The following is a 144,179-nucleotide window of genomic DNA, read 5'->3' on the forward strand; positions in this document are numbered from 1 at the left end:
CAGTGGTTGGATCCCCTAGCGAAGTGGAGAGCTTAAAGTTACAGACAGTGACTGAGGAACGAATGGGAAGGAAAATGTCAGAGTAAAACGACGGAGATACACTGGAGTGAAGAAAAGACGCCCTGAGAAGACGTAGTTTACAGTTTCGCCGGCTGCGGGGAAACATTGCGATCAGATACCAGGAAAAGCTCAAACAGTGAAAAGCAACAAACTAACAAATACTGGAACAGATGACAAGTCAGATAGTTTCGTGCAGAAAGGTGGCAGTAAGGAGGTGAAGCCGCACCAGATAATTATTTTAGATTACAATATGTTATTCATGAAACAGAATGGTTAAGCAGGAAACCTGGGTTCGAGACCAGGACCAGCACAAATTTTTGTTTGTTCTGAAATATTCTTCAGCTGATACGGAACCATGACCCCAGTTTGTAAGTTCATTATTATTTGAATACGACTGTTGATAACGTAATAGCTTAAATGTGACCAAAAAATTTATTAAAATTTTTCTATTAAACTGTGACTATAAAATCGATACATAAAAGCAGCGATGTCTTCAATGTTAAACATATCCACGCTTTCTAACGATGTTAAATGTGTTTGACAATTTGTTAAAAGTAAATGGAGTAACAGATATGTATGTTACAGTCAAAATCCGTTTCTAGCTAGAACGCGTTCTTACTAGTTCAAACAAGTTTATACTGAGCCACTTCGTCAAAACGCGTTTTGCCTAGTTAAAACTAGTTTTAACTGGCTTTCGCTTTTGATGAGCAGTAAATTGTAGTTGTAACTAAGGCTATCAGTATCAACTAGTTTCAACTAGTCAGAACACGTTCTAACTAAACTAGACAGAACTAGTTTTCACTAAATTTATTTAGGAGCAAATATTAAGAGGAACTATGTATTGATTAAAATAAAAAAAGTATTTTTGTATTGTGCAATGTAATATTTATTGAGAATATTGATCATACATCTAAGTCATTAATATTAACTACAGCAATGCAAAAATAACCATACACCGAAGAAACATTTTAAGGAATATTTCAGAGCCATATTAACAGTATTAGTTACGAAAGTGAAATAAAATAATCATACAGCAAAAGTATATTAATTACTCAAACATTTGACAAAAGTTGCTACAGTCTTAATAAAAGAGAAACGTACCAAAAAACTTTAACAATTAAATTTTGATTATTTGTTTTTGCAAGGCAAACTGTCGTGACATTTTGAGTTACAAAGGTTTCCTTTTTTCCTGCAAAACTTCCTTTTCGAAATACATGCCTTCTTACACACACTGTGAACAAATTCTTGTCCTGATCCTGAGGCTGCCATCTTGGCAGCAGTTCTTAACCTTTGTCTCTGGCACGTCTTCCAGCAGCAAGAATTTCTCTTTGGACACGTCGAATTCGGATCTGGAAAAGAACTTTTGATAAGCTTGTTTGAAAGGCGATAAGGTACTTAATACATATTATGATTACCATGTAAGTATTAAAACTTAAAATATTAATTAATTACTTGAATAGTTAGAAACATTTTCAGAGCATTAAATCAATGAAGTAATAAATATGTCTGACATTTGTCCTTAATTATTGAAATCAGTTCAGCAATATATACCTGCAATACAATTTGTCGAGTATCCCATATTTCGTTCCAATCTTGTGCAAGCCCTGTTCATCTTTCTGAAGCCCGACTCCAATAATATTGGGGAGATCTGTTTTTGCTCTGTCGATAACAGGAATCAGTAAATTATATTGTCACTGATTTCTACAGTGGTGAGTATTAAATATGAGGCCATCTTCATTCTTTTGGCCTGTTTCGTCAGGTTCTCATAAGCGTTTTCTCTAACTGTTCGTATTTGAAAGCGTTCTTACTAGTTGGAACTAGTTAATACTGATAGCCTTGGTTACAACTACAATTTGCTACTGGTCAAAAGCGAAAGTCAGTTAAAACTAGTTTTAACTAGTCAAAACGCGTTTTAAAGAAGTGGCTCGGTAAAAACTAGTTTTAACTAGTAAGAATGCTTTCTAACTAAAAACGGATTTTGACTATAAAACTTTTGACAAAGCAAGTAAGAAAGTCAGGAACCTACTTGTGGTGTTCAGCTAAAACTGTTCATAATCGAGAGTATATAAAACTATATGGTTACATTGCTAGTTCTCTCAATGCTGCAGATTTTGAGATTACTTTCACTTAATTTTCAATGATTCAATTTTCATTAACATGTAACTAAAAATTTTGAAGATGGTAGCCACCGAGCGACATAAGAAGCTCAAAGCTTGCATCCACCTTGATTCCAAGTAGAAAGTTCAAAATTAAGTGTGATAAAGTTAATCTATTTCAGTAACGACTAAATAATTTCTGAAACAATACAGTTAAATTGCTCCTTCAGATCTGGCGAATATAAATCTTCGCAGAATTAGCATCTTTTCCAGATGGTTTGTCGTATGGTAAGATTATACCAGTCTACAATCCGTTCGCTATTGTGGTGAAGATAAAATTACATTGTAGGCAGTGTAGTGTATTCAGTGGAATATACAGGGTGACGCAGAATAACGGGAATGTTTGAAATGAGTAGTTGCAGCTATGGGCAGGTGGCAGCACTGCGCGTTCGTTACAGTTAGCGAGTAAACAGTCCGCCATTTCAGTAATCATGGATCAGTGGAACGGACAACAGCTTGCATTAGACTGGATCTGCCCTCAAGAAGAAACCAACAGGACGACCAAGAAGTCTGTGTTCTCCAGCGAACATTGATGTTGTACGAGAATCGGTCTTACGGAGCCCACGGCGTTCAATTCGTAAGCGAGCAGCAGTAGTTGGACTGTCCCGGGTGAGCATTCGCATTATTCTTCATCTCGATTTAAAATTTCATCCGTACAAACAACACATGGTGCAACAATTGAAGATCAACGATTACCAGTTACGATTAGGATTCTGTCAACAAATGATAACAAAAATAAACAATGACGATGAATTTCTAAACAAGTTGTGGGTGTCAGATGAGGCACGTTTTCATCTCACAGGTTATTGAATAAACAGAACTACCATTACTGGGCAAATACAAATTCTAATGACTTTCATGAGCGCCGTTTACACGCTAGTAAAGTGACAATATGGTGTGGTGTTTCATCACATGGGATAATCGAACTGTATTTTTTCGCAAATGAACAGGGAAATACAATAAATGTCACTGCCGATCGTTACGTGGAGATGTTACGAACTTTCATTACAACTGCATTTTACAACTTCCCAAACGTTCAAGAAGTCTGGTTTCAACAGGACGGAGCGACATCACACACCGCACGGCAGTCAATGGCATATATGCGAAAATTGTTTGGCAACCGTGTGATCTCACGATTCGGTAACATTCCCTGGCCCCTAGATCGCTAGATTTATCCGTTTGTCATTTTTTTCTTGTGGGTCTATCTCGAGAGCAAAGTCTACACGACTCGACCAGGAACCCTTAAGGAGTTAAAACAGAGAATTCGGAATGCAATTCACAGTATCCCAGTTGAGATGTTGTAGCGGTCAATGAGGAATCTCAACAGTAGATTTCACGAATGCATTCGCACAGAAGGACGTCATCTAAAGGACGATAAAGGATGATAAATGCCATCGATGTTTCGTAAATGGCAAAGTTGTAAGGTTTCAATTACTATGAACGCAACTTCTTTCCTTCATCACTTCTAGTTTTATTGGATTGTGGAAATGTTACCGTTTTTCTGTGTCACCCTGTACCTTATTGTGAGCCGAAATTATTTCCAAATCGAGTGGAGAGAGATTCAAGAGAAAATTGGTTGCCAAAAATTGACAATATGTCATTATGTTATACATGGTCAAATTAGTAATTAAATACTGTTAAAATCAGTAAAAATAGCAGCAGTTATACAGTGCAGATTAAATGCTCTTCTCAGTGAACATGAGGAATTAGTTTTATGGGAAAAGAGAAAGAGTATCCAGTGAGGCCGTTTTTTGCGACGAAACACGAGACAACAAAACATTAAAAGGTTCGATTGTGCCTATCAGTTACGCGTGGAATCGGCAGGTTCGGTTATAAACACGGTGTTCCACATTGCACTACAGTACTTCTGGTATGAGGAGCTTGTGAATATGACATCTGGACTCAGTTGTTAATTGTTGAAGGTAGACTGAATAATCGTCATTACGTTATACGAACGATTAAGCCAGTTGTCATACCCTTCGTGATCAAGGTGTCGGTGTTTTCCAATAAGATAATAAATGGTCCCTCACTGCTGTTCGCACCACAACTGCCTTGAGGAATGGTTCAAATGGCTCTGAGCACTATGGGACTTAACTTCTGAGGTCATCAGTCCCCTAGAACTTAGAACTATTTAAACCTAACTAACCTAAGGACATCACACACATCCATGCCCGAGGCAGGATTCGAACCTGCGACCGTAGCGGTCGCGCGGTTCCAGACTGAAGCGCCCAGAACCGCTCGGCCACACCGGCCGGCCTTGAGGAATGCACAGGTCCTTCATTGGCCTGCCAGGTGACTTGATACGTTACCCATCTGTTACGTCAGGGATATGATGGAGTGACATATACTTTTGTAACAACCTCCAGCTAGCCATTTTCTTGAACTGACCCAACAAACTTTTCAGGCGTGGCAAGAAATTTTACGGTGCGACATTCATAAGCTGTTTGTTCCCATGCTACAACGAATACAAGCATATCATCGTGTCTATGTGAGTCACACCTCATAACGATATTGAAGATGGACATCAGTTTCCAATAGAACGAAAGCTTAATCATTTAATACCCATTGTGATGAATGTCTCCACAAAGACTGATAAGTATCAGTTATCTTTAAAGTTATCTTATGGTAGTTATCTAGAGTTAATTTAGCCTCTTACTACCATTGGTATTTTAAGGCATTTTTATGATCCAGCCACATTAATGTGACCACCTGCGTAAATAAACACCTTTTACAGCAAAGTAAAAGAGTCGGCGAGGTTCTGGAAGGTACAGACTGGGATGTGGAGCAATCCAGACTCCTGTGCTGTGGCGAAATGCTCTAGGTTTCAAGGGTGAGGATATATGCCGCAAACTGTCCGATCGAGGTGGTCCCACAGATTGTCGATTGGGTTTTAATCCAGGGAGTTTCGTGGTCACAGGAGTAAGGTAAACTCACCCTGGTGCACTTCGAACCACTCACATACAATGCAAGCTGTGGAAAAGACTGCATTGTCTTGGTGGTAGATGCCATCGTGCCGAGGAAAAACGAACTGCGTGTTTGGGTAGTACGATCCCAAAAAATACATGATTGCTTGTTTTGATCCATTTTGCCTTCCAGAATGATGAGATCACGCCGGGAATGCCACGAAAATATTCATCAGACCATAACACTCCCTTCTCGGGCCTGGACCCTTCCGACCATTGTTGTAGGGCCGTACATGCCAACGGGCATCCGGCGATGTAGCATAAAGCGTCATTCATCTGAAAAGATCATCTGTCGTCACTTAGTGGACGTCCAGTTGCATTATTTCTGTGCAAATTCCAGCGTTGATGAACAGCAGTCAACATGGGTGCATGAACCACACATCAGATGCGGTGATCCATACGCACCAACATTTGCTGAACGCTTGTTGAGGAGACACCGTTGGATACCTATTCGCCTGTACACATCTCTGCAGCCACTGATCATCTATGGCGCGTGGTTAACCACTGTTGCCTCGGCACCACTATTGGGTAGCACCATTTTACCATGCGTGGTACACTTTAATCACAGTGTCATGTGAACAGTTTACAAACTTAGCCAATTCAGATATTCTTGCACCCTTGGCCTGAAAACCAATGGTTATGCCCATTTGGTCATCAGACAAATCGCTCCATTTCTGCATTACGACAACGACTGCACCGTTTTTCCGCGTCTCCCCGAAACTTTTTGTATAGCCTCCACCGTCAATGCTGCCACCTGCCGTCTGGGAGTGGTCACTGCACGTTGACATCGAACATAGATGGTGATCATATTGATGTGGCTTGACCATGTATAACAGTCATTTTATTAATTCCAGTGTTCACTCTGCCACGAAAAAAATTGTTTTTGCAATAGTGTGATGTTTATTGCCCAAGCTCAAACACAACAACTGATCCCTTCCTGTGATAGTGTGCAAACAATGTAGATGCGTAATTTCTGCCTGAATTTGATCATGAACCACGTAAATTTACATTAATCCTCCTAATACGCCCTCTCGTTCATCTAGTTCAAATATTCCATTGTTTTCCTTTGCATCACATGACATATTCTCTCAGTAAAGCCACTACCAATTTCACTTCGGTGTAGTTGTCTACAGCAAGCCCACTGGGATGAAATAAGGTATAAAATGCAGGGAGCGAAAGGTTATATGCAACTTTACAGAAACCAGGCTGCAGTTATAACAGTCGAATAACATAAAACGGAAGGGCGTGAGACGGAATTTTAGCCTATCCCCCACGTTATTCAATTTGTTGGTTGAGCATGCTGTAAAGGAATCCAAGGTCAAATTTTGAAATGGGATTAAATGTCAGAGAGAAGCAGTAAAAACTCTTGAGGTTTGCTGATGACACGGTAATTGTGTTAGAGACTCCCAACGGACTCGGCAAATCAGTTGACCAGAATTGATAGTCCTCAAAACAGCTTATAAAATGAATATCAACAAAAGGAAAGTAGAGTAAAGGAATGTAGGCGAATCAGATCAGGTGGTGAGGTGGGGATTACATTCAGAGATCAGAGTCCAGGTTTAAAAGACGACTATCTGGAGCAAAATAACTAAAGATAGAAACAATGGAGAATATAAAATGCAGACCGCCAACTGGAAAACTGTTTTCTTACAAATGAAACGATGAATATACTATCATCTAATTTAAAAGAAAGTGTTAGGAAGTAGTTTCCCAAAAGTATTTAGTCTGGAGTATAGTTTTATACGTAAGTGAAACATGGTTCATAGAAAATGCAGACAACAAGAGAACAGACGCTACTGAAAGGTGGTGAGACACCAGCAGTACTCCACAGTCTGGTTGGAGTAACGACTTAAGCCTCAGCACCTGAAGAACGGGGCCAGGCTCGGTAGTCAAAACATTGTGGAGAAAAGCGGAATCAACAACTCAACTGAACACTTGATAACACACCGTTAAACAAACAAAAACGTTTCGTCGCCTGGCATTACTGGCCCGAGCGATTCCGGAAGCCTTATCTCTTGTCTGTTAGGGACGTGAGGTGATTTGAGGAAAGGAGAAAACAGGGGGACTCATAACAACGCCCTGTGAAGCTGTGGAGGTATCCTGCCAGCCGCCGTGTACATAAGTGGCGGCGAGCGCTCATTGGGCAGGTGTGTGTTTCTCTGTGAGGATGGCGGTGGTGTGGTGGCTTCTGCAGCTGTTGGCAGCCCTGGTGGCCGGGCTGTGGTGGGCGTGGCTGCGGCGGCCGCGGTGCGACGCGCCGGGGGATCCCCCAGTCCCTCTGTTGGGGAACCTCATGCAGCTGGGGAACCCCAGGACCAGCTTCCGCACCCTCTGTCGCATGCATGCCGTTCACGGGTCCACATTCTGGTAAGCACATATGGGAACACAGTATCGAATCGAGAGTATAAATACTTTTACTCCCGAGTGGTATCATAAGAAAAATATCACAAAAGTTTTGAACGAACACTAAGGAGACCTAGAAATATCGATACTTACCTCTGAAAAAAATGTTAGAGTAGATGTTCTATACCGGCTTCACGTTTTAAACAGAATAATGAAGCATTAAATCAAGCAATTTTTTGTTTTCATTTCAGGTTGCAATTCTTAAAAAACTGGAACTTGAGACATAACATTACATAACAGATGATAAAAAAATGTATTAATAGTCCCCTAAAGTTTCTAGCCTTTGTCTATGTAGTGCAAAAGTAACATTTTGTCCAGTTGTTTCGCAGATAATGTGTTAAATGACTTTGAGAATGTCGTGCCTACAAGTAAAACCTTGGAGGGCACTGATATCGCTGGAATTGTCATGTACTCAATTGTGGCTTATAGAACTGACGAAAGAAGAACTTGGTGTCTTAAAATATTACCCTACAATGGTGACAACTGTGTATGTTGCCAAATAAAGGATCATTCCAGCTTTTTGATCAGAAAGCACATTCAAAACCGGCCAACATCCTATGATGACACCATTCAGAAAGCAGTAGCGACTTTCAATCAAAATATACTTGCGCTATTGGCTCATCTACAAGCTAGGCGCAGTGGCATATGCATGAGATCATCATGCCCCGACTCCCCCGCCCCCCCCCCCCCAATTCCCTCCTCTCCCCCACCTTCTTGGGAATAGACCAGTCAGAGAATTTATATGCCAAGATAGAAATATTTAGAGTTCCCAATCGTAGTCCAGTATTTTACCACGATTAAAAATAAAACAGGCAATCAGTATGTACTCCACAGTTGCCATCTTGTTCTCAGTACCCCACTTACAACGGACACTTTTGGTTTCAAATGCTCGGAATAGCACGAAACCATGCTTAGAATAACACTCGATCATAAAAACAACAGTGTCTGTGTCTTTTCGATGCAAAACCTTGCATTCTACGGTAAGTGGCATTTTAATAGAGGGAAACAAAGTAACAACATACCAGTATCACAACGCCAGTGTATAATTACATTTTCAGTCAACAGTGCCAAAAACTCTCTGCTCTAAGCATTTATAACATTGCCAAACATAAGTATCCCGCACAGCTGATAGTGCTCATATTAGTCCTCATAGTGCAGATGGGGGCTTCGTTGAAACGGTTAAAACAAAGTGGAACAGAACAATGTGCACACCTCACTAAAGACAGGTTTTTATATTCAGAATCACTTTCGCATTCAAGCAGTCCAAGATGAGAAACCGCAGTAATTATATTTTCATACAATAATATGAGTGTGTTAATGTCATAACCCGACTTCCTCCAAACATACTGCAACATAGGCGAATATTTTGGTACAGAAAATTGATTGTAAATCACAGAGTGAAGTTTGATGATAACGATCATGTATTTTCACTTGGAGTGTGGCACATTGTACTCTTACAAAATCAGCACTCCTCCTGATATAGACATTACATTTCCGTCCACAAAAATAAATCCATAGTGGCCTGTAAACGTCTCTAAAAACCATTATTCATCACGCAGCGGTTTGAACATCAGCTCTTAACATTGCGAGCGCCAAAGCATTCATGGACTCCTTAGGGAAAAACGTATCACATATGAGATTTCTGTCACATGAGAAAGTGTTTTTATCTCCTCAAAACACTTTTATATGTACTTAGCGTTACACTCTTTACATATTTCCCTATCTGTGGCACATATCGTCGCTAGAATGATGCGGCATTAGTCTCTGCTTTGCTTCTAAGGGTCGTCCCAGAAATGTTGTGACAAACTTCGAGGTACTGTAGAGCGTACATATTGAGTAACAAATCGAGGGTAGGAACCTGGAAATGCCATCCAACGACGCTGTGAAGCGTCAAAGTTATAGGCGGTGGCACCTGTCATTAGGTCACCCCTTCGGCAGCAAACGTGACTGTGTACGCTGACACACAAAAGATGGAACATCTCGCAATGTTCACGACTGACTGCCACGATCGACAGTGCTGCTTAGGCCTTGTCTCCTATGAAAGTGATGCTCTATTGTCTCGATGGACTCTTCTAAGATCTTGGTACACAGGAGAAAAATAAACTGCAGATGGAAACCCATGTCCAAAATCGTCATCCACCAAGGCAACAGAGCATGGCATTCACAGGAGACGAGACATGTCTACACTGCAGCTAGCTCCATCTTTTCCACTGCCGATCGTGGCAATCAGTCACTATCACTGAATAGCAAACGACATTGCAAGATTTTCCGCCCACAGTCCACCAGTGTACATAGTCACGTTTGATGACAAAGGGGGCCGGCTGGTGTGGCCGACTGGTTCTAGGCGCTTGAGTGTGGAACCGTGGAACCGCTGTGGTCACAGGTTCGAATGTAGGTTAGTTAGTTTTAAGTTGTTCTAAGTTCTAGGGGAATGATGACCTTAGGTGTTGAGCCCCATAATGCTCAGAGCCATTTGAACCATTTTGACAAAGGGGTGTCCCAGTGGCAGGCTCCAGCGCCTATAACGTTGGCGCCGGCCGTGGTGGCCGAGCGGTTCTAGGCGCCCAGTCTGGAACCGCACGACTGCTACGGTCGCAGGTTCGAATCCGGCCTCTGGCATGGATGGGTGTGATGTCCTTAGGTTAGTTAGGTTTAAGTAGTTCTAAGTTCTAGGGGACTGATGACCACAGATGTTAAGTCCCATAGTGATCAGAGCCATTTGAACCATTTGAGCCTATAACGTTGGCGCTCCACAGTGTCGTTGGATGACGTTTCTGGACACAGCTTCCCATCCTCCATTCGTTGCTCACAACACTCTATACAACCTCTCGAAGTTTGTCACAACATTTCTGGGACACCCTGTACACTTACCGCATTACGTGCCTGCAAACACAACAAGGTGCCATTCACTCTCTCCATGAGGAATGGTCATACGAGGTGCGACAATAAAGTAATGAGACTGATTTTCTTTGCAAGATGTGGCAACCCTTCAGGCTTGCGTAGGCACAATATCTTTTACCTTGGTCTACAAGCTGCTTCTAGTCCAAGCGGCCCATCGATGCAACTGCTCAGTCGTGAGTTGTGCTGTAGTGAGTTAACACGTGTTTGTGTCTCGTCACGGATTTGGAACAGCATAATACTGCGCAATGGTATGCCATTTCTTTTTGCGTTAAATTGGGTGAAAACGCGACGCTAACTTACGGTGAGCTTCAGAAGGCTTTTGGAGAGGAGGTTATGTCATGAGCTCAAGTTTTTCGTTGGCATAAAATATTAAGTGAAGGCAGATCGAATGTTGAAGATGAAGACCACAGTGGACGACCACAATCTCACAGACGGATGTCAACCTGGCCAGGGTGCGTGAACTCGTAGGATCTGATAGATGATTATCCGTGAAAATGATTGCAGGCGAACTGAACATCAATCGAGAAACGGTTCGTCTAATAATAACTGAAGAGCTTGGTATGAGAAAGATTTGTGCAAAAATGGTCCCCAAAAATCTCACTCCACAACAGCGAGAAACACGGAAAAATGTGGCAGCCGATCTGTTAGAGCAAATGGAAATCAATCCAGAATTGCTGAGCCATGTTATCACTGGTGATGAAAGTTGGTTTTTTCAGTACGATCCAGAGACAAAAGGCCAAAGTTCGCAATGATGCTCAAAGGCATCACCCAGACCAAGAAAAGCTCGCATGTCAAAGTCAAAAGTTAAATGCATGCTTGTGTCCTTCTTTGATTCCAAGGGAATTGTTCATAAAGAGTGGGTGCCTCCTGGAAAAACAGTTAACCAATATTACTACAAAGAAATTTTAGAAAGACTTCGTAAAAGAGTTCTTTGTGTCCTTGCCAACATTGCTGATAACTGGATTCTGCATCACGATAATGCGCCATCCCATACTGCTCTGTCAGTACAGCAATTTTTAACCTCAAAACAAATTTCAGGACTACCACAGCCACCTTATTCACCAAATATCGCTCCATGCGATTTTTTTCAATTTCGAAGAGTCAAAACGGCGGTCAAGGGACACCATTTTCAAACAACACAAGATGTCCAAAAAGCTGTGACGAGGGTCTTGGAGGATATTACAGATGAGTTCCAGAAATGTTACCATCAATGGCAGAAGCGCTACAAAAAGTGTGTGCAATCAGAAGGGAACTACTTTGAAGGAGACAACACAAAACTTGACTAAAACAGTAATCAACATTTTTTTCACATCAGTCTCATTACTTTAATGTCGCACCTCGTATATGAGCTAGTTCTCTTTGCATCAAACGTCCAAGGGTGATTGATCACGTCATGGGGAATAAATTCTGTTAGAGACAACATTTCTTAACACTTTCCAGCAACTTAAAACAAAGGTGCTTAGCAATTCAAACAGTTACTTGAGAGAAAGTGAACTTGTTAGCCAAGGTCCCTAGTAGACAACCTTTACGTCGATTACGGTGTCGGTAAGCATGGTTGCCATCCTCAGATCTCGATAAAAGGTTATTAAATGTCTCCTATACCAGCTGTGCAAGTACTCTTTCTGAAATATTGCCAGGTACGTGAGGGACAAGATGAAGAATGCTCGTGTGCCATATCACAACCTACTATGTATTTCATTGCAGCCAGGGCACTGCTATACTGAAAGGTGGTGCCCAATTCTGGCCAGCAGATTGACAGTAAGCCCCAACAGGGGCGGTAGTGTATTCATGCACATCTTACCAAAATTATTTATGCATTTCAATTACAATATGTTTTCCAATTATGTGTCGATAAAAGAATCCATAAGCACCTTTTCTAAAATTATTGCAAAATAGTTATTAAAACAGAAGCTAAAAATTGATCGTATTATGTTCACTTGTGCGCCTATGTAGAAGCTGCTTTACATCTCTGTCAATTTCCATATACTGGTGCACGATAAATAAGTGTATGAAAACAATTTGTAATTTATAAATATCTGCGGGTATGATTGTAAAATTACTAAAATTATAAAAATATGTGGACGTAAAGTTACAGGGTGGGCTTCCACTGAGTCATTTGGATAGCAGCCTACTGCTGATGAGAACCTACGTAATTACCACATATGATTTTATGTATGAGATGTGCTGAAGCAAAATCTTTCACAGTAGCACTTGAAAATGGCCTAAAGGCCAAATTACAATTGTGAAATAAATAATTTCTACTGTCAACGATTTAATGACTGTGAACCCCGGCCATGAGAAGATAACCGTAAGAATGAGCGTCTCTAAGTGGAGAAAGATCTTTAGAAGGGAATGACAAACTTTTATTTTGATCGGATCAGTTTCTTTCACGTAGAGCAGATGACTGGATTTTAGGCAACAAACATAGCATATGCGTGCAGCCGAGTACCTACACCTTGGCGCCCCCCAGGGGCGTAACCAATACAAATGGACACCTAATGTCGCTGGGAAGCGGCAGCCAGAATTTGTTTCCAGTGGGGTGTCCTATCAGTTCTAGATGTTCCATGCAAAGACTCTGAAAAAGGATGATAAATCCACAACCACAGTGCCCTCTTAACCCTTTCGTGGGCAAAATTATTGAGCAGTTTTTTTAATGAATGGAGAGCAGATAGTAGTTAACAGATAGGTATATTTATCATACAGAATATCAAATTTGCTCCAACTGTGAAAGTGAGGTCACACAACAAGGTGGGAAGTATTCTTCCCACTGCCCTTCCTTGGAGTTAAACGACAAAAACAACTTTTTCAATATATGTCATATTTATTTGATAAATTTACTTCTCTTGTTACAATGATTGTTCACAATTACTAGCCATGAAATTTTCTGAAACATGGGTCTATGCAAAGTGGTATTTGACAATACGTACAAACACAGCGAGTGCTCTTTTCCGCAGCTTTGGTACTACAATGACGGCACGTCCAGTACGTTTCTTCTAAAATGGGTTGATGCTCCCCTACAGCGACATGACGAAAATCGTCTAGTACTTCACGCCTTTTTGCCAGAAAGACAAGTTTTTGTCCACGCCTTTTTTGGGATGAGAAGCCAGCGATCAATTGTCTGGCTGGATGGATCCTGTATGTGAGCTGATCATGCTGTCCACTTTCTCTTTTACTTATTTTCCACAGGATAAAACTGTTCAATGCAGCAACGTCCATCAGGAAATAAAATATTCTGTGCCACCATTTTACAGAACATCTGCCAATAGCATACCTTTCTCGTTATTGATCAAACTTATCGACACCACCCATTATTTTGTGGTATTCTGCCACAACTTCAGGACAAGAAATCTCTGTACTAGTACCATCCTTGTTTTTCCTTTTCACTATGGCTGTTTCTCATGGGTCATGAATTGAGGACAGGAAAGTGACTGGACGGTTATCCATCTATTTTACTGCAGAAATGGCTCCTTTTGTTTCAAACTGGAGTTCTCCTCATTCTAATTTTACGTTTTCCTTCATAAATTTGGGTAAATCAAAAGTATTTACCTTATACTATAGCTCTGAGGGAAAAAAATCACAAGATGTCACGCAAACAGCACTGAAAGGCTCCTGTACAGAGCAACACTCAGCTATACAATGCCTCTGCGCAAAGGTACAGCAAAAACGGTGGGAACTTCCGATTGGAAGTAGTACCCTATACTGTTCACTAGGTAGTAGCACCATACAGAGGTGGGAACTGTGAATCCCACGAGACTAGGAGCGAGTTCGTTGTAGTGGGAAGCATGTTTTCCACGGCTCACGAAAGGGTTAAGGAAACTACACTAGACAAACTAACCGTGGGGAGCCCCCTCCAGTGTTGGTGATGTGTCTCTGGTGTGCAGTATCTACGTGGGCCCCATCCTGTACGTGGTCGTCGCAGAACCCCGCGATGCCGAGCTGCTGCTCGGCTCCACCAAGATAGTCGACCGCACCCGCGACTCCCCCTACCTGCACAACATGGTCAGCGTCTTCTTTGGCGATGGACTCTTCAGCAAGAGGGGCGACCAGTGGCGGGCTCACCGCAAGATCATTTCGCCCACATTCCATCTGCAGGTCAGCACATCTATAGTCTCTTCAAAATTACTTTAGCATTGACAACTATGAAGCAAATGGTGGAGACAGACTCAAAGGAAAGAACAGTACACATTCAGCAAATCTCTGAGGACTGGCTCAACAGCCACAGCAACCATCTGGGGTTCCAAAGTTGTTAAGCCTCCCACTTGCTTTGTCCTCCAGTTTCTGGCTGCTTGCTGTCATCCAACTGGATGATTCATATGACGGGCGTTCAGTAAATAATGAAATACATTTTTTTCCTGATAGCAGGTTGGTTTTATTCAGAATTCCAATAGATCATATTACACTACTGGCCATTAAAATTGCTACACCACGAAGATGAAGTGCTACAGACGCGAAATTTAACCGACGGGAAGAAGATGCTGTGATATGAAAATGATTAGCATTTCAGAGCATTCTCACAAGGTTGGCGCCGGTGGCGACACCTACAACGTGCTGACATGAGGAAAGTTTCCAACCGATGAGTCATACTCAAACAGCAGTTGACCGGCGTTGCCTGGTGAAACGTCGTTGTGATGCCTCGTGTGAGGAGGAGAAATGCGTACCATCACGTTTCCGACTTTGATAAAGGTCAGATTGTAGCCTATCGCGATTGCGGTTTATCGTATCGCGACATTGCTGCTCGCGTTGGTCGAGATCCAATGACTGTTAGCAGAATATGGAATCGGTGGGTTCAGGAGGGTAATACGGAACGCCATGCTGGATCCCAACGGCCTCGTATCACTAGCAGTCGAGATGACAGCCATCTTATCCGCATGGCTGTAACGGATCGGGCAGCCACGTCTCGATCCCTGAATCAACAGATGGGGACGTTTGCAAGACAACAACCATCTGCACGAACAGTTCGACGACGTTTGCAGCAGCATGGAGTATCAGGTCGGAGACCATGGCTGCGGTTACCCTTCATGCTGCATCACAGGCAGGAGCGCCTGCGATGGTGTACTCAACGACGAACCTGGGTGAACTAATGGCAAAACGTCATTTTTTCGGATGAATCCAGGTTCTGTTTACAGTATCATGATGGTCGCATCCGTGTTTGGCGACATTGCGGTGAACGCACATTGGAGGCGTGTATTTGTCATCGCCATACTGGCATATCAACTGGCGTGATGGTATAGGGTGCCATTGGTTACACATCTCAGTCACCTCTTGTTCGCATTGACGGCACTCTGAACAGTGGACGTTACATTTCAGATGTGTTACGACCCGTGGCTGTACCCCTCATTCGATCCCTGTGAAACCCTACGTTTCAGCAGGATAATGCACGACCGCATGTTGCAGGTCCTGTACGGGCCTTTCTGGACACAGAAAGTGTTCGACTGCTGCCCTGGTCAGCACATTCTCTAGATATCTCACCATTTCAAAACGTCTGCTCAATGTTGGTCGCGCAACTGGCTCGTCACAATATGCCAGTCACTACTCTTGAACTGTGGTATCATGTTGAAGCTGCATGGGCAGCTGTACCTGTACACGCCATCCAAGCTCTGTCTGACTCAATGCCCAGGCGTATCAAGGTCGTTATTACGGCCAGAGGTGGTTGTTCTGGGTACTGATTTCTCAGGATCTATGCACTCAAATTGCGTGAAAATGAATCACATGTAAGTTCTAGTATAAAATATTTGTCCAATGAATACCCGTTTATCATCTGCATATCTTCTTGGTGTAGCAATTATAATGGCCAGTAGTGTATTCCCCACTGTTTTGGTTCCAATATGCTGTTTTCAAACGTAGTTTCGGTTCAATGCGATGGCCTTGCACCACCTTAGTGGGCTGCACTGTACTCCCGAATGGTACCACTGTACTGACCGACGCCAGAACCAACGTCTTACTGCTTCACTAACCTCCCCATCATCCATGTACTGCTTCCCGAGGCGTGCATTGGGCCAAACAGATGGAAATCAGAGGTGATTCAAGCAGTAGGGTGGATGAAGAAGGTCTGAAGAAGTTTTGTGAGCTCTTCTGGGGTGTGGAGACATGTGTGGCATCTCGCAGTGTCATGGAAAAGTTCGTTTGCATTTTTGTGGTGGCGGCCACGCTGAAGTCAATGCATTTCAGAGTTCATAGTTGAACCATGAGGGAGGACATCAAGCAGAATTACCGCTTCAGAGTCCCAGAAGACTGTCGCCATGGCTTTACCAGCTGAGGGTGCGGCTTTAGACTTTTTCTTCAGAGGAGAGGTAGTGTGGCACCACTCCACGGATTGCCGTTTTGTTTCCGGCTCGAAGTGATAAACCCATTTTTCGTCGTCTCCGACGATGCCCGACAAAAGCTGTTACCATATTCCCCACAACGCCCAAGCAATTCCACTCAGGTGGTCCTTCGTTTCTATTAATGGTGTTCTGTTAGGCACTGACGAACCCAGGAACATACCTTCGAGTATCCCAATTGGTGGAAGAGTGTGTCAGCATTACCGACAGAAACGTCCAGCTGAGCTGCGAGGTATTCGATTCTGATCCGCCGATCACCTCACATGAGAGTGTCCGCACGTTCGACCATTGCAGGAATCACAAATGTGTGCGGCTGGCCGGCACGCGGGAGGTGGGATAGGTTTGGGCGACAAGACGTCTCGCACAACGACCCACCGTGCTTTTGTTCACTGCCAGCTCTCCGTAGACATTCTGCAAGCGCTCATGTATATCTGCGACGCTGTGGTCTTCCGCCAAAAGAAACACTCTACTTGGAACGCACCTGCGTCGAGGACGCCATTTTGAAGGCCACATAGAGCGCCGCCACCTATCGGAAATCCATGAAAGTATAGCAGCTGAGGCGGGAATATCCACGATGTCCCACAACAAATTCCGTACTTATTCAACTGAAATTGGCTGAGAATGGCTTCGAAATGTTCAAATGTTTGTTGAATCTTATGGGACTTAACTACTAAGGTCATCAGTCCCTAAGCTTACACACTACTTAACCTAAATTATCCTAAGGACAAACACACACACCCATGCCAGAGATAGGACTCGAACCTCCGCCGGGACCAACCGCACAGTCCATGACTGCAGCGCCCTAGACCGCTCGGCTTGAGAATTGTTTGCTGAACGCCTCTCGTACGTTGTAGTTTTCATTGTTTCTATTTCGTTCTGTTGCATGGTTAACATTATTCCTGTAATTTCTCTGTTGTGTGAATGTGACCAGTCTCTGCTGACCAGGGTATTACTGCACGACGTCAGGTTACAGAAACGACCTTCGGGCTACTCGCCCACACTGTGAACAACACATCTTGTTAATACTTCCAAACAACATCTTGTTGACAAGACGCCTACCGTGGCAAAATGAAGGGACATGATTACTTCGCCATCCAAACATCGGAGTCACTGGGAAATTTCAAGAGGTGCAGCCTCTTCATCTCAAAGCAACATTCGCAACTGATGTTCAAAATGGTTCAAAAAAAATGGCTCTGAGTACTATGGGACTTAACATCTGTCATCAGTCCCCTAGAACTTAGAACTACTTAAATCTATCTAACCTAAGGATATCACACACATCCATGCCCGAGGCAGGATTCGAACCTGCGACCGTAGCGGTCGCGCGGTTCCAGACGGAAGCGCCTAGAACCGCTCGGACACACCGGCCGGCCAAAATGGTTCAAATGGCTTTGAGCACTATGGGACTTAACATCTGAGGTCATCAGTCCCCTAGAACTTAGAACTACTTAAATCTAACTAACCTAAGGATATCACACACATCCATGCCAGAGGCAGGATTCGAACCTGCGACTGTAGTAGTCGAACGGTTCCTGACTGAAGCGCCTAGAACCGCTCGGCCATAACGGCCGGCGCAACTGATGTCCTCAGTTATTTGGCAGATGTATTCCAGTCTATGTCTTCCTCTAGAGATTTTTAGCCTCTACTGCCTCTGGTACCTGAGGCTTAACACATATCCTACCATCCTGTCCTTCCTCCTTGTCAATGTTTTCCACATATTCCTTTCCTCTCCGGTTCTGCGTAGATCCTCCTCATTCCTTGCCTTATCAGTCCACCTAATTTTCAACATTCATCTGTGGTATCACATTTCAGATTCTTCCATTCTGTTCCTGTTTTCCCACAGTCCATGTTGCGCTACCATATAATACTTTGCTCCAAACGTACATTCTCAGAAATGTCTTCCTCATATTAATGCCTGTGTTTGATACTGGCAGATTTCTCTTGGCCAGGAATTACCTTCTCGCCAGTGCTAGTCTGCTTTTGATGTCCTCCTTGCTACGTTCATCATGGATTACCTGGCTGCCTAAGTACCAGAATTTGTTAACTTCGTGTACATCATAGTTCCCAATTCTGATGTCAAGTTCTACTTCTTATTACCTTCATTTTTGATCGGTTTACTCTCGGTCCTAATGCTGTACTAATTAGAATGTTCATTCCATTCAGCAGATCATGTAATTCTTCTTCCCTTTCACTCAGGATAGACATTTCATCAGCGATTCTTATCATTGACATCCTTTCACCTTGAATTTTAATTCCCCTCTTGAACCTTTGTCTTAATTCCGCCATTGCTTCTTCCACGTACAGACTGAACAGTAGGGATGAAAGGCTAAATCCCTCTCTTACAGCCTTTTTAATCCGAGCACTTCTTTCTTGGTATTCCAGTCTTGTTCCCTCTCCATTCTTGTATACATTGTATACCAGCCGCCTTTCCCTTTAGTTTACTCCTATTTTTCTCAGAATTTTGAACATCTTGCACCATTTTACATTGTTAAACGCTTTTTCCTGGTCGAGAGATCCTAGAAACGTGTCTTGACTTTTCTTCAGTCTTGCTTCCATTGTCAACCGCAACGTCAGAACTGTCTTTCTGGTGCCTTTACCTTTCCTAAACCCAAACTGATCGTCATCTAACGAATCCTCAATTTTATTTTAATTTCCACTCTTCTGTATATTATTTTTGTCAGCAGCATGCCCTGTCGACTCCTGTTTCTTCGTCCATCACGTCATCACATACTTCCTCCCCCTCACTTCTTTCCCCCTCTTTCCACCACTCCACTCCGCTCTTTCCTCTGCATTTAACAGCGGAATCCCGTTGTACTATTAATGGTGCTAGCCTTGCTTTTAATTTCACCGAAGGTTATTCTGACTTTTCTGTATGCTAAGTCAGCCCTTCGAACAATCATTTCTTTTTCGATTTCCTCGCATTTTTCACTTTCCGTTTCTTCCGTTCCTAAGTGACTTGTATTTATGTATTCCTGAATTTCCCTAAACATTTTCGTACTTCCTTCCTTTGTCGATCAACTGAAGTAGTTTTTCTGTTACCCATGCTTTCTTCGCAGTTACTTTCCTTGTACTTAAGTACTTTCTTTCCATGTTCTGTGGTTGCCTCTCTTAGAAAAGTTCATTCCTCTTCAACCGAACTGCCTACTGAGCTATTCATTATCGCAGTACATTTTTCATCAGAGAACATCAGGCGAATTTCTCTATTTCCTAATATTTCCGTGTCCTACTTCTAAATCTACATCTACATCCATGCTCCGCAAGCCACCTGACGGTGTGTGGCGAAGGGTACCTTGAGTACCTCTATCGGTTCTCCCTTCTATTCCAGTCTTGTATTGTTCGTGGAAAGAAGGATTAACGCTTTCGCGATTACTAAATGACCCTGTAACGAAGCGCGCTGCTCTCCGTTGGATCTTCTCTATATCTTCTATCAACCCTATCTGGTACGGATCCCACACTGCTGAGCAGTATTGAAGCAGTGGGCGAACAAGCGTACTGTAACCTACTTCCTTTGTTTTCGGATTGCATTTCCTTGGGATTCTTACAATGAATCTCAGTCTGGCATCTGCTTTACCGGCGATCAACTTTATATGATCATTCCATTTTAAATCACTCCTAATACGTACTCCCAGATAATTTATGGAATTAACTGATTTCAGTTGCTGACCTGCTATATTGTAGCTAAATGATAAGGGATCTTTCTTTCTATGTATTCGCAGCACATTACACTTGTCTACATTGAGATTCAATTGCCATTCCCTGCACCATGCGTCAATTCGCTGCAGATCCTCCTGCATTTCAGTACAATTTTCCATTGTTACAACCTCTCGATATACCACAGCATCATCCGCAAAAAGCCTCAGTTAACTTCCGATGTCATCCACAAGGTCGTTTATGTATATTGTGAATAGCAACGGTCCTACGACACTCCCCTGCGGCACACCTGAAATCACTCTTACTCCGGAAGACTTCTCTCCATTGAGAATGACATGATGCGTCTGTTATCTAGGAACTCTTCAATCCAATCACACAATTGGTCTGATAGTCCATATGCTCTTACTTTATTCATTCTTCGCGCATTGACTGTTGCTGACTATTCTCTTAAACTTCAGCCTCCTCTTCGTTGTTCTAGTGGTCGTCAGTTCTGAGACTGGTTTGACGCAGCTCTCCATGCTACTCTACCCTGTGTGAGCCTCTTCATCTCCGAATAACCACTGCAGCCTACATCCGTCTGAATCTGCTTAGTGTATTCATCTCTTGGTCTCCCTCTACGATTTTTATCCTCCACGCTTCCCTCCAATACTAAACTGGTGATTCCTTGATGCCTCAGAACGTGTCCTACCAACCGATCCCTTCTTCCAGTGAGGCTGTGCCGTGAATTTCTTACCCCACAATGCTGTTCAGTACCTCCTCGATATTTACCTATCTTCAATATTCCTCTGTAGCACCGCATTTTTAAGCTTCTAGTATCTTCTTGTGTAAACTGTCTATCGTCCACGTATCACTTCTGTTCATGGCTACAGTCCACGCAAATACTTTCAGAAAAGACGCCCTTACACCTAAATCTATACACATCAAAGAAGTTTTCCATCATCCCGGTTCCCAGAACTTCTGAAGATAGACGTAGACTGAGGATATTGTATCACAGACACAGACCCTTTCACTGTCCAGAGATGTCACTAAACCCGCCCAAAGATGTAAACAACCGTGCATGAGCAGCGCCTATCAGACGGACGGAGGCTGACAAATAAGTTCGAGTCATTGCACCACGAAGGAGGTACACACCTCGTGTTGTCTGTAGATCAACCATGCCTAGACGGTCAATACCGCTGTTCGATCGCGTCCGCACTGTTACTTTCTGCCAGGAAGGGCTCTCAACAAGGGAAACGTCCAGGCGTCTCGGAATGAACCAAAGCGATGTTGTTCGGACATGGAGCAGGTACAGAGAGACAGGAACTGTCGATGATATGCCTCGCTCAGGCCGCCCAATGGCTACTACTGCAGTAGATGAACGCTTTCTACGGATTATGGCTCGGAGGAACCCTGACAGCAACGCCACCATATTGAATGTTGATTTTCGTGCAGCCACAGGACGTCGTGTTACGACTCAAACTGTGCGCAGTAGGCTGAATGATGCGCAACTTCATCCCGACGTCCATGGCGAGGTCCGTCTTTGCAGCCACGACACCACGCAGCGCGGTACAGATGGACCCAACAACATGCCGAATGGACCGCTCAGGATTGGCATCACGTTCTCTTCACCGATGAGTGTCACATATGCCTCCAACCAGACAATCGTCAGAAACGTGTTTGGAGGTAACCCGGTCAGGCCTTAGACACACTGTAAAGCGAGTGCAGCAAGGTGGAGCCCCCCTGATGTCTTGGGGTGGCATTATGTGGGGCCGACGTACGCCGCTTGTGGTCATGGAAGGCGCCGTAACGGCTGTACGATACGTGAATGCTATCCTCCGACAGATAGTGCAACCGTATCGGCAGCATATTGGCATGGCATTCGTCTTCATGGACGACAATTAGCGCCCCCATCGTGCACTTCTTGTGAATGACCTCCTCCAGGATAACGACATCGCTCGACTAGAGTAGCCAGCATGTCCTCCAGACATGAACCCATCGAACATGCCTGGGATTGATTGAAAAGGGCTGTTTTTGGACGACGTGACCCACGAACCACTCTGAGGGATCTACGCCGAATCGTCGTTGAGGAGGGGGACAATCTGTACCAACAGTGCCTTGATGAACTTGTGAATAATGTGCCGTGACGAATACAGGCATGCATAAATGTAAGAGGACGCTACAGGGTATTAGAGGTACCGGTGTGTACAGCAATCTGGACCAGCATCTCTGAAGGTCAACATGGAATGTGTGGTTTTCATGAGCAATAAAGAGCGGAAATGATGTTTATGTTGATCTCTATTCCAATTTTCTGTACAGGTTCCGGAACTCTCGGAACCGAGGTGATGCAGAACTTTTTTTGATGTGCGTATATATTCGATGTTAGCAATTGTCTGATCTTCAGAAACGCTTTTCTTACTTTGTATCCTCTCTATTTCGGCCAGCATTAGTTATTTTGATGGCCACATAACAAAACTGTTCTACAACTTTAGGTGTTTCATTTCCCAATCTAATGCCCTCAGCAGCACCTGATTTCATTCGACTACATTCCATTATCCCTGTTTTGCTTTTGAAATTTCATCTTTTATATGCCTTTCGAGATACTTTCCATACTGTTCAACTGCTCTTCCAAGTCTACTCTTCACCATTACTAAATTGGGATCTAAGTCTATATCTGCTCCTGGGTTCGCGTTACAATCCAATATCAGATTTCGGAATCTCTGCCTAACCATGATGTAATCTAACTGAAATCTTCTCGTATCTCCCGGGATTTCCCAAGTATACCTACTCCTCCTGCGATTCTTGAACTACTAGCTGAAATTTATTGCAGAACTCAAGTAATCTTTCTCCTCTCACATTCCTACTACTCAGCCCATATTCTCCCGTAACCGCTTGTCCTACTCCTTCTTGTACAATCGCATTCCAGTCCTAAATGACTACTGAAACACCCGTTCAGTATCCTCACATACTTTCTCTTGGGGTTGCGCAGTTGGCATGTACACCTCAACTACCGTTGTCGGTGTTGGCTTGCTGCCGATTTTGCTTCAAGGGATGCCTGTAAGATAGATGTGAGTGAACACCACACGTAGTTTTAATTATTGAGCAATTAATATCTTTTGCCCAATGAGGAGTTACTTCATATTATTACCACATAATATACAGGGAGGTCCAGTGATAGTGACCAGGCCAAATATCTCACGAAATATGCGTCAAACGAAAAAACTACAAAGATCGAAACTTCTCTAGCATGAAGAGGGAAACCAGATGGTGCTAGGGCTGGCCCGCTAGATGGCGCTGTCATAGGTCAAACGGATATCAACTGCGTTTTTTTAAATAGGAACCCCCATTTTTATTACATATTCGTGTAGTACGTAAAGAAATATGAATGTTTTAGTTGGACCACTTTTTTCGCTTTGTGATAGATGGCGCTGTAATAGTCACAAACATATGGCTCACAATTAAAGACGAACAGTTGGTAACAGGTAGGTTTCTTAAATTAAAATACAGAAGGTAGGTACGATTGAACATTTTATTTCGGTTGTTCCAATGTGATACATATACCTTTGTGAACTTATCATTTCTGAGAAAGCATGCTGTTACAGCGTGATTACCTGTAAATACCACATTAATGCAATAAATGCTCAAAATGATGTCCGTCAACCTCAGTGAATTTGGCAATACGTGTAACGACATTCCTCTCAACAGCGAGTAGTTCGCCTTCCGTAATGTTCGCACATGCGTTGACAATGCGCTGACGCAGGTTGCCAGGCGTTGTCGGTGGATCACGATAGCAAATGTCCTTCAACTTTCCCCTATAGAAAGAAATCCGGGGACGTCAGATCCGGTGAACGTGCGGGCCATGGTATGGTGCTTCGACGACCAATCCACCTGTCATGAAATATGCTATTCAATACCGCTTCAACCGCGCGCGAGCTATGTGCCGGACATCCATCATGTTGGAAGTACATCGCCACTCTGTCATGCAGTGCAACATCTTGTAGTAACATCGGTAGAACATTACGTAGGAAATCAGCATACATTGCACCGTTTAGATTGCCATCGATAAAATGGGGGCCAATTATCCTTCCTCTCATAATGCTGCACCATACATTAACCCGCCAAGGTCGCTAATGTTCCACTTGTCGCAGCCATCGTGGATATTCTGTTGCCCAATAGTGCGTTTTATGCCGGTTTACGTTATCGCTGTTGGTGAATGACGCTTCGTCGCTAAATGTAACGCGTGCAAAAAATCTGTCATCATCCCGTAATTTCTCTTGTGCCCAGTGGCAGAACTGTACACGACATTCAAAGTCGTCGCCATGCAATTCCTGGTGCATATAAATAGGGTATGGGTGCAATCGATGTTGATGTAGCATTCTCAACACCGACATTTTTGAGATTCCCGATTCTCGCGCTATTTGTGTGCTACTGATGTGCGGATTAGCCACGACAGCAGCTTAAACTCCAATTGGGCGTCATCATTCGTTGCAGGTCGTGGTTGACGTTTCACTTGTGGCTGAACACTTCTCGTTTCCTTAAATAACGTAACTATCCGGCGAACGGTCCGGACACTTGGACGATGTCGTCCAGGATACCGAGCAGCATACATAGCACACGCCTGTTGAGCATTTTTATCACAATAGCCATACATCAACACGATATCGACTTTTTCCGCAATTGGTAAACGGTCCATTTTAACACGGGTAATGTATCACGAAGCAAATGCCGTCCGCGGCCGGCCGTGGTGGCCGAGCGGTTCTAGGCGCTTCAGTCTGGAACCGCGCGACCGCTACCGTCGCAGGTTCGAATCCTGCCTCGGGCATGGATGTGTGTGACGTCCTTAGGTTAGTTAGGTTTAAGTAGTTCTAAGGGGACTGATGACCTCAGATGTTAAGTCCCATAGTGCTCAGAGCCATTTGAACCATTTGAAATGCCGTCCGCACTGGCGGAATATTACGTGATACCACGTACATATACGTTTGTGACTATTACAGCGCCATCTATCACAAAGTGAGAAAAGTGGCCTAATTAAAACATTCATATTTCTTTACGTACTACACGAATGTGTAATAAAAATGTTGGTTTCTATTTAAAAAAGCGCAGTTGATATCCGTTTGACCTATGGCAGCGCCATCTAGCGGGCCAACCATAGCGACATCTGTGGTTTCACCGCCGGACACCACACTTGCTAAGTGGTAGTCTTTAAATCGGCCGCGGTCCGTTAGTATACGTTGGACCCGCGTGTCGCCACTATCAGTGATTGCAGACCGAGCGCCGCCACACGGCAGGTCTAGTCTAGAGAGACTCCCTAGCACTCGCCCCAGTTGTACAGCCGACTTTGCTAGGGATGGTTCACTGTTTACAGACGCTCTCATTTACCGAGACGACAGTTTAGCATAACCTTCAGCTACGTCATTCGCTACGACCTAGCAAGGCGCCATATTCAGTTACTATATGTCTTCTGAACAGATAAGATTGTGAATCATGTAGCGTCAAGATCGACGTTCCTCATTAATGGATTAAAGTATCAAACTAATTATGTCCGATTTCTGAACTCTCATTCCTTGTCATGTTCCAGACCTCACGTCAATATAGTTCTTCCCTCCTCACGCCAGCCTGCGTGAGCTAAAACGCGTGCATTTCGGCCTCCTCTAGAAACACGGTGTTGGCTCTTCAGCCAACCCCAACACCATCTGGTTTCCCTCTTAAAGCTAGACGAGTTTCGTTCTTTGTAGTTTTTTCGTTTGATGCTTATTTCGTGAGATATTTGGAGACCTTTGGAGAAAATAGAACGACTTGTATGAAAATCAAGAGCTCAGATGGAAACCCAGTTCTAAGCAAAGAAGGGAAACCAGAAAGGTGGAAGGAGTATATAGAGGGTCTATACAAGGGCGATGTACTTGAGGACAATGTTATGGAAATGGAAGAGGATGTAGATGAATATGAAATGGGAGATACGATTCTGCGTGAAGAGTTTGACAGAGCACCGAAAGACCTGTGTCGAAACAAGGCCCCGGGAGTAGACAACATTCCATTAGAACTACTGATGGCCTTGGGAGAGCCAGTCCTGACAAAACTCTACCATCTGGTGAGCAGTATGTATGAGACAGGCGAAATACCCTCAGACTTCAAGAAGAATATAATAATTCCAATCCTAAAGAAAGCAGGTGTTGACAGATGTGAAAATTACCGAACTATCAGTTTAATAAGTCACAGCTGCAAAATACTACCGCGAATTCTTTACAGACGAATGGAAAAACTAGTAGAAGCCGACATCGGGGAAGATCAGTTTGGATTCCGTAGAAATATTGGAACACGTGAGGCAATACTGACCTTACGACTTATCTTAGAAGAAAGATTAAGGAAAGGCAAACCTACGTTTCTAGCATTTGTAGACTTAGAGAAAGCTTTTGACAATGTTGGCTGGAATACTCTCTTTCAAATTCTGAAGGCGGCAGGAATAAAATTCAGGGAGCGAAAGGCTATTTACAATTTGTACAGAAACCAGATGGCAGTTATAAGAGTCGAGGGGCATGAAAGGGAAGCAGTGGTTGGGAAGGGAGTGAGACAGGGTTGTAGCCTATCCCCGATGTTATTCAATCTGTACATTGAGCAAGCAGTAAAGGAAACAAAAGAAAAATTCGGAGTAGGTATTAAAATCCATGGAGAAGAAATAAAAACTCTGAGGTTCGCCGATGACATTGTAATTCTATCAGAGGCAGCAAAGGACTTGGAAGAGCAGTTGAACGGAATGGACAGTGTCTTGAAAGGAGGATATAAGATGAACATCAACAAAAGCAAAACGAGGATAATGGAATGTAGTCGAATTAAGTCGGGTGATGCTGAGGGAATTAGATTAGGAAATGAGACACTTAAAGTAGTAAAGGAGCTTTGCTATTCGGGGAGCAAAATAACTGATGATGGTCGAAGTAGAGAGGATATAAAATGTAGACTGGCAATGGCAAGGAAAGCGTTTCTGAAGAACAGAAATTTGTTAACATCAAGTATTGATTTAAGTGTCAGGAAGTCGTTTCTGAAAGTATTTGTATGGAGTGTAGCCATATATGGAAGTGAAACACGGACGATAAATAGTTTGGACAAGAAGAGAATAGAAGCTTTCGAAATGTGGTGCTGCAGAAGAATGCTGAAGATTAGATGGGTAGATCACATAACTAATGAGGAGGTATTGAATAGAATTGGGGAGAAGAGGAGTATGTGGCACAACTCGACAAAAAGAAGGGACCGGTTAGTAGGACGTGTTCTGAGGCATCAAGGGATCACAAATTTAGCATGGAAGGCAGCGTGGAGGGTAAAAATCGTAGTGGGAGACCAAGAAATGAATACACTAAGCAGATTTAGAAGGATGTGGGTTGCAGTAGGTACTGGGAGATGAAGAAGCTTGCAGGATAGGGTAGCATGGAGAGCTGCATTAAACCAGTCTCAGGACTGAAGACCATAACAACAACAACACTATCAGTGGACCACCCTGTATAAGTGAATAAAAAAATATGAAATCGGTGACTTCTGTACCCACGATGATGACAATTCTTATGGCAAGAGTAGCAAAAGCGAAACGATTTAACGTATTATAGGGTTGAAAGTTTTATCAATATGCACCTGCTGCAGATTCTGGAGCAGTTCTTGGAGGTTTTTAACGCGGGCGCTGAGGTTCTGACGAAACGCCTGGCCGCGACGTGTGGGCAGGAGGTGTACCTGTTCCCCCTGGTGTCCCTGACCACGCTGGAGATGATCGTGGAGACCGCCATGGGAAGCACGAGTGCGGATGACGGGGCAGACGGGGGCCCGACCAACCGGGACTTCGTGGCCGCCTTGTCTGAGGCCGTCCGCCTTGTGCAGGTACGTTTATTTACCTAGTCGTTAACTTTACAGTGTGAGCCATCACCTTGGTAACTATGGTGGGTCGTTAGCTAGTGAAAACTAGTAACAACCCGCAGAAACAGAGTTTACATCTACTTCTACATCTACAGTGTGTTACAAAAAGGTACGGCTAAACTTTCAGGAAACATTCCTCACACACAAAGAAAGAAAATATGTTATGTGGACGTGTGTCCGGAAACGCTTACTTTCCATGTTAGAGCTCATTTTATTACTTCTCTTCAAATCACATTAATCATGGAATGGAAAACCACAGCAACAGAACGTACCAGCGTGACTTCAAACACTTTGTTACAGGAAATGTTCAAAATGTCCTCCGTTAGCGAGGATACATGCATCCACCCCTCGTCGCATGGAATCCCTGATGCGCTGATGCAGCTCTGGAGAATGGCGTATTGTATCACAGCCGTCCACAATACGAGCACGAAGAGTCTCTACATTTGGTACCGGGGTTGCGTAGACAAGAGCTTTCAAATGCCCCCATAAATGAAAGTCAAGAAGGTTGAGGTCAGCAGAGCGTGGAGGCCATGGAATTGGTCCGCCACTACCAATCCATCGGTCACCGAATCTGTTGTTGAGAAGCGTACGAACACTTCGACTGAAATCTGCAGGAGCTCCATCGTGCATGAACCACATGTTGTGTCGTACTTGTATAGGCACGTGTTCTAGAAGCACAGGTAGAGTATCCCGTATGAAATCATGATAACGTGGTCCATTGAGCGTAGGTGGAAGAACATGGGGCCCAATCAAGACATCACCAACAATGCCTGCCCAAACGTTCACAGAAAATCTGTGTTGATGACGTGATTGCACAATTGCGTGCGTATTCTCGTCAGCCCACACATGTTGATTGTGAAAAATTTACAATTTGATCACGTTGGAATGAAGCCTCATCCGTAAAGAGAACATTTGCACTGAAATGAGGATTGACACATTGTTGGATGAAGCATTCGCAGAAGTATACCCGTGGAGGCCAATCAGCTGCTGATAGTCACTGCACACGCTGTACATGGTACGGAAACAACTGGTTCTCCCGTAGCACTCTCCATACAGTGACATGGTCAACGTCACCTTGTACAGCAGCAGCTTCTCTGACGCTGACATTACGGTTATCGTCAACTGCACGAAGAATTTCCTCGTCCATTGCAGGTGTCCTCGTCGTTCTAGGTCTTCCCCCAGTCGCGAGTTATAGGCTGGAATGTTCCGTGCTCCTAAGACGCTGATCAATTGCTTCGAACGTCTTCCTGTCGGGACACCTTCGTTCTGGAAATCTGTCTCGATACAAACGTACCGCACCACGGCTATTTCTCCTTGCTAATCCATACATCAAATGGGCATCTGCCAACTCCGCATTTGTAAACACTGCACTGACTGCAAAACCACGTTCGTGCTGAACACTAAATTGTTGATGCTACGTTCTGATGTGCTTGATGTACTGTAGAGCAATGAGTCGCATGTCAACACAAGGACCGAAGTCAACGTTACCTTCCTTCAATTGGGCCAACTGGCGGTGAATCGAAGGAGTACAGTACATACTGACGAAATTAAATGAGCTCTAACATGGAAAGTAAGCGTTTCCGGACACATATCCACATAACATATTTTCTTTCTTTGTGTGTGTGGAATGTTTCCTGAAAGTTTGGCCGTACCTTTTTGTAACACCCTGTATATACAGATAGATAGATATCCAGAGATCACAGGCCCTGCAGACCACGCGCTGCTTCCACAAACTGCCTCCATTCCTCCCTGTTTGTGCCCGGTTCCTCCAGGTGTCTTCAATTCCCAGGACTGCTAGGTCCTTCGCCAGGTCGTCCATGCAGCTCTGCCTTGATTGTCCAATGGGGCGTTTGGTGTTTGGTTTCCCCTCTAGTGCCATCTTCGGCTGACTTCCATCTGGCATACGTGCTACATGGCCCACCCATTGTATTCTTTTGCTCTTTATCTTCTGCAGGATAGTTGGTTGTGGCATCAGAAGGTAAATTTCCTCGTTTCTCCTCCTCTTTCATTCTCCGTTATGTAAAACAAGTCCCCATATCTTCTTCATTACTCTTCTTTCAAATATTAATAGTTTTTCCTTTTCTCGCTTAGTCATGCTCCATGTATTACTGCTGGGCATATCACTGTGCTGTAGATTTTCATCTCAGTGATCTCTGACATCGATTTAGAAACGAGCGTCTCTCTGAGGGAATCCATGCATTTCGTTCCGACTGCTATTCTTTCCTTGATGTCCTTTTTTAAGTTGCTGTCCGTGGTAAACCGAGATCCTAAGTATTTGACTGGTGTTCTCTCTTGAACCTTGAAACGTCCCCTTAGAAAAATTTATGAATTACTGTGCTGATAAACCTCTTACATTATTTGATTTTCAAACAGCTGAGCAGAACTGAACGCACTCAGACATTTCGTTCTTTACCTATTCTGATCAACACTATACTGACACACAATATTTATAGCGCAACGCAATCTGACTTTCAATAATCCCTACAAAAGAATGGCCCTGACTAACATTAAACTATACCGTTCACAAATCACTTACCTCACAAAAATCTTCGTTACTCGAACTACTAGAATACAGCGAGCGCCAATACTGCCAGCTAAATAAAAGATTCTAACTACTGAAGCCACTAACTACTGATAGGCGATAGGCATAGTTAGCAAATGAAAAATTTTGATAGAGAAAAAACAATGTATTTACCTTAATAATGTTCAAAAGTCATCATATATATCTATCCATTCATGACCTCCATCTTTAAAAATTTCCTTTTTCTCGCGGACACACGTCCAGATCGTCCGCTTGTAGCAACCTCTCAAAACTCTGGCATCTCTCTCCCCACATCCACCACAGCTGGTGGCACACCTCCAACTGAGCAACGCTACGCGCTGTTTCCATCCGACAACCCAACACTACACAAGGGAATATTCCAACAATGAGTCCAACCAGCCACAGACTGCACACAGCACAGTCAGTGATTTTCATACAGAGCGCTACGTGGCGTTACCAACATAAAAACCTAAACAACGTTGCTTAGTTGGAGGTGAGCCGCGAGCAGTGGAGGAGGTGAATGTACATTGTTCTTATTCCTAGTATTGATACTATGCATTGAGCTATTGGCCAGAAATAGAGACAAACTATTTTCATCAAATCTCATTAAGGAATACATATACAGAGAAGCAGTTATCAGAATACCCAGTTCCTTGAATAGGTTTCTACATTATACATTTCAGATGTGTTACGACCTTTGGCTCTACCCTTCATTCAGTCCCTGCGAAACCCTACATTTCAGCAGGAAAATGGACGACCGCATCTTTCAGGTCCTGTACGGGCCTTTCTGGATACAGAAAATGTTCGACTGCTGCCCTGGCCAGCACATTCTCCAGATCTCTCACCAATAGAAAACGTCCGGTCAATGGTGGCCGAGCGACTGGCTCGTCACAATACGCCAGTCACTACTCTTGATGAACTGTGGTATCGTGTTGAAGCTGCATGGACAGCTGTACCTGTACACGCCATCTAAGCTCTGTTTGACTCAATGCCCAGGGGTATCAAGGCCGTTATTACGGCTAGAGGTGGTTGTTCTGGGTACTGATTTCTCAGGATCTATGCACCCAAATTGCATGAAAATGTAATCACATGTCAATTCTAGTATAATATATTTGTCCAATGGATACCCGTTTATCATCTGCATTTTTTCTTGGCGTAGCAATTTTAATGGCCAGTAGTGTATAACCAGCGATGAAGCTCTTCGATAAACTTAACGATCAGTGTCATACGGAATAAGAAATACAGGGTGTTCATAAGTCAGTTATACGAAAGTAACCTTTAATTGTGAAAAAGTTAAATAACTTACAGATATGTTTGATACAGCACTGAATGCAGTATATTTTCAAGTTTTATATCCGACTAACACGGTTCTAAAAATGTGTGTGAAATCTTATGGGACTTAACTGCTCCTAAGGAGAAACACACGCACATTCATGCCCGAGGGAGGACTCGAACCTCCGCCGGGACCAGCCGCACAGTCCATGACTGCAGCACCTTAGACCGCTCGGCTAATCCCGCGCGGCGTACTTTCTTTCCCTTTCGTTAAAAAAATCATGTTATTCAGAGGTATATATAATATTTCAAATAGTTAAATTTATATACTAATATGCACAGGAAATACGATTTTTAATGACAATATTTTTAAAATATATAATTTGCAGAACAGGTTTATGTTGATGCTCTAAAACAACTTCATAGATGCAAGAAAATAATAATTATACAATAATTTTTGGCAAGTAATGATTTGCTAGTCTAAGTAAATAAATTTTGACAGTACGTTTTATGATTAGCTCTAGATCTAATAGTTTTCTCAATTCATAAGTACATTTCACATTTGACGCCAATATGTCTCATCTTGGAATTGCACCAGATTTCCTGCATTTTGAGGCTTTCATTGCTTCAACAAATTTTTTTGGTGGGCCAACACTGAATCTAACTTCTGAAATTGATTGCAACTCAGCTCTTCAAGGGTTTCATTCATATTTTGTACATCATCCACGTCTTCACTGTCGGAGGATTTCACTGTATATGAAATTTCTCTTCTTTTCGTTACTGTCATGACATCTGAACGTTCTTATTTTTTACCAGTCAGTTTCATCAAGCTGAGCAGGACAGTCTTCATCAAAAACGAGAATCGGTCATCTTCCCACTCAGATAACTACGTACTGCTGTCATTAAGAAGAGCTTCTAATTATTCATAGGTTAAAATTTCATGCATTGCGGTAGAGTGTAGAAAGACCAAATCGAAACCAGCAAATATGCTTATAATCTGAGATCACGAACGATGACCTTCAGAAAATGGACTATTTCATAATAACGAACAAAATTTATATAAATCTAAACTAATTCTCGACGTCTAGAATGGTTAACGATCGTTACGCAAAAATATTTAGGTACAATAATTATGTATATAGTTTCCAGTTTGTAGAAGTAACCACTTCCAGCGTACGACCAGCTGTACACTAATACACGAATCGTCCCTTGCGAGATGCTCCGCCATGGTTTTAAAACTAAGAGCAAGAAAGTCCACATTCGCAGACCATTGGTCTATAAGCGAAGAAAAAAATATTGAACGAAGGTCCACATGTGTGAAACAAGGGAACGGAGAGGTTGACTGTTATCAATCAAGCCTTTCACTGTCCGCTTCCTAAAAGTTAACAGCAAAAGAAAATACATAATTACATTATTGAGACAAAGAGGACAGAGGCAGCATCGTCCAACATAGCATACGAACCAGTCGTTTTATATATTGTACTAAATAAAATGTAGTCTCTGTCTACTCTCCACAGCCCAGAGGCCCTTCTCTGAGGGAACAATGGAACAGAATTGAAGCTCAGAAGAAACGAGTTCATGATTGACAGATTGCAGGGGCAGGAGACAGTGTTGCCAACGCGCCACCACATCCACTTGACAAGGATCTTCATCTACCTACATGACAGGTAACACAGTGTGAGAACTACGGTTACCTGGCGATTGGCCACTACCACTGGAGCCACTGAAAAGTCAGTTACAAACTTCGTACAACCAAAGGACAGCACCACAAAAAATTAGTACACACTTTTAGTGGTTTAAAATTCACTCAACATTTATTGTTGCAACACTGCGTATGGAGTATATGAAACGATTGCATTTGCAGATCAATAGCACAGGCAGTTTTGAAGTATCGACCCATGCTGAAACACCCATATTACGAGGGTAAGTCAATTATGATCCGCAATTTAGTTACATTTTTGCTTTTTTGGTAGTACTGTCGTTTTACGTTGATGACTCATGATTTGTTTATTTGTTGTTATTTCTTTGCAATTTTCAAGCTGCTAGATTAGTTTCGTTATCGCTGCCGTGCTGTGAATCACGGCTGCTCCGCTGTCAATTTGCACCAAAGAAGAGCAACTTTCAGTGATCCGTTTTTTTTGGTCGGAAGGTGTATCAGGGGCCGAAATTCATCGAAGACTTTCGGTACAGTACGGGAACAGCGTTTGCCACTATGGAGTGTCTATGAATGGACTGAAAAATTCCGAAGCAGTCGCGCAAGTGTTACGCACGATGAAGGAGTCGGACGACCATTTACCGCCACAAATGAAGAAACCATTGAGCGTTCACGTGAAATGATTCTCCTTAGACAGACGATTAACTATTGACGAAGTTCAAAATGGCTCTGAGCACTCTGGGACTTAACGTCTGAGGTCATCAGTCACCTAGAACTGAGAACTACTTAAACCTAACTAACCTAAGGACATCACACACATCCATGCTCGAGGCGGGATACGAACCTGTAACCGTAGCGGTCGCGCGGTTCCAGACTGAAGCGCCTAGAACAGCATGGCCACACCGGCCGGCATTGACGAAGTGGCACACCGTCTGTAAATTAGCCACGGTTCTGCCTACGAAACCATCCACAACAGACTTGTGTTTCATACAGTTTGTGCAAGATGGGTCCTAAAACAACTCACACAGATGCATAAACAAACGCGATTGGACATCTGCAAGAAACATTTGGATCGCTGTGGTAACGAAGGGGACAACTTCTCAGACAGGATCAATACTGGTGAAGAAACATGGATCCATCATTACGAGCTGGAGAGTAAACGGCAGAGTATGGGATGGAAAAATCCAAATTCGCCGTGCAAGAAAAAGTTCAAGACCCAGCAGTCCGCAGGAAAACTGATGCTTGCGGTTTTTGGGACGCACAAGGTCCAGTACTGGAACATTATGGGGAAAGTGGCACAACAATAAACAGTGTACGTTACAGTGAGATGCTGACTGCCAGGCTAAAGCCTGCAATTCGAAGCAAACGCCGAGGATTGCTGTCAAAAGGTGTTGTGTTGTTGCACGACAATGCCCGTCCGCATACTGCTGCCCACACTGCTGAAACGCTCCAGAAACTCAAATTTGAAGTACTGGATCATCCTCCACATAGTCCCGTTCTTGCCCCTTCTGACTGTCACTTGTTTGATCTACTCACGCATTAAGGGGCCGTCGATTTGCATCGGACGAAGCAGTGAAGGAAGCGGTGCATTCCTGGCTCGCAGCTCAAACGAGAACCTTCTTTTATGAGGGCATCAGGAAGCTTGTACAACGATGGACCAAGTACGTTGAAACGCAAGGAGACTATGTCAAAAAATGATGTTCTTGTAAGTTTCGTATTTGATTACAATAAGATTTTATAACTGTATATTGAGCAAGCAGTAAAGGAAACAAAAGATAAGTTCGGAGTAGGAATTAAAATCCATGGAGAAGAAATAAAAACTTTGAGGTTCGCCGATGACACTGTAATTCTGACACAGACAGCAAAGGACTTGGAAGAGCTGTTGAACGGAATGGACAGTGTCTTGATAGGAGGGTATAAGACGAACATCAACAAAAGCAAAACGAGGATAATGGGATGTAGTCAAATTAAGTCGGGTGATGCTGAGGGAATTAGATTAGGAAATGAAACACTTAAAGTAGTAAAGGAGTTTTGCTACTTGGGGAGCAAAATAACATTTATACTTCGCAAGCCATCCAACGGTGTGTGGAGGAGGGCACTTTACGTGCCACTGTCATTACCTCCCTTTCCTGTTCCAGTCGCGTATGGTTCGCGGGAAGAACGACTGTCTGAAAGCCTCAGTGCGCGCTCGAATCTCTCTAATTTTACATTCGTGATCTCCTCGGGAGGTATAAGCAGGGGGAAGCAATATATTCGATACCTCATCCAGAAACGCATCCTCTCGAAACCTGGACAGCAAGCTACACCGCGATGCAGAACACCTCTCTTGCAGAGTCTGCCACTTGAATTTGCTAAACATCTCCGTAACGCTATCATGCTTACCAAATAATCCTGTGACAAAACGCGCCGCTCTTCTTTGGATCTTCTCTGTCTCTTCTGTCAACCCGACCTGGTACGGATCCCACATTGATTAGCAATACTCAAGTATAGGCCGAACTAGTGTTTTGTAAGCCACCTCCTTTGTTGATGGACTACATTTTCTAAGGACTCTCCCAATGACTCTCAACCTGGCACCCGCCTTACCAACAATTAATTTTATATGATCACTCCACTTCAAATCGTTCCGTACACATACTCCCAGATATTTTACAGAAGTAACTACTACCAGTGTTTGTTCCACTATGATCATACAATCCGCTATGATCATACAATAAAGGATCCTTCTTTCTCTGTATTCGCAATACTTTACATTTGTCGATGTTGGGGGTCAGTTGCCACTGCCTGCACCAAGTGCCTATCCGCTGCATATCTTCCTACATTTCGCTGCAATTTTCTAATGCTGCGAATTCTCTGTATTCTACAGCATCATCCGCGAAAAGCAGCATAGAACTTCCGACACTATCTACTAGATCATTTACACATATTGTGAAAAGCAGTGGTTCCATAACACTCCCCTGTGGCACGCCAGAGGTTACCTTAACGTCAGTAGACGTCTCTCCATTGCGAACAACATGCTGTGTTCTGTTTGCTAAAAACTCTTCAGTCCAGCCACGCAGCTGGTCTGATATTTCGTAGGCTCTTACTTTGTTTATCAGGCGACAGTGCGGAACTGTATCGAACGCCTTCCGGAAGACAAGGAAAACGGCATCTACCTGGGAGCCCGTATCTAATATTTTCTGGGTCTCATGAACAAATAAAGCGAGTTGGGTCTCATACGACCGCTGTTTCCGGAATCCATGTTGATTCCTGCAGAGTAGATTCTGGGTTTCCAGAAATGACATGATACGCCAGCAAAAAACGTGTTCTTAAATTCTACAAGAGGTCGATGTCAGAGATATAGGCCTGTAGTTTTGCGCATCTGCTCGACGACCCTCCTTGAAAACTGGAACTACGTTGTACGCGTAAACGACGAACACTTGTGTGCAGGCAGAATCTGCTTTCATCACTGAAGACCATGAGGCTGGTCCCGGCGGAGGTTCGAGTCCTCCCTCGGGCATGGGTGTGTGAGTTTGTCCTGAGGATAATTTAGTTTAAGTAGTGTGTAAGCTTAGGGACTGATGACCTTAGCGGTTAAGTCCCATAAGATTTCACACGCACACTGAAGACCACTGTGGGTCATTTCATCTTCCACGTCAATGATGTCGCATGAGTGGAAGACGGGTTAGAGGTTTGGGTGACCGGTTTGCACCAGTTCGCGTTGAGACTTCTGTGCTCACAAGCCCTCTTGTCTGTGCTTTGGTAGCTATACGATCTGCCACTGCTGCCCTTATAATACGACGATCCTGGCTGCATGGGCGTCCAATCTTGTATACATGTGTGTGAAGGTTTTAATGACCAGTGATACCAGCATCGCTGTAGAACTGACGCAACACATTATACTTTGGTGGCAATTCTCTGAAAGTACCAGCCCACCTCTCGGGAGACCATACCCACTCGTATGGTTGTCGGAAGCACAAGTGTGTGTCCATCACATGGGTGCACTACAGTGAGCCTCCTGGCTGGGTGCATTCCCTATTAAAGTGTACACACGGATGGCGCTGTGATAGCTATGCCACTATGCTGTCTGTTGGCGGATGACGTTGAAACTACTATTAGTACATGTACTATACCCTAGGTGGCATATTCCATCACCGAGTCAAAATTTTCAACGTCCATACAGGTGTTCTAATTTTTGTATTCCAGTAGTCTATAATGCTGTCGATTAAAATTACATCACCAAGACAAAAAACCAAAACTGTACCTAATGAGCAGACACAGACTGCAATGATCATCGAGGTAATTTAACACCACGTGCCCCGTTAATGAATGGAAACATCAACCTTCTCCGTTGCAGTCAATTAACAGACAAGCTGAAGTGGAACCTCAGAGATGGCCGCCCCATCACGCTTACCCTGCGCAGTACTCGTAAGGCGGCCATGAGGCACCTTTAAATACTTGCTAATCACTTAAAGAAAAAGCCCCACCCTCTGCCGCACCTTCTCCTTTGTCCCCCCTTCCCCTACCCTCCACCTCTAACCATCTCCTTTCCCAAGGTGGCTTCTGCCGACTCCCCATCCTGGATGATGCCTTCTCTCCTTCCATTTATCCCTCCTATCAATTCTGATCCTCACCTCCCCCTCCCTTCCTCTGTCCATTTCCTGGGCTCCCTCCCCCCTTTCCATTCTGTTTTTTCCCTTCCTACCCTCTCTCTCTGCCTCCCTTCTCTCCCCCGAGTCCTTTTGCATTTCCCTCCTCTGCCTTTCCCCATTCCCTCTTGCATCTACCCTGCCGTCCTTATGAGCCCTCTCCCTGCGTCGGTTCCCGCCCCCCCTTCGTTTTTCCTCTCCTCCCCCCTTTTTTCCCCCCATCTGTCCAGGTCCCCACCCCCCCATCTGCCCTTGGCTGTGGTGTGTCATTTTCTTGCCGACTTTTTAGTGTGTGTTTCCGGTGAGTGTTAAGTGTTGTGCATCTTTTCCAAAGTGTTGTGAAGGGACACCATACTGTCGCTGCGTGTGATTTTTATATCTCTTGCAAACAGAAACCAGACTGTCGCCATGTTTTTTAATTGTCTGTCTACTAGTTTACCTGTCTGTCTTATGTATTTTATTAGCATCGCCTACTCCTTTGTTTTATGTTTCAACTTTCCACAATTTTCCACCGTTTTACAATTTAAGTCACCGTTTCATCGCCTGCTTTTATTGTTTCTTATCTTCTTATGTTCTAATAATTATGTAGGCTGAAGAGCAGTGTACTAAGCTACTGCCAGCCCGCCCCCTTTGGGGGGAATCGAAATTCAATAAAGGAAAAAGAACATTAAAGAAAAAGCGGATGGGTCAAAAAGGCGACGAACACGCAATGGAAAAGTGCGTCGAGATGAAATAAGGGACATCCTTGAGTTATTACCATGGAACATAAAAGGTGAACTGGCTTTTATGGTGACAAAAGTCATCCAAATTTTGTCAAAGGAACAAGGCAACATCAGCCTCATAACGGAAACAAAAACGCAATTGAAAGGTACCATTCACGATTTTTATAATAAAATAGGCTGTTACTCATATATTATTGAGAGGTAACGATAGCTCGTTTTAAGACTGATGGCGGACATCTGTGTGTGGTATGCATTTACACTCGAAAACAGGCTTGAGATGAAGAAACGGATATCTTCTATGAATAATTACAAGAACTCGCCCAGCACAATGATGAGACCATCTTTTAATTCTCATAGACGACGTTAAAACTGGCGAAACATCATTACAACGTTAGTGGGAATATAAGGAAAAACACACCAACAAAAACGGCCAAAAGCTTATATACTTCTCCGCTTTTAACTCCTTGACGATAACCAACACGTTCTTTCGAAAGACAGAAACTGATAAATATTCAGGCAGGGAAAGAGGAACTGGATCCCTTGCTGATTATGAAATTGTTAACACCAGAATAGCACCACGACAGATTGAAACACATGTTTTGGTGCATACAGTATTCCCTCAGATAACTGTATGGTATGTTATAAGTTTCAAATCTCGGCCAGATGGAGAAAAATTGAGACAGGAAAATAGTCCTAGATATTTAGAAAAATATGAGACACACCTCTGGCAAGGGGGAGTATTTCATATCTCTATCCGACGAAACTAGCTGATAAATTAACTACTGAAAATGCAACGGATACGACTGAAGAAGAACAGCATATCATTAAAAATGAGTCTTCGAAAACAGTGACGAGGTTCTTGGCTAAAAAGTAAATAAATAAGTAAATAATGCACAGAAGAAAGAGACACTTAAAACTTCAGGATGAAGACATAGACCAAGCAGAGAAAGGAAAACAACAAGCATATAATATTTACTGCAATCGCATGCTCAAGAACATCTAATTGCAGGAAAAGAAAGAAAAGCAGCAGAAATCGTTGGAGCTAATCAGTAACGAAAATGAAAATGACATCAATGGTCGATACTCAACAGCGTACTTTTTGATGTAAAATTTGAAATTTTCCCGGCGAATGAAGTTTACGACGACCGGCTGCAAGACTGAAATCTTTTTGAACAGCGTAGATTTTAATGAGACACGTGAACTAAAAAGAGAAAGATGCAGGCAATATAAATGTAAAAACTTCATAACGCCACAGAAACGACCCAAAAGTATATTCAGGAATTAGCCTCAATGCAGGGTATAAAATCCATAGCATTATCTCAAATAATAGATTGCACCCTATCTCTGAGACAGTTTTATTAGAATAACAAATAGGTTTTAGAAAAGGAAGATCCTGCAGTGATGGTACTTTTAGTACAAAAGATCTGGTAGAGAAACGGAAAGAATTAACTAACATACGCAAACAGCATTTTTGGATTATGTAAAAAGCTTTTGATAAAGTGAAAAGAGTTCTACTGTGGCAGAGTAAGGAAAAAAAGAGGCTTCCCAAAGCGTTTAATTAAATCTGTAGAAGCTATGTGCAAGTAGACGAAAACAACAATCGAAGATGAACATAGTTTGTCTAAACAGGGAACAACAACACAGGGAGTCAGACAAGGATATGGCCTGTCTCCAACTTTATTCAACGTCTGCGTACATGACCTAGTCAGGGCTTGGCAACAAAATATCACCTACGGCATTAATACCAAAATACAGAAGTGGTTTAATAATCTATTATAGGCAGATGATCAAATAATAATTTAAGAAAATGAGGATAATCTTCAAGGAGCCGTTTATCGTGTTAATTTGTTTGGTCCTAAATATAACATGAAAATCTCCACTAATAAAACAAAGGTTGAAACTTCCTGGCAGATTAAAACTGTGTGCCGGACCGAGACTCGAACTCGGGACCTTTCCCTTTCGCGGGCAAGTGCTCTGCCGACTGAGCTACCCTCGCAAGACCCTCACCCGCTTCTCACAGCTCTATTTCTGCCAGAACCTCGTCTCCTACCTTCCAAACTTTACAGAAGCTCTCCTGCGAACCTTGCAGAACCTTGCAGAACCTTGTAGAGCACTTGCCCGCGAAAGGCAGAGGTCCCGAGTTCGAGTCTCGGTCCGGCACACAGTTTTAATCTGCCAGGAAGTTTCATATCAGCACACACTCCGCTGTAGAGTGAAAATTTCATTCTAGAAACATCCCCTAGGCTGTGGCTAAGCCATGTCTCCGCAGTATCCTTTCTTTCAGGAGTGCTAGTTCTGCAAGGTTCGCAGGAGAGCTTCTGTAAAGTTTGGAAGGTAGGAGACGAGTTACTGGCAGAAATAAAGCTGTGAGGAGTGGGCGTGGGTCGTGCCAGGGTAGCTCAGTCGGTATAGCACTTGTCCGCGAAGGGCAAAGGACCCGAGTTCGAGTCTCGGTCCGGCACACAGTTTTAATCTGCCAGGAAGTTTCATATCAGCGCACACTCCGCTGTAGAGTGAAAATTTCATTCTTTAAAGCAAAGGTTATGGTTTTCGAGTGAAATTTGTACAATGAAACAGATAACAGGATCCTAAAACTTAATTCGGTCTATGAAACAATTAGAAGTACGCAAAAAAGTTTTACAAATTCATGGAAGTGCAGACCGTGCTCTGTGAATCTGAAACCTGGGTTAACACTCAAAAACTACAAGATGCCAGTGCACTTGGTACTGCGGGAGTCACCTGAGATTAATTTTTAGGTCAATGGGAAGTGTCATATAGATTTTTATGAAAGAGTTTTCAAGTATGAGAATATGTGACATAAAGAGCAGTATCTTTTGATTGTCTTGACATAGAAGCTTAAATTTTTTTACACCGCCATGGGACCATAGACCTTAGTATGTGACAAATTTGAACCTGTTCCAGAGGAAAAAGTTGTTACCAGACAGAGAGGGACAGGCGAATAATATATATATATATATATATATATGAACAATTGTCCTTTACTTGTACCGTGAACCCTTGCTTCAGCACAGATTTCATGATTTTACGTGTACAGGAAGTACCCAGAGGTTTCGATGAGGGATCTTTCGACTATCAAAATATGTTACGTAAATGGCCGTATCTTTTGACTGCATTCGCTTAGAAGCTTAAAATTCTTAAATCGCCAAGGATCCACGGGCCTTAATATGTTACATAAATTTGAACTTGATACACCAAAATGATGCAGAGGGAAAGGGTCTTAACACAGGGGCAGGAAAACTGACAGACGAATAAAATGACAAACAAATATGTTCATGTTATATAGTTTCAAATTAACAATTACCGGATTGTTTTCGTTACTTGGACTGGGAAATCTTGCTTCTTGCCAAATTTCATGATTCTAGGCCAACGGGAAGCATCCCATAGGTATTGATGAGAGTTTTTGAGTTTCAAAATATGTGCCATAAATGGTCATATCTTTCCACTACATTGACTTAGAAGCTTAGAATGTGTACACAGCCAAGGGACCTAGATCTTAATAAGTGACAAAAACTGGAACTTGATACGTTCCGGAGATGAAGGGTTCTTAACAGTCGGACAGACAGACAGATTTTCAGACAGACACACGGACAATAATGCTGTTCTACAACGGTACTGTTTTTACATACTGAGGCGTGGTACCGCAAAAATATCTGAACATAAACAGACGGTGGGAACACGTAGATGGAATGCATGAAAATAGACTTTCGAAACAAATTATTGACTAGAAACCGAGAGGTGCAAGACAGAGGGAAGACCAAGGAAGAGGTGGCTGAATCTTGTTGACTGCAAGAGGTGAAGGGAGAAGAATAAGAATAAAAAGTGTATGAAATATGGAAGGAAGAATGGATAATTAATTTGTAGGTGATTCGGGTGTATATAGAAGTTGAAATTCCTTACACAAACCTATCACCTCTGGCAACAACACTAACTGTAAGCTGGCTGGGCACTGAGTGAAACTGGCCTTTGATCACAAGATACGGATACATGATTCCATACCACTCCAACTCTACACTATAGTTCATCAGTCAGAGTGTCTGGTGAGTGTTGGTGTGCCAGTCTCTCACAATACAAAATCGGATATTTTCAATGGGTGAGATAGCTAGAGAAATGGCCACGCCCTATGTAACTGGATGAATCAGGACAGCAAGAGCTACAGGTGGTCTGGTATTACACTGTTGGAAGATAAGATCACAGAGATATCGAAGATAGGCTACATCAGTAATATAATGGCTACTTTTCAAACTGGTGGCTATGCGAACTGTGGTGGTCCTGTTGTATGCCCAGTGGTACACCACATCGTCTCAAGTGCTGGGTCCGTACAATATTGACAAATGCTACGTGGAAACGTTTGTCCTTATCAAAGCCTCCACACACACAGATGAGACAGATATGTCCATCATGATGCTTTATGCGGGAACAAGACTCGTCCTAAATGATGACACTGTGCCACTCCTGTATCCAGTATTGTTGAAGAGTGCACTGGTGAAGGTATGACCCTCTCCACTGTCACGTCTAAGGAAGCAGTAACTCTACTGGCTGTACCGACAGTATGTGAGGCCCCAGAGAAGACAGATTTTGTCTTGCTGTAAACAAACTCATTTCCTAACTCAAGATAGAAGATGAAGCAGTAGGATCCAGCACATACAAGTGAACAATATGTCTGTCCTATTGGTCTCTATTCACGTGGGTACATTGGCATCCTGCATGCTGTTAAGTGTGGCCCTGCTGAATCCATATTCTCTCCATTGTCTGGTCACATTAAAGGGACCACTGGTTATGTTTCACGTCGATGTACAATAACCTCTCACAGGTGGCTGGTGTCAGCACCAGCCATGGAGGGTATATGAAGTGTGTTGGGTGACATGCAAAACAGTGCAGTTGTTGTCATACTGCAGAAAAGGAGTGCTTCATCTGACATCCAAAGGGCATGATCATTGACTTTTGGATCAAGGATGGAGCATTTTCGAAACAGCTAAGTGTGTGAACTGTTCACCTGCCACTGTGGTTCAGGTATGCTGTGCATGGCAAAACGGCGCTATCCAAAACTGGCACTGAGGCAATTGCGGTGCACCACAGGCCATAGATGACAGTGGTGAATGACGGCTGTAGAGATGTATAGATGTATACAGGTAAAACCTGCAGCTTTCAAATAACTTCCGGGAATTCAGCATGTGTTGACATCCACTTAATTTTTATTTAATGACCAATATTACGAGCAGACAGATGGAGTTGCGATGGGTAGTCCGTTTTCTCCTGTGATCGCAAATTTGTTTATGGAAGACTTCGAGGAACGTGCATTGGAGTCGGCGCCTTTGAAACCCGCCTGTTTCTTTAGATGCGTTGACGATACCTTCGTTGTTTGGCCTCACGGTAGGGAGAATTTGAATGTCTTTCTAGAACATCTGAACTCGATCCACGTGAACATTCGTTTTACGATGGAGGTGGAAGAGGATAGTTGCCTTCCCTTTCTTGGCGTGTTGGTTAGGAGGAAGGATAATGGATCATTGGGACATGCAGTCTACAGGAAACGTACTCACACCGACTTGTACTGACAGGCTAATAGTTGTCACCATCCGGCTCAGCGTGAAGGGGTACCTTGGTACACAGGGCACATGTCGTTTCTGACGCTGAGACTTTGCCAGCTGAGCTGTCCCATCTTGAATTTTCATTTCGTCAAAATGGATATAGTGACAGACAGATTGAACGTGCGTTGCGCTATCGACCAACTGTACATCGGGTGATTGATGATAATTCTAACACTTAAGTCTACTGCCTTTTTGCCTTACGTAGGAAACACGTCCAACAAGATCGGCCGTATTTTACGGAAATACGATGTGAAATGTGTTTTCCGACCTCCATCTAAAATTAGAGCACTTTTGAGTTCCGTTAAGGATGATCTTGACTGCGTAAGGCGGGTGTACATCGTATTCCTTGTAGCTGCGGCATGGCATATATTGGTCAAACTATCAGCACCGTGGAGGACCGATGTACTGAGCATAAAAGGCACACACGATTACAGTAGCCAAATAGATCTGCTATTGCCGAACATTGCTTGGATACTGGTCACCCCATGTTATATAATAACACCGAGATATTGGCATGCACGTCCAGCTATTGGGACAGTGTCATTAGGGAGGCAGTTGAGATTAAATTAGCGAGCAACCTCGTTAACAGGGATGGAGGTTTCTGTTTAAACTCTGTTTGGAATCCGGCTCTCTCCCTTGTCAAAAAACAGAGGGACAGAGTCAATTTTACCTCACCTGCGAATTCATAGTCTCATTATCGACAGCTCTGACTTTGGTCATCTTTGGTGGCACTAGTGTTCAGTGGGTGTGTTATCTTTCCTGCTTCAGTCCGAGAACCGAGGTTTTAAATTTGCTTGTACGCCGCCTGTCCGTTGCAGTTTGCCTTGAAAAGGGCGGGGTGTTCTCCCGCCGAAATATCGGCTGTCGCTGAAAGTGTTACCTGGCTGAATTCCCGGAAGTTATTTGAAAGTTGTATACGGCAGGAGAAACTCAGGTCTCACAGTTGAGCAACTGACTGCCCAGATGAACCAAGGGGCTATCAACAGTGTCTCCTCAATGACAACCCGCGAACATTGCTGCATATGGGGCTCCTCAGCAGTCACCTGGTTCATGCACTCATGCTGAATACTGTTCATCCGAGATGAAGGCTGGAATTAGAGTGACACTACCACGAATGTACGTTCCGTTTGTGGAGACAGGTAGCCTTTTCTTATGCATCACATTGTATGTGCTATGAGACAGCTTGCCGTCGGCGAGTACACAGTGAAATGTCTCAAAGCAAACTTCCTGTGACAATCTTCATAGCATTGTAGTCTGAGGACTGTTTTCATGACATTGGTTCAAATGGCTGTGAGCACTATGGGACTTAACATCTGTGGTCATCAGTCCCCTAGAACTTAGAACTATTTAAACCTAACTAACTTAAGGACACCACACACATCCATGCCCGAGGCAGGATTCGAACCTGCGACCGTAGCAGTCACGCGGTTCCGGACTGAGCGCCTAGAACCGCTAGACCACCGCGGCCGGCTTTTCATGGCATTCCCAGGTGATCTCGTCATTCAGGAAGACACAGCGGATCAACACAAGTATGCATCTGTCCTTGGGGACTATGTCCACCCTCACATACAGTTTATTTTTCCTCTGCACGATGGCATCTACTAGCAGGATAAGGCAACTTGCCACACAGCTTGCAGTGTATGTACATGGTTCGTAAGTTTACCATACTCCTCAGGCCATCATACCCTCTGGATGTAACCCAATCGAGAATCAGTGAAACCTCTTCTATCCATCTGTTCGTGCTGTGGATCCTCAACTGAGAGACCTAGCACAGCTATCCACGTCACTGGAGTCAGCGTGGCTCTGCTCCCTGTCAGTACCTTCCACAATCTCACTGATCTCAAACTGCATGTCTCGCAGTGGTCCACTGTGCAAAAAGTGGTTATGCATGTGTTTGACTGGTGGTCTGCTGAAGGCCAAAGTTAAAGGCAGGCAGGTACATGCAGTGTTTCTCAATTTCCAAAAAGCATTTGACTCAGTGCTAGGAAGTACGCAGCAAGTTGTCTCGAATGTAGAGTCATCGACAGACGTAGAAGAAAAGTCAGGTGTGCTTCATGGAAGTGTGTTGCGGCCCTTGCTATTCGTGTTGCATTTTAATTAGCATGTAAATGAAATAAATCTTTTCAAAGATGATGCAGTTATCGACAGTGAAATACAGTCTGAAAGAAGTTGCACAAATGATCAGTTAGATCTTGAAAAGATTTGTACGTGGCGCAAAGACTGGTAGCCTTAAATAGTCAGAAACGTAAAATTGTGCACTTCACAAAAAGAAAAAATAAGTTTATCATGAGTAGAATGTCATTGTATCACAACTGTAAACGATCAATTCATGCAAATATCTTGGTGTAACACTGCAAGGATATGAAATGGAAGAATCACATAGACTCATTTGTAGATAAAGCAGGTGCCAGAAATCATTTTGTTAGTAGAATACTAGGGAAACTGCAAACAGTGTGCAAGGGAGATACGTGATACCTGTTCTCTTTGACATGTCCAGTAGAGCAGATACCACATATCAATTCATGTATGAGCGAGGATGGCTCTCGATACTTTCAATGCAGATGCATCATACCTTACGAACCCCTGGAGAACTTATGAATGCTATGATCAGTGGGGCTAATGGATGGGGAGCTACTTGTGCATGACAGGTTGAGAATATGGGATGCACAGTAAGTGTGTCTGGATGGCAACCATTCTAGAGAAATGTAGCATCCAGTTTTGAGTCCAAATTTAAACCTTCACCACTGATTTATTGCAATTCCTGTAAGTGGCTGTCGTCCTGTTTCCTGTAATACTGTATTCTGAGAACTTCTTCTAACAAAGTCTTAAGAACAAGCTTTGAATGAAAACTCTAGGAAGATACCACAACCCCCTACATACCGCTCCTGTGGGGATCATAAGGAAAATATTAGATCAGTTACAGCATACCCAGTGGCGTTTCAACAACCAACATTCTTTCCCACACTCCATAGGTGAAAGGAATGGGAAGAAGCGTTAATAACAGAAACAATTAGACTTTCCTTCCGTCATGCACTTCACAGTGATTTGCAGAGTCAGATATAGATGCAAACGTAGAAACATTCAAATGCAATTTTTGAATGAGGTATCCATTGCGTTATATTTCCTTGTGTACACAATGAAGAGGGCATTACTACTATCTACTTTTTGCTCTTGCACTGAAATGCTAAACATTTGCATATTCAAGTGTGTAGTACACTTCATGCCAGTTTTGATCTTGGTTGCCATTTTAATTGCTAGTAGTGCATAATGTAGTGGAGTCTAACTACATGAGTGAGTGAATGAGTGAGGAAGTTAGAGCAGCAATGATGACATTATGATGGTATCTGTCAGGAACTGACAGTGCGGCCCTGGTTGCGGGTGAAATGGCTGACACACCTAACGCGCACCGGCAGGGAGACACGGCGTGTGGTGGCAACACTGCGGCAGTATGGCGACCGTCTGGTGGCTCTCAAGAGGCGGCAACTGCGTGGTGGCGTGGCAGCCGACCAGAGTCAGTCGACGCCTAACAAGAAGCGTCGGCTTGCTTTCCTGGACATGGTCCTCTCCTCGGGTGGGGGACTACTCACCAGCAAGGAGATCTACGATGAGGTGAGCTGTCTTGCAACATGTCGTTCTCAGCCTCAGTGGGCCTGTGATCGGTGGAGCCTTTATCTGATTCCTATTCTTATTGGGTAGTAATTATCAGTACGATTAGAAGTAAACTAAGAGGCCAAAATGCAGGAAAGGTGTAAGAAACTTCCTGGCAGATTAAAACTGTGTGCCGGACCTAGACTCGAACTCGGGACATGGCAGAAGTAAAGCTGTGAGGACGGGGCGTGAGTCGTGCTTGGGTAGCTCAGATGGTAGAGCACTTGCCAGCGAAAGGCGAAGGTCCTGAGTTCGAGTCTCGGTCGGGCACACAATTTTAATCTGCCAGGAAGTTTCGTATCAGCGCACACTCCACTGCAGAGAGAAAATCTCATTCAGGAAAAGTGTAAGCCAGGGTTTCGCATCCTCACCACTGATGTTTCAATTTGTGTGTGAGGATTTGACACACAAGGACGAAGATATCCAGTAAACGCAGTTTCTTACAATCAACATAATACTTATTTCATGTATACCTATGAATGAAAATAATATATTTCAATGCAAACGCCCACTTTTGTACCAAAGGATAGTTCATATATGTAAATCAAATCTACAATGAAAATATTCCCTTAGAAAGTACATGCAAATATGGACATGTTCTCATTTGCACAAACCATTTGGACATGTTTGGCTTTGAATGATTAACTTACATCTTATTGTATAATTTTAACTTTAAGAACAACAGCCTCAGTTGCAAAGTTTACCTAGATTTACTTAGGTTTCATTCAGGATAATCCCATCTTCTTCAGAATAAAAGTAACTACCGCTTGTCCATAGTCAAGCTAAAACTACAAATCCATAAATCATCGTCAGACTGTAAAAACTTATCTGAAACTGCCTCGGCCCCACTTCGAGACCGCGATGTGGCATACACGTGTGCTGCATTCGAACTGACCATAACGTCATGAGGCCCGCCTAGGTGGACACAATACCTTGCGCCTGCTCATAAACTGTGTGATGGGTACTTGTTGGGACGAGACGCGAACCTAACTCCTGACCTTGAATTTACTATTAAAGTGAAATAAAAGAAAGGTACAGCTGAGGAAGAGGGCGTATATGTTATTCTGTGCAGAACATACTTAGGTCGACTGTCTTAACATTTATGAAGTATTTGTTGATCATGATATGAGGAAGACATCACTTGCTGACAACGTATGGCCTGTCTAGGAAAATTTTGTGCTTAAGCACGACGTTTAATCACCTAAAAAGAACTTAGAAGTGCAAAGGATAATATAAAGCCAACATCGTCATTATTATGACTAGGTCTAAAAAATTTTTTTGAGATGTAAATCTTAAACATTCGCTTAGCTAAGGTTACAACGCATGAACATCCTATTGGCTTAGCACACAAATGGTCATGAATGAACTTACGAACAAATCTACATCTAATCTGTGACATCTGGCAATATGAGCAATATAAAATAGACAGTTAATATTCAAGATTTACAATTTGGTTGTGGATCACCTGCATGAAGACAAATTGAGTACCCCATTGCCGCCACATTATCCCCTACTTTAGTGTTTTCTGTAACTCATAACCATAACTTCGTCATGAAGCTCAATCAGGCAAGTGCATTAGTTTATTTTGACTTGATTCTAGAACATTTCAGGTCAAATATACTAATCGTGAATAATAACCATCTATTTTATATAACCCGTATTGCCGGATGTTACAGATTAGATGTAGACTTGTTCATTCATGACCATTTGTGTGCTAAGTCAATAGGATGTTCATGTATTGTGACCATAGCTAAGCAAATGCTTAACATTTATGCCTAAAAAAAAAAAAAAAAATTAAACCTAGTCATAATAATGGCGATGTTGGCTTTATATTACCCTCTAACTCCTAAGTTCTTTTTAGGTGATTAAACTTCGTGCTTAAGCACAAAATTATCCTAGACAGGCCATGTGTTGTAAGCACCTGATATCATGACCAACGAATACTTCATAAATGTTAAGACAGTCGATCTAAGTACGTTCTGCACAGGAAAACATATACGCCCCCTTCCTCAGCTGTACCTTTCTTTTATTTCACTTTACTAGTAAATTCAAGGTCAGGAGTTAGGTTCGCGTCTCGTCCCAACAAGTACCCATCACACAATTTATGCGCAGGCGCAAGGTATTGTGTCCGCCTAGGCGGGCCTCATGACGTTACGGTCAGTACCAGTACAGCACTCGAGGCTGCCGCATCGCGGTCGCGATGTGGGGGCGAGGCAATTTCAGATAAGTTTTTACAGTCTGACGATGATTTATGGATTTGTACTTTTAGCTTGACGATGTCCACTATGGACAAACGGCAGTTACTGTTATTCTGAAGAAGGTTTGGTTATCCCTACTGAGACCTAGGTAAATCTAAGTAAACTTTGCAACTGAGGCTGTTAGTTTTTAAAATTAAAATTAATATTTATACAGTTACTCATAGGGCCGCGAAATGTTGAAAATATTATTGTATAATGCTTGTCGTATTACAGTATATTACGTGTTTGGTACAATATAGCATGTAATATTGTCGAAAAATTGGCAATTGGAACATTGATATTCAGTGTCTTACAAAATTTTGATTTCACTGTTGCTCCACATCTGTTTAAAATATTTCATATCACCACAACAGAATACAGCTGTGTAATAATAACATTACCTATTACTAGAATGATTCTTTGAGGTGAGTATTCCACTTAAAAATGTAAACCAGAAGCACCTGCTAAAAAATCACAAGCAGTATCTTCTGTCTTTGTGTGTGAACAACATGGAGATATCACCAGTAATGGATCCATATCAACTTAATCCTCTACCGATTTTACCAGTAATCTCCGAAAATAGTTTACAGTAAAGTATCAAAATCTTTCTTCTTGTTATCTGAGACGGGGTGGCTGAAAAGTACCTTAGATTGTGTTTAGGAAAGAGTTTCGTAATAGTCGATCCATAAAGCAGTTGCCTCCATCTCAGTACGAGTGTATCCCTTAGCTTCGTTCTTGTATGTAAAAATTCGCTTCATTTCACTTATATGACTGGTTGATGTCACCGGCCGGTGTGGTTGAGCGGTTCTAGACGCTTCAGTCTGGAACCGCGCGACCGCTACTGTCACAGGTTCGAATCCTGCCTCAGGCATGGATGTGTGTGATGTCCTTAGGTTAGTTAGGTTTAAGTAGTCCTAGTTCTAGGGGACTGATGACCTCAGATGTTAAGTCACATAGTGCTCAGAGCCATTTGAACCATTTTGGTTGACGTCATTATATTCGTCTTTTGTTACAATTGTTGGCCTTTCTCGTAGAATCTGATTGTTATTTCGGAACATCAAGTCCATGAATGGCTAAAAATGGTCTCCGAGGAGCAGAACATAACCATTTCCAGTCAATGATTGGTTCAGTTGGAACGGGGGACCCAGTCGATTCCTTGTAAACACAGCCCACATCTTTATGCAGCCACCACCAACTTGCACAGTGCCTTGTTGACAAATTGGGTCCGTGGCTTCGTGGGGTCTGCGTCACACTCGAACCCAAACATCAGCTCTTACTAACGGAAATCGGGACTCATCTGACCAGCCTACATTTTACCTTGTTGTCTAGGGTGCAACCGATATGATCGCAAGCCCAGGAAAGACGGTATGTGTGAAGTCGTGATCAAGCAATAGCACTCGCGTCGGTCGTTTGGTGCCATATTCCATTAACGCCAAATTCCGTGGCATTGTCCTAACGGATACGTTTGTCGTAAGTCCCACACTGATTTATATGGTTATGTCAAGCAGCATTGCTTGTCTCTATGCAAACGCCAATGCTCTCGGTCGGTAAGTGAAAGCCATCGGCCACTGCATTCTCCATGGTGAGAGGTAATAAATGAAATCTGGTACTATCGACACCCTCTCGACACTTTCGAACTCGAAATATTGAATTCCCTAACGATTTCCGAAATGATGTGTCCCTTGCGTCTAGCTCCAACTACCATTTTGCATTCAAAGTCTGTAAATTCCCACCGAGGAGCCACAATCAGGTCGGAAACCTTTTCACATGAATCGACCAAATCGAATAACACTTCCGCCGATACATTGTCCTTTTATACTTTGTGTACTTGTGTATATCGTTTGTCACCTCACTGTATGTGCAGTTAAGCCATATTTCGTCAATCGCACAGCATCTTGTACCTTGGAACTAACAGCCCATGAGTCTTGCAAATACATTGAGTTTCTCTAATGCCTTAACAATTTTATCTATTTAGATAATGGAAATTTGTCTTATTTGCCAATAGTTTCTATTTTAAAATGTTTTTAATTCGTAATTGGTTGTTGATTATTGTTCTGCTTAATATGACTTCACTTACTGATTATTGGTGTGTAACAGAGTAATAATGTGACAGATAGGCTATTAAATACAGTACTGGCAAGATTTTTCCCATTGTAACGCTTTTAAACCTCAGTCGAATATTTGTTCCTAGGTACATGACCATGTTATACCTTAAATGTAAATGTCGTGTGACTAGGGCCTCCCGTCAGTCAGACCGTTCGCCGGGTGCAAGTCTTTCGATTTGACGCCACTTCGGCGACTTGCGCGTCGATGGGGATGAAATGATGATTAGGATAACACAACACCCAGTCCCTGAGCGGAGAAAATCTCCGACCCAGCCGTAAATCGAATCTGGGCCCTTAGGATTGACGTTCTGTCACACTGACCACTCAGCTACCGGGGGCGGACATGTTATACCCTGAAAGACGTTTTCATATTTGAGAAAACCTTAATTTTTCGGAGTAATTTTTGTGATATTAGAAAATGGTTGCAGCATATAAACTGTGAATGCCGTCTTTTCAAAATGAAATAAGAAAATGTATTAAACGTCTATACAGGACTGGCCAGAGGCGAAAGTCTGAAAAGTGTACTCTCCCCTTCATGACGAAGAAAATAGGTGAAACATTAAATATTGCCAGACAAACAATAATTTTTCTGAGACAAAATTGTCTATAAGAAGTAAACAACATGGCACTGTCATAGATAGAAAAGCAATTGAGGCATGCCAAAAGTACAAATATCTTTGAGCCATAGTCAGAGACCAGGCTTCTAGTAAACAAGAAATAAGGCAGAGGACAACTCAAGCCAAACCAGCCTTCAATAAGCTTTGGTCGGATGAAATTAAGAAAAACACAAGAAAATGCTTTATGAATCAGTAACACACACCGTTCGTTTGTAGGAGTGAAATCCTGGGAAACAACGAAAAGAGATAGAAGAAGACCTGTCGCCACGCAAATGCATTTTCCGAGAAGTTGTAGTCTCAAGGCGACAGAAGGTCCCAAATGAAGGAGTCGGGAAGCAATGCAAACTCCTACATATATTATGGAAGAAGAGGAAAAACAGCTTTAGAAACAGTATGGTCATATAACGAAATAAGGGGGTGAACGGTAGCTATAAAAAGGTCTATGTCAGCAACTTCCATGCAAGAGAGAAGGAGGAATAAGATGTTCACAATGGAAAAATCAAGTGGAGGAGGATATACAACGAACAAATTTGTAAGATGCTTCATACCAGGATCAAGAGGCTTGGATACGAGGTTGTGGGGAATGGTGTAAAGATCTGTAAACAACCTAGGTGCAAAAAAACTCTGTGTAATGTGGTTTGCAGGTGACGAACCAATATTCTATGCAAATGAATAGGAACTGAGTACTTAATGAACCCAAGCCCGTCTCCGTAGCTCCGTTGTCAGCATGTATGAGTTCAATGTAGAGAATGCCAGTTCTGTTTGCTGTACTCGAAAGGATTTTTCCTTGATGGGAAGGGTGAAATGTGGTGCAACCAGCCTCGTGATACCAACTGAGGAGGGACTTGAATGGTAAATAGTGGCTCCAAGGTCTAAAAAGCGCCAGCAGACGGTAAAACAGTGTGCTGACCCCACATGCCTCTATACCGCATCCAGTGAGACCATACCCATAGGATGACATAAAGGTCGATCGGTCCCAATTAGCCCATCTGGATCAGAACCGAGAACATTGATTTGCTTAGTTTAAAGAACTGAATTGTTTTCTAACTGATGGTTATTATGCGTGCATCAATAAAAATACACTCTAAGACAAAAAACGACATACCACAAAGGAATTATCCAAACAGGGTGGAAATTGGTAGACATAATATACATGTCAAGGCAAACAATTGATTACACAATTTAAAAAAACTGCATGATTTATTCAAGAGAAAGGGGTGCACAAGTTCAGCATGTCAGTAAATCGTTGGTCCACTTCTGGTTCTTATGCAAGCAGTTATTTAGTTTGCCATTGATTAATAGCGTTGTCTGATGTCATCCTGAGGAATGTCATGCCAGATTATGTCCAACTGGAGAGTTAAGTCCGCAAAATCCCGAGGCAGTTTGAGGGCCCTACGCATAACACTATAAATGTTCTCAGTTTCAGAGAGGTCTGGCAACCTTGCTGGCCAAGGTAGGGTTGTAAAGCATAAAGACAAGCAGTAGAAACTCTCACCATGTGTGGGCGGGCATTATCTTTCTTTGATGTACGTCCAGGATGGTCTATCTTGAAGGGCAAGACAAAGGGCCTATAATATCGTCGCTGTACCTCTGTGCTGTAAGGGTACCACTGATGACAACCAAAGAGGTCCTGCAAGGAAATGAAACGGCACCCCAGATGGTCGCTCCTGGTTGTTGGATCGTGTGGCGGACGACAGTTATGCTGGTATCCCATCTCTGTCTAAGACGTTTCCAGATACGTCTTCACTGGTCATCGAGACTCAGTTCGAAGCGCGAATCATCACTGAAGACAATTCTACTCTGTCCAATGAGATTCCAGGTGGAATGTGCCCAATACCACTGTAAATGGGCTTGTTGGTGTAGTGGTCAATGGTAGCAGGCGAAAGGGGACCTGTGAGCTAAGCCCCCTTTCTGCGAGCCGCATGTTAATGCCCCTTGTGGTCAATGAAGCACCAGTTGCATGTCGGATCGATGATAATGATGAATCTGGGGCTCTGAATGCCTCTCTGGCCATTGCTCAATTCTCACATTGTATCATCTCTCTAGGTCGACTACTTCCTTTTTGATGCGGTGTTCAGCCATGGGTCACACATTATGGCGAACATCATTGAAAAGTGACATCTCTGTGATTCAAATACTGAGCAATTCGCCAAATACTCCAACTGGCTTCTTCAATTCCCAACTATGCGTCCTCTCTCAAATGCTGACATTTGCGTAGGTTGCCCATGCACCTGTCTGTGGGACATAGTTACTGTCCAGCTCAGTGCAAAGACTGACATTTACATACAATTTATGCCCTGATATCGACACGTCCGCTGTTTACTACCCTTGCCAGCTGCATGGTGCTATTACGCTGCAGCGTCACAAACTCATCCATCGGCCATTTTGCATTTTCTGTTGAAACCTGAATGAATATAAGTTTGCGACCAATTTGCATACCTCCTTCGTGGAGAACTTTTTTCTGTCTTAGAATGTATTTTTTCCCAGTTTCTATCACAGCTACATTAAAAAAATAATTTATTTGTGGTAATTAGTTTTGGACGACATCGTTCATTCTCAAACCGTAGTCTTCATTGACTAACTTATGCTAAATAACTCGAAAACAGCGCAATGTGTCGATCTTTCTAGTTAATAATTACTGCTCAGCACAGCCTTCCCTCTGACGCATGTAAAACTTTTCAGATTGCTTCTGAGCACCCTGTATATGTATAAAATAGTAACGCTTGTGCAGGATCTAAAAACTTCACAAAGATTAGAAAGGAAAGCTCCCTCAAGCTGTCTGCAGTAGGAGTGAGCTGTCTTTCTGGTCTTTCTAAAGTTTTTGAATCTTGTAGAAGTATTACTATTTTATACATATATAACAGTGATAGCAATGGCTATTGCATATGTGTGCATTGGTGGGAACGTATGTTGACATCCACAATCAAGGCTATAGTCTGAGAATGGACAATGTAATCTGAAACTAGTCACCAGAAATAAAAAAACTCTGAATGTAACTGTGACAGAAACTGAGAAAAAAATAAAATTTAGTAATAATAGTTGCTGGTACTGTTTCCTACATTATGCTTGAATTTCATAATGAAGCATTTGATTGCACTTAGACTGTCCTGCTGAATCATCAGTCATCTGACTGGTTCGATGTGGCCTAGGCCGAATTCCTCTCATGTTCCCGCCTCTTCACCTCGCATCAGCATTTTCACCCAATATCCTTAATTATTTCTTGGATATATTCCAATCCCCAGATTCCCCTACAGCTCCCTCCAGTACCATGTATTTTATTCCCTATTGTCTTGAAAATTGTTGTATCATCCTGTTCCCTTAGTCAATGTTATCCATCTATTTCTATCCTCACCAACTCTGCAAAAAAGCACCTCCTTTCTTATTTTATCTGCAATCTAATTTTAAATACACTTCTACAGCATCTCATCTCAAGCACTTCATTTTCTTTCTGACTTTCCTCCACAGTCCCTGATTTACTTCCTTGCAATGCTTTGCTTTAGACATACATGTTTAGAAATTTCTTCGTCAGATTAAGATCAATTTTTGGCACTAGAAAACCTTAGTTTGGCCTGGAATGCCCTCTTTGCCTGTGCTACTGGTGCTCAAGTTCTCTTTGCTTTGCTCATCATACACTCTAAGCAAAAAAGAAAAGAAAAAAAATATTCGCCATGAAGGAATTATCTCAATGGGACAAAATCGATAGATGTGATGTACATGTAGAGAAAATCATATCATGAAAATCTCAGAAAAATTGGATCATTTATTCAAGAGCTTCACAAAGTGGGCAAGTTGATAAAATGTTGGTTCATGTCCGGCCTTTATGCAAGCAGTTATTAAACTTGGAATTGATTCATGGAGTTGTTTGATGATTGGTAACTTCAATAATAGTAGTAAAAGCGAGAACACTGCCCAATGTAAGCCAACTGTCATAAAACAAACTATCATGGAACCACCAGTCGTCAAATAAATAATAACATCAGAAGACGTTGTTTTAATGTGTATCAACCCGCCATATGCTACTGCTGACGTCCCTTATCCTGCCAGGAGAAATGTAAATAATAAATTACAATTTTTGTGATTTTTCCTTGATATTTGGAAAGCAGTATCTCTAACAGTGGTCCCCTTGCACAGGTGTACACACTAATCTCAGCTGGCAACGAGACGACAGCAAATACCATCAGCTTCACAATGGCGCTCCTGGCTCTACACCCTGAGTGGCAGCAGGCGGTGCACGCTGAACTCGACGCCGTGTTCGACGAGGGGGGCGAGGGCAAGAACTGCCACAGGCCAGCTACTCCACAGGACCTTGCGAAACTGCAGGTGCTCGACCGGGTCATCAAGGTGAGGAAGCACCACTTCTGACGTGTCAGAATTATTTCACACTTGCCCTCTATACAGTGTGGTCCTCATGGAAAATCGCCACAGCGATTTCACGTGTTGAGATCGATTCACACTGGATATCACAGGAATATCACAAAACAACACCATACAATGGTCCTGTGTTCAGATCAGTGAGCTCAGTAATGAACTGGGGACAGCAGGTGTTTGTCTAGATTTCTTTTTTATGGTGGGGCTGGAACATAATTTGACACACGCTCTTCCCCATCACTCCCCAACCACAAACAAATATAAATTGCTGTCACCGCCACTTTTAACATGCCATGGGTGCCTAGTATTTTATAAACAATAACATTATTTTATAAATAATGACTTTGATAGCAATGAAGTGTAACACCATGAAACAGCAACGCCATATGTATCAAACTCTGTATAGACGTTTATCACATAATAGGCAAATTTTCACCAGCGGAAAAATTCTCCTATTGGAGCACAAAAAATGCGAATATGTTCCCATTTATTTAAAAGATTCTGACTCAAAAGTAGAGTACCAGCTGCCTTATTCACCTTCCTCAGCACCTATAAAAAAATTTTCCAAAAATTTATCATGTGAATATATTCGTACTTTTTTGAACTGCAGCTCCCCTCAGACTCCCACACGCTCTCCTAACTGTAACTCACACACACACTAGTCCATCGCTGTGAGTCGCTCATACCCATCCTCTTCCACTTATCTGATCTCCCTGACTCATTCAGCTCAACTTACTATCTCTTCTTATCTCTTTGTCATTGTCTCCCCTTTTCATATCCACTGTCCTGTTCATTTTGTGCTAGTACAACAGTCTCTTCTCACTTTTGCCATCTCCCTCTTGCTCTCTCTTTCTGCTAATATCTCATTCCTTGCTGTCTCTCCTCACTGTCACTATCCTCTCTTCCTCGTTGCCATTGTCATATACTCTGTTTCTCATCATCACTGGCTCTCACCCACTTCCACTCTGTCTTTCTCTTTATTACCCCCCCCCCCCCCTGATTCTGCCCCTCTGGCATTCACTCTTTTCCTAGCACTGTTTCGTCCCTGTCAACCACATACCACTGCCACTTTGCCCCTCTCTTTCCCTCACAGTGCCATTGTCTCCTTCGCTCTTTCTGCATCTCAACTGCTGTCTACCATCATCCAGTGTTTATTACTTTTCTGTCTCTTTCCCACTGGCACTGTCATCTACTCTCTTTGCATAAAGAAGCATGAATATGTTCACACGACAATGTTTTTGGCAAAATTTGTAAGGATACTGGGGAAGTCCGAATGAGACAGCCGGTGGCCCGCTTTTCATTCAGAGCCTTTTAAATAAATAGCCGGCCGTGGTGGTCTAGCGGTTCTAGGCGCGTAGTCCGGAACCGCGCGACTGCTACGGTCGCAGGTTCGAATCCTGACTCGGGCATGGATGTGTGTGATGTCCTTAGGTTAGTTAGGTTCAAGTAGTTCTAAGTTCTAGGGGACTGATGACCTCAGATGTTAAGTCCCTTAGTGCTTAGGGCCATTTGAACCATTTATCCAAAACAGCTGCTCCTACTTTTTAACACCAATAGAAGCCGAGGTATGAGAACCAAAAAAACTCGTTTTTATGCGCGGTGTTTTGAAAGATAGTTATGTATGTTGTCGCATGCTTACCGATTCTATTCCGAACTGATGTCCATTATCACATCAGTCTGATGTTTGACCGCCAGGTACGGAGACACTTTTGTATTCATTGTGGTATAGAAGCAAACAGCCCCGAACTGCATCTTGAGAAATGTCTTACCCTGCATAAAACAGATTCTGTTTTCAGTACGTGAAGACTGCTGGTGAAGACTTATATCAATGTGAACGTCCTCCCAGAGCTTGCCAGACATTACCTATGGGTCTCAAATCGGCGGATAAGTCCGGCCAGTCAAGAACCTGTACATTCCTCAAACCTTTTGTGATGTGTGAGGTCTTCCATTATCTTGCTGGAATATGCCATTATGTACCTGGGCCATGAAGGATGTGACACCTGGGCTTACCATTCTTACGACACGCTGGTGAGCATTCAGCCTATTTTCAACAGTTACCAAATACGTCCTTTGTCATAACCAATGGTCACACACATCATGGTTCCTACGTTAGACAGATGTGTGTCTCGATAACTGCTGCTTCCTGTTACCTTCCACCAGGCCGTCAATAGACATATTGGCATCTATCTGACCGCTACAAACTGAAGCGAAACGGATCATTGATCATCCCAAAATGCCGTTCAGGCTCCCAGTTGACTTTGCCCCTGCATCATGCAAGACTGTTGCTTGTCATGTACTGACATCATAGCGCCTCGAGACTTGAACACGGCTTCCAATAATACGTACCCGACACTTCGTGCTGACACTCTTGCCTATAAACTCACCCCGAATTTCAGTTGTTGCCATTCATCTATCCGTCAAAACCAGTGGAAGAACCCTACGATATTCTTCCAAGGTATCCTTCCAGGTGGCGCCCGTGGCTATTCTTGTTGCCACAGTATTGTCCTGGCTGCATCTCATCATCACTCTATCTGTGTTCGTTGCACCACAGACAGGTGTTTGTGTGCTCTGTCAGTATGATGCTCCCATGTCCCTCATGTCACTCGATCGTTTGTTTCCCATGTGCGAAAGGTGCACTGCGCCGTTCCTTGCCTTAAGTGTACTATATAAATCAAGCCAATTGCTCTCGACAACTTTTAATACCAACTCTGCCAACACCGTTAACTTTTAATTATTTTGGGTCGCCAGCCTTACTGTCAAAGGTTCAGCCAGTGAGACAAGGGGAATTATTCTAAGCAGAAAGCAGTGATCCATCTGACAGCCAAACGACACAGCAACCGTTCATAAGGATCGTCGAACTGTAGGGAAACCAATGCAGAAATACAGACACTACGCAGTAGCCTTTCCTATCGTCACACAAAGATTACGGAACATAGGACACTTAATAATTACAGGTGGAGAGAATAGCTGTTAAAACTGTTAAAAGGATAAGGCAATAGAAAATGAAAATGAGAAGGGTTTCTATTCACATCTTTTAATATCTGTTTCCATCCTTTTACACTTTCACAAGTAAAGTCTCCTCTAGTTTCTGTATCTATATGGTCTAATAAACGCTTCTTTTTTACGCTACGACAAATGTGATTTAAGCTAGCCTCTTTTACACCCTTAGACACTTCCATTCCTTCCTGACAGTTCGTAAAACCCACAAAATACTAGTCCTCCATTCTTCGACCGATCAGAAATACCTGCTCCCACCCATAAGTGAAACCACAGAAAGTTTACTGCGGAGCTTTACCTTTGACAGTGATCGCTGCAGTGATCGCTCAAATTATGATCAGTCTTAATCCTCAAGCAGATCCTTTGCATGTCTTTTAACTGTCTCATAAAAATTTTCAAACTTTGCCTATTTTTTGCTCATTTAAATGAGAACCTGACCTTAAGGGGAAGCTTCAGGGGAAAAAATCCAAATTTTTGACAGTTTATAAAACGTGTCAAAAAATGGTTCAAATGGCTCTGAGCACAATGGGACTAAACATATCAGGTCATCAGTCCCCTAGACTTAGAACTACTTAAACCTAACTAACCTATGGACATCACACACATCCATGCCCGAGGCAGGATTCGAACCTGCGACCGTAGCGGTCGCGCGGTTCCAGACTGAAGCGCCTAGAACCGCTCGGCCACTCCGGCCGGCAGTAAGGGAAAAAAAGGAGCACGAACACCCTGTTTCATTTCATCGACATTGTGTGTGCCTTGCTTAGTAGCCATTCTATAATACTTCTGTATTTTGTCAATTACACTGTCAGTTAACCTTCCCTTCCCATCCAACCGGTTCCCGGGTTCGATTCCCGGCGGGGTCAGGGATTTTCTCTGCCTCGTGATGACTGGGTGTTGTGTGATGTCCTTAGGTTAGTTAGGTTTAAGTAGTTCTCAAGTTCTAGGGGACTGATGGCCATAGATGTTAAGTCCCATAGTGCTCAGAGCCATTTGAACCCATCTAACCCTTTACCATCATTGAGTTTTTGTTTTTTGTACTAAGATTTCAGTCGCCGAAGTCTTGATCCCATTCGTTTCTCTGTGTCCAGTACACTCAAATTTCTGTGCTACAACGTCATCGCCATAGGGATTCAGTTCTTGAATATGTATTAAACTTTTAGAATGACCGTCACGAAGCTAATTCACTTATCGCACCCTATCACATGCAACAGGACGTTGAAATATTCTAGCAACATCAGCCACATCCATTCCTCCACTACTGCCACTGTGTTTACCTGTGCAATTATTTTCATGTGTATCTTAATTTTTTGTGGACACTTAAATTATTTAGATATTACTGCTACATCCAAAACTTTTCCTTTATGCATACTGTTGGCAGACACTACACCATGAAGAGATGTGTGTGCCGGCCGGGGTGGCCGAGCGGTTCTAGGCGCTACAGTCCGGAACCGCGCGACCGCTACGGTCGCAGGTTCGAATCCTGCTTCGGGCCTGGTAGTGTGTGATGTCCTTAGGTTAGTTAGGTTTAAGTAGTTCTAAGTTCTAGGGGACTGATGACCTTAGAAGTTAAGTCCCATAGTGCTCAGAGCCATTTCAACCATTTTTGAAGAGATGTGTGTCCCTGTTTATGCCGTGTATCATAGAATGCTGCAGTCAAGTCTCTATTACCACTGTCTTCTATTACAGTCTCATCAACTGCTTTCTTCATAGACTCTATACAGACGTCTTCTACTTTAGACCATATAAGTCTGTTATAGTTCGTAAACTTGTTTGGGAGATTTGGAAGATTCATCATGCCACAGAAAACTGCACCTGCAATAGCACCGTTGACCAATGATGGGCAAGACAATAACAAATCTAACGCTGTGTTCATAGATTTTACTACCATTTTCTTCATTTGGAGTTACTGCAACACTGTTCCAAAATATGGTCATGTATGAATACTTACCACACTTCAGTTCCATTTCACCGACAAGTCCTACGTAATTTTGTATAGAGAGTTGTAGATCGACTTCACTACACTGAATAAATCTTACACAGTTTGCAAAAATTCCGTTGAGAGCTGACATATCAAATATTTCATTCACATCTTGTTGGCCCATAAAACATTCATACTTTTCGCTAACTGAACCAAGCTTCCTTTGCAAAGTACTCTCTTTCTCAGTTTCATTGCAATGTGCAGGTGTACCAGCATGGTTAGGTTCACACACTTAGTTCTCGTCTTTATTGTTAACGGTAATAACACCTACCTCTCCCTTTCCAACATTTCTCTCTTTCTTAGAAGCCTTCAGAGGATTTTTAGTCGCTTTACGTTTACCCATGATTATTCTTCAATAAAACAGAGACTCCAATGAACAGAATTCACTAGGAATATTTTCAGGACTACAAACTAGTAAATAAAACACGAAACACACGAAACCGAGCGAGTGATATACATCGAACTACACTCATGCTCATAAATTAAGGATAATGCTGATACATAGTGAAACAACGCTCTGGTGGGCGGTTTGCGGGTTTAAATCACCTCAGAGTATGACCATGCGGTGCATTTGACCTGCGGTCGTCGCAGGGTGGCGCTGGCAGCAGCCCACATACGCAGAGGTGCGTTGGTGCATGTCAGAGTACGGTGAGCGAATAAGTGTGCAGACGTTTTCAGACGTGCTAATGGTGGCTGTGTGTTGAAAATGGCTCAAAGAATACACATTGATGACGTTAGCAGGGTAGAATATTAGGGTGACTGGAGGCTGGTCAAACACAGCAGGTCGTAGCACGGGCCCTCTGTGTGCCACAAAGTGTGAGCTCAAGATTATGGCAACAATTCCAACAGACAGGAAACGTGTCCAGGCGCCACAGTACGGGACGTCCACAGTGTACAACATCACAGGAAGACCGATATCTCACCATCAGTGCCCGCATACGGTCGCGGAGTACTGCAGGTAGCCTTGCTCGGGACTTTATCGCAGCCACTGGAACAGTTGTCTCCAGACACACTGTCCACAGATGACTGAACAGACATGGTTTATTCGCACGGAGACCTTCAAGGTGCATTCCAGTATTCCTCTGACCACTGGTCACAGCAGAGCCCGTAAAGCATGGTGTCAAGAACACAGTACATGGCCATTGGGACAGTGGTCGCAGGTTATGTTCATGGACGAGTCCAGTTATAGTCTGAACAGTGATTCTCGTCGGGTTTTCATCTGGCGTGAACCAGGAACTAGATACTAACCCCTTAATTTCCTTGAAAGGGACCTGTCTGGAGGTCATGGTTTGATGGTGTGGGTGGGATTATGATATGATTGGTGCACGTACAGCCCTGCATGTCTTTGACAGAGGAACTGTAACAGGTCAGGTGTACCGGGACATCATTTTACACCAGTATGACCGCCTTTTCAAGGGTGGAGTGGGTCCCACCTTCCGCCTGATGGATGATAATGCACGGCCCCACCGAGCTGCCATCACGGAGGAGTACCTATAAACAGAAGATATCAGGCGAATGGAGTGGCCTACCTGTTCTCCAGACCTGAACCCCATCGAGTACGTCTGGGATGCTCTCAGTCGACGTATCGCTGCACGTCTTCGAACTCCTAGGACACTTCTGGAGCTCCGACAGGCACTGGTGCAAGAATTGGAGACTATACCGCAGCAGCTGCTCGACCACCTGATCCACAGTATGCCAACGCGTTGTGCGGCCTGTGTACGTGTGCATGGTGATCATATCCCATATTAATGTCGGGTTACATGCGCAGGAAACAGTGGCGTTTCGTAGCACCTGTGTTTCGGGACGGTTTTCTCAACTTGTCACCAATACCGTGGACTTACAGATATGTGTCGAGTGTGTTCCCTATGTGCCTATGTTATTAGCGCCAGTTTTGTGTAGTGCCACGTTGTGTGGCACCACATTCTGCAATTATCTTGAATTTATGAGCATGAGTGTATCACAGGTTGGCCACACATTTATTTTGTAACACTTATTTTCTCTCACATCATTAAAATGTATATGATAAATGTGTAGATTCATGAGCACAACATTTGACAGCACTTTAAGAGCGCCACAATGGGTCACACCAATGCAGAACATATTTCAAAAATATTTTAAAAATATTTGTTGTCTTCTGACCTCAACAAAAAAAATTGAAAGAGGAAAGTCTGTAGATTTTTGAAATGCAAGAAAGTAAAAACTGAACATTTCATGATTTTGAACCGTCCCAGAGCCCCTTAAGCAAGACAATGCCCGCCTGCAGATGGCGGGAGTTTCTACTGCTTGTTTTTGTGCTTTCCAAAACCTACCTTGGGCCAGCAAGATCTCTGGATTTCTGTTCAATTAAGAACTTCTAGAGCATTGTAGGTAGGGCCTTCCAACCAGCTCGAGATTCTGACTACCCAAGGCACCAGTTGGGCAGAATTTGGCGCAATGGCCCTCAGGAGCACGTCCAACAAGTCAGTCAATGCCAACCCGAATAACTGCTTGCATAAGAGCCAGAGGCAGAACCAAGGCGTTGTTGCTGAATCTGTGAAGCTCTTGCTTGAATAAATCAACCAGTGTTTCTAAAATTGTAGTTTTGTTTGTCTATAGGTTTATATGCCATCTACCAACATCCATCCCACTCGGATAGTTTCTTCATGGTGCTTCTTTCTTTTCTTCTTTTTTTTTCGAGTGTATCTGGATTTCACATTTGATTGAGGTTTTCTATATATCTGAAGTATCATTCAAATAGACATGGGGCAAAATAATGCTCTTCAAATAAAAGCAAGTGTAGCTAAAAGGGAGCTGCTACAAAGTTAACATGATTTTTTCTTTTTGATACCAATAATAGACAGCAGAATTCTTGACAAAGTTCCAGGACTCCTCTTGCAAGGAACAGCTGTCAGCTCAGAGAATACATAATTCTATGACTTGAAAACTTCCTACCACACGTAGAAGATCCTTCTGCTGACGTCAAGTCTCCATGATGAGCACGCAACAAATTGAAAAGCTCAACAAACATTTTTTGGTCTTTTCTAGGTAACAATTAATAAAACAAAATTCGTTAACGTATGTACTTCATCATACATCATGGAGATGGCAAATTCATGGTGATAGAGTGTCAGATGTTGTAACACTATAGAACCGTCTCCATAGCCTCATGATATATAGTTTCAAAAATTTCTGATAGGCTGTGCACCATTGACATAATTTGTTTTTGTACTACGAGCGTGAGTCAAAAAGTAATGATCCTGTTCTTTTCTCCTTAAATGAAGTTTGTTATGTGAACAATTTGAATTTTGCTCTATCCTACAAAGTTTCTTGCCCAATCCACTGCAGGAGCAACTTTCTGCGTCAACAGATGCCAGTACTGCAGTCACTTGCAAAATGACTGCTTTCGGTATATTAGATCCTGTTCTGTGATGGGGTTCTTGAATGCAAAAGGTGAACGCCCATTCACATTCATGAAGGAACAAGAAAATGTGTATGGTGATATAACAGCAGATGTCAGCACTGCTGTGACAAAGCTGGCGGGAAATCCCCGTTGGCTGACGAAACGCAGAGCAGCAAGCCGTTGCCTGCAGTGACTCCCCACAACATTTAGCGAGTCGACGATTCATTTGTGGCGACCACCAGGTGTTTGCAGATCATTTACGTCGCACTGCCTCTCTTAGCTAAAGCAGTGTGATGACTATTATTCAACGGAGGCAAGACAAACAATTGCCTCTCAACCCTTGCAACGCTTCCGTTTGGAGACTGGGGAGTTTCTGGAAGCTGTTGTGACCATAGACATAAACATGAGTTCACTTTCTTAAACCAGAATTATGAGGCTGTCAGTAGAACGGCATCAGAGAAACTCACCGAAGAAGAAAAAGTTTAAAGCTGTCCAATCGGCAGGCAAAGTTATGGCTACAGTATTCTGGACTGCAGAGCGCGTGATTATGTTTGAGGTTTTGGAGCAGAGCTGCACAAGAAAATCTCTCCAATGGGTCAGAACCCTCAAAAAACTTGAACCCAGTCTTCAGCGAGTTCGCCCAACAAAAACTATGGTGAATGTTCTTTTTTTGCATGACAATGCAAAACCGCACACCAATCGTCAGACCACTGAAGATACTGTGAAAATTACATGGGAAGTCTTGTTTTATCCCCCTACACAAACCTGACGTGGCACCATCAGACTTCCATCTGTTCAGGCTGCTAAAAGAAGCTCATCTTGGAATTCACTATGTGTGCCAATTGTTTCTGAAGCAGGACCAAACATTTTACCATATTTCAATACATGTCCTAATTAAAAGATGGACCAAAACCGTGGAAATGGGCGGAGATTATATTGAAAAGTTATAAAGTAATCAGCAGTGTTGTGGTTTTCAACCTTTTGTCAAACATAATTGAACCGTGGTAACATTTGCTGTTTTGAAGAGTGCGCCACAGTGCGTAGTGTGAAGCAGTCGCCTTCCGTTTCTGGCGGTGGCGCCGCTGTGGTAATCGCAGCTTTGGTGTCTCCCTCTGGTGGGAAAGGGGAAAAGTTGTCTGTTCACGTGCATTTAAGGGGCGCTACGAGCTCAGCGGTTGGTCTGACGGAGTCAGGCTAGGTCAGTCTCACGTCACCAGTTGCTGGTCTGTCTCTCATTTTTATTTGTGCGGCAGTTAGTGTCTGTTTGTCGTCGGAGTGCTAGTATGTCTGTCGTTTGGATCAAAAGCCAGAAAGTGAGAGTCTTGCCACTCCGCCAGTAACAAAACTCAGCTAGTGGTCGCCCGGTCGGGGCTGAGTTCCTGCATCTGAGTCTGCGTGTTAGGTCGACAGTCTGCTCGAGTTGCACGGGCAACGGTCATTGGCGGTTGGATTGTCGGTTGGTCGGTCTCTCTGAGACACTGGATGACTTGTCCGCCTTGAGCGTCGGCGCATGTGAGGTCCCCACGTGAGTCCAGTGGGCAGCACCGTATAGAAAAGGGTAGTGGCTTCGCGGTTCACAAGAGAGCAACAGGAGCGAAACCACGACATCGGGCTGGCCGGGGCGAGCTGCGACGCCGTGAGACGGGAGATCGGCGCGCCTTCCTGCGTCCGTTGAGGCGGGAGAATGTTGGGGGTGCTGCGCCAGGTCTTCGCCAGAAATCGCAGTTTATTAGAAGTTAAGTGAATGGTGATATGTTGTTTCATTTACTCATTAAGGTCTACTTGTTTTCTTGGTGAGGTCACCAGCCGCTTTGTTTTGGGGTCGTCCCACCATTCTTCTCCGTTTGCCCACCCGCGGAAAGGTTGTTATTTGTGAATTGGGTGGTCTGTTTTTCCCTTGTGGCATTGGGAAGGTTTAGAGCAATCTGCGGTCCGGGTTGTTTAGCAACCCCCGCCCCCCCCCCCCCCCCCCTGTCAATCTGCCATACATTAATGGCTGCCTCTGTCATGTTTGTCGAATTCGTTGTTAACGAATTTATTGCTTAAAGGCCGAATTCTTGAAATATGTTTTTATCTTGCCTACCATCTTGCGAGATGGTATATGTGTAATGTAGAACATGTTGTACATTTTATGTAAGTCTGCATTTTATGGGTTTTATTTAAATAGTCATTTTAGGTCATAAGGTTGCCACCCATCCACCGTAAGAGCCCTTCAAAAAAAAAAATTGCACTTTCGGTGGCAAAAAATTTAAGTGTTGTACCATTTCCATCCCTCTTACGGGGTGCATGGTTTACGTGTTTGTGAGAGATGTTATAAAATTTTTTGTTTAAAGTAATCTGGTGTGCTGCAGATTTGCACCAGTGTAGTCTTTCAGAGGTTGTTGTGAGTGGTTATGATTACAGCCGTGTTGAAAGGGAGCGGGCAAGCTTCTCAGCCCGAAGGCTCATACTTTTATATTGTTCTTTCTGCCTCTAAATAAAATTGTAACTTGATATTTCCAGGGTGCTTTTACGCTTATAATTTTAAATCTGTTTTTTAAAAAGCTTTTAGGAATAAAATTCACATTTGTTAAAAGTAATTTCATTTTCCATCAGTTACTTCCTGACAACTACCTCCACGCTCACCTAGTGTGATTAAATGTGTTAATGTTCTTGATGAATCACTAGTAAATAAAGTAAATTCTTTAAGAAAAGATTTTGAGAGTAAATTTACGGTTCAATAATAAAAATAGGAGGCATTACTTTTTGACTGACCCTTGTATGTAACTTTAATAACAAAACGCTAATATAATTATTGAAAATCCTTCTTTTAATTGGTTTAGAAGGCCAAAGTTCATTTACCACTGATTGTTATAGCATTAAACATCATTGAAAGTGAAAATCATGTTCATAATTTACTTCAAAAGGAAATCCTTCTACAAGGTTATTATAAATATTGAAGTGATTCCATAGATTTTCTGCAGCTATATTATTTTACATACTGTCACAAGGTTTTGCGCACATACTTTAAAACTCAGGAAGTTTTTTTTGATATATTGCAATCCATGTGTGCCTCACTATTGATTCTGCAGATATCACGTCGACAATCAGGTTCTTACTGCATTCAGTGCACCATGTCGCTATCAGTCTATTCAAAAGCACTACTGATGCAAGCTCGTTTGCAGTTCTGGTAGTTTATTGGTAGAGGAGGTGTAAACACAGCATTTTTCACATAATTTCACACAAAAGTCGCATGGGATTACATTGGAAGAGCATGGAGCCCATGACATGAATGATCATCATCCCTATCACGACCATCTATCAGTATCTCAATTTTCTGTTTAAGAGTTCAGGAACATTGTGATGGAAGTGGGATGGAGCATCATCCTATTGGTAGATGCAGTCCACACTATTGGTCTCAATTGTGGCATGAGCCAATTTCCCAGATTATCCAGATACATGTATCCTGTAACGGTTTTTTGCAGAAAAAAGAAGGACTGTGAACTTTACACAGTGAGACTACACGGAACACATTAACTTTTAGTGAATCTCGAATGTGCTACATGATAGCATCACGATTCTATGTGCCCCAAACTCGTTCATTGTGCCTGTTTACTGTGCCATCCACAAAAATGTTGCTTCATCACTGAAGATGAGTTCCTTAAGAAACCCATTCCCTCCCATGATCTGTTGCATCTGTGCCGGAAATTCAAAGCATCATCGATAGTTAGGTTTGTAGAAATTGCAGGAGATAAGGTTTCAGCTTCAGTCGTTTCTTTAAGACCTTTCAAATGACCGGTTGTGGTATGTTCAGCTCTCTGCTTGCTCTGTTCGTCGACTTCTGTGGACTACATGCGAAACTCGCCCTTACATAGTCAACCGTTGATGTCTCCTTGCAGAGACATCTTCAAGCTTTAAACTAAGCATACGATCACCGAATGGAGTTGGCAGCTCCAAGATCTTTGCTGCACTTCGTTCTGAAGTGTCGTTGTACTGTCACAGTAGACTGACGCGAATGTATTTCAAGCACAACATACACTTTCTCGGCGCCTGTCGCCAGCTTGGCAAATTGCCCACTGTTGCGCTCTTGTGGCAGAAATATAAAGTGTGACTGCAGCAATAAAAAAGTTTTTGAGTGTTTCTTTATGAACGTGACAATATGTCAGTTGATATAGCACAGTGAATTTAAGAAATCGCTTCAGGCATTTGTAGTAACCTTGAACTTTTATTTGACTTATGTGGACGAGGTTCATTCATCATTAAATATCACTATCTTATTATTATTGTGTTAAACCTCTTCTAACACCGTCGTCGTTTTACAATATTGCAATGCACTGAGTATTAATTATTACGCAGATTCTCCTACCTTCAGTTCTAAATTCTTTTTCTGTGCTATAAAGAATCACATGAAGCATCTGTTCTTTAACAGTAAGATCATAAATAGTGTCATAAAGCCATTTGACTTTTCCTTGCCGTATCACATTGAATACAGACTGTACTTTCACTTCATACAAGAATGTTCTTTCGATTCGGTACTAAATAAAAAACTCTTAATGGTAGATCATCTGCAAGTCGTCACTATTGTATTTCACGCTAACTGACACCCTTAGTATCACTACATTTATTATAGTAAGGCAAGTTATTCAATTTAATTACACTGATGACCCAAACCATAAATTATTCAGAAATTTTTCTCGGCCACAACTTGTAACATTTATTTAAATCACAACACTGGCAAAAATAAATTTGCTTTACCACTGTCTTTCTGCTTGTTATCGGCTAATGACACATAATCTAACTGAATCTCAATTAATTGATTAATTATGGACTGCTAATGATTAGCTTGTAATCCCTCAGATGTAGTTTACCATAGCACTACAATACTGCATATCAACCATAAGCTACATAAACATTGACATCACTCTGGAAAGCCTGTCTAATAGGTTGGACCAACTGGATACCCACTCATATATTCCATGTATCTACAGTACTGTGAATCTCATGGAGGAATAGAGTGAGGGTGTAACACTCCGGTTTGTTCTACTTACTTATCCCGCTCGATCGGGATCTGAATAGCAGCCCAAATAGATATTAATTAATGTGACCGTGTGCCTAATGGGGCTGGCAATCGGATTGGACTGCTACGGAGTTGTTACATTCCATTTTGTCCTTCGCAAATACTGTAATAATGTACTGTTTGGTGGCAAGAAGAACAACAAACACAGCTTCACTACACAAAACCTATATTCTTATCAAAAACCACAAAGATAAGGAGACAGCCACTGCCTTCGTCAATACACTGTTAATAACGGCTAATCTCAGCACAGGCTTCCTCGCTATTCATAATCGTCACACGCAACATACAATCACTGTATTCCAACACTGTAATCCAAATAATGGCGGCGCGGTAGACGCGGAATCTCAATAACGGCACATAAATATCACTGAATCACTCTGTTAATTATACTTTCTCACTTTCCCGTATAATACTAACACAAAGGGGTTGATCCGCGGCGATGGCCACTCCCTTTGTCGGTAATTTCTATCAATTGCTGGCTTCTGCTCAGCTCTGCCCGCCTCGCGGGAACCTACAACACGCACTGACTTGACTCAACTCTCGCTCTCGCGACCCGACACACTAATCGATAGTTGCCCTGTCGACCTGTGTGAGTGCAAACCTAGTAGTAAGGGCCTGCGGACCCCTTACATCCCCGCCCTCGAAAACTTCTTTAGAGCCGCAGGCGAAAAAGAATCGGCAAGGGAATGAAACATTGCTACATTTGAACAAACACACAGTGTAAATAATTAATGAAATTACAATTCATCAAATAATCCCTCGACTCCGGTAGTGGGCTGCCTCCACAATAATTTTTACAAAAGGTTATACATCTCATAAACATGGCATTGTCCAAATTACAATTTTTATATCAACCAGCAATAGTCCTCTCTGGTCCAATATTGAATGAAACACACAACATATACACTCAAAAATTATTACTTAAACACAGGACATATGAATTAATATACTACAAATTAGTTATTACAGGTTTTATACTCATTCTTAGATAATCTTCAACATGAAATATGCAATTCTAATTGTAATACATCACAAAACACAATGTAAATAAACCTTTCCCTTTTTCAAATGTCCATTTTACAGCTAATGTCCTAAATATATCTTAGCAGGTTTATTCGGGTCCTGGTAGCCCTCACTCTTGACCGGACCTCACCTGGAGTGTCATTCAGTTTTCTGGTTCCTCCGCCTCTTCTATATGCACCGTGTCATTCATTCGCCTATCCCATCTTCTCTCATGATCTCTTGGTTCTTCACTCCTTCTCCAATCATTTCTCCATTGACGTTCACCACCATGGTTCCTGTACCTATGACCACCACCTCTTCCTCTATAATTAGACGAATTACCAAAATGATTCCTTGGGTCATTACCTCCCCCTCGGTTTTGATCATTAGCTTGATTGTGTCCCTGTGATAGAACAGATTCCAACTGTTCCAGTATCTCCATCAAAGCCTCCCCGTTTTTAATTAGGCTCCCAGATACAGTTTCTTGCATTTTCTGATTCAATCTTCTTTTTACCGCAGATGTCATTACGTCATCACTCAGGGGTTGTTCCAGGGTCTCGTTCAATTCCCACAAATGTTCGGCAAACTCTCTCAACGTTCCTCTCCATGTACTAAGTGACTTGCAATGGAGTAGGTCCTCAATTGCTGCACATTGATGGCTTTTGGACCAGTATTTCTTCAAGAATTCCTCTTCAAACTGATCATAACTAGTAGTCCCTTCCTTCTTCCTGACACCCCAAGTGAAGGCCTCACCTTCCATTCTATCTATTGCAAATTGAATCTTGTCTGAGTCCTTAAGATGTGCTGGGAAAACTCCTTTTAGCCATTTCATAAATATCATTGGGTGCAACCCTCCTTTCGGTCTAAATTTCTGCCCTGTATGATTTTGGACGTACCGATTATCACTGCTCATCAAGGTAACTACTCTACCTTCCCCAACGGTTAAAGTGGCATTGCTAATTCGTTTATCAATTTCTTCCGTCTTGCTCTCCAATTGCTGCACTCCCTGTTGTAATTGCCTGACCTCCATTGCAACCCTCTTGTTATCCTCTTCCCGTTGCACGGCTATAGCATTTCTCAGATTGACAGCTAGTTTTGCCTATCTCCTATCCCCTTAACCGCATCATTACATTGTTTCTGCATTTGCGTCACCTCGGCGATTCGATGATTGCAATTTGTTTCCACTTCGTTGATTCTTTCTCCCAATTCGGCTTTCGTTTCTTCAATATCGTCTTCCATCTTTTTTGTTAACTTTCCTTCCATCTTCTCCACGTCTCCCTGGACTTGGTCTATACTCTTCTGCAGCTTATTCTCTCTCTCGTTGATATCCCTTTTCAACTGTTCTTGTAGCTCCTGTATTTCCTTCTTCAGATTACATTCCATCTTCATCTGCGATGTTTTGATCTCTTGTGCTATAGTTTCTTGCAAATCTTCCTTTAATGATTTGCGAAATATTTCTTCCCTTTCTCTAGCTTCTTGTGCACTCTTCTCTAACAATGCGTTAGCTTCTTGTAAACGCTTCTCTAACGATTCTCTTGTTTCTTGTGAATTCTTCTCTAACGATGCGCTAGTCTTCTTTATCAAGTCTACCAACATCGACCATCTATCGGCATCCTCTGAAACTGGCTTATTTCTCGTCGTTTGTCCCGGTGTCTCGGGATAACTAGTTGAATGTGCTAATGGGCTATCTAATGACAATCCACAATCACTGATTCCTGAATCATCTCTGTTTTCCTGTCCTATCCCTTTCCTATCAACTACTGCCTCACAAACTTGCTTATCTTCAGTAGACATGTTTGATTTATTTTTAATGCACAGGCAAGTAATACAAAATAACCTCTAGTAACCCAAAACACTCCTAATTACCATGAAACTAATCAAACAGTACCTGCAGTCTTTTCAGTTAATCCCCAAAATGACACAACATGCATGAGTACTGAACATTACAACTCTCAAAAACCTAATAATTTCCAATAACAACTTCCACATACACAGTTTATGTAAAAATGTTTTAAACAAGATAATCACAACACTCATAAAATCTATAAATGTAAAATCCCCAAAAACAATGAGCATATCTGTATAATTACCATTTAGACGGTGCAGTGTGTATAAATAAGTATGCTATATTTCAGAGTATGCTTCGCAAATTTTTCGGAAATTACTACAATTGGGCACTTGACCTAATGTAAATATCAGTTAAAAATTGTTTATTTATCGTGAAGACTGCACACCGCAATTTAATGTTATGTCAACCAGTCGTCTTCACTCACCAACTGACGTTACCGCGAGTCGCGATGTTTTGACGTTTGAGGTGGGCGTGGCGCTGTACTGCCGCTGGAGCTGCGTGAGGTTGCGCTGCTGTTGCAAGTCGTCGTAGTTCTGCGTCGGCCGCTCCGTGGCGCTGCAGGCGGGTGTAGTTTGTAGTTTGGCTGCTAGGTGCCGGGACTGCGCTCGGTGTCTCGAAGTCGCGTCGCTCAGCCGGCCGCTCCGTGGTGGGATGTCGTGTGAAATCACCTCGCGGATCGAAGCTCTTTGGTGCAACTGCTACACGGGTCTGCGTGACGTCACTCAATAATTGCGTCGCCACAATACATTGTCGTCCGCATAGCAGTTTATGGGTTCACATGAAGCTGTCCGATTTTCACTATTCAAAAAGCAATTTCAGTCAAAATACTACCGCTAAGCACTTCTGTAAAGCTTTCGTGACGAATTCTTGGCCTGTTTGTTGTGATAACGTTCACACGTGTCTATCTTTGGTGTTCACTTTTCACAGTTTTTCGCGCGGATTTATGCATTTGCACATTATAACACAGTTTATTGACACTATTGTTCTATTTCATATGGCAAGAAAAAACAGTTTAGTCACAATCGTAAGATATTATTACTTCGTATTGTTCAAAAATGCACTGTTCCTTGTCGCGATTTTACAGTTCCTAATCTGTCTCGACCCAAATTGAAAAAACACTTTCTTGCCTTAAGCAAGGTAAAATTATCTATTGTTCTTTACTACTCGTCCGAAAATTGCACTAGTCCTGTCACGGTAAGCCAAGGGTGTAACACTCCGGTTTGTTCTACTTACTTATCCCGCTCGATCGGGATCTGAATAGCAGCCCAAATAGATATTAATTAATGTGACCGTGTGCCTAATGGGGCTGGCAATCGGATTGGACTGCTACGGAGTTGTTACATTCCATTTTGTCCTTCGCAAATACTGTAATAATGTACTGTTTGGTAGCAAGAAGAACAACAAACACAGCTTCACTACACAAAACCTATATTCTTATCAAAAACCACTAAGATAAGGAGACAGCCACTGCCTTCGTCAATACACTGTTAATAATGGCTAATCTCAGCACAGGCTTCCTCGCTATTCATAATCGTCACACACAACATACAATCACTGTAATCCAACACTGTAATCCAAATAATGGCGGCGCGGTAGACGCGGAATCTCAATAACGGCACATAAATATCACTGAATCACTCTGTTAATTATACTTTCTCACTTTCCCGTATAATACTAACACAAAGGGGTTGATCCGCGGCGATGGCCGCTTCCTTTGTCGGTAATTTCTATCAATTGCTGGCTTCTGCTCAGCTCTGCCCGCCTCGCGGGAACCTACAACACGAACTGACTTGACTCAACTCTCGCTCTCGCGACGCGACACACTAATCGATAGTTGCCCTGTCGACCTGTGTGAGTGCAAACCTAGTAGTAAGGGCCTGCGGACCCCTTACAAGCTGCATGTCGCAAATTCTCTTTCTGTGGAATCCATGTTAATATTTGTAGAGGATATTCTGGTTCTCTAAAAATTCACAGTATGTTAGCTTACAACATGTTCAGTAACTCTACAACAGATTGACGTAAGTGATACGGCCTAGTGGTCGGAAAACCGCAGCTTGCGATACACATTTGGCTCTTTGCTCCCTTGGGTGTGGCTCTTGCACAAAATACCACTCACGGACGCACATGTACAGTATGACTGAAACTTCGTGGCCCATGTGCATAAGTCGGCTGATGGACTGGGAGAATCCATTTTGAGGACATGGCAGTTGAAAGGGGTATATGTGAAATCACCAGAAGGCATGTGCTCACTGTCCCCTAAGCTGTCGTTTGCTACTTATTACTATATCTTCGAAAGTGGATGGTTGTATAAAGCAGGCACTTGATATAATTTTTATCACGTTGAAATTCATGCAAAATGAAGCAGCGGAAGTAATATCTATTCCATTGCCGAACTGCTTCTCATGAAGTGTGGAAAAAGTGCACAATTTGGCGGAAGAAGAATAATATAATGCCAGTAATGAAATGATAAGAGATAATCTGTAAAGTGACATAACAATAACTGTGTCGGGAATAAGTGATACTAGCAATGATTGAGACAAAGAAATATAAGCTAATGAAATAACATAAAAATACTTGTAAATATGATCTGTATTCTTATTTTATTTTTACGTACTTAATTGGTATTTCTGCGTCATTTAGGGAAAACATTTCCAGAAAGATAAAATCTCTACATTTATCATCAAGTCGTACTTTTGTACGCTGTTCTACAACTTATTCCTTCGACTGTGTGCCTCCACAGGAAGCACTAGAGTTGTAGTCAAAATCCACATCCCTGGAGTTGGCAATTACACCTTATCAAGAGTCAGTTGAGAGACTGTCGTACTGATGCGAAGACAGAATCGTGTCTAAAATTAAAAACAGCAAAGAAACTTGACTTACCTGATCTTCCAAGAAGATGTAGGGCAATAGCTCGCATTACTGGTTGTCAGTCATTTCATGATTTAATTTCATCAATAGCTTATGATTTAATTTTATAAATAACTAACATCGTTACTATGTATGATATCGAGTTTTTTCCCAATGTACTTATAGTGTAACTAAGACTTAAAATTCTTATTAGAGTTTATTAAGTTTATTTTTACGGGTATTGTGGAGTGAAAGAAGATGTAGTGTCGAGTATTGAGAAAGAAATGTTGATAGTCTGGATATACAGAGTGGATGAACGAAAATAGACAGACAAAACAAGTATACAAGATGACAGTGTATGGGAGATTTAGAAGGCATGAACCTCCATGAACCACCATGAACCCCAATCAGACCGAGTCCGCTTCTAGTGACGAGCAGCTTAGGAGTACCCTAATTAAGTGAATAACATGAACCTAGCTACACACATAAAAAAAAGTATGGGAGATTTAGAAGGCATGAACCTCCATGAACCACCATGAACCCCAATCAGACCGAGTCCGCTTCTAGTGACGAGCAGCTTAGGAGTACCCTAATTAAGTGAATAACATGAACCTAGCTACACACATCAAAAAAAGTATTGCATCACCTTGGTTCCAAGCGTTCCGGAACACTGTACAGAAAATTGGAATAGATATCAACATAAGCGTTATTTCTGCCCTTTTTATTGCTCATGAAAACCACACATTGCATGTTACACCACCATACAGGGAGACCTTCAGAGGTGGTGGTCCAGATTGCTGTACACCCCGGTACCTCCAATACCCAGTAGCACGTCCTCTTCCATTGATGCATACCTGCATTCATCGTGGCATACTATCCACTAGTTCATCAAGGAAATGTTGGTCCACATTATCCCACTCCTCAACGGCAATTCGGAGTAGATCCTTCAGAGTGGTTGGTGGATCACGCCGTCCATAAACAGCCCTTTTCAGTCTATCAGAGGCATGTTCATGTCTCGAGAACATGCTGGCCACTCTAGTCGAGCACTGTTGTTACCCTGAAGGAAGTCATTCACAAGATGTGCACGATGGGGGCGTGAATTATCGTCCATGAGGACGATGCCTCACCAATCTGCTGCCGAATGGCTGCACTATGGGTCAGAGGATGGCATTCACGTATCATACAGCCGTTACGGCGCCTTCCATGACCACCAGCGGCGTACGTCGGCCCCACATAATGCCACCCCAAAACAGCAGGGAACCTCCACCTTCCTGCACTCACTGGACAGTGTGTCTAACGCGTTCAGCCTGACCGAGTTACCTCCAAACACGTCTCCGACGATTGTCTGGTTGAAGGCATATGCGACACTCATCGGTGAAGAGAACGTGATGCCAATCCTGAGCGGTCCATTCGGCATGTTGTTGGGCCCATCTGTACCGCGCTGCATGGTATCATGGTTGTAAAGATGGACCTCGCTATGGACGTCGGGAGTGAAGTTGCGCATCATGCAGTCTATTGCACACAGTTTGAATCGTAACACGACGTCCTGTGGCTGCACGAAAAGCATTATTCAACATGGTGGCGTTGCTGTCAGGGTTCCTCCGAGCCATAATCCGTAGGTGGTAGCCCTTGGACGGCCTGAGCGAGGCATGTCATCGACAGTTCCTGTCTCTCTGTATCTCCTCCATGTCCGAACATCTTCGCTTTTTCACTCCGAGACACCTGGACACATCTCTTGTTGAGAGCACTTCCTGGCACAAAGTAATTACACTACTGGCCATTAAAATTGCTACACCACGAAGATGACGTGCTACAGACGCGAAATTTAACCGACAGGAAGAAGATTCTGTGATATGCAAATGATTAACTTTTCGGAGCATTCACACAAGGTTGGCGCCGGTGGCGACACCTACAACGTGCTGACACGAGGAAAGTTTCTAACCTATTTCTCATACACAAACAGCAGTTGACCGGCGTTGCCTGGTGAAACGTTGTTGTGATGCCTCGTGTAAGGGGGAGAAATGCGTACCATCACGTTTCCGACTTTGATAAAGGTCGAATTGTAGCCTATCACGATTGCAGTTTATCGTATCGCGACATTGCTGCCAGTGTTGGTTGAGATCCAATGACTGTTAGCGGAATATGGAATCAGTGCATTCAGGAGGGTAATACGGAACGCCGTGCTGGATCCCAACGGCGTCGTATCACTAGCTGTCGAGATGACAGGCATATTATCCGCACGACTGTAACGGAGTCAACAGTTGGGAACGTTTGCAAGACAACTGCAAAACCATCTGCACAAACAGTTCGACGACGTTTGCAGCAGCAGGGACTATCAGCTAGGAGACCATGGCTGCGGTTACCCTTGACGCTGCATCACGGACAGGAGCGCCTGCGATGGTGTACTCAACGACGAGCCTGGGTGCACGAATGGCAAAACGTCATTTTTTCGGATGAATCCAGGTTCTGTTTACAGAATCATGATGGCCGCATCCGTGTTTGGCGACATCGCGGTGAACGCACATTGGAAGTGTGTATTCGTCGCCATACTGGCGTATCACCCGGCGTGATGGTATGGGGTGTCATTCGTTACACGTCTCAGTCACCTCTTGTTCGCATAGACGGCACTTTGGACAGTGGTCGTTACATTTCAGATTTGTTACGATCCGTGGCTCTACTCTTCATTAGATCTTAGATCCCTGCGAAACCCTACATTTTAGCAGGATAATGCACGACCGCATGTTGCAGGTCCTGTACGGGCCTTTCTGGATACAGAAAATGTTCGACTGCTGCCCTGTCCAGCACATTCTCCAGATCCCTTACCAATTGAAAACGCCTGCTCAATGGTGGCCGAGCAACTGGCTCGTCACAATACGCCAGTCACTACTCCTGATGAACTGTGGTATCGTGTTGAAGTTGCATAGGCAGCTGTACACGCCATCCAAGCTGTGTTTGACTCAATGCTCAGGTGTATCGAGGCTGTTATTACAGCCAGAGGTGGTTGTTCTGGGTACTGGTTTCTCAGGACCTATGCACCCAAATTGCGTGAAAATGTAATCACATGTCAGTTCTAGTATAATATAATTTTCCAATGAATACCCGTTTATCATCTGCATTTCTTCTTGGTGTAGCAATTTTAATGGCCAGTAGTGTATGTGGACGCGATCGAACCGCGGTATTGACCGTGTAGGCATGGTTCATGCATGGTTGTTTACATCTTTGGGTGGGTTTAGAGACATCTCTGAACAGTCAACGTCTGTGATGCAATATCCACAGTCAACGTCTGTCTTCAGGTGTTCTCGGAACTGGGGCTACGTAAAAGTTTTTTTTTATGTGTGTGTATATGCAAAATTAACAATTGTGGTACTGCTGATATTTGGCTCTGTTGAGTAATGAGTTGGCGAGCACTGTATAGCCCGATAATTATGTGCATCTGTTCAATGACCCTTTTAGAAAAAGGGAACTCGCTTCTTTACAGTGACAAGGTACCCTTCGTTTCTATAGCAACCTATGATAAACTGTTGCTAGAAGGGAAGCAGTTTCAGTCATACAATATGTGTAGAATCTTACAGATATCTCATCTGCTCCACATGCCATGCTTTACTATTATGTTGTTGTTGTTGTTGTGGTCCTCAGTCCTTAGACTGGTTTGATGCAGCTCTCCATGCTACTCTATCCTGTGCAAGCTTCTTCATCTCCCAGTACCTACTGCAGCCTACATCCTTCTGAATCTGCTTAGTGTATTCATCTCTTGGTCTCCCTCTACGATTTTTACCCTCCACGCTGCCCTCCAATACTAAATTGGTGATTCCTTGATGCCTCAGAACATGTCCTACCAATCGATCCCTTCTTCTAGTCATGTTGTGCCACAAACTCCTGTTCTCCCCAATTCTATTCAATACCTCCTCATTAGTTATGTGATCTACCCATCTAATCTTCAGCATTCTTCTGTAGCACCACATTTCGAAAGCTTCTATTCTCTTCTTGTCTAAACCATTTATCGTTCAAGTTTCGCTTCCATACATGGCTACACTCCATACAAATACTTTCAGAAACGACTTCCTGACACTTAAATCAATACTCGACGTTAACAAATTTCTCTTCTTCAGAAACGCTTTCCTTGCGATTGCCAGTCTACATTTTATATCCTCTCTACTTCGACCATCATCAGTTATTTTGCTCCCCAAATAGCAAAACTCCATTACTACTTTAAGTGTCTCATTTCCTAATCTAATTCCCCCACCATCGCCCGACTTAATTCGACTACATTCCATTATCCTCGTTTTGCTTTTGTTGATGTTCATCTTATACTGTCCTTTCAAGACACTGTCCATCCCGTTCAACTGCTCTTCAAAGTCCTTTGCTGTCTCTGACAGAATTACAATGTCATCGGCGAACCTCAAAGTTTTTATTTCTTCTCCATGGATTTTAATACCTACTCCGAATTTTTCTTTTGTTTCCTTTACTGCTTGCTCAATATACAGATTGAATAGCATTGGGGAGAGGCTACAACCCTGTCTCACTCCCTTCCCAACCACTGCCCCCCTTTCTTGTCCCTCGACTCTTATAACTGCCTCCTGGTTTCTGTACAAATTGAAAATAGCCTTTCGCTCCCTGTATTTTACCACTGCCACCTTCAGAATTTGAAATGGAGTATTCCAGTCAACATTGTCAAAAGCTTTCTCTAAGTCTATTATACCATCACCTATATCTGCCATTAGACAGAATAACATTCATGTCGACAGGAGAGCCGCGCGGGATTAGCCGAGCGCTCTCAGGCGCTGCAGTCATGGACTGTACGGCTGGTCCCGGCGGAGGTTCGAGTCCTCCCTTGGGCATAGGTGTGTGTGTTTGTCCTTACAAGGGAACCTCCCCGTCGCACCCCCCTCAGATTTAGTTATATGTTAGCACAGTGGATAGGCCTTGAAGAACTGAACACAGATCAATCGAGAAAACAGAAAGACGTTGTGTGGAACTATGAAAAAATTAATAAAATATACAAACTGAGTAGTCGATGCGAACATAGGAAATCAAGGAGTATGTGAGCTCAGGAGCGTCGTGGTCCCGTGGTTAGCGTGAGTAGCTGCGGAACGAGAGGTCCTTGGTTCAAGTCCTCCCTCAACTGAAAATTTTACTTTCTTTATTTTCGCAAAGTTATGATCTGTCCGTTCGTTCATTGACGTCTCTGTTCACTGTAATAAGTTTAGTGGCTGTGTTTTGCGACCGCACCCCAAAACCGTGCGATTAGTAGACGAAAGGACGTGCCTCTCCAATGGGAACCGAAAACATTTGATCGCAAGGTCATAGGTCAACCGATTCCTCCACAGGAAAACACGTCTGATATATTCTATACGACACTGGTGACGACATGTGCGTCACGCGACAGGAATATGTTGTCGGCCCACCTAACTTGTACACTTAGCGAATGGGTAAAAAGATTCTCCTACCTTGCCCGATTTAGGTTTTCTTGTGGATGTGATAATCACTCCCAAAAAAGTGATGAGAACATAAGAGTTTGTCACATAAACTGAAAATAAAAAATTAAACTTTTCACTCGAGGGAAGACTTGAACCTAGGACCTCTCGTTCCGTAGCTGCTCTCGCTAACCACGTGACCACGTCGCTCCTTGACTCCCACTGTCCTTGATGTTGCCTATCTTCGAATGGACTACTCAGTTTGCATATTTTACTAATTTTTTTCATAGCTCCACACAACTTCTTCCTGTTTTCTCGATTGATCTGTGTTCAGTTTTTCAAGGCCTATCCACTGTGCCAACTTACAACTAAATCTGAGGGGGGGTGCGATGGAGAGGTTCCCTTGTTAGGATAATTTAGGTTAAGTAGTGTATAAGCTTAGGGACTGATGACCTTAGCAGTTAAGTTCCATAAGATTTGACACACATTTTTCGGCAGGAGACACTGCGGATGTTCCCGGTGGCCCCGCTGCTGCCACGCCATGTGCCACATGACCTGGTGCTGCCGTCCACTGGGTACAGGCTCCCTGAGGATAGCATGGCCGTCGTGTTCAGCTACTTCATGCACAGGAACGCCAACTACTTCCCGGAGCCGGACAGGTTCGATCCGGACCGCTTCCTGCCGGAGAACTGTGTGGGTCGCCATCCCTACTGTTATGTGCCATTTGGTGCTGGGCTGCGCAGCTGTGTGGGCAAGCGTTATGCAGTGATGCAGGTGAAGACCTTGCTGGCAGCTGTGCTGAGGAAGTTCTTTGTGCTGCCAGTTTCCACGATGGAGGATCTGCACGACCTCGCCCTCTCCATCGTCATCCACCCTGTCAGTGGCATGCGAGTTGTCTTACAGGAAAGGCATCACCACGATCACAACCCATCACCACCGCTTGAGAGAGCTACTGGGCTCATCTAATGGTCACACCCTCAGTATCTCACAAGTTGTGGTGTGAATCGTGTGGTTAAGCTATACCATCTTCCTAATACACATTCAGCACTGTGCTCTGATCAAAATTGCTTTAGGGTTAACTGCCACATAAGTGGTGGAGTGAAGCTCATAGGAAGGCACAGCATGCATTCAGGAGAAGGTAGTTTTACTGGGAAGTGACACCGAAAGGACATCTTCTTGTCCAGCGCACCTTGTAACATTATGTGATTGCCTTATCATTTTGATTCATTCACTAATCGAGCAGTCGCTCGGCAACAGCTATAGTTAGCAAATAATGTTGTGAAAATGTAAAAGGTGAACGACATGTGATGTAATGTGGTTACTGTCGAAGCGCCGTCAGAGATGCACTGAGCTACTGACATTGAAAACCGCGGCGCGAAAAATGGACAGAAGAAGAACGCTTTTACACATTCTTTTGATGTACGAGATATTCTGGATGAACAGTTACTCGTTTTCTCTTGTCTCTTATAATTTGTGTCGGACGCGCATATCTTGCCGCCGTATTATAATTGTTAAAAATAATATTATTTTAGTGAAAAGTAAAAGTGCAATACTGCATAGCAGTAGATTTATTGTGCGACGTGTCTGTGTAAACGTCAAAGGAATTATTTTCATTACGAGAAGAGAAGTGCCAGTCAAAACGGCATCCATGTTAAATGTCCATTGCAGTGTAAGTTCATCTATTAATTGCCATAAATTCAGAGTTAAATGGAACTGGTGTATGGACTATTTATTTATTATAGAATGTATGTCTCACTCTTTCACGAATTCATTTAATTTTCTTTATGTTTCTGCCAAATATCGGGCGGAAGTTGCATGCGGCGAAATATTTTCTCCGCGCCATATTCTACTGGTAAATGCCTGATAAACTACGGTCCCTTAGTAAATTCATGTTGAGCTATCCAAAAATAATTATATTTTGAATAGGCATTTACTCTCCTCTGCAATGCAACTTCCGACTGATCAGACGATCCAACAAGAGACAGCCGCACACGGTCGGCCTTCGCAAATATATTTCCACCGCTGATTATAGCTATATGTTACAGCACAAAAGTAAACAAATGGTTCAAATGGCTCTAAGCACTATGGGACTCAACTGCTGAGGTCATTAGTCCCCTAGAACTGAGAACTACTTAAACCTAACTAACCTAAGGACATCACACACATCCATGCCCGAGGCAGGATTCGAACCTGCGACCGTAGCGGTCTCGCGGTTCCAGACTGCAGCGCCAGAACCGCGCGGCCACTTCGGCCGGCAAAAGTAAACATATTGTTATAATTAGCGACTACGAACGGGGACTTTAATAACTGTGTGTTTATGTATACACATTACGAAAACATATCGTTATAACCTGTTGACTGTTATTGTGTTTCATGTTTGCATCAAGTTTTATGGAAGTATGTAAGGTATGTGAAGCATGAAGTAAGACTGATTGAGGGCCAGTGGGGCTTTACACATTGCTGATTCAGTTGTGATGAGGTATTCCTTCTAATGATCAGGTTATTGTGATCATATTGGTTCAGTGCCAGCACTTAGGAAATGCTTTTGTATGAGAAAAGCCAGTGTCATTCAAAGCCTACAACGAAGTATCAGTTGATGACATAATTGGTGGTAAAAGCCATCAGTTGGTCATACGATAAAAGACAACTGTCAGAATTTGGGTGAGTTCATGTGCTTCATTACAGTGTGAGCTCCAAAGAAAAGACTTTTAGTTAATACAAGAATAAATCATAAAGTAGATGGATGAATTGTAAAGTGTTCTGTTGTCATACACGAATTTATTATACTGTGTCTGTTGATGCGTTAATGGTACAAACCCTATTCTATTCCAGGTATATTTACCCTCCATACCTGAATACGTTCAAGTGCCCCAGAAACAGTTCATGTAGATCAAAAAGTGTATATAATTACAATAAATGATAATTAATTGAAAGCCTCAGTTGCCGACAGGTGTTGTTAATATACTTCGATTGGGACAGCTGAAAATGTGTGCCCCGACCGGGACTTCCGCTTACATGACATACGCTCTACCCTTTTTTTTCTTTATTTTTGCATTTTGTTTGTTGTGTTTGGTCGTTGCGGACGTCACATGACATCCTTCAAGTTCGTTGTTGATCCTTTCACTCAGTTTATTTTTTTATAATTTTTTTTTATTACAGAGGCCACTCAGCTACGTGCCGACCATCCATCTGAGCCACGGAGGACACAGATGAATAGCACGACTGCAGGGACATTCCCTTGCACGCTTCCCGTGAGACCCACATTCCCAACTGTCCACGATCTACATACGTAGATAATAGAACCGGACTGGCATTGGTGCTACCAACCTTCTTCATCAGCATGCGACAGTTATGATGAAACAAGATGACGAGGCAGTATCAACACACGATAGAGGCCAGAAAGCGCAAATCTATCGTTGCTTAGATTTATGATCAAATGGCGTATGGTCATTAAACAATACTTCCAGTTACTTCACACGATCATGACCGGCATCTATAGGGACTTGTGTTGTTCACTGATTTTATGTTGGCATTAGTATTCATGTTTGCTGTCTTCACAAACGGCTTATTTTGCTCCTACAGGAGTCCATGATTTAGTGTTCTCTTATGGGCTAACTTCAACAGAAACAAGCGTAACTTCAGGTGTGCCCCATGGCAGCGTAATAGGTCTGCTGCTTTTTAAGATTTACATAAACAATCTGGTTGATGGTATTGACAGCGGAATTAGACTGCCGATGATGCTGTAGTCTACAGGAAAGTAGTATCACAAGAAAGTTGTGAACAAATCAGTGAGGACTGCAGAAAATAAATGCGTGGTGTAATGACTGGCAGTTATCTCTCAAAATTGGTAAGTGTAACCTACTGCGTGTAACAAGGCGAAAATCCCCATTAATGTACGAGTACAAAATAAATGCTCGGTCTTTGGAAGCGGTAACATCCGTAAAGTATCTGGGTGTGACTGTCCGAAATGATTTCAAATGGAATGATCATATTACGCAAGTAACGGGCAAGGCGAACTTTAGAGTACGGTTTATTGGTAGAATCCTGAAGCGATGCAGTCCTACAACAAAGGAAATTGTTTACAATACGTTAGTTCGTCCTGTCGTAGGGTATTGTTCATCTGTTTGGGACCCTTACCAGTTGGGTCTGATTCAAGACGTTGAGAAGGTCCAAAGAAGAGCGGCAAGATTCGTGACAGGTACATTTAGCCATCGCGAGAGCGTTACAAATCTCATAGAAAGTTTGAGATAGATAGACGACACGCTAAACGGAAGGGGCTGCTCACTAAATTCCGAAATCCGATCTTCGCCGATGATGTAGAGCATACACACCAACTTTCAAATCGCGCAATGATCACCATTCAAAGATAAGGGAAATTAGAGCTCGTACTGAGGCATTCAGACAGTCGTTTTTCCTCGCACGATCCGCGAAGTGAACACAGGGGGGGGGGGGGGGGGGGGAATATGACTTTGGCGCGAATTGTGCCCTCCGCCACACTCCGCTTGGTGGCTAGCTGAGTATATAAGTAGATGTAGACATCTACTCTAAATACTTCGCTACGCGCAGTTTCATAGTGTCCTTTCTTGGCAGATGGGCATAACTCATAACAATGGGAACTTTAAACTTGTCCACATTCTGAACACAACGCAGCAACAGTCAAGTCCGTAGCAGATCCCAGTATTGTCGGCTGCCATTTTTCACAACCAACTTTTCGTGGAAGTACTACACAGAGTCGTAGCACGTTTATTTTTCAAAAGTGCCTGCGTTACTACTCTCCTACAGATTCACAGGATTTTGTTTCCGACGAAGTCACACTCGTCTCCACCCTGCTTGCTGAAGTACCTCTTCAATGTGCTCATTCATATTTTTCACCAGAACCTTTTCATCACATCGGTGAGACACTGCATTTGAGCACTCGTCATATTCCTCACCAAAACAAGCATTCATTTCTTCTGGTCCCTGCATCGTAATAACTGCGTACAAAGCACTTTCACGTTATAACTACTTTTCTTTTACGAAGTATAATGATAGGGTTCGCGTGAATTCTTAAGTATGGATACTGTTACTTCTTGACAGTTTTTCCAACTGTGGAATACACCGGTCAGAAACTTACATCTTGGCCCAGTACTCCAAACAACAGAAATAATTACACGGAAAGGGTTAGGACATCAGGTATTCTAGACCTGCACATGATTTGATTTAAGGTTTGTAACCTTTCGGAATGAGACGCAAAATAGAAAATCACAAAGAACGCGAGTATCACAAACGATCAAAGCCTAAAAGAAATTCCCTAATTACTTCGCATGCTCAAACTTTTACAAAAACAATCATTGGCTCAGTTTGCTTTTTGATACCATGTCAACTCCAAGAAGATGACAAGTCGTTACTTAAAACTGGAGCGGATTAGTAAAACGATAATATAATCATCTAAAATCTAATTAATCATTTCCTGTGGTTTGTTACTTAAATTAAACAGTTTACGTAATTTTTCAGAGGTCGTTTCAGCGTATAAACAATACTCTGCTATTGGCAGATTTTCAGTTCTAGGTAATGCTTATTACTATATCTTTGTATAATCAATAGATTGTAATACATGACATCATAATGGTTTTAAATTTTCCTCCTATGTTCAGGCTTTTGATGATCAAATATTTTCACTGTTAGGTAAAAAAAAAAACAACCTAAAATGTAAACTGATATTTACAACATAGAGAAATTTACAAAAGCATCATTAGATGGCCTGCTAACTATGATTGGTTCCCATTATGCAACTAAATTACGTCATGACTTGGACTCTACTATAGTAGTTATGATCACCTAGTCTTATAGAGTAGCCTGGAAATCTTCATATTAACATATATTATTTTTAACACTTGGGTTTAAATTATGGTTTCATCTTAGAGTTGATCCACGTGACACATTAGTGTGCATATTAGAGTTTCATGGAGTTCATGGACCTTCACATCAGGAAGTATCCCTTCATGTATCATTTTAAAAAATAACACATCATATCGTAAGACAATATACACATATATACAGTCGTCCCCCCCCATGAACCATGGACCTTGCCGTTGCTGGGGAGGCTTGCGTGCCTCAGCGATACAGATAGCCGTACCGTAGGTGCAACCACAACGGAGGGGTATCTGTTGAGAGGCCAGACAAACGTGTGGTTCCTGAAGAGGGGCAGCAGCCTTTTCAGTAGTTGCAAGGGCAACAGTCTGGATGATTGACTGATCTGGCCTTGTAACAATAACCAAAACGGCCTTGCTGTGCTGGTACTGCGAACGGCTGAAAGCAAGGGGAAACTACAGCCGTAATTTTTCCCGAGGGCATGCAGCTTTACTGTATGATTACATGATGATGGCGTCCTCTTGGGTAAAATATTCCGGAGGTAAAATAGTCCCCCATTCGGATCTCCGGGCGGGGACTACTCAAGAGGATGTCGTTATCAGGAGAAAGAAAACTGGCGTTCTACGGATCGGAGCGTGGAATGTCAGATCCCTTAATCGGGCAGGTAGGTTAGAAAATTTAAAAAGGGAAATGGATAGGTTGAAGTTAGATATAGTGGGAATTAGTGAAGTTCGGTGGCAGGAGGAACAAGACTTCTGGTCAGGTGACTACAGGGTTATAAACACAAAATCAAATACGGGTAATGCAGGAGTAGGTTTAATAATGAATAGGAAAATAGGAATGCGGGTAAGCTACTACAAACAGCATAGTGAACGCATTATTGTGGCCAAGATAGATACGAAGCCCACGCCTACTACAGTAGTACAAGTTTATATGCCAACTAGCTCTGCAGATGACGAAGAAATTGAAGAAATGTATGATGAAATAAAAGAAATTATTCAGATTGTGAAGGGAGACGAAAATTTAATAGTCATGGGTGACTGGAATTCGAGTGTAGGAAAAGGGAGAGAAGGAAACATAGTAGGTGAATATGGATTGGGGGACAGAAATGAAAGAGGAAGCCGCCTGGTCGAATTTTGCACAGAGCACAACATAATCATAACTAACACTTGGTTTAAGAATCATGAAAGAAGGTTGTATACATGGAAGAACCTTGGAGATACTAAAAGGTATCAGATAGATTATATAATGGTAAGGCAGAGATTTAGGAACCAGGTTTTGAATTGTAAGACATTTCCAGGGGCAGATGTGGACTCTGACCACAATCTATTGGTTATGACCTGTAGATTAAAACTGAAGAAACTGCAAAAAGGTGGGAATTTAAGGAGATGGGACCTGGATAAACTAAAAGAACCAGAGGTTGTACAGAGATTCAGGGAGAGCATAAGGGAGCAATTGACAGGAATGGGGGAAATAAATACAGTAGAAGAAGAATGGGTAGCTTTGAGGGATGAAGTAGTGAAGGCAGCAGAGGATCAAGTAGGTAAAAAGACGAGGGCTAGTAGAAATCCTTGGGTAACAGAAGAAATATTGAATTTAATTGATGAAAGGAGAAAATATAAAAATGCAGTAAGTGAAACAGGCAAAAAGGAATACAAACGTCTCAAAAATGAGATCGTCAGGAAGTGCAAAATGGCTAAGCAGGGATGGCTAGAGGACAAATGTAAGGATGTAGAGGCCTATCTTACTAGGGGTAAGATAGATACCGCCTACAGGAAAATTAAAGAGACCTTTTGAGATAAGAGAACGACTTGTATGAATATCAAGAGCTCAGATGGAAACCCAGTTCTAAGCAAAGAAGGGAAAGCAGAAAGGTGGAAGGAGTATATAGAGGGTCTATACAAGGGCGATGTACTTGAGGACAATATTATGGAAATGGAAGAGGATGTAGATGAAGATGAAATGGGAGATATGATACTGCGTGAAGAGTTTGACAGAGCACTGAAAGACCTGAGTCGAAACAAGGCCCCCGGAGTAGACAATATTCCATTGGAACTACTGACGGCCGTGGGAGAGCCAGTCCTGACAAAACTCTACCATCTGGTGAGCAAGATGTATGAAACAGGCGAAATACCCTCAGACTTCAAGAAGAATATAATAATTCCAATCCCAAAGAAAGCAGGTGTTGACAGATGTGAAAATTACCGAACTATCAGCTTAATAAGTCACAGCTGCAAAATACTAACACGAATTCTTTACAGACGAATGGAAAAACTAGTAGAAGCCAACCTCGGGGAAGATCAGTTTGGATTCCGTAGAAACACTGGAACACGTGAGGCAATACTCACCTTAAGACTTATCTTAGAAGAAAGATTAAGGAAAGGCAAACCTATGTTTCTAGCATTTGTAGACTTAGAGAAAGCTTTTGACAATGTTGACTGGAATACTCTCTTTCAAATTCTAAAGGTGGCAGGGGTAAAATACAGGGAGCGAAAAGCTATTTACAATTTGTACAGAAACCAGATGGCAGTTATAAGAGTCGAGGGACATGAAAGGGAAGCAGTGGTTGGGAAGGGAGTAAGACAGGGTTGTAGCCTCTCCCCGATGTTGTTCAATCTGTATATTGAGCAAACAGTAAAGGAAACAAAAGAAATATTCGGAGTAGGTATTAAAATTCATGGAGAAGAAATAAAAACTTTGAGGTTCGCCGATGACATTGTAATTCTGTCAGAGACAGCAAAGGACTTGGAAGAGCAGTTGAATGGAATGGACAGTGTCTTGAAAGGAGGATATAAGATGAAAATCAACAAAAGCATAACAAGGATAATGGAATGTAGTCTAATTAAGTCGGGTGATGCTGAGGGAATTAGATTAGGAAATGAGGCACTTAAAGTAGTAAAGGAGTTTTGCTATTTGGGGAGCAAAATAACTGATGATGGTCGAAGTAGAGAGGATATAAAATGTAGGCTGGCAATGGCAAGGAAAGCGTTTCTGAAGAAGAGAAATTTGTTAACATCCAGTATTGATTTAAGTGTCAGGAAGTCGTTTCTGAAAGTATTTGTATGGAGTGTAGCCATGTATGGAAGTGAAACATGGACGATAAATAGTTTGGACAAGAAGAGAATAGAAGCTTTCGAAATGTGGTGCTACAGAAGAATGCTGAAGATTAGATGGGTAGATCACATAACTAATGAGGAAGTATTGAATAGGATTGGGGAGAAGAGAAGTTTGTGGCACAACATGACCAGAAGAAGGGATCGGTTGGTAGGACATGTTCTGATGCATCAAGGGATCACCAATTTAGTATTGGAGGGCAGCGTGGAGGGTAAAAATCGTAGAGGGAGACCAAGAGATGAATACACTAAGCAGATTCAGAAGGATGTAGGTTGCAGTAGGTACTGGGAGATGAAAAAGCTTGCACAGGTTAGAGTAGCATGGAGAGCTGCATCAAACCAGTCTCAGGACTGAAGACCACAACAACAACATACAGTCGTACAGTAAAACCTGCAAAATGTCATCCTATGTATCTACTGCTTCACGCTTCCTTTTTTTTGTGTTTCAGTGCTTCTCTTTACACCCGTGGAATGGGATGGGTTTGGTGTGAAAAGCTAGGCTATCATGGGTAACGACATTCATGTGATGTTTGCTGGAGAGTTCAAATGGTTCAAATGGCTTTGAGCACTATGGGACTCAACTGCTGAGCTCATTAGTCCCCTAGAACTTAGAACTAGTTAAACCTAACTAACCTAAGGACATCACAAACATCCATGCCCGAGGCAGGATTCGAACCTGCGACCGTAGCGGTCTTGCGGTTCCAGACTGCAGCGCCTTTAACCGCACGGCCACTTCGGCCGGCGTTTGCTGGAGAAAACTTCAACAAGTGACAGTAATAACTCCTCCAGCTCAGCCTTTAGATGTTCGGTGAGGCACCCACATTCTTGTGCCTTGATTTAGATCGTACTGGTATGAGGCAAATCGATTTCTAAATTCATTGACACAGGCTCGGTACTTGCGTAGTCAACGTCACCTTCTGCCCACAGCACCTTACCGGCTACTGTTTTTAACTTAACGTTCTGGCAGAATCTGCCTCGAAGTGCCCGTGTACGAATTAAATTTAATACTATTTCTGCATGGAAGTGTAAAATACAGACTAACATGTCACGTGAATGAATTATTAGAAGAAACAGGAGTCAATTTTGAAGAGATACGGGATCCAGTATTAGAATCAGAAGACAGCTTTGCAGGACTTCAGACCAAATAAGGCAGAAGGGATACATAACATTCCATTTGAATTTCTCACATCATTGGGTAAGTGGCAACAAAGTGACTATTCACGTTGGTGTGTAGAATCTATGAGTCTGGCGACATACCCTCTGACTTTCGGAAAAATATCGTCCACACAATTCCAAAGACTGCAAGAGCTGACAGGTGCGAGAATTACCGCACAATCAGCTTAACAGCTCATGCAAAGTTGTTGACAAGGATAATATACAGAAGAAAGGAAAAGAAAATTGACGATGTGTTAGGTGACGATCAGTTAGGCTTTAGGAAAGGTTAAGCCACAAGTGAGGGAATTCTGACGTCGCAATACTAAAGAAAGATCAAGACACGTTCATAGCATTTGTTGGCCTGTAACAAGCGTTCGACAATGTAAAATGGTGCAAGATGTTCGAAATTCTGGGAAAAATAGGGTTAAGTTACAGGGAGAAACGGGTAATGTGCATATACAAAGCCAAGAGGGAATAATAAGAGTGGACGACCAAGAAAGATGTGCTCGCATTAAAAAGGGTGTAAGACAGAGATATAGTCTTTCTCCCCTACTGTTCAATCTTTACATCGAAGAAGCTATTATGGAAATAAAAGAAAGGTTCAGCAGTGGAACTGGAATTCAAGATGAAAGGATATCAGTGATACGATTGCTGTCCTGAGTGAAAGTGAAGAAGAATTACACGATCTGCTGAATGAAATGGTCTATTGAGTACAGAATACGGATTGAGAGTAAATCGAAGAAGGACGAAAGTAATGAGAAGAAAGAGAAATGAGAACAGCGAGAAAATTAACATCAGGACTGACGGTCACGAAGTAGATGAAGTTAAGGAATTCTGCTGCCTTGGCAGCAAAATAAACAACGACGGACGGAGCAAGGAGGACATCAAAAGCAGACTGGCACAGCAAAAAGGGAATTCCTGGCCAAGAGAAGTCTGCTAGTATCAAACATAGGTATTAATTTGAGGGAGAAATCTCTGCGAATGTACCGTTGGAGCACAGCATGGAGTGTGCGAAAACTGGAACAGAAGAGAATCTAAGCATTTGAGATGTGGTGTTAAAGAAGAACGTTGAAAATTAGGTGGACTGATAAGGTAAGGAATGAGGAGGTTCTGCGCAGAATTGGAGAGGAAAGGAGTATATGGACGCTGACAAGAAGAAGGTATGATAGGACATCTGTTAAGATATCAGGGAATGACTTCCATGGCACTAGAGGGAGCTGTAGATGGCAAAATCGGTAGAGGAAGACAGAGATTGGAATACATCCAGCAAATAAAAGAGGAAGTAGGTTGCAAGTGCTACTCTGAGATGAAGAGGTTGGCACAGGACAAGTTCAAATGGTTCAAATGGCTCTGAGCACTATGCGACTTAACTTCGGAGGTCATCAGTCGCCTATAACTTAGAACTAATTAAACCTAACTAACCTAAAGACACACACATCCATGCCCGAGGCAGGATTCGAACCTGCGACCGTAGCGGTCGCGCGGTTCCAGAAGTAGCGCCTAGAACCGCATGGCCAATGCGGCCGGCTGGCACAGGACAGGAATTCGAGGCGAGTAGCATGAAACCCGTAATTTCCTGTCAGAAAGGTCACAGTTCGTAGTAACAGACGGAGTCATCGAGTAAAACAGAAGTAATATGCGGCGTTCCCCAATGAAGTGTTATAGGTACTCTATTGTTCCTGATCTATATTAACGACATATGAGACAGTCTGAGTAGCCGTCTTAGATTGCTTGCAGATGATGCTGTCGTTTACCGTCTTGTAAAGTCATCAGATGATCAAAACGACTTGCAAAATGATTTATATACGATATCTGTATGCTGCGAAATGTGGCAATTGACCCTGAATAAAGAAAAGTGTGAAGATATTCACATGAGCACTAAAAGAAATCAGCTAAATTTCGATTACGCGATAAGTCACACAAATCTGAAGGCTGTAGATTCAGCTAAATACTTAGGGATTACAGTTACAAATAACCTATATTGGAACGATCACGTAGATAATATTGTGGGTAGAGCAAACCAAAGACTGCGATTCATTGGCAAAACACATAGAAGGTGCAACAGGTCTACTAAAGAGAGTGCTTACACCACGCTTGTCCGCCCTATTCTGGAGTATTGCTGTGCGGTGTGGGATCCGCATCAGGTGGGACTGACCATAGAATAAATATCTCTGGAGTGAGCATTGCGTTCTGCGCGTGTTGTCAACAGTAAACCAGGATTGTCACGTGTTTTCGGGACTTCGCTGTGCGTGTGTGCATTCTGCAGCGTTTGAAGTTCATAATATGAAGAGTTTTTTTTGTGTTTGACGGTTTGTTGATAGTGTAATAGCGGTGGTGAATTACTGTTGTTGCTACGGATGCAAAGAAAAATATGTGAAGGGAGGGACAGTAACTTTTCATGGGTACATACCATGTAGCTCTAATTATAGTTATCATATTAGTAAGAGACACTGTATATGTTTAAAAATTTCGAGACGCATTATAATTAAGGCTTCATTCTGTAGACCTATTTTTCTACGCTTTTATGACTGTATAATAGATATTACGGCTCGTACTAAAGCTTACAAACAATCGCTTCCTCTCGTAAATTTGCTAGTGGTACAGGAAAGGAAATGGTTAGTTATTTCAGCAAATACTATGCTCCATGCATTTATCAGTGACTTGTCAATTACGTATATAGATTACTCAGTCTACTATTTATTTAATAAACTGGGAGCAAGTACGTAAAAAGCCTTAAATAAATACTTCAAGGTGTCACCAGTAAGAAAAATTGTGCTTTAGGTCGCAAACGAGAAAATAAATACGCAGAAATAGCAGAAAAAAGGACGAATTAGCAGGGATATAATCGCTAATGTGTGGCAAATTCGGTGTTTTCGGACACTTGCTGAAGTACTACCGTACTGTCAAGCCGTTTTGCAAGACCACTGCAAAAATATACGTCAGGCTCTGTAATACTATGAGGTGCCGTATCATACCGAAAACTACCAAAAATCGAGTGCATCTGAACTGTGATACCTATCGCAAAGAAGCAGAATGCAATATCACTTCCCTTAAAAGTTACGTAGCTGGTTTATTCCCGGTATCAAATGGATACTGTTAAAATGTCTGCGCAACATATATAAAAAAAACCACGACACGTACGAAAAGAATCCGTCTGTACTAGGGTTGTAGTGACATTCTAAATATACAGGGCGCTATACGGACAAACACACGACGTCCCGAGAACACGTGACCAGGCCGGCAAAGTATGTTGACAACACAAAATCTGTTCTGCGCATGTGAATGCTCACTCCAGAGATATTTACTCTATGGGACCGACAGATGACATCGAAAAAGTACAAAGAAGAACAGCTCGTTTTGTATTATCGCGAAATAGTGGAGATAGTTTCATAGACGTGATACGTGAATTGGAGTGTCAATCATTAAAACAAAGGGGTTTTTCGTTGCGACGGGATCTTCTCATGAAATTTCAATCACCGGTTTTCTCCTCCGATTGCGAAAACATTCTGTTGGCACCCACCTACATAGGGAGAAATGATCATCACGATAAAATAAGAGAAATCAGGGGTCGCACAGAAAAATTTAAGTGCTCGTTTTTCCCACGTGCCGTTCGAGAGTCGAACGGTAGAGAGACAGCTTGAAGGTGGTTCATTCAACCCTCTGCCAGGCACTTTATTGTGAATAGCAGAGTAATCACGTAGATGTAGACGTAGAAACCAGTCAGAAGACTGGTGAAAAAAAAGAACTATTTCTATCCTCTCAATATTCAATAGACAGTTTCTACTGAGGAAGTTGACTTTTGTACCAATCCCCGCAGTAATTCCATGTCCAGTAAGCAAGGCGCATACCCCTTCAAAATGAAAAATGTGCACTCAACAGTTCAGTTCTCAAATTTTAACTGCACCTATCCCTGCTTTTCTATTCTCTGCGTACGGGCGCGAATAGCTCCCGACATCACGTAATACAGTTTTGCACGACAGTGTTGGAATCTTGCAGTACCAGAGATCTTTTTGAAAAAAAAAAAATGTCTCTCCAAGGCATTAATTTTTACTCCTGTGTCTGAAACTACCACGGCTGGTTCAAATTCAAATGGCTCTAAGCACTATGAGACTTAACATCTGAGGTCATCAGTCCCCTAGACTTAGAACTACTTAAACGTAACTAACCTAAGGACATCACACACATCCGTGCCCGAGGCAGGATTCGAACCTGCGATCATAGCGGTCGCGTGGTTCCAGACTGAAGCGCCTAGAACCGCTCGGCCACAGCGATCACGGTTGGTATTCCACCAACAATAGCATGAAGTGCGTGCTTAACATGGTCTTCAGACTGTTCTGTACAGGACAAGAGATCACCACATAACTCGTTGCGTATGTTCTTCCCGTTGCTACAACGAAACGCATGCGTTGCTGCGTTATAACCTATGCCCCCGTACTATTCTTCACAGTCGATACCAGATAACAGAATAAGACCACCTCTGGTTTATTGGCTGATTAGAGGTGGAGGCCGATTCTTAGGTACCTCAACCCCTCTTGAAGTTTCACAATGTTGCTACAGCCAACCAAAAGGTGGTTAACAATAATTAACTGGCCTATAATCGTTGCCATTTGCACCCCGTACGGGTGATGGTCCGCGAAAATTTGGTTACCACAGGTTTACGTTGTTTGAACAACCGTAGTACCCCTGATTTGGCATATTCCTAACCGTCTGGTATCCAGGATGGTTCAAATGGTTCAAATGGCTCTGTGCACTATGGGACTCAACTTCTGAGGTCATTAGTCCCCTAGAACTTAGAACTAGTTAAACCTAACTAACCTAAGGACATCACACACATCCTTGCCCGAGGCAGGATTCGAACCTGCGACCGTAGCGGTCTCGCGGTTCCAGACTGCAGCGCCTAGAACCGCACGGCCACTTCGGCCGGCTATCCAGGATGGTACCGATGTTGATTAGTTAACTGTAGTTCTCGGAATTCTACAGTATGTCGCTGCGCCTGCGTTGCGTTAATGCATGGTGTCCTGCTAAATCAGATCGAGCGAATCTACTACAGACCACAGTTTTCCACGGTGTCTTCCAGTGCATGAATCAATTTTTCACGAATGCTAATCGGCAGTTTGTACTTCAGTTTCCTATGATGTCTTTGATCCATTATAAATGGTTTTGAAAGCCTGCGACTGTGGAAACAGTAAGTTTGTTTATAAATAAATCTGATATCCATCACGATTTTTTATTTACTTTTTACACAACGCGTTTCAGGAAATGATTCCCATTTTCAACGGCGTTTTCTGTGTGGTGTTGTCGATGTGTGAGAGACTGCATCATTTCGTTGACTTTACTGCAGTATATAAGAAACACGCGATTTTTTAGTTGGTTATCGATCTCTTTGTGAAGTAAAAATTGAAAATCAGCGTTTGGCGTCATTGGCCGGGAAGACCCTTATGGGGCAGGTCCGGTCGCCTTGCTGCAGGTCTTATTACATCCGACGCCACACTGGGCGATCTGCGCGCCGAATGGGGATGAAGACAACATAACACTCAGTCCCTGAACGGAGAAAATCCCCGACCGAAGTGGGAATCGAATCCGGGCCCCTTAGGACGGCAGTCCGTCACGCTGACCACTTTTTTTTTACCGAGACTCGAACTCGGTACCTTTGCCTTTTTTTGTTTTTTTAGATCTTTTCGCTATTTTGCCCTGACCACTTTTTTTAACCGCTTGGCCACTTTTTTTCTCTCTCTTATTTTAAAGCCCCTTAGGAACTAAAAAAAAACTAAGTGCCACCGCCACTTTTCATCCTATAACAAAAAAATCTGGTCCACATCAGGCGTTGGCTCCTGATTAAACCTACCCCAGAGAGCTGCCTGTATACCAGGGGAAATATGGGAATTCAAGGTTAGGGCTATCCTTACAAACAAAACAAAATCTTCCTTTTTCTGAATTTTATTTTTATTTGTTTTTTTGTGTAATTGATCAGAGGCCTTCTGCGCCCCGCTGATAATATGTTGAGTCAGGTCTTCTCGAAATTGATGTGTTCCGTTCAATTATTCAGAAATGTTCATTAGTTGAAACAGGAAACCTTCTTCTCTCATGGCTTAACACATTCCAGCTGCGAGGCGGGTCGTGGAAAGCACTCCCAAGGAAGTTCGAGAAAAATTGTCTGTATTTTGGGTGACAGACAACGACATAATGACGGTCATTGAGGTATGTCCAAAAATCGAGTACAGAGTCTACAGTTTGTCCAAATAGGTAGTGAATGGCATGTCCGCGAATCAAAATCACAGCATTGGTCTTTGTGCGAGGAAAATAGTCGCGTTCCGGAAATAATAATGAAAGGGGAGTAATCCGATCCGGAACGTCCCGCATTAGAAAAGCCACAATACGACGAATCAATTGCCAAACCTCCGCCGCCGGTCCGCAAACAAACCGATGTTCGTCATTGTCTGGCACTCCACACGTGGAACATAGAGGTGATTGGGCGAGGTGGATACGATGAAGGCGAAATTGGTTGATTTGCTTACCATTGACAGTTAGGTACCAGACAGATTGAACATTCGTGTCATACATGACGCCAGTCAACCTGAGGGAACTTTTGTTCAGTCGGGTTAGGTGGACGACCTAATTGGAGGACATTGTATACTGCCTTTGTCTGGAGTAAAAGCTGTCTTGGTAAGGCGAGGCGTAGATAACTGAGTTCAAGAAAGAAGTATCTTATATAATGGAACTGGGCCGGAACATCCGAGATCATCACTGGGGCTGACAGTGAGACCGGCGTATATGCCGACAGGAGGAGACCAGTGAGGCTCGTTGGGCAACGTGTCCATACCGTCATCTGGGAGCTGACAAATAGGGTGCGAGCTCTATCCGGCACGTGAAACAGACCTATCCCACCTCGTTCACGTGGAAGTGTAAGGGCTGCATAGTTAACTTTGAACTACAACCCAGAGCTGACAAAAGATGCCATCGCTGCCAACATGCGACGTGCCACAGTAAGCGGGAAAGGTAGAACTTGTGCTACATGGGGAACTCGGGATGCGATATATATATTGACATATCGAGCTTGTTGAGAATATCTAGGGATCGATGGCGATGGTCCATAATACCTGCTCTGATCATTAAAAGGAGCCGTCGGCAGTTGGTGGTGGCTGAACGCCGGAGATCAGATGAAAAATCTATTCCCAAACAGCGAATGGTATCAATGGTGGTGAGAGGTGTAACGCACTACACGGGAAGTCCCGTGCCAATGAACATAACTTGTGACTTACGTACGTTTAAAGACCTACCCGACGCCTCACCGTAAGTCGCTACCCACGTCAAAACAGCTCGAACGTCAACCACATTACGTAAACTGATGACTACATCGTCAGCATAGGCCGTGGAACAGAATCGGTAGCGATCTATGGACAACCCTACCAAACTTCAGCTAGGGGGGGTGGACTGTAGTGGCGAAAACTGTAAGTACAAATTATTCTAAATTTCACCACTAACTTCACAAAGAGGTCAATAACCAACTAATAAATCGCGTGTTTCTTATACACTGCAGTAAAGTCAACGAAATGAAGATGACTCTCAAACATCGACACCACCACACGAAAATGGCATGATACACACACAAAACGCACTTTAAAATGGAAATTATTTCCGAAAAAGTAAATAAAGAAAATCTTGACTGGTAGCAGAGGATTTATTTATAAACAACCCTATTATGAAGTCTTTGTGTGCTGTTGGGTTGTCTCAGTTGTGGGTTTTTCCTTAATATGGCTCTAAGGACTATGGGACTTAACGTCTGAGGTCATCAGTCTCCTAGACTTAGAACTACTTAAACCTAACTAAGGACTGCACACACATCCATGCCTGAGGCAGGATTCGAACCTGCGACCGTGGCAGCAGCGCGGTTCCGGACTGAAGCGCCTAGAACCGCTCGGGCACCGCGACCGGCTTTTCCTTAATACTTCTGAAAATATTTTCTGAGACTGCGCTGTTTCGGGTTGAAAGTCTCTGGATTGTACACTTCTCGTTGTAAGCGAGCTTGGATGTGCTCTGCCCTATACTTCGCAAGAAAAGCCTGTTCAAATCGTCCACAACAGTTTCCCTTGTGTTCATGATACAGCAAACTGTATTTTTTATCTCTCTCTTCACGTATTAGGTATTATATTGTATGTTAACAGGGGACCTAAAAACGACGGAGAGGCTCCGTCCCCGCCGCAGTGGTCCACAGCCCCACGACGACTACCGCAGTCCACTTCACCCCTCCGCCGCCCCACACCGAACCCAGGGTTATTGGGTTATTGTGCGGTTCGGCCCCCGGTGGAACTTCCCCCCCCCCCCCCCCCCCCCCAGGGAACATCTCAACGTCTCACACCAGACGAGTGTAACCCTTATGTCTGCGTGGTAGAGTAATGGTGGTGTACGCGTAAGTGGAGAACTTGTTTGACGTATTAGGTAAGGTCCCCTTAAACTACGATTGGAAATGTGAGGATACTTTTTCTCATGCGTATAAAGCAGGAATTGTCGGTGATTGAGCAAACTTTCCTGTAAAAGCACGGCTATTAATGTTGTGTGCTGCGGCCACAGAATCACACGAACATTCCGGTCACGGCCTACTAGGCCCTTGACGATGTGGAATAGACACACTATACTGATTTGTGTTACACATTCACACGTGCCGGTGTCGGCTTTGCCTCACGTGGTGAGGCAACAGAAATTCCTGTTTCAGGTCAGAGACGAGCATATTAACAGTGTCGCTCCAGTCAGGTAAATCAGCCGGCCGGAGAGACCGAGCGGTTCTAGGCGCTACAGTCTGAAACAGCGCGACCGCTACGGTCGCAGGTTTGAATCCTGCCTCGGGCATGGATGTGTGTGACGTCCTCAGGTTAGCTAGGTTTAAGTAGTTCTAAGTTCTAGGGGGCTGATGACATCAGCAGTTGTCCCATAGTGCTCAGAGCCATTTTTGATCAGGTAAATCATGGATCTAACCGAGCTTCTATCGTATCGTCTCTCCAGAGGTCCCTGGTTCATATACACTGAAGCACCAAAGAAACTAGTATAGACATGCGTATTCAAATACAGAGATATGTAAACAGGCAGAATGCGGCGCTGCGATCGGCACAACAAGGGCTTGGCGCAATTGTTAGATCGGTTGCTGCTGCTATAATGGCAGATGAGAGTGAGTCAGAAAATGGTGTTATTGTCAGCGATGAAGTGGGGATATTCCGTTACGATCATTTCACGAGTGTACCGTGTGTTTGCGCGCGCATTGTTGATATGAGGTGCAAAACTTGTGGAGACAATGGATCGTGAACTTCAAAGGGACTACTGTCGCAGCGCGAAATGACAGTTGAAGTGCACTGTAGACAACTCAGCAGACTAACCAAGAAGAGAGTTTACCAACATACTTCGTCGCGAAAAAAGGACAAATCGAGTTTCTGCAATAACTTCATTGCAAAATCACAAGCCGCTCCTGTCAACTCAACACGCCATCTCGCCTCTAACAACGAACATGTAAGCTGCATTGCTGTGCGATCTTTACCACTTCATATTGCTAATTATTTGTTTCATTATAAAACTATTTTCTTCCTTTTTGTTTTGTTGACTATAGCCACATGGATAAAATTGGTTGAAATGAACTGTTAAAACTTTTGCATGTAGCTTTGTTGACCCACCATCAGCTATAAGTATTTTCCGTTTACTTAAAATACCTATTTCTTTTCAATTAGTGCTGCTACAGTTGCGCGTTTTTGTGTGGCGTTTGAGGGGATGTATTACAAATGTGTATGTAACGTTACTTTCAAAGCAAGTTTGCATACCTCAATGTTCAATACGGTCGCGCATGCAAATGGCGACGTCCGCCATTACTCTGTGTGCACCAACCAATGCAACTAAAACTGCTTGTTCGCTATTGGTTTAAGCTTCGTGGTGTGGGCAAATTGAACGTGACAGCTGTCAATCATTGAGGTTATGTTTACATCGTACTTACAGTCATGTTACCATACTTTAACGATGAAAAACTTTGTTGTCGATGATTACAGGGGTAAGTGAACGGATGTATAGTCAAATTCCACAGTGTTTACGGTATTAGTAACCGAATTGTGTGTGATTTACATTTATAGTGCCTAGGTGGAATCACATTCTCCACGTCCACACAATTCATTAGTAAAACGTGTTCTGAAGCGAAATAATCAGATATGAACTCGATTAGGTTGTTTATAACAAAACTTCGTATAAATACAGTGTCTGTGATCTCGCGAAGTTCACCCCTGGGAACCCTTTTCTCCAGAAATTTGATTGCGATCACGCACTCTGCTCTCCTAAGTAGACCGCTAAGGCTCAATACTATTGAGATCTGATGAATGTGGTGGCCATGGAAGATGCGAAAATTCATTCTCGTGCTCACAAAACCAGTACTGGCTGTGCGAGCTTTGTGAACTGTTTTCCTATCATTGGGGAGCAAATATACCTGATCAGCCAGCACGGTCACATAATCATTCTACATCTACATTTATGCTCCGCAAGCCACCCAACGGTGTGTGGCGGAGGGCACTTTACATGCCACTGTCATTACCTCCCTTTCCTGTTCCAGTCGCGTATGGTTCGCGGGAAGAACGACTGCCGGAAAGCCTCCGTGCGCGCTCGAATCTCTCTAATTTTCCACTCGCGATCTCCTCGGGAGGTATAAGTAGGGGGAAACAATATATTCGACACCTCAACCAGAAACGCACCCTCTCGAAACCTCGACAGCAAGCTACACCGCGATGCAGAGCGCCTCTCTTGCAGAGTCTGCCACTTGAGTTTGCTAAACATCTCCGTAACGCTATCATGCTTACCAAATAACCCTGTGACGAAACGCGCCGCTATTCTTTGGATCTTCTCCATCTCGTCTGTTAACCCGACCTGGTACGGATCCCACACTGAAGAGCAATACTCAAGTATAGGTCGAACGAGTGTTTTGTAAGCCACCTCATTTGTTGATGGACTACATTTTCTAAGGACTCTCCTAATGAATCTCAACCTGGCCCCCGCGTTTCCAACAATTAATTTTATATGATCATGACGAAACGCGCCGCTCTTCTTTGGATCTTCTCTATCTCGTCTGTCAACCCTACCTGATACGGATCCCACACTGAAGAGCAATACTCAAGTATAGGTTGAACGAGTGTTTTGTAAGCCACCTCATTTGTTGATGGACTACATTTTCTAAGGACTCTCCTAATGAATCTCAACCTGGCACCCGCCTTACCAACAATTAATTTTATATGATCATTCCACTTCAAATCGTTCCGCGCGCATACTCCCAGATATTTTGCAGAAGTAGCTGCTACCAGTGTTTGTTCCGCTATCATATAATCATACAATAAAGGATCCTTCTTTCTATGTATTCGGAATACGTTACATTTGTCTATGTTAAGTGTCAGTTGGCACTCCCTGCACCAAGTGCCTATCCGCTGCAAATCTTCCTGCATTTCCTAAAATCAATAATGGCGGCAATGCGATATCGCAGAGTAATCTTGAGGTCCTTGGAAAACCACGACATGACTCCCCAAGTCATCACCGAACACCCACCATGTTTCACTCTTGGTAGCAAGCAGTCTGCACCATAGGCCAGAGAAAGTGTAAACTCGGCCATAAGTTGGAAACAGTGAGAAACAAGACTCATCCGACGAAATGACTTCCTTCCATCACGTATTCTTGTTTTGCATTCCTGAGGTGTTGTTTTGTATTTCCAGCTCGTCATGCAGTCCCCAGATTGTGGAGCTTCTTTCGTGTTGTTTTGGTGCAGATGGGTTCGCGAGTGCGACAGTCAGTCAGGCCCGGACATAGGGTGGTGAGAGCAGACCGGGGTATCTTCCCCACCAAGTTAAAATTCTTGAAGAAAAAACATTGTTCCACAAAGCGCCTTAGCATCCATCGCACGTTGGTCTATTAATTATTCATATGATTCTGACACGCGTCCCAGATGGTTTTTGAGCATTTTTCAACACATTCTAAGTCGATTTGTGAACGGATCATAAGTTGATTTTTAAATGTGTACAAAGTGTACATAGTCTTTACCATGGCAATCTCCATTGCGTCTAGAAATCAAAAACTTTCCCGCAGACAAAAGATGGCTGGGACTATACAAGCAGAACTGAATAAACCCGAACTGGTGTGATGCCAAGCACTGTTTCTTTGCGTGGTTGATTAGGTGTGCGAATGATCAATGTTGTTTTATTAACGAAATACATAGATTCAGACTACCAGAGTGGAAGTAAACGACTAACAGGAATAAGAAGTAAGATAGATTACATGTTATCTTATCGGTGTATACAAGGAAATGAAATTTTGGGCGAAAATAATTTTTGCCAGATCGCTACACTGCCAGTTGTACAGTCCCAGATTAATAGACGCTTTAAGATCTATGCTCGGAAATGCGCGGAAAATTCGTTTACGAACACGATCATCTAACCGGAGAATAAACGCGGGATAACTGAACCTATAACTCGGGTAGGGTTAGTGAAGTTAACCGGAGAATAAGTGTTCACAATGGCAGGAATAGTTACAGAATTAGAGATGACAATATTGTTTGTTAGAACGAGGAAGGAGAAGAAATGGGGTCTGTACAAATTATATGGGAGAATAAGACGATTCCAAATTTATATAAAAATTTCGTACGACTACTTTTCGATCTCATGCTTGAACGAAATGTGAAACTATCCCCTAACAAAAAACTTTTTGCTAGTAATTGGCCTAATACGCATTTGATGTTGGTGCTTCATGAATTATGCTCTGTCGTGATTTTTATGTAAATGAAAGACATAAAAAGACCATTTGTGCTACAACAGTCTCGCCTATTTGGCCTGTGTTGCAATTGCTGAAATATTGAAACGGCAGTGACAAAATAGACGAAATCAAATCGAGAAACGACACCAGTCTTGGGTACTATTGGCATTCACAGCTTTTGCAGTATTAGACAAAGACATTTTGATTTTTCATGAAGCCAAACGTATGACGAACTTTGATGAGGTAATAGATTCTTGCCGGCCGGAGTGGCCGAGCGGTTCTAGGCGCTACAGTCTGGAACAGCACGACCGCTGCGGTCGCAGGTTCGAATCCTGCCCCGGGCATGGATGTGTGTGATGTCCTTAGGTTAGTTAGGTTTAAGTAGTTCTAAGTTCTAGGGGACTGATGACCTCTGAAGTTAAGTCCCATAGTGCTCAGAGCCATTTGAAGCAATAGATTCTTCCGCAGAAAGGAAACCACGCCGTGTAAAACTGTGGCGATATTAGAGAGAGAAAAATGGTGTGACTTAGAGATTGAAGAAATGTGTACTGTCTTACTTGTCTCTTGTCTTTACTGGTTTTATGTTTCCTATATTTAATTTTATGTCACACAAAAGAGAAAGTTATCAGCTAATAGGTAATAAAGCATGCAAATTTTCTGGCGTGTTCTTAGTCTACCGGTTACAAATAATCCCACCCAGTATTAATTGGGACCGTTTTAAGAGGGGGGGGGGGGGGGTAGGATGTCAAACCGGCCGACTGGGAGCAGGAGAGGCACCATTGGATATTCCCAGTGTCCTGAATATAGGTTTGACTGCTTGCATTACAAAGTATACGCGTTTGAATTCCACAAAGCGAAATACAGTGACGTGCGATGGAAGAATATGGTGTGAAGGGGCGTGGCTCTGCACTTTGGTACACTCAAGATCGAATAACATGTCTTACATTTCCTCGAACATATATGTTTTGTATATCAAACTTTTCAGACAGATGTGCTCTACAAAATTAACATGCTGTTGGAAAAGCGATTTTCTTAAAATTTTAGACGTGCTATTTCAAACGCTCGACGGAGCGGGGAGGAGGGGGGGGGGGGGGAGACGCCACTATCAAGTTTTTTTTCCTCGTATTCGGAAATAACGTGGGGCTGCATTCACTTCTGCAGTGGATCTTGCGTCCTATTTTTCCATCGGTCCTCTTCAGCGACCGTCTGTCACGGTTCGAATTCATTCAGCTCCGACATAATGTACTTAACAACTACACAGAACTCTATTCTGACCGCGACTGACACTTGCAACGTATTGAGAGCATTGCACAGGTGCCGTACGTGGTCAAATAAAACACCATCTGCGGACTTGATTAGCATCTACATATTTTGTGTTCAAGCAAGCATTTCTCACCGTGCTTGAAATGTTCAAACTACGGAGGTCATCGATCCCTAGACACACACACTACTTAAGTTAACTAACTTATGCTAAGAACAACAACACACACACACACACACACACACACACACACACACCAATGCCCGAGGCAGGACTCGAACCTCCGGCGGGAGGGGCCGCGCAATCCGTGACATGGCGCCTTAAGGGGATACGGAATCACCTATCCCCGCAATGTTAATATATGCCTACTATAGGGAACATTTTCTCACAAACTACTGGAGACAGAGAGGTAAAAATTTTACTGTATGTGCATTCATATGTTACAACAATACTGAAACAACAGTTTATTGTCAAAGTATTTTCTTACAGAGATATTGTACATTTATTTTTAAGTAAATTTTTTCCATCGCTTTTTACTAGACTATCACCCCTAAGTCTTTTGTAAATCAAGTAATTAAAAAATCGTTGTTTCAGTATGTAATAGGGACCTATGTCACTACGTCATAAAAATTTCAGACTTCTAGGTTGACCAGTACCTGAGATAATGTTCCTAGATGAAGTAAAAAGTAAACTTACGGGAAACGGAGAAAGAAGATTAAAACATTCCTGATCCGTAGCTAATACCCCCTTCACAGTCTTCATAATCATCTTCAAGTCTTCTTTTGGCACCCCTCTGCACCTGTCTTGCTTTTTTCACTAATGTCATGATTATATTATCAGCATGCCTTAGTCTGTGCTGATCTAAAAAGAACATAGCACGTATCGTACGGGAACCAACACACATACCCAACTTTTGAAGGACCTGGCATTTAGTTATATTTCCAAGATTGAAGGTTGCCACAGCATCATACACACCAAAATGTAGTGTATTAATTCCGACAAACACTGTTTTTGGGAGACGATGCCATATCACACTATTCAAGCACTCGTTGGGGTTCTGCGTTTTTCCGTGAAGACATTTCATCAGAAGACTTCTGTCAGCCAGATCTCTGAAAATGGGCTTTATTTCTGCCATGATGGCTGATGGTAGACTGTGGTGGTGAATGTATTTCTCTCCTGTTGTTAGTCCCCTATTGTATTTACACCAGCTGTTTTCACCTTTGGGGCACAAACCATGTTGTGGATGCTCATCCGTGGATGCGGTGTGGAAATATAAAGCCCATATAGCTCTCCTCATTTCTTCAAGATTGCCTGTATTTTGCCTGATTGCAAGGCCATAGCAGTTCTGAATGTGGTCTATTATGGAATCAGTCAATCTTCCTCTGCCATCCAAGGTTTTCCCATCATCTAGTTTTTTCCCTTTCATAACTGATTTTAACCTTCTCAGCCTGGCACCCATTCTCTTCTGCACATGTCCTATACATTCAAGTTTACACTGTTCCCATATGGTTTGCTTTCCAAAACTTCTTTGAATGCTTTAGAGTCACCATCTCCCAGATATTTGACATAGCGAACATTATACCACTGTGAAGAGCGATGAAAAATTTTCTTCACCCCAGCAACCTCCATGCCACCACTACTACCATAATAATTAGCAATACAGTCATCACTGTGTTCATTTTTCAGCCTGCCTGTGCACCTACAGTATTTAGACATTATTGCAACATCAATAACCTTGCCAGTATCAACACTAGTTGCTGTTACAACACCATTGTTGGAGGTGTGGCCCCTTTTCTGCCACGTGCCATCAAACGCCACTGTGAGGTCACGACTGCCGTCATTTTCTTCCACTGCTTCTTCCACAGCAACCTGCATTGACTTCTGTGCTACATCTTCAACTGCAGATCCTAGTACATAATTGTAAGCTTCAAACTTTGAAGGTGCACTTGGAAGATTTAGAACACCACATAGCATATCACCAGCTGCTTTGCCCTTACCAATTGCTCGCAATCCATAAACTAACCTAATATTTACACTATAAAGTTCAGTTTTCTTGTATCCATTATTTACAGTTACTGAAACCGAACTTGGAAACTTACAGCTGTATTTACAAACACTGCATATTAAATTGAACTGGGCAGCCAGGCCAACATGGGATTCTACTTTCAGAGAAACGTTTCCATGACATTTTTTGCAGCACAAACTGTTTTCAAGAGCTTCACACAATATATTCGTATCAATGAGTTCAAAAACTTCATTCCCTCTATCAAGTAAATTATATTTCTCTTCCAAATCTCTTAGTTTTTTATGAGAAGCACTGTTTTCATTTGGTGTAAGTTCGTTCGGCAAATCAGTAATAAGTGGATTCACATTTTCCAACAGTGATGATGATGAACTGCTTTGCTTTGCTAATGAATCGTTATTTCTTTTCTTTTGCCAGTTCACACGCTTTTTAAATACTTTTGCTTTAGCTCTAGGCATTTTCACTGCGAAAAATGAAGCACTAAATACGAAATAACTCAACAACAACTACTTTCTTATATCACACTGTTTACAAAACAGTCCCGCCACAAAGTCAAAGAGTAACTTGAGGAAACCAGAGAGAAACATTTTCGGGCAACTAGTGTATAAATAGTCGCTGGAAACCGGGATATTTGAATTCATGTCACTTTAAAGGTACTGCCAAAAAGTTCATGGTCAGCCACGAGAGACGTGTATAACTAAAGCGCAATACCCGATCTCACAAATATATAAAAATAAAATAGTTATAATTGTAGTAGAGCTATGTATGATACGTCATTTTAAAGAGGAAACATGGCAGAATATAATACGCCAATAAAAAAAATTCGATTTTTTAACCCAAAATCCGATTCCGTATCCCCTTAAACCATGCGGCCACTCAATGCGGCACTGTGTTTCCATGGCTTTGTTCAACCTCTGTACGTAAATACAGTAGAACCCCTCTAATCCCCCACCTTCGGGACCGGTACCATGGTTGGAACGAAAAAAAGGTCGGATTATCCGAAAAGTCTAATATTTATTGCAAAAAAACAGTAATATAACAGTAATATAAAAAATGTTTTTTGCACATTGTTAATATATTAACTAAGAAACGTCTGCACACACTATAGTATGTATTGGTTTTAAAAGGGAAAACGACAAACAAATTACAGTACATTAATAACGTATAAACGATATATACTGTAAACTAAAAATATTTATAGCACTGTATATAAAAAGAAATTTTTTGCAATGAAATAAACTACTGTATGTATAAACTAAGAAATGATTATACTGTATGCATTGTTTTTACAGTAAAAACGAAAACAAATCACATGGAGAAAAAGTAGAGATACATTTTTGTTTAGCAGATGTTATTCTAGATTTAGCTGCAGTGTTCCTCCATTTTTTTATCCACAAAACGTCTATTGGAGTTGAAGTTGGATTCTGCTCGACGCATTGAAGGGCGATGTCAAAAGCGTTTTTGTGCATCATTGTGTGAAATCCGGGTGGGAGGTTCGTCTTCGCCGTCGAGTCATTCACAGTTTCCTGGCTAACAGCGGCAACAATCTGGTCGTCATTGAGCTCTTCAAAAGTGCCACAGTCATTGTCACATTTGTTGATCCACCCTTTAACTTCATTGGCAGGGACGTTCGGCTCCAGAGGTTGTAAATCTTTGACGATTTCCAGTACGTCGTTGTTTTGCTCATCTTCGGTCTGCTCATTTTCAGTCATAACTTGTGGCCAAAGCTTACGCCACGATTTCCGCAGTGTCAGGTTTCAGGTTATCCCATGCTGCAGCGATTATGTAGATAGCATCTTTGATGTACAGGGATTTCATTGCCTTAAATAAGTTATGACCTCCTTCAGATTTTTCCAAGAGTGAGCTGATATACTTTCTGCGATATCGCCTTTTTGTTAAAAAAAAAAGCCCTGATCCATTGGTTGGATGAGTGAGGTCACATTAGGAGGCAGAAAGAGAGCTTTTATGTCCCCTTTCACCAAATCTTCCACAGATGGATGTGATGGTGCGTTATCCAACAGCAGTAGAGCACGAACCAGGCAGATTTTTTTGCTTCAAGTCTTTTTCGACCGATGGCACAAACTCGTCGAAAAATCGGGATTTAAAAAGGTTGCAGTCCATCCAAGCAGATTTTTGATTTGGGTAATAAACAGCCAAGGAAGATAAGTTTATATTTTTGAATGCCCTTGGCTTCTTAAATTTGCCAATGACGAACAAGGGGAACATGTGTGTACCAGCTACGTTGCTACAAGGAATGACTGTTATTCTATCTTTTATAAGTTTCGTTCCTACCACGGATTCATTTGAAGCTGTGAGCGTTGGCAACATTTTAAAGTTCAGCCCTGTCTCGTCGATGTTATACACTTGCCAGGGTAACAGTTAATTTTCTTTTACAATTTCTTGAAGCTTAACAAAACTCCTTAGCAGCTGCGGCATCGGCAGATAGTTTTTCACCGGAAATGGAAACAAATGGGACACCATGACGAGTTTTCCAACGATCAATCCAGCCTTCACTGGCAGCAAATTTACTTTCGTCTTCCAGTTTTTTGTGGAAAACTATCGCTTTTTCTTAGAGAATTGGCCCGGATATTGGAGTTCCTTTCCTTCTTTCTTGACAAAACCAAATCTACAATGCGTTATCAAGCAGTTCAAGTTTAGGCTTTTTTAATGTTTTGCGAGTGTTTTCACCATCAATCGTAACTGTATAGGATTCAATGTCTTTCCGATTTTTCCTCCAATCCTTAATTGTCGTAACACCTACATTCAGTTCCTTTGCAATTTTTTGGAGCTATTCTCCTTCGTCCAGTCTTTGTAGCACTGCTAGTTTTTCATTTAGCGAAAGAGTTACGTGTTTACTACGTTTGAATCCAGACATGTTGAAAAACAGACAACTGTTCACACAATGAATTTACAGTAATAAGTACTGTAGAGAACACGGAATAAAGCAAACAACGACGTTTTTAATCCCAACAAAGGGTAAAACTGCACAATAACGTACAGTATAACAGAATGCACAGCGATAGACGCCGCAACAATGGCCGGACAGGCGTCCAGGCAATGACAAGTCGGCACAGGCTCGCGAGCCTCAGCGTGGTCGGACTAACCGGAGTGACGGACCTTCCAAGGTCGGATTAGAGGGGTTCTCCTGTAGTGATACATTTGCTGCAACAGAGAAATCGAACTGAGTGGCAAGAACAATACATTCTTCGGCCGGCCGATGTGGCCGTGCGGTTCTAGGCGCTGCAGTCTGGAACCGCTACGGTCGCAGGTTCGAATCCTGCCTCGGGCATGGATGTGTGTGATGTCCTTAGGTTAGTTAGGTTTAACTAGTTCTAAGTTCTAGGGGACTAATGACCTCAGAAGTTGAGTCCCATAGTGCTCGAGCCAATACATTCTTCATAGTTGGCTAATTTGTAATCTTCTGTTCCCTCTCTTTCTCTATTAGTGGCAAAGGTTCTGGTAAGCAATCAATGTCTAATGACAAAAAATGTCTAATTCTTTGTTATGGAACGAAAATATGCCTTAACTCATTCGGAAGCTTTCTATTCATTCCATGTCTCCACCATGTTGGAGTAGAATAATCTTGCACTTCGCACTTTTTTTTCACAACACGCGAAAATTTAGTAGGTTAGTGAAACAGTTCAGAGCGCGTCAATTTGCGTGGATAAGATTGTGGGAAAACCGGAAAAATTAGGCTTGAACTTTTGAGGTGTGATGCTGTAGAAGGCTGTCGAAAATTTAATGGACTGATGAAATAAGAAATGACTGGGGGTCTTTCCAGAAACAACAAGGGGAGGGAGGAACATGTGGAAAACATTGAAAAGAAAAATCGACAGAATGACAGGATGTTTGTTAAGACATTATGGAATGACTTCAGCTGTAGAGGGTGAAAACTGTAGTTAAGACAGAGTCTAGAATATATCCAACAAATAATTGCGTATCCAGGATGCAAGTGGTATTCTGAGATGGAAGAGGTTAAGAGAAGGGAGGAATTTTAGTGGCGGACCGCATCACAGCAATCAAGAGATTGATTCATAATTCTACTGTTCATTGAAGGATAATCAGTGACGAATTAGCCACGTAGCAAAAGTAAGCAATGCTACGGACGGACCCCGCGCATTAGGAGGCCTGGCTGCAAAAGAAAAAAAAAAGTGTCAAAGTTAGATACGAATTGTATTCTATGTACCTTCTAATGGAAAGGCGGTGGTGTCCAAATCCACAACGAGCAGTAGCATGTTTACCCCATATCTAAAAGTGAGCGCCCGCCAGACCACACATGTGTGTAAGTTGATAACACCGCATGGCTTCCAGGGATATTCCCTATGTCTGAGCTAGTCGTAACCACCTAATCAATTAAAATAGGGTTTTATTGATAACCATAAGAAAGTAATTCATGGATATCGTACTTATTTTTGTAATTCTAGTATTAGAATCGTTCATACGTTCTACAGTGTATTTACTTTTCTTACAGTACTTTTAATACGAGCCGGCTAGAGTGAAGGTTGCTTTCTCGTTGGTAGACTTGCTGTATTACGTATAGTTTCACGGTTCCTGTGTATCATCTGCGTCGTTTAACTGTCACTTTGGAATAATAGGACACGACACTATTATTTACCAACAGCATGAGTTATTAAGAGGAAGAGGAGTGTATTGTTTAATGTCCCGTCGACAACGATGTCATTAGAGACGGAGCACACGCTCAGATTAGGGAAGGATGGGAAAGGAAATCGGCCATGCCCTTTCAAAGGAACCATCCTGGAATTTGCCTGAAAAGATTTAGGAAAATCACGGAAAATCTAGGCCGGCCGAAGTGGCCGTGCGGTTAAAGGCGCTGCAGTCTGGAACCACAAGACCGCTACGGTCGCAGGTACGAATCCTGCCTCGGGCATGGATGTTTGTGATGTCCTTACGAGGTTTAACTAGTTCTAAGTTCTAGGGGACTAATGACCTCAGCAGTTGAGTCCCATAGTGCTCAGAGCCATTTGAACCACGGAAAATCTAAATCAGGATGTCCGGAGACGGGTTTGAACCGTCATCCTCCCGAATGTGAGTCCAGTGTAGTGATGGGGAGCTCGTGAATGAGTCGTTCAAATGAACGCTTCACTCCAGTGAAGTGTGAACTGACCACTCAATTGCAATGAACTAGTACTTCAAAATCTTCGCAGATAGCACACTCCACACTTTTTTCTAGTTCACTCACTCTCTTCCCCTCTCCCTCTCCCACTACATCGGCGCTACGTCACTCATCCTCCCTCCATTTCGGTCAACCTTCAGTCCCACCTCTACTGCCTGTCGACGAATGGGGAACGGTAGGTTTACGAGGGGTTGGGGAGGTAAAGGGCGAGGGGAAGGCAGCGTCAGCTGCTTCCTACAGTGCTGACATCATTACCCGTGACCGTGACTATTTGTGCAGTTAAACTTCGCGTCTACAGGTAGCCTACCGTTGGCAGCGCTTGCAGACAAATGAATATTAAAGATACAAACGAAGAGGCTGGCTGTGTGAGCACGCACAGCCAACATGAAAATAAAAGGTTTGTTAATAACACTGAAAGAGGGATTTTACCTGAAATCGTACCAATGACTAAAGGTGATAGTTTACGTTTTGAATCTGGAGGAGTATTATTCTCAACAAAAATAAAATCTACAGGAAAACTTCTGAATAATTACTTAACGTAGATATATAGACTTTGTGACAGTGGTAAACATACTCATTCTATTTTGGATTAAATTTTAAAAGGAACATAAAATTGGACTGCATTCCGTTGGTAGCCCTAGTTTTCAGTCCATGAATACAACAAATAATGTTTCATTTGGCAGATAAAGACTTTTTTGGTCGCTTCATGAGAAAATGTCGAGCAAGATTAAATGTAATACTTTCTTTATATGTGACAGGCTTCTCTGTTTATCTTTCCTTTGTCCCCTTCGACCATGCTCTAATTAAGTTAACTCAGACGCTGTAAGACCGTAAAACGTTGCGTGCCCGTTACTGCATTGTTCGGCCATCTGTTGGTAAAATTAGGAAGTATTACGAAGCTTTATTGTACGAGCGAAGCGAAGCGAGCGTAGCCGCGGCTGAGCGGCGAACTAGGCAACTTCGTCAGGCTTCCGTACTTTATGAATAAACTACTTCATTTGAACGCTTCACGGCAAAGAGTGAAATGAATGAAGTAGTTCACGGGAATGAACGAGTTCGACCCATCTCTAGTCCAGTGTGCTAACCACTGCGCCACCTCCCTCGGTGAGACGGTATTAAGAGAATGAAATATAATTTTATCTAGTGACTTTGAAATTTGCCGACAGGAAAATGTAAAGAATAAGGGAAGAGTTTTTTGTTTTGTTTATAGGCTATACTAAGTTAAAACCAAGTAGGTGTCATGCGGAACGTCCACAAGAATTTAAGAATCGGTTCTCTGTGTTCAATCCGATAATAAAATGTTATCGTTGTAATTAGGAATGCAATAAAGATTTATTTGCCGCTGAAACACCAGGCGTAAGACTGACTTTCAGAAGCCACTCATACAGTGGTGTAGGATTGAGTGCCACGTTTCACATTGTGCAGTCATCCACCATTGCGGATCCTTGTTTGTGAAAAAGTGACAGAAATAGTTTCGCTTGAGACACTAAATCATAAAAAATACTATTAAAATGAGTTTACCCAATAGCTTCGTAGCATAAGGCTCTAAGCTCACAAGCTAAAGGTCGCGTGTTCATCACTCACAGAACAGTATTTTTTTAAATCCTTATCAGAATAGTAGTGAGTTTCATTCTTATTCGATTTTAAATATAATTCTTTTCTTAATATTAATTTCTGATCTTGGAATGCTTCATCTCAGTCACTGTTTTAACTTCATTATTTTGCACATATTTAATGAGCTGAAGATGTACATTGATTTCTGATTCTTGAATGCGTCATTTCAATCACTTTATTAACTTCATTACTTTGCACATATTTAATGAACTGAATATGTATAAAATGTGATAGCAGTAAGGTAGCATATTTTCTCATGGTGTGAAAAGAATTTAGGTTTTAAATGTTTACGTGTAAATAGCCATCCAAGAAAGTCTACGTGACGTATTGGGTCCAAGATGGTACAAATGGCCTCTTCTTGGCTACGGATCTTATTGCTCTTAATATGCCCATGAAATGCAATATGCCCATGAAATGCGGTACGTAACAATTTGATACCTTATAATAGAAATTAGAAAATCATGTTGAGCTAGCTTACAAATGCAACACCCAAATCCATTAAATGCAGTGATTGAACATAGAATCAACTACAAGTTGACTTGCCATGTTTGAAATTCATTTCATGACTCCCGGAGGAGTTCGCAAAAATTGCCGTAGCGGACGGTATTTCACGTCCACTAGGCGGGGTATTGGTAAAAGTTTTCAACTAGCAATAATCGCACCTCGGATAAACCTCATTGGTTACGATATTGCCACTGCGCAAAGGTAACATGAAAGTGGAGACGGATATATTTATAAGTAAGTTGAAATCCAACTGCTTATGAGTACCTTCATAATTTTGCAATGATTGGAAACTGAAACACTGTCTGTAATCGGAAGACGACCAAAGATATTTCTTCTGTGCAGCGATTTTACAGTTGATGGCGCATAAGTAAATAATGTATTCTGCAGACAACAATATATTGTTCATTGTAGTCAGAAATCAGAGCTCCTAAACGTAGTTCTGTAGCCTACCAACAGAGGGCAGTAGTATGCATAGCATCCAGAAGGTCGGTCAAGATCAGTGTCTACACGAAGTTTCTTTGCGCCGCGACAGAGGGCAGCATCAGTAGTTGGAACAGTTAAACAGTAGCTCAAATGCGTTGCTCAACTAAGTCAGCGTAGACTGCAGTCCCTGCCACTCCCTGCTCACTTGTTAGTTAATGAGATCACAACGCATGCTGAATTTAAGTTAGCTATTAGCTAATAACAATTGTGTCTTACAGAGTTAGTGAATTTTCCACAACATGAGTGTATACGTCTCTTGTATAACCCACGCACATTCGAAAGCATTGCCCCCCCCCCCCCCCCCCCCCAATCGTATGTGTATCGTGAGCGGATACAGAATTATTTTGTCGTAATTTAATTATGCAGCCTTTAGATTTAATTGTGTGCTACACTCCCCTTAATAAGCCTTGTGCGGTACATACACTTCGCACGAGACGAAGGAAAAGGGGGCACGTGTGATGCTATTCACTTTTACTCGTGGATGCTGGAAATGTATTGCGAACTAATTACATTTATCGACGTATTGGCCCTATGGATCTAGGATTGTACAGTGTGCAAAATATGTTGACCTATATTTAACCCTAGATTACTAAACCTTCGTAATATGTAGGATTGCAGTGGTTCAGAGATTGAGTCTACACATTTTCTTACAACAAAGTCTCATATATTATCTATTCCTGATGAGTGTTTTGATTTTAGAAAATTGATTTCTTGCTGTACTTCTTAGATATTATCTGGTATGAGAAACATTTGTGCTATCTGCCTTTTCAGTTTTGGATCTCATGTGTGTGTGGGGTGTTATTGAGTAGCGTTTTATTCCAAATTTTTTCTGTTACGTTTACAAAATAACTTTTTTTTTAACACATTGACCACAGTCTTCGATTTACTTCCATAAATTCAGTCATTCATTCATTTTAGTTTTGTTAAATTCATGTTTCTGTCTTTGCAATATTTCAAACAGCTTTCGTTTTATTGCTTGTCTTTCTTATTTATCTGTCATTTTCAGCATTTTGGCATTTTTTTTGTTACCTTCCTGATGGGTGTTTGAGTTTTTAAAATACCATTCAAAGTCAGGTGCTGTGTGACATACGTAGTAACTCTGTACAGGAATTGGTTGTTTGCACATGATTTTATAATGCCTTGTGCTAGTTTTTTCTGTGTTAGTGATTTTTGACCTAGTTTTACATGAAAATGTTACATCAAAATAGTATTTAATTGTACCAACAAAGATAGTAATTTTGCCAGATGTATTACCAGTACCATAAATCTGTTACTACGATTCTATTTTAAATTATTTCAAATTTTTTTGATCATTGTAAGTTCTGCTCTAAAATGTGATTGTGAGTTTGTAGGCATTAACTCTTTCAAAAGGGAAATTTATGGTTTGTTCATTGTTGTCTCCAAGCCCAGGCTTTACTATTTCTGTCTGTAATACTGTTGCTTAGAGTTTATTATCATTTGAATTATGTGGTTTTTGCTTAACAAGATTGTTGTGACTTTCAATTTGAGAGAGAGACTATGAAATTAAATAGTTCTTTCCTTACTGTGTGGAGTTTGCTAAAGCCTGTGTACTGAAATAACCACAGATGAGAATCATTTTCTTATTTCTAAGAGATTTATGTGTTCTCCATGTTGAAGAAAGTTTGTCTCCATCAGGTTATCTGTAGAGCCTCCTACAGTTGTTTTGATTGATGGTAATTAGTACCAGTAATTCTGTATCTGATATTTCAGAATCCTTTTTAACTATTTACTGTCTTTTGTTATCCTGTGTGTTTGTAAGCTATTCCATTTCTGATGAAGATACAGTTTCCACCACACTAGAGTTGCTTTCTACAAGTGTAGGCTGCCAATTTGTTTAAAGTGCACTTACGATGTCGGTGGCTTTTCTGCTTCGTGCTGCTGTTGGCAATATGTTTCCTTTGGTCATAGCCACTCTGCTGATAGAATAAGGTACTTAGCCAATGAGAATCACCGAATTTGACGACTTACGTTAGTAAAAAAGTATGACTTCTGTCATCATCAACATGTATAGCATGAGTTGATGATTGTATCATATGTTTCTAGGAATGTGACAGGATTTCTTGGGATGTTGTTTCACATTCCAGTGTTACAGGCTGCTTGTGAGTTGTCGAAGCCAATAGATCTGACTGGAGGAAAACTGGTGATGAACTGAACTGTAGCACAGCTGAGTGATTGTTTCAAAAACTATGTGGAGTATTTTTGAAATGTTCCAATGTCATTTTATGGGAGCTTCTGTTTTACGATATTCTGCACGAATGTATTCCAATATACTGCCATGTAATTTCATACATCCAGTGTCACGGCGATATTTATCGAACGCTATTTTGTCACTGGTTTTGCCATCTTGTCTATTCACCATGTTATAGAATAACCTTGCCCATATCCCATCTTTCACCATGCAGACAGTTGCCGACTGCTGTACACATCACAACAGCCACCAGCATTGTTAAGTGCTGTTTTACTGCCAATTCATAGTTTGTTATTTTTACTGTTTTTAATACCTCCTCTCTTAACCAGTGCTCATTCAGACAGTACAGAAGCATCAGTCAACTAATCCGAAAGCATTATTTTCAATTCTGTTAATGTATTGCCTAATCAGTTTACCTTGTTTTTTATAAATGCTTACACATCTGCCAGTACTTTACTGCAAGTTTTAGAGCCTAACCTATTAAGATGCAGCCCATTCTGTGCTAGGCATTTACTGGTAAAAAATTTTAGATATAAAAATACTGCCATTAAAGTGTCACACTGTTCTTGATAATAGCACTTTTCACTATCCTGGATGTGGGGTAATCATTTTTGCCTGTTATGATAATGTTTCTTGTTTTGTTTACAAGCTAACTTTTACTGCAGCTGTGGAGAGAATTAATCCACATGCACACCTGTATATATTTTATTGCTGGCTATGGGCTTAACATTCTTCACACTTTGTTTGGTCCTCCAAATGTTTTTGCAATCTATATTCATTTGAAATGTTGTTGTTGTTGTGGTCTTCAGTCCTGAGACTGGTTTGATGCATCTCTCTCAGTAAAGCTGCATGCCCTCGGGAAAAATTACGGCTGTAGTTTCCCCTTGCTTTTAGCCGTTCGCAGTACCAGCACAGCAAGGCCGTTTTGGTTAGTGTTACAAGGCCAGATCAGTCAATCATCCAGACTGTTGCCCTTGCAACTACTGAAAAGGCTGCTGCCCCTCTTCAGGAACCACACATTTGTCTGGCCTCTCAACAGATACCCCTCCGTTGTGGTTGCACCTACGGTACAGCTATCTGTATCGCTGAGGCACGCAAGCCTCCCCACCAACGGCAAGGTCCATGGTTCATGGGGGGGTCATTTGAAATATCATAATCGCAAATCAAACATTGATTTTTACAGAAAGTTCCTGGCGGATTAAAACTGTGTGCTGGACCGAGACTCGAACTCCCGCCGGAGTCCCCCTCAGAGACTCGTACTTGGGACCTTTGCCTTTCTTGGACAAGTACCTCCATCTCCTTCCTTCCACTTGATTGCGAATGACAAGGGTCCCAAGTTTGAGTCTCGGTCTGGCACACAGTTTTAATCTGCCAGGAAGTTTCATATCGGCACATGCTCCACTGCAGAGTGAAAATTTCTTTATTGATTTTACAGTTAGGGACATCGATGTTATTTTTAAGTTTCTGTAGATTTCATTACAAAGTATAAGTTCCAGGTATGTGGAACAAATCGAGGCAGTTAGTTTATATTTGTGATAAACTTTACGATGTGTTAACATGTCAAATGAACAAAAATAGAATGTGTAGCCTAAAAAATTGTATTAAGGCCACGTACTGGCCATTTACAGGTATTTTTCTATATAAATAACTAATTACTTCCATTAAAGAATTACTCTATGGTGTAGGAGGAGTTGTTCAGGAGAAATAAATTAAATCTACATTTGATAACACTTCCAGTATCTGTCAGTTGCTTGTTGTATACGTTAACAGAAGACAATCACATCATAGAAACTTAATCAGTATGATGAATTACCTATAAACTTTAACGGTGTTGCTCAGTACTATTCATGATTACAGCACCTAAATTTAATCACGTAAATTAAAAGAAGGCTGGAAATTTGAATAAATGGCTGTCCTCTTGGCTACATTAAATTCATGCTGTTTATTTCCTATTGGTGTCTTAATGTTTATTGGATTATAGTGATACTTTTAAAAGACAATGAAGTGTGGCACATTTTGTCATGGGATCGTTTAACTGATGCGAGGGATTTACTGAGATGCTCAGCGAACTCCATTGGTGAATTTTATGAGAGGCTTTGTGCATAATGGAGAGGTTTACTAAGTGAGCACTTTCCGGGAAGATTTGTACAACATATTGCTCCCTCCCACATACATCTTGTGTAATAAGCATGACGAGAAAATTTGAGAAATTGGAGCCAATACTGAGTCTTACCAGCAGTCGCTCCTCCCAAGTGTCATTAGCTAGTGCAGCAGGATAGGGGAGGTCAGTAACGGTACCAGCAGTACCCTCTGCCACATACCAGTAGGTGGTTAGTGCAGTATGATGTAGATGTAGACAAAAAACTGAAGAAGATAATTCCGTAATATAGCAAGGAGTGTAACTATGTAAGATAAGCCGACACTCTTGTCTTTGTCAACACAATGATCAGTGCTTCTAAGGGCAAAACCTATTGAGCTTAGCTTCTTTATTAGTTTTAGGTTTATTTGTTCAGGGATCATTTTAGAGTGATACGTGATATACCAGTTAAATACATGAAAAAACATATTTGTAGATGCAAGAATGTACACACATATGCTTAATGAGGAGAGGACAGATGGCTAGCCATGGCCTCTTTGGAGCAATCGTCTCTCCCTTTGACTGAAGTGATTCAATAAAACTGAAAAAAACATAAATCAGGATAGCTGGACAGAGCACAGATTTCTGTCCTCTCGAATCAGGCCAGTGTATTAAAAAATGCACTACTTCATTCCAATGTACTTAATGTAAGAAGATTGTAACATTAATAATGGCCACCATTTATTTCCAACTTGTACAAAGGAGATACAAGTTTTGAAATTTTACTGCCCTTCGTAGTAGTCACCAGCATTGTGTATAACCCACTGCCAGTGAGAAGTTGTACAATGTCCTTAACAGTACCAATTGTATTGATAGTTTGAATGGAGTGGTCTGTTGTCTGATGAATCTCTGTAACAGTTCTGAAGCAAATGCCATGAAGTGCTTCTTTCAGTTTAAGACTCAAGTTGAAGTTGGCTTAAGTGTGAAGAGTGTAAAGCATGGTACAACACTTCCCAGCCCCATCTACAAATTGGGTCACCATGGGTGCCTGAGCATTGTCCTGCAGAAAGTGTCGCTACTTCATTGTTTAAGCTGTTCATTTTTAGAGCACAGTCTGATACCTGCTTAGAGAAAGAAGCAGAACAGTGCTTGGGCACATATGGCACAAGTTGTGATTGATTTGTTCAACCATTGTGGTTGGTAAGTGCTGTACCTTCCATCACTTAAGTCCTTGTGACTTCAACTTGATTCATAAATTGAAAGAAGCACTTTATGATGTTCTCTGTAGAACTGTTACACAGACTTGTTGGGCAATAGATAACTCCATCTGAACTATCAACACATCCGGCACCAGTAATGATATCCTACAGCTTCCACATTGCTGGCAATGGATTATACACAATGCGGATGGCTTCTTTGAGGGACATTAAATCTTTGAAACATGTCTATTTTGTACTAGCTGTTATTAAAGCTCCAACCTGTGTACAGTTGTCTTACATTTTTACGTGCTAGGGCGGCTTGAAAAGTTCTTGGAATGGAATAGCAAAAAAGTATTGAAACTTTTTTATTTTTCAATGCAGTCTCCTTGTAGATCAATACACTTGTTCCAGCAATGTTCCAGTGCCTCGACCCCATCACAGAAATGTGTTTGCTCCTGGCCTGCAAAATACACTATGTGATCAAAAGTATCCAGAAAATGACTTAAAAGTTCGTTAGCCCCTCCATCGCTGTTTCTGGAATCCAATATGGTGTTGGCCCACCCTTAGCCTTGATGACCACTTCCACCCTCGCAGGCAAACATTCATTCAGGTGCTAAAAGGTTTCTTAGGGAATGCTGCTTCATGGAGTGCTGCACCGAGGAGAGGTATCAATGTTGGTTGGTGAGGCCTGGCATGAAGTTGGCGTTCCAAAACGCACCAAAGGTGTTCTATAGGATTCAGGTCAGGAATTGCTCTTAAACAGTGGAAAGCAAGAAGGTGCTTAAAACATCAATGTAGGCCTGTGCTGTGATAGTGCCACACAAAACAATGGCTGCAAGCCCCCTCCATGGAAAACATGACCACATCCTAACACGACTGCCTCCGAATTTTACTGTTGGCGCTACAAACAGTGGCAGATGATGTTCACCGGGCATTCGCCATACCCACACCTGTAATTAGATCACCACATTGTGTACCGTGATTCGTCACTCCACACAACAGTTTTTCCACTGTTCAATCGCACAATGTTTATGCTCCTTAGACCAAGCGAGGCATCGTTTGGCATTTACCGGTGTGATGTGTGGCTTATGAGCAGCCACTTGACTGTGAAATCCCAGTTTTCTCACCTCCCGCCCAACTGTCATAGTACTTGCAGTGGATTCTGATGCAGTATGGATTTCCTGTGTGATGGTCTGGATAGATGTCTGCTTATTACACATTATGACCCTCATCAATGTCGTCATCTGTCAGTCAACAGATGAGGTTGGCCTGTACGCTTTTGTGCTTTATGTGTCCATTCACGTTTCCACTTCAGTATCACATTGGAGGCGGTGTACCTAGGGATGTTTTGGAGCGTGGAAATATCACGTACAGATTATGCCACATGTGACACCCAATCACATGACCAAGTTTGAAGTCGAGCACCTCTTTCTGCTCTCTGTTGATGTGTAATGACTACTGAGGTCGCTGATATGGAGTACCTGGCAGTAGGTGGCAGCACAATGCACCTAATATGAAAAACTTATGTTTTTGGGGGTGTTGGGATACTTTTGATCACATAGTGTAGTTGTCAACTCAGGCTATCAATTCTTTATTTGAAGTGAATCTTTGTCCACCAAGAAAAATTTTCAGTTTTGGGAAGAGATGGAAGTGGATGGAGCCACATCAGGTGAATAAGGCAGGTGTGGAAACAATTCATACCTCATTTCGTGTAATTTTGCCACGGCGATGGCACGTGTGTGGGTGCGCATTGTCTTGATGGAAGATGACTTTCTTCCTTACTGAACTTGACCTTTTTTTGCATAGCTTTTGTTGTAATTTGTCCAGGAGGTTAGCATAGTATTCTCCAGTAGTGGTTTGCCCAGTGGAGAGATAATCTACAAACAGAATCCCCTTCGCATCGTGGAACACTGATGCCATGACCTTTCCTGCCAAAGTAATTGTCTTTGCTTTCTTTGGTGGTGAAGGATCAGCGTGTTTCCACCGCTTTGACTGTTGTTTTGTCTCCGGGGTATAGTAGTGCACTCAAGTTTCATCTGTGATAACAAACCGGCACAAAAAATCTTGTTTGTTTCTCCTAAAACGGGCCAAACATTATTCGGATATGTCCATTCTCATGTGTTTTTAATTCAGCATCAAGAGTCACAGCACCAATTATGCAGATAATTTTTTCATTTCTAATTCTTCAGTTAAAATGTGATACACCATTTCAGATGACATCTGGCAAGTGTGAGCAGTTTCATGCACTTTCAATCGGCGATCTTCCATGACCATTTTGTGCACTTTTGCAATGATTTCTGGAGTAATGACACATTGTGGCTGACCACTGTGCAGATCATCATCTAAGCTCTTCCGCTCAAATTTAAATTCATTTGTCCTCTTGGCAACAGTTGAATATGAAGGAGCAGAGTCCCCCAGTGTACTCTGAAAATCGGCATGAATGTCCTTTGCTTTCATACCTTTCTTTATGATGTACTTAACCACTGCTCAAATCTCGGGTTCCCCCCAATCTTCGCAAATCACTTCGCAGGAACAACAGCTCTCTTCCAAGAGCACTGACGTGGCACGTGTTTACAGGCAACAGTCCAATGAATATCACTTGAAGAACTTGTTGTGCTAGCGCTGACCTCTTGTCGTGGTTCCAGAACTTTTCAAACCACCCTCATACATCAGTAAAGCTAGTTTAATAATATGAGAAATAATTATGCTCTGTTCATTTAATCTCTCAACATTGAGAACAGATCAGTTGAACATACCTCAACCATATACTGACTTTGAACCATGATGTGACACTGTGCCATGTTGTGTTACTAGTGCACAAACAGGACAACAACAGAACCTGACAGTTTATTAGCTTCACAGTAGATGACAAAGTAGTTTTCATCTTTCATAACAAATGTTTCATGTTACACTTATTACTGTAATTATCCATATTAAATGTTAGACCTTTCTTCAAACTAATACTGACCTGATACAACAGTCTATTTGGTGGGCCTGGCTTTCAGTTTGCTTTTTGAAGATAATTTATGTGTGCTCCCATGGTCAGTGCCACTGCTGTTTGCTGAGTAGTAATCCGTCTTCACGTAAACATTATCTTCATTTAAATTTGGAGTAATTGATGCTTATTTACAATGAACATTACTAACTTTTTTGGAATTAACAGGAATTTTCAGTCCTTGAATCTTGGTATTCACATGACTGCTAGGCAATGTGACTAGCAAGAAAGTCTTTTTAAGTTTCTTTTGAATTAGTGGGGACTCCTAATTCTTTTCTTACAATTGGGTGGTGTAATGTCTCTTGCAGCGGTCTCTCCGTGATATTTTCAGAAATTTTATAAATTATATAACTTAGTACATATCTCGAAATATCTCTTCTTATCTTACCGATTCCTAAACTTTAATATACGATGGTTATCAATGCAAAGTAGTTTCAAGCCCTATTATTCCTTGGAGTGTCCATTTACTCCATGGAATAGCTTCTATGCTATATGTTTTCTCTTATGAAAAGAACGAGGAATGCTTGTCGATTAGCCGTGAAAGGAGGAGGATGTATATGTATGTATTGTTGAGCTAGTCGCCATCTTGATGAGATTCTGTATGAGAAGGAATTTAATACATGAACTAAACTAAAGTAAGTGTGTTCGCGTATTATTTAACTGATTATTATTGACAGTGTCTGCTTACTATGCTGTGTTGCACGGGATCAGTGGGGAACGTCTGATTGACACTGGACGAACCTGCCATTTTGTATGCTCAAGACATCCAGTTTATTACAATAAATGGGCTAACACGGTCTTACCAGCAGATCTCCGGTCTTCCCCATGTGATCACCGAAAGTGATTATTATTACAAATGTTTTCAGGAGATCGACTGACAATTTTCGTCCCACTGAGACTTCGAAATTGCTTCACTGCTGTATGGAATTTAAGTTAAGCTCAATTTAATCAGGATAGAACAGTATTGAACTGTGTGAATGTGATAAGCCTGCTTTGTGAATGAAAATTCCCTTAACATACGCATGCTTTTACTATCCTGATCAGTGAAGCTAAATCAGGCCAGTGTGAGAGAGCTTTTTAAATTTTTTGAATACCACAAAAAAAAAAAAAATATTAAAGTGGCTTGTATTTTAGTAACCAGGGCCATAAAGTCAATACCGCAAAATAACAGTTATTGCAGTTCAAGCAGGCAACTCCTGCCACAGATGTGTAGGAAATGAGAAATTTTGTGCACAGACATTTAAGACTATAAACTGGATGGTCTCCACTGGTATGGAAATCTTACTCTGGAAAATCATGTCATCTTCATATCTAGGGAAATAACCATTGCATTATACTTGCTTAGCCAACTGTTGAAAATAGTACATAATGTTGTAAATAAATAAATCTATCAAATCCTTTAGCACGTATATATATTAACCATGTACATAGCATGACATTTGCAAAAATTGTCATGTGATGGTTGTATGCAAAAATGATGTGAATAAAGAAATAAATAAACTTCTGGACATGAAAACAAAACTCTCTGAACCCTAGAAAATCAGGACATTGAAAAATTAAGGAGAACAAACCTATTTGAAGTTATGTTTGTCCTGTATTATAGCTATGAATATTCCAGTTTCGCTGAAGATTTTTGTTGGCAACAACAAATGGCAAAAACTAATAAATGTGTAGGAAAGATTAGTGTAAGAATTCTAACTTTTCTGCAGAGGCATCTGTAAGATATACAGGGTGTTACAAAAAGGTACGGCCAAACTTTCAGGAAACATTCTTCTCACACAAAGAAAGAAAATATGTTATGTGGACATGTGTCCGGAAACGCTCATTTTATTACTTCTCTTCAAATCATATTACTCATGGAATGGAAACACACAGCAACAGAACGTACCAGCGTGACTTCAAACACTTTGTTACAGGAAATGTTCAAAATGTCCTCCGTTAGCAAGGATACATGCATCCACCCTCCGTCGCATGGAATCCCTGATGCGCTGATGCAGCCCTGGAGAATGGCATATTGTATCACAGTCGTCCACAATACGAGCACGAAGAGTCTCTACATTTGGTACTGGGGTTGCATAAACAAGAGCTTTCAAATGCCCCCATAAATGAAAGTCAAGAGGATTGAGTTCAGGAGAGTGTGGAGGCCACGGAATTGGTCCGCCTCTACCAATCCGTCGGTCACCGAATCTGTTGTTGAGAAGCGTACAAACACTTCGACTGAAATGTGCAGGAGCTCCATCGTGCATGAAACACATGTTGTGTCGTACTTGTAAAGGCACATGTTGTAGCAGCACAGGTAGAGTATCCTGTATGAAGTCATGATAACGTGCTCCATTGAGCATAGGTGGAAGAACATGGGGCCCAATCTAGACATCAACAACAATGCCTGCCCAAACGTTAACAGAAAATCCGTGTTGATGATGTGATTGCACAATTGCGTGCAACATGTTGATTGTGAAAATTTACAATTTGTTCACGTTGGAATGAAGCCTCATCCGTAAACAGAACATTTGCACTGAAATGAGGATTGACACATTGTTGGATGAACCATTCACAGAAGTGTACCCGTGGAGGCCAGTCAGCTGCTGATAGTGGCTGCACACGCTGTACATGGTACGTAAACAACTGGTTCTCCCGTAGCACTCTCCATACAGTGACGTGGTCAATGTTACCTTGTACAGCAGCAACTTCTCTGATGTTGAAATTAGGGTTATCGTCAACTGCTCGAAAAATTGCCTCGTCCATTGCAGGTGTCCTCGTCGTTCTAGGTCTTCCCCAATCGCGAGTCATAGGCTGAAATGTTCTGTGCTCCCTAAGACGCCGATCAATTGCTTCGAACGTCTTCCTGTCGGGACACCTTCGTTCTGGAAATCTGTCTCGATACAATCGTACCGCGCCACGGCTATTGCCCCGTGCTAATCCATACATCAAATGGGCGTCTGCCAACTCCGCGTTTGTAAACACTAACGTGTTGAAGCTACGTACTGATGTGCTTGATGCTAGTACTGTAGAGCAATGAGTCGCATGTCAACACAAGCACCGAAGTCAACATTACCTTCCTTCAATTGGGCCAACTGGGCTGAATCGAGGAAGTACAGTACATACTGATGAAACTAAAATGAGCTCTAACATGAAAATTAAGCATTTCCGGACACATGTCCACATAACATCTTTTCTTTATTTGTGTGTGAGGAATGTTTCCTGAAAGTTTGGCCGTACCATTTTGTAACACCCTGTCTCTAATTCATCTTTACAGTCTGTTCAAACTGTCCACCCCATATTTTGACAGGTAACATGTAGACATCCTATGAGTTCTATAGACAAGAAATATAGGAGGGATTTTACAGCTTATTGAAAAAGTCTTCATTGTAGGCTTACACCCAAATTTGCAACCAAGTAAATGTAAGTTTTTGCAACAGCAAATCACATGCAAACAAACCTCTGAGCACTGACATCATAGAAATTGCCATGTTAATTTCAATAATGAACCAAAAGACAAAAATTAAAAACTGTGCAATATTGTTAAATTATTAATTAAATCATCTTTTGGAACTTTGTCTCATCTGAAAACCTAAGAGACAGAGACACTGAAATGCTTACCGAGGTTTGTCAGTACTATCTCAAATAAAAAAAAAAAAAATAGCCAATTTGAAATACGAAAATTGTGTCATAATTTTGAATTAAAAAACCTAGTTGATTCTCAAAATTATTCATGCCAAAATTACTTTTATTATTTGTAAATCCTGGTAAACATAAAACAGATGTAATCTGTTTATAGAAAACATAAAACTGCAAAACACCTGTTTGACAATCAGAGTGGAAAACATGCCAAAGTCAAATTAAGTGTACCATTGTAAACACAATACAAACATCATATTCCCATAAATAGTTCCAATAGTTACTGTAAGCATTATTATCAACTTTTAAGTTTCACATTTTTCTGGTCTTTGTAAGGATGTTAACCTGTCTCAAAAGCTTGTAAACAGTAATCAGAATAAGAGCCCCAGCCAGAACCAGGAGTTTTACAAAGTCCTTGATGTCTAGCTGCAGACTTGGTTGTTAGGGATGGTAGGAAGCGGATTTGTTTTGTGGGTCAATCTAAAAACTGTTGCTGTCACTAATACATGTAAATATTGTACCCAGTAGTGAAAATATAATTAGTGTTTGGAAGTAAACCATCTGGTGTGAAATGACATCATGGCGAAGACTTATTACTAAAAAAAAAAAAAAAAAAAAAAAAATCAAATCTCTTACCAGAACATATTTTTATAAACTTGCGCAAGAAGCAGCAACAGCCGCCTGGGAGACATCGCCCAGAACTTCAACAACACCAAAAAGCTAAGTACAAGTTAATTCAGCTACACACTATTCACTTTGTCAAAGTTTAGGGTAGAAGACAAGTTTTGGAATCAGGTCATACCCAAAACGTATTAGGATAGGTGGATGATGTAACGTTAGAATCTGCAGTACATCTACATCTACATCCATACTTCGCAAGCCACCTGACGGTGTGTGGCGGAGTGAGTAAAAGTATTCAGAAAAAGCTGTCACTTTTTTCTTTAAACCAACACAGTGAGGGATACTTCTGAGTGTGGAACATGCTGAACTTGTGACATTTGCCTGCTTTATTTCTTTGTTGATGGTCCTCGGTGTTGACATACTGGCTGAAAAAATAGGGGGTGGGAGTGCAATACTTACTACTGTAAATTATGTAGCTGACAGGTGCACAGTTGTGTTTCACAGTTCTTTACTTTCACTGTTCATAACCTCCCAGTGCACTACTGTTTAACTTTCGATAAGCCTCATTAATAGGTTATTTCATGGATAAATAGATGCATTGTTGTTGATCTGACCAATACACGTTTCTCGTCTGAAAATCGATCGTGGATGGACTGTCTCAGGACCAAAAATCGGGCCCTTATATATCATCACAATAATAGGCACTGAAACTAAACATTGTTCGAGGTAACGTTAGAAATTACAATTAAAATATAACTCATTAAATTAATGAAATACGTCGAAAATTTGTTCCTTTTGACAGATTCTTCTACAGTTAGGCCAAATTATTTGTTTAAATGATGAAATTAACAGATATAGTTATGCAAAAAATACTTTTGACAAAACTGTTCATTACTTTGGAATTAAGGGCTGGCTTTGCTAACATGTTTCGAATAGAGCCAATCAATCATTTAAGAATACTATTAGTTGTTCCTCCAAATGTTTATAATTAGTATGGAATTTATATTTTTTTATAAGTCAACAATAGAATTTAAGTTACAAAACAATTACTGATTTCACCATATAACAAAGGATATTAACAGTAATAGTCAAAATAAATTAGAAAATCGATTACATACATAAAATTTAAACACAAAATTAGATCTGGTGTTATATTCTTTAAAACTGAGGACCAACCTTTCTCTTTTACGAAAATACAAATTATACTCACAAGGGAACCTCCCCATCGCACCCCCCCTCAGATTTAGTTATAAGTTGGCACAGTGGATAGGCCTTAAAAAACTGAACACATATCAATCGAGAAAATAGGAAGAAGTTGTGTGGAACAATGAAAAAAATTAGTAAAATATACAAACCGAGTAGTCCATGCACAACATATGCAACATCAAGGAGTAGGTGAGGTCAGGAACGCCGTGGTCCCGTGGTTAGCGTGAGTAGTTGCAGAATGAGAGGTCCTTGGTTCAAGTTTTCCCTCGACTGAAAATTTTACTTTCTTTATTTTCCCAAAGTTATGATCTGTCCGTTCGTTCGCTGACGTCTCTGTTCACTGCAATAAGTTTAGTGTCTGTGTTTTGCGACCGCGCCACAAAACCGTGCGATTAGTAGACGAAAGGACGTGCCTCTCCAATGGGAACCGAAAACATTTGATCGCAAGGTCATAGGTCAACCGATTCCTCCACAGGAAAACACGTCTGATATAATCTATATGACACTGGTGACGGCATGTGCGTCACATGACAGGAATATGTTGTCGACCCACCTAACTTGTACACTTGGCGAATGGGTAAAAAGATTCTTCTACCTTGCCCGATTTAGGTTTTCTTGTGAATGTGATAATCACTCCCAAAAAAGTGATGAAAACATAAGAGTTTGTCACATAAACTGAAAATAAAAAATTAAAATTTTCACTTGAGGGAAGTCTTGAACCTAGAACCTCTTGTTCCGTAGCTACTCTCGCTAACCACGGGACCACGGCGCTCCGTGACTGCCAGCATCCTTGATGTTGCCTATCTTCGCATGGACTAGTCAGTTTGTATATTTTACTAATTTTTTTCATAGTTCCACAAAACTTCTTCCTGTTTTCTCGATTGATCTGTGTTCAGTTTTTCAAGGCCTATCCACTGTGCCAACTTATAACTAAATCTGAGGGGGGTGCGATGGGGAGGTTCCCTTGTCAGGGGCAGATGTGGACTCTGACCACAATCTATTGGTTATGACCTGTTGATTAAAACTGAAGAAACTGCAAAAAGGTGAGAATTTAAGGAGATGGGACCTGGATAAACTGAAAGAACCAGAGGTTGTACAGAGTTTCAGGGAGAGCATAAGGGAACAATTGACAGGAATGGGGGAGAGAAATACAGTAGAAGAAGAATGGGTAGCTTCGAGGGATGAAGTAGTGAAGGCAGCAGAGGATCAAGTAGGTAAAAAGACTGAGGGCTAGTAGAAATACTTGGGTAACAGAAGAAATATTGAATTTAATTGATGAAAGGAGAAAATATAAAAATGCATTAAATGAAGCAGGCAAAAAGGAATACAAACGTCTCAAAAATGAGATCGACAGGAAGTGCAAAATGGCTAAGCAGGGATGGCTAGAGGACAAATGTAAGGATGTAGAGGCTTATCTCACTAGGGGTAAGATAGATACTGCCTACAGGAAAATTAGAGAGACGTTTGGAGATAAGAGAACCACTTGTATGAACATCAAGAGCTCAAATGGAAACCCAGTTCTAAGCAAAGAAGGGAAATCAGAAAGGTGGAAGGAGTATATAGAGGGTCTATACAAGGGCGATGCACTTGAGGACAATATTATGGAAATGGAAGAGGATGTAGGTGAAGATGAAATGGGAGATACGATACTGCGTGAAGAGTTTGACACAGCACTGAAAGACCTGAGTCGAAACAAGGCCCCCGGAGTAGACAACATTCCATTGGAACTACTGATGGCCTTGGGAGAGCCATTCCTGACAAAACTCTACCATCTGGTGAGCAAGATGTGTGAAACAGGCGAAATACCCTCAGACTTCAAGAAGAATATAATAATTCCAATCCCAAAGAAAGCAGGTGTTGACAGATGTGAAAATTACCGAACAATCAGTTTAATAAGCCACAGCTACAAAATACTAACACGAATTCTTTACAGACAAATGGAAAAACTAGTAGAAGCTGACCTCGGGGAAGATCAGTTTGGATTCCGTAGAAATACTGGAACACGTGAGGCAATACTGACCTTAAGAGTTATCTTAGAAGTAAGATTAAGGAAAGGCAAACCTACGTTTTTAGCATTTGTAGACATAGAGAAAGCTTTTGACAATGTTGACTGGAGTACTCTCTTTCAAATTCTAAAGGTGGCAGGGGTAAAATATAGGGAGTGAAAGGCTATTTACAATTTGTACAGAAACCAGATGGCAGTTATTAGAGTCGAGGGACATGAAAGGGAAGCAGTGGTTGGGAAGGGAGTGAGACAGGGTTGTAGCCTCTCCCCAATGTTATTCAATCTGTATATTGAGCAAGCAGTAAAGGAAACAAAAGAAAAATTCGGAGTAGATATTAAAATCCATGGAGAAGAAATAAAAACGTTGAGGTTTGCCGATGACATTGTAATTCTGTCAGAGACAGCAAAGGACTTTGAAGAGCAGTTGAACGGAATGGATGGTGTCTTGAAGGGAGGATATAAGATGAACATCAACAAAAGCAAAATGAGGATAATGGAATGTAGTCGAATTAAGTCGGGTGATGTTGAGGGTATTAGATTAGGAAATGAGACACTTAAAGTAGTAAAGGAGTTTTGCTATTTGGGGAGCAAAATAACTGATGATGGTCGAAGTAGAGAGGATACAAAATGTAGACTGGCAATGGCATGGAAAGCGTTTCTGAAGAAGAGAAATTTGTTAACATCGAGTATAGATTTAAGTATCAGGAAGTCATTTCTGAAAGTATTTGTATGGAGTGTAGCCATGTATGGAAGTGAAATGTGGACGGTAAATAGTTTGGACAAGAAGAGAATAGAAGCTTTCGAAATGTGGTGCTACAGGAGAATGCTGAAGATTGAATGGGTAGATCACATAACTAATGAGGAAGTATTGAATAGGATTGGGGAGAAGAGAAGTTTGTGGGACAACTTGACCAGAAGAAGGGATCGGTTGGTAGGACATGTTCTGAGGCATCAAGGGATCACCAATATGGTAGTGGAGGCCAGCGTGGAGGGTAAAAATTGTAGGGGGAGACCAAGAGATGAATACACTAAGCAGATTCAGAAGGATGTAGGTTGCAGTAGGTACTGGGAGATGAAGAAGCTTGCACAGGATAGGGTAGCATGGAGAGCTGCATCAAACCAGTCTCAGGACTGAAGACCACAACAACAACATGTTAATTGTAATTAATCAGACAGGAAAAAATGAATGTTAAGGAAGCAGATCGCAAAACAAGATGGGAAGTGAAAATATACTTGCTTGCTTCGTCACAAACTGAAGTTCTTGATTAATTAATCAACATATAGTCCTTCATTACATAATGGTGGCATTGTACCTAAACTACATGAAATGTATAATCATCGTGTATAATGAATTCTGCATTAGTTTTGCAGTTACCTGCTGTCATTCCATTCTTAACTGAAGCTAAAAGAAATACAATTCTGAGATAGTCACGTAATGCTGCACTAACTTGATCACAGTGTAGGCATGGGGTCTTCAGGAAGCTTATAACATTTTCAGTTATATGTGTTATTGATTACATTGCCATCAACAGTATGATATTTTGTCTGTAAAGTTATGTATGGTTGGAAAACTAGGAAAATATAGTGAATACAATTATTATTAACAAAAATTATAGTCTCGTTATGTGTAGCATGACTGTTATTTTTAGTTTAAGGTATTTTATTATTGTTATTAGCTTATTTGTATGCCGTAAGATTTCATTTTATTGCTTTGCAATCAACTCTGGATGTTCCTAATTTTCTTACTTCACTGCCTTCTGTAATCTGGGACACATGTATCACAATCTCGCATTCATGGCACCCATCATGATAGGGATATCCATATCTTCAGTTTTCATAAGACTCGTATGTAATAAAAAAATTGCTACTTTGAAAAGGCTCCTCCTCCTATACTACTCATGTGCTGTTATCTAATACTCCAAACAAATCAGTTTGACTTAACAAACACCAATATCAGCTCTCTGTATACTCACAAAATCAGGATCTGTCTGATACAAATATTAAAAATTATGAAAAAAAAAGGCGTGTGACGAGGGCCTCCTGTCGGGTAGACCGTTTGCCCAGTGCAAGTCTTTTGATTTGACGCCACTTCGGCGACTTGCGTGTTGATGGGGATGAAAGAATGATGATTAGCACAACACAACACCCAGTCCCTGGGTGGAGAAAATCTCCGACCCAGCTGGGAATCGAACCCGGGCCCTTTGGATTGACAGTCTGTCGCGCTGACCATTTTTATTTTAAAATCTAATTTTGTTCGCTTATGTTTGTTGCAGCTGCTCAGGGTGGACATCGTAAGACGTCCGTTTAAGTTCGTTGTTGATCGATTAGCTCAGTTTTTTTATTACAGAGGGCTGCTAACCGTCTGACCGAACACGCTGAGCTACCGTGCCGGCTACCACTCAGCTACCGGGGGCGAATTATGAAAAGGAAAGATTGCTACTCACTGTAAAGATGATACTTTGAGTTGCAGACTGGCATAACGAAGATTCTGTTACACGCTAAGCTTCTGGCTAAAGAAAAATTTATAATCTACATCCACATTCATACTCTGCAAGCCATCTGTTGGTGTGTGGCGCAAGGTACGTTGAGTACCTCTATCAGTTCCCCCTTCTATTCCAGTCTCGTATTGTTCCTGGAAAGAAAGATTGTCGGTATGCCTCTGTGTGGGCTCTAATCTCTCTGATTTTATCCTCATGGTCTCTTTGCGAGATGTACGTAGGAGAGAGCAATATACCGCTTGACTCCTCGGTGAAGGTGTGTTCTCGAAACTTCAACAAAAGCCCATACTGAGCATCTCTCTTGCAGAGTCTTCCACTGGAGTTTATCTATCATCTCCATAATGATTTTGCAATTACTAAATGATCCTGTAACGAAGCACGCTGCTCTCCGTTGGATCTTTGCTATCTCTTCTATCAACCCTATCTGGTATGGATCCCAGACCGGTATTCAAGCAGTGGGCGAACAAGTGTACTGTAACCTACTTCCTTTTTTTTTTTTCAGACTGCATTTCCTTAGGATTCTTCCAATGAATCTCAGTCTGGCATCTGCTTTACTGATGATTAATTTTATATGGTCATTCCATTTTCAATCACTCCTAATGCCTACTCTCAGGTAATTTATGGAATTAACTGCTTCCAGTTGCTGACCTGCTATATTGTAGCTAAATGATAAAGGATCTTTCTTTCTGTGTGTTCGCGGCACATTACACTTGTCTACATTGAGATTCAATTGCCATTCCCTGCACCATGCGTCAATTCGTTGCAGATCCTCCTGCAGTACAATTTTCCATTGTTACAACCTCTCAATATACTACAGCATCATCTGCAAAAAGCCTCGGTGAACTTCCGATGTTATCCACAAGGTCATTTATATATATTGTGAATAGCAACGGTCCTACAACACTCCCCTGCAGCACACCTGAAATCACTCTTACTTCAGAAGACTTCTCTCCATTGAGAATGACATACTGCGTTCTGTTATCTAGGAACTCTTCAATACAATCACACAATTGGTCTGATAGTCCATATGCTTTTACTTTGTTCATTAATCAACTGTGGAGAACTGTCGGAGGTTTGAACGACACATAAGTGTTACGGAGATGCTGTGGAAACTCAAATGGGAATCCCTGGAGGGATAGTGGTGTTCTTTCGGAGGAACACTACTGAGAAAATTTATAGAACAGGCATTTGTAGCTGACTGCTGAGCAATGCTACTGCTGCCAGCATACTTTTTGCGTAAGGACCATGAAGATAAGATACTAGAAATTAGGACTCATAGGGAGGGATACAGACAGTCATCGTTACCTTAGTCTGTTTACGAGTGGAATGGGGAGGGAAGAGACTCGTAGTGGAAACGGGTATCCTCCACCATGTCTCATACAGTGCCTTGTGGAGGATGTATCTGGATGTAGATTTTGCTCATAATTGTTGATATTCCAATCTGAAATTTCCATTATTTGATACAAATGTTAAACTTTTTTTGGAATTTACATTGTGCAGTTAAGTATCCTGACAAATAGTAGAATGTATCAGGAGGGGATTTTCAGTTTACTGGCTGATTTCCTCAGACAACCTGTTGTACTGAACCCTTTTACAAATACATTGTCTGTATGGAAATTATTACTTCTTCGTTTAGTAATGTGGCTTTGAATTGCTGAGTTCATTCTAAATTCACTCTTTCTCTTAACCAAAAATACCATTAGGGAGTATTTTTACTGGCATATAAATGTAATAATTTGTATGATCCTGAAGATGCTTCTGCAAGATGTTCAGTTAACAACTGCACGCAATATTCATATTCGACACTTCTGTAGAATAAACACTTTTCGTAGCTGCAGTGCCCCAGAAGAGTATGCCAGAGAACAGAAGTGTGTGTGTGTGTGAGAGAGAGAGAGAGAGAGAGAGAGAGAGAGAGAGAGAGAGAGCTCTGAGTGCAAAACAGGCAGAACTGAGCTTTTGACTGTTATACTCCTGAATGCCCAGGAAGTTAAATCACAGACCGTCATCTACTGTACTCCCATTGATATGTTTCTGGTGCCTGTAAGTCAGTTTTGGTTATTGTTGTTGTTGTTGTGGTCTTCAGTCCTGAGACTGGTTTGATGCAGCTCTCCATGCTACCCTATCCTGTGCAAGCTGCTTCTTCTCCCAGTACTTACTGCAACCCACATCCTTCTGAATCTGCTTAGTGTATTCATCTCTTGGCCTCCCTCTACGATTTTTACCCACCACGCTGGCCTCCAGTAGCAAATTGGTGATCCCTTGATGCCTCAGAACATGTCCTACTAACCGGTCCCTTCTTTTTGTCAAGTTGTGCCACATACTCCTCTTCTCCCCAATTCTATTCAATACTTCATCATTAGTTACGTGATCTATCCATCTAATCTTCAGCATTCTTCTGTAGCACCACATTTCGAAAGCTTCTATTCTCTTCTTGTCCAAACTATTTATCGTCCATGTTTCACTTCCATACATGGCTACACTCCATACAAATACTTTCAGAAACGACTTCCTGATACTTAAATCTATACTCGATGTTAACAAATTTCTCTTCTTCAGAAACACTTTCCTTGCCATTGCCAGCCTACATTTTATATCCTCTCTACTTCGACCATCATCAGTTATTTTGCTCCCCAAATAGCAAAACTCCTTTACTACTTTAAGTGTCTCATTTCCTAATCTAATTCCCTCAGCATCACACGACTTAATTCGACTACATTCCATTATCCTCGTTTTGCTTTTGTTGATGTTCATCTTATATCCTCCTTTCAAGACACTGTCCATTCCATTCAACTGCCCTTCCAAGTCCTTTGCTGACTCTGACAGAATTACAATGTCATCGGCGAACCTCAAAAGTTTTTATTTCTTGTCCATGGATTTTAATACCTACTCCGAATTTTTCTTTTGTTTCCTTTACTGCTTGCTCAATATACAGATTGAATAACATCGGGGAGAGGCTACAACCCTGTCTCACTCCCTTCCCAACCACTGCGTCCCTTTCATGTCCCTCGACTCTAATAACTGCCATCTGGTTTCTGTACAAATTGTAAATAGCCTTTCACTCCCTATATTTTACCCCTGCCACCTTTAGAATTTGAAAGAGAGTACTCCAGTCAACATTGTCAAAAGCTTTCTCTATGTCTACAAATGCTAAAAACGTAGGTTTGCCTTTCCTTAATCTTACTTCTAAGATGAGTCATAAGGTCAGTATTGCCTCACGTGTTCCAATATTTCTACGGAATCCAAACTGATCTTTTCCGAGGTTGGCTTCTACTAGTTTTTCCATTAGTCTGTAAAGAATTTGCGTTAGTATTTTGCAGCTGTGACTTATTAAACTGATAGTTCGATGATTTTCACATCTGTCAACACCTGCTTTCTTTGGGAATGGAATTATTATATTCTTCTTGAAGTCTGAGGGTATTTCGCCTGTTTCATACATCTTGCTCACCAGATGGTAGAGTTTTGTCAGGACTGGCTCTCCCAAGGCCATCAGTAGTTCTAATAGAATGTTGTCTACTCCCAGGGCCTTGTTTCGACTCAGGTCTTTCAGTGCTCTGTCAAACTCTTCACGCAGTATCGTATCTCCCATTTCATCTTCATCTACATCCTCTTCCATTTCCATAATATTGTCCTCAAGTACATCGCCCTTGTATAGACCCTCTATATACTCCTGCCTCCTTTCTGCTTTCCCTTCTTTGCTTAGAACTAGGTTTCCATCTGAGCTCTTGATATTCATTCAAGTTGTTCTCTTTTCTCCAAAAGTATCTTTAATTTTCCTGTAGGCAGTATCTATCTTACCCCTAGTGAGATAAGCCTCTACATCCTTACAATTGTCCTCTAGCCATCCCTGCTTAGCCATTTTGCACTTCATGTCAATCTCATTTTTTGAGACGTTTGTATTCCTGTTTGCCTGCTTCATTTACTGCATTTTTGTATTTTCTCCTTTCGTCATTTAGGTTCAATATTTCTTCTGTTACCCAAGTATTTCTACTAACCCTTGTCTTTTTACCTACTTGATCCTCTGCTGCCTTCACTACTTCATCCCTCAGAGCTACCCATTCTTCTTCTACTGTACTTCTTTCCACCATTCCTGTCAATTGTTCCCTTATGCTCTCCCTGAAACTCTGTACAATCTCTGGTTCTTTCAATTTATCCAGGTCCCATCACCTTATAAACGGTGTAATATGAGTAGCTGTTGGCTGTGAGGCAGTTGTAAGGCTGTTCCGTTACTCTGCTGGAAGTCTGATATGGACGCATTTGGACCCTTTATCAATGTACTTGTCATCAGCAAACAGGGGACCTTTTAAAAATTACTGAAATATGACCAGTGGATGAAAAGGATGCACTGCTGACATAATTAACTACAGGCCAATTTTATTGGCTTCAAGGCTTGGCATGTCTGAAAGAGCAATTCTAGACCAAAAAGAATCTCTTGTATAAATACAACCTGCTAAACATCTTCCAGCACAAGTTCGTGAAAGGACTATCCGCAATAACAGCAGTAGCAACATTTTTTTCCATAAACTACCAAGCAGGCCGGATAAAGGAAAAAAAACCATTGGAATTTTCCTAGATTTGTCTAAGACCATTGATTATGTGAATTATGCAGTTCCTTTATCCAAATTAGAAACTCACAGTATAAGGGGGGTTGCACAAAAGTTCTTATCTCTGAGATAGAAGATAATGTGTTAAAATATGTTATAAAAATGAAGGGATCAGTCTATATGAAGTGGTCCAGTGATGGTTGCTTGACCACTTTTTTTTTTTGTATGTGATTGCCCTATTTTGAGAAGTTCAAAACAGTTTTTTAAAATAATTTATATTCCATCTTTACTGGATGGTGGCCATTTTTATTTGTAGGCACGTGACAATTTTTCATTCTGGAGACATTAGCGAAAGTTTGAATATCCCTGCACTGGGTTAAGTTACAACATTGCAGTTGACATGATTGTTTTTAGAAAAGTGTCCTCTACAGCATTGTCTATTACACAAAATACCCTAAATTCAAAAATAACCTGTCAAAATGATCTCCAAAGTTTGGTATCAAAATTTTCAAAAATCCTCTTTTTAGGCCCAAAAATAACAAACAAGGAGTGATTTATGAGAGTCTATTTTTTGCTATAGTTAGATATCATACACTACTAGCCTCATATAGAGCAAAAACAGCTAATTTTTATAAATTTTTGAAATTTGAAAATTTTAATTTTTTGTTAAATTTGGGGTTAGTTATCTCAGGTGGGGCTGAATATTAAAATATTGTAGTCAATCTGTTCTGAAACCTCTGTTATAGTAGATGTACATACTTCAACAAAAATGTAGAATGTGTTATGTGCTTTGTTCTGTAATTTTTAATTAATTTTGAGAGATTAACTGGAGTGCAATAACATGGATGAACAGTGCTCTGTTGGACAGATAGCAACTGAAGTGTGTCACAAAACGGTTTATGATTCAGTTTAAAAAAACTTGAAAAATGTCAATGACTTTGATGAAGTTAGACAGACTTTGTTCAAATTTCGATTAAGTTCTTCTATAACATCAGTGTGTGAGTATCATGTGAATATGAATATTCTGAAGTACAACCACATTTTTGGAAGAAAGTGCTGTGATCCACTTAAAGTTCAAAAAAAGCCTATTACTAAAGGTTTGAGGGAAATAAACCTTGAACATTTGTCCTTGTTATGTGAGAGTGAAACAGCTTCCCAAGTGAAACTTAATGTGATTCTTGGAAATTCCCTGTGCCCAAATAGTTACTCAAAAATATTTGTTGTGAATCTAGAACCAGAAACACGTAACCTTGTTAATGACATTTATGTTCTTAATAAGGAAGCTGTTAGCATATTGGATTTTGCTTGTTCTAAGTTAGATGTATTTCCTGCTTCAAAAATAACAAAATTAAGTAACAGAGCAAGAAAAACAACTATTGAAAATAAGGTACAACAGATGTCAGACAAAATTAGAAAAAGACTTGGAATCGTGCTTTAATAATACAGATACCAATAATATTCCTAAAGAAGAAGAAAACCTACCACCAGCATCATCTGACACTGAATATTTGAGCTTAATAGAGAAATTAAAAATTAAATGTTCAGTGACACCTAAAGAGGAAAAAGTTAAAATTTTAAGTTTTCTCCCTGACTCATGGTCAAGAGAAAAAATAGTTCATGAATTAACATTTCTCATCGTTTGGTTAAGCTAACCTGAAAATTAGTGAAAGAGCAAGGCATTCTTCCAGTTTTAGGAAAGAAGAAGGAGTAGGTATAAGTGAAGAAACAATTAAAAAGATCCAGCAATTTTTTGAATTGAATTGAATTGAATTTTATTTGATCCTGTAAGATTACATCGTGTACAGTAAATGTACGTGTAATATAGGACATGTCAAACTATCAAAATTCTTCATCAATTATTTTTCTACACCTTTAGCTTGCATTTTTACATCACTGATAATGAGTAACAATATATACAAATTTAATGGCATAAGTATTCTGCAACACTGTAAAACTCTTTTTCAATGAGATAGTCTTTAAGTTTCTTTGTAAATTCATTGTGAAGTACACTATCTTGCAGGGTTTTGGGCAGACTTCTTAGTAGTCTGATACCAGAGTACTGGGGTCCTTTTTCTAGCATTGCCAGTCGGTGGGGTATGCTCCGTACTTCATTCTTCTTTCTTGTATTGTGGGTGTGTACACTAGCATTTGTAATCCAGTCCTCACTACCTTTTGTGATGTACATTATTGTTTTGTATATATATAATGATGAAAAAGTTAAGATACCTAAATTCTTGAAACAGTTTCTGCATGTTTCAGAGGTCTTTCTTCTTAAAATGGTCCTAATTGCTTTTTTTTGTAATGTGAACACTCGTTTTGTCTCTTGTTTGTTTGAGTTTCCCCACACCGTCACTCCATACTGTAAGTATGGTTTGAAAAGTCCATGATACACTGTACACAGAAGGTTCTTGTCTGAATACTGTGATAGCTGCATCATTAAGAATATGACAGAGCTCAGTTTCTTACAGACATTATTAATATGTTTTTTCCATTTCAGTTCATTATCCACAAGAATACCTAAGAATCTAGCAGATTCTACTTCTTCCAGCCTTGTTCCGTCAACCTCTAAATCCATGTCTACAGCCTTTTCCTTGTTTTTAAACACTGCATACATAGTCTTTTTTAGATTTATAACCAGTTCATTTTCCAACAGCCATTGAGCTGTGACATTTGCAAATATGTATGCTCTTCTCTCAAGCTGTTCCATATTGTGGTCACTATTTAGTATTGTCATGTCATCAGCATACAATATTTTCTTTTCTTCCTCCTCAACACCTATATCACTAACAAATACATTAAATAACAATGGCCCCATTACCGAACCCTGCGGCACTCCGTATTTGATGGATTTGGTTTCTGATTGGTACGAGTTTCCTAATGATACATACTGCTTGCGGTTGCACAAGTATGATTTTATCCATTCACCTGGTTGCCCCCGAATGCCGTAGTTGCTTAATTTTTGTGTCAGCATTTCATGGTCAATGGTGTCAAATGCCTTTGAAAGATCCAGAAACATTGCAGAGACAACCTTTTTCTCATCTAAGGACTGTAAAATGTATTCTGTTAGACTGACAATTGCTGATTCTGTAGATTTACCCTTTCTGAAACCATGTTGTGAGGTCATGAGAATGTTATGTTTGTCCAAATAGTTAACTAATCTGGTATACATAAGCATTTCTAGGATTTTTGAGAAACCTGATATCAGTGAAACTGGTCTGTAGTTGTTGGGATCATCCTTACACCCTTTCTTGTACACTGGCACTACCTTCGTTATCTTCAGTTTTTCTGGAAAAATTGCATCTCTGAAAGAACAGTTTGCTATGTTCAGCAGTGGTGTTATTATCTCCTCACATACCAGCTTTATTACATGATTTGATATTTCATCACCACCAGCTGATTTCTTGGACTTCAGTTTCTGTATAGTTTTCCGCAATTCATCTTCCGTGACTGGTCTTAAGAACATAGTACTGCATTATCTTTTTGGTACCTTAATACCCTTCTGTTTTTGACTATTTCTTTCCAATTTTAGGTTTTCTACTACACTGATATAGTTATTATTCAGTATGTTTGCTATTTCCATACCATCTGTGACCACTGTGTTGTCTACTTTAATTGACCTAATACCTTCTTCTTTGTTTGACCCATCTTTCTCCTTTCTTTCAGCATTGATTGCATTCCAAGCTGCCTTTGCCTTGTTTTTTGAGTTCGCTACAGTGGTGTCAATTGCTCTTGCTTTCGCTTCTCTTATTGTTTTTCTATACTTCTTTTTTAACATTTTATAGTTTTCAGCTTCGCCCATCCGTCTCACATCCTGAAGCTTCCTTCGCTGTTCTAGTATTTCACTCGTAATCCACTGTGTTTGATCTTGATGCCTTTCTTGTCTCTTTACTTTGGGAAATGCTACATTAAAATGGTACTTAATTGTTGAAATAAATGCATCATATTTTTCATTTACACTCTGGGCCTGTAGGGTTTCATTCCAGGTTTCCTTACTTAACATTGTCCTAAAGATGTTGATATTTTGTTCACTGATGATCCTAATTTCTTTGGTTGTTTGTTTTGGTTCTGATACTGTGTCATTACTTCTGCAAAAGCTGATTAGTTGTCCATGATGATCAGATATTTCTGTCTGAACTACATGTGACTCGTAGTTACACATATTAGTAATTATGTTGTCAATAATTGTCTCACTTTGTGAAGTCACTCTTGTTGGTGCAGTTATTGTCACTTTCATGTTACGCTGTATTAACAATTCTTCAAAATCCTGTCTTATTTTTGTGTCTTTTCCCATGTAAATGTTGAAGTCTCCACATATAATAAGATTTCTCTTCATATTCATTCTCAATAAGCTAGCAACTTTTTTTAGAAAGATGCTAATATTGCCACATGGTGACCTGTACACACAAAACACTCTAAAATCCTCTGCCACTATACCAGTAACTTCAAAGTCTTTTTCTCTAGCTATGGGAAATGTAGCAGCTTCACTGTTTACATTCTTTGATAGAGTACCTGTTTTAATATATATACAAACGCCACCACCCTTATATTGAGATCTGCAGAAGTAACTAGCTAGTTTGTAGTTCTTTACTGCCACATTATGTATTTTACTTTCAGTTAGTCCATGTTCACTTATGCATAATATGTCTGGTCTTACTTCACTCAGGAGTACTTCTGCTTCTAATTTTTTGTTACCAAAGTATTGAATATTTTGATGAAGTACTTTTCTGTAATTTTTCTTTTGTTGGTTTACATGTTGTGAGCTGTATTCTGGGGCAAATTCTTTAGTATCGTCTTTTTTTGTATGGTGCTTATATTTTTCTTTTCCAGCTGGAGTGTATGATTTTTCATCCCCTTCAGGCCATATTAGTTTCCCTTGCATCTAATGATTTTGCAGACATCTGCAAACATTCTGCTGAACGTTACAGACCCCAGTCTATTTAAATGCAAGCCATCCTTCGCTAGTGAGTTTTTACATAGGAATTTGTTTGGGTCTATAAAAATTGCCCCAAGACGATCACATTGTTCTTTAAGAGCACAGTTTATTTTGGCGATATACTTTTCACTCACCGACCTTCTGTTAAT

General features: G+C 41.9%; 1 protein-coding gene and 1 non-coding gene across 2 annotated transcripts; one reads left to right on the top strand and one right to left on the bottom strand.

Moving 5' to 3' along the window:
• Positions 1-7,346: 7,346 nt before the first annotated feature.
• On the top strand, positions 7,347-83,207 carry LOC124716828 (cytochrome P450 4C1-like). The gene is made up of 6 exons (XM_047243382.1): positions 7,347-7,546; positions 14,365-14,575; positions 28,057-28,287; positions 48,096-48,353; positions 57,483-57,692; positions 82,740-83,207. The coding sequence occupies exons 1-6, from the start codon at positions 7,347-7,349 to the stop codon at positions 83,205-83,207; spliced, it is 1,578 nt and encodes a 525-aa protein (XP_047099338.1).
• A 32,500-nt stretch (positions 83,208-115,707) lies between these two features.
• LOC124717496 lies at positions 115,708-115,848 on the bottom strand. Its single transcript, XR_007005762.1, has one exon. It is a non-coding gene; the product is annotated as a U4 spliceosomal RNA (small nuclear RNA).
• Positions 115,849-144,179: the final 28,331 nt, after the last annotated feature.

Source organism: Schistocerca piceifrons, chromosome 9, assembly GCF_021461385.2.
Source record: "Schistocerca piceifrons isolate TAMUIC-IGC-003096 chromosome 9, iqSchPice1.1, whole genome shotgun sequence".
Taxonomy (NCBI): Eukaryota; Metazoa; Arthropoda; class Insecta; order Orthoptera; family Acrididae; genus Schistocerca; species Schistocerca piceifrons.

What these genes read in the sequence shown, in the direction of transcription:
- LOC124716828 (XM_047243382.1), top strand. Translation starts at nt 7,347, where the DNA reads ATGGCGGTGGTGTGGTGGCTTCTGCAGCTGTTGGCAGCCCTGGTGGCC. An exon ending in AGGCCGTCCGCCTTGTGCAG is followed by an intron (nt 28,288 to 48,095) that starts GTACGTTTATTT and finishes GGTATCTGTCAG; the next exon opens with GAACTGACAGTGCGGCCCTG. An exon ending in GCAAGGAGATCTACGATGAG is followed by an intron (nt 48,354 to 57,482) that starts GTGAGCTGTCTT and finishes CCCCTTGCACAG; the next exon opens with GTGTACACACTAATCTCAGC.